The sequence below is a fragment of the Dryobates pubescens genome, chromosome 10 (genome assembly GCF_014839835.1).
Source record: "Dryobates pubescens isolate bDryPub1 chromosome 10, bDryPub1.pri, whole genome shotgun sequence".
Lineage (NCBI taxonomy): Eukaryota > Metazoa > Chordata > Aves > Piciformes > Picidae > Dryobates > Dryobates pubescens.
In genome coordinates this window covers 17,128,131-17,264,129 of record NC_071621.1, presented here as the reverse complement: position 1 = coordinate 17,264,129, position 135,999 = coordinate 17,128,131, and the positions used below count along the sequence as shown (strand labels likewise).

The 135,999-nt window shown below is 59.8% G+C and overlaps 4 protein-coding genes across 10 annotated transcripts in view; 2 read left to right on the top strand and 2 right to left on the bottom strand.

The window, feature by feature from the left end:
* Positions 1-51,721, bottom strand: part of STIM1 (stromal interaction molecule 1) — a 69,112-nt gene extending 17,391 nt beyond the window's left edge. For all 3 annotated transcript variants that reach the window (XM_054164484.1, XM_054164482.1, XM_054164483.1), the window contains exons 1-9: positions 51,560-51,721; positions 28,753-28,883; positions 22,244-22,358; positions 20,081-20,192; positions 19,037-19,152; positions 14,699-14,876; positions 7,841-8,018; positions 1,599-1,766; positions 1-72 (exon numbers count right to left, since the gene is read on the bottom strand). The exon at positions 1-72 is cut by the window's left edge and continues 29 nt beyond it. In XM_054164484.1, coding sequence (XP_054020459.1) covers positions 1-72; positions 1,599-1,766; positions 7,841-8,018; positions 14,699-14,876; positions 19,037-19,152; positions 20,081-20,192; positions 22,244-22,358; positions 28,753-28,883; positions 51,560-51,677 — 1,188 coding nt within the window. In that variant the 5' untranslated portion in view covers positions 51,678-51,721. The remainder of the gene's footprint in view (positions 73-1,598; positions 1,767-7,840; positions 8,019-14,698; positions 14,877-19,036; positions 19,153-20,080; positions 20,193-22,243; positions 22,359-28,752; positions 28,884-51,559) is intronic.
* A 13,193-nt stretch (positions 51,722-64,914) lies between these two features.
* RHOG (ras homolog family member G) lies at positions 64,915-65,490 on the top strand. Its single transcript, XM_009910637.2, has one exon. It carries the CDS (start codon positions 64,915-64,917, stop codon positions 65,488-65,490), a length of 576 nt encoding a protein of 191 aa, XP_009908939.1.
* A 3,738-nt stretch (positions 65,491-69,228) lies between these two features.
* On the bottom strand, positions 69,229-83,206 carry PGAP2 (post-GPI attachment to proteins 2). Of its 5 annotated transcripts, none has more exons than XM_054164896.1 (7): positions 83,195-83,206; positions 79,680-79,848; positions 78,080-78,332; positions 76,729-76,835; positions 70,272-70,380; positions 69,692-69,860; positions 69,229-69,541 (listed from the first exon to the last, which is right to left on the bottom strand). In XM_054164896.1, the coding sequence occupies exons 2-6, from the start codon at positions 79,836-79,838 to the stop codon at positions 69,730-69,732; spliced, it is 759 nt and encodes a 252-aa protein (XP_054020871.1). In that variant the 5' UTR covers positions 79,839-79,848; positions 83,195-83,206; the 3' UTR covers positions 69,229-69,541; positions 69,692-69,729. The 5 variants fall into 5 exon arrangements, with proteins under 5 accessions (XP_054020871.1, XP_054020872.1, XP_054020870.1 ...); XM_054164897.1 differs by lacking the exon at positions 83,195-83,206 and adding an exon at positions 83,045-83,066; XM_054164895.1 differs by lacking the exon at positions 83,195-83,206 and adding an exon at positions 82,891-82,942.
* Positions 83,207-83,684: 478 nt separating this feature from the next.
* On the top strand, positions 83,685-128,151 carry NUP98 (nucleoporin 98 and 96 precursor). Its single transcript, XM_054164901.1, has 33 exons — positions 83,685-83,795; positions 86,482-86,575; positions 87,923-88,024; positions 88,913-89,092; positions 90,025-90,164; positions 91,390-91,497; positions 92,523-92,706; positions 93,688-93,848; positions 94,392-94,529; positions 95,569-95,656; positions 96,689-96,781; positions 97,941-98,081; positions 98,644-98,777; positions 101,327-101,514; positions 102,713-102,829; positions 103,983-104,293; positions 106,035-106,148; positions 106,883-107,021; positions 107,494-107,671; positions 108,910-109,074; positions 110,725-110,901; positions 112,204-112,360; positions 113,911-114,352; positions 118,259-118,488; positions 119,597-119,866; positions 121,028-121,185; positions 121,693-121,836; positions 122,683-122,825; positions 123,533-123,754; positions 124,549-124,790; positions 126,071-126,225; positions 127,005-127,116; positions 127,829-128,151. Exons 2-33 carry the CDS (start codon positions 86,503-86,505, stop codon positions 128,044-128,046), a joined length of 5,424 nt encoding a protein of 1,807 aa, XP_054020876.1. The 5' UTR covers positions 83,685-83,795; positions 86,482-86,502; the 3' UTR covers positions 128,047-128,151.
* The last annotated feature ends 7,848 nt before the right edge of the window (positions 128,152-135,999 follow it).

Sequence of the window (135,999 nt, the reverse complement as noted above, 5' to 3'; positions counted from 1 at the left end):
ATCTAGAGAGGAGCTGTGGGCCACATGGAAGGTCCCAAACAAGGTGTTCCTCTTCTTCTTGATTTTCTCAGCCTGAAACATCAACAGAAAGAGGTCACAGGAGGAGGACAATCTGGTGGTGCCTCCAGGAGAAAACCATCCTAAAAGTGTGGAGACTAAAAGAAGCTCCAGAGAGGCTTGGAGACTCCAAAACTGCTGAGAACTGGGAGGTTCTTCCTCCTAACACAGAGTCAGGAGTTCACCAAAAGCTTGGAGGCTTCTTGGTCCTCCTCAGTTGTTCTGCTGCTTTCTCAAGGGTCAGAGGGAGCTCAACCAGCTCTTTGTCCAACCCTGGTTTCTCCTTCTCCTGAGGAAAGCCTCAGGAGAAGGTTGCTAAAGTACTTGGGTTGGTGGTTTAGGTTGGGCCACTTTCATCTTCTTGTAGAAGGAGAAGACAAAGAGCTCCTCACTGTGGTTAGAGATCTTCAGCCTGGAGAAGGTTCCAAGAAGAGCTTCTGGTGGCTTTTCAGTGCTTGAAGAGGCTGAGAAGAAAGCTGGGGACAGACATCTGAGCTGGGCAGGACAAAGCGGGGATGGTGGGAGCTGGGGAGGCCACAGCTGCACCTTAAAGGCCTTCTCCAACCAAAACCATTCTATGAAACATTAAAACCTTCAGAATGAAACCAGACTGGAGGCAGATGGAGATCCCTCTGCTGCCAGCTGCCACCACTCTGCATGTCCCCAGGGACAACCACGTGTCCCAGCACATCCCACACACCTCCACTGTGTCTCAGAAGCATCCTGGCACAAGTAGGACCACTGAGATGACTCAGCTCCATCACAAGAAACCTCCTTGCCTGGCCATAGAGCAGGGATCATGAGGAACAGCTTCCAAACCTGCTCAGTGCCCACCCATGGCAGCTCCAGAAGGGATTCAAGCTCTGAACCTTCTCAAGGCTCCAAGATGTGGTAGATAACAACCCAAGAGGTGGTTCCTGGTGGTCACTTCAACCTCTGCCTCTACCTTCTGTGGTGCACTTTTTAGGGTGTCAGGGAGGGATAGGACTGGGGGGTATGGAGCAGAACTAGAAGGGAGGAGATTCAGACTGGATGTTAGGAAGAAGTTCTCCCCCATGAGGGTGGTGAGAGCCTGGCACAGGTTGCCCAGGGAGGTGGTGGAAGCCTCATGCCTGGAGGTATTCAAGATCAGGCTGAAGGTGGCTCTGCTCTGGTGTGAGGTGTCCCTGGCCACAGCAGGGGGCTTGGGACTGGCTGAGCCTTGAGGTCCCTTCCAAACCTGACCATTCCATGAGGGCTGTTTGGTACCTCTGGTGCTTCTCCAGTGGCTTGAGGACCACCAGCCTGAAGCTTGCTGCTGGCTCAAGGACGAAGGATTGAAGCTGGAGAGAGGAACTGGATCAATCCTCCAACACCTTGAGCTCCTCCAGCTGAGTGTCCTCTGCAGAGGACAATTCCTCCCTCCCCAGCTACCACCCCCTGAGGCTTAGCAGAGGTGGTTTTGGGTTGGGGGTTGGAACTGGCTGAGCCTTGAGGTCCCTTCCAACCCTGCCCCCTGATTGTCTGCTTCCATCTGCTCATTCAGGGAGTGCAGCTCTCACCCCTTCCTTGGCCACCAGCAGCTGCTTCTCAGCGTTCTGCTTCTTGATGTTGTAGTACTGCACCTCCACCTCGTGGGTCAGCTGCAGCCACTTCTGCAGGGCCTCAGGAGCTGCCCAGCTGCAGTGGGACTCCAGCTCCTTCTCAGCGTTCTTCAGGGCCATGCGGACCTGCAGCACAACCACAGAAGCCGTTTCAGGGGCTGGAAGGGGCCTCAAAAGCTCCTCCAGTCCCACCCCCCCTGCCAGAGCAGGATCACCTGCACCAGGTGACACAGAACCAAGCAAGGGAGGCTGCAGCACTGCTGGGGGCAACCTGGGGCCTGCCAGCAAGGTCCTCTCCACCCCCAGCAGCTGCCAGAGCACAGCATGGAAGGCAGGAGCAGAAAGCAGAGGGCCAGGGGGGATGGAGCTGTGGCCAAGCTGGGGCTGCTGGAAGGGGACACTGCCTGTGGCAGGGAAGGGGTTCAACATGGATGTCTTTAAGGGGTCTTCAACCCAACCCATTCCATGATTCCATGATCTTAAAAGGTGCCTTCAAGCCAACCCCCTCCATAAGCCCACCACCCTTAAGGTGCCATCAACCTAACCCATTCCAGGAGCTTTGAAGGTCCCACCAACTCAACCCACTCCATGACTCCAAAACCTTTAAAGGTGCCTCCAACCCAACCCATTCCATGGTTACATGACCTTGGAAGCTGCCATCAACCCAACCCATTCCATGGTTCCATGACCTTGGAAGCTGCCATCAACCCAACCCATTCCATGGTTACATGACTCTTGAAGGTCTCTTCAACTCAAGCCAACACATTCCATGGCCTTGGAGAGTGCCTCCAACCCAACCCATTCCATGATTCTGTGACCTTGGAAGGTCCTTCAACCCAACCCAATCCATGATTCCATGATCTTTAGGGTCCCATCAAACCAATCCATTCCATAATTCCATGACCTTTGAAGGTGCTTCCAAACCAAACCGTTCCATGACTCCATGACCTCAGAAGGTGCCCTCAACCCAACCCATTCCATGACCTTTGAAGGTGCCTCCAACTCAAAACATTCCAAGATCCCATGACCTTTGGAGGTGCCTTCAAACCCAACCCAACCCATTCCATGACTCGGTGACCTTTGGAGATGCCTTCAACTTTAGACCAAAACTTTGACCACAATCCACAAACATCTGGGGTTGAAGGACTCTAGAGGACAAGCAAGCAGGAGATCCAGCACTGGGGATGTGGGGTTTAGGAGCACTGGGAACACTGAGAGGAACAACCATGGAAAGGTGGAAAAGGGAAGTGGTGAAGAACATTCAAGGGACAGAGGTGGAGATGAGCCAGCAGACCAAACCAGAAACCATCCTGGTTCTCCAGGGACATCAACACCTTGAGTGTCTCCAACCTCCTGTGAAGGTCTCTAAGCTGCCTGCTCAAAGAGGCCCTGGGGGGTTGGTGGCAGAGGCTGGAGAGGAACCAGGGGGTGCACAGGTAGACAAGAAGGGCAGCAGCAGCCTGGGCTGGAGCAGCAATGGTGTGGGCAGCAGGAGCAGGGCAGGGATTGTGTCCCTGGGCTGGGCACTGGGGAGCCCACAGCTGCAAGCCTGGGGGCAGGGTTGGGCAGCCCTGTGCCAAAAGGACCTTGAGGGCTGGGGCAGGGCCAGAGCAGGGCAAGGAAGCTGGGGAGGGGTCTGGAGAAGGAGGAGAAGGCTAGGGAGAAGTGAGGAGCAGCTGAGGGAGCTGGGTGGGGTTGAGGCTGCAGCAGAGGAGGCTGAAGGGAGACCTTGTGGCTCTCTGCAGCTCCCTGAGAGCAGCTTGCAGCCAGCTGGGACTCAAGGGCTGCTCCTGAGGGCTGGGCCAAGAGGAGATGGCCTCAGGCTGTGGCAGGGGAGGTTGAGCTTGGCCCTGAGGAGCAATTGGTGCCCCTTGAGGGGTGCCCAGGCCTGTGGTGGAGTCCCCATGGCTGGAGGGGTTGGGAAGGTGTGGAGCTGTGGTGCTGAGGGCCATGGGGTGGTGGTGCCTGTGGGCAGTGCTGGGCTCCATGCTTGGACTCCACCAGCCTGGAGGTCTTCTCCAGCCCAACTCCTTCCCTCAGTCTCTTATTGCTCTCTGGGTCTGAGGCCCTGGCTGTGTCCCTGGGCTGGAGAAGGTTGACCAAGCAAGGTCTGAAGAAGCTATTCTGGATGAATGCCACCAGGCTGCTTCTCCATCTCCCATCTAGGAGCTTCCAACCCCTCCAGTGGGACTCAAGTGGTGCAGAAGGTCTTGGGTTTAGTCTTCCTCATGGTGCCACCAAGTAGAGCAACCCAATCCCAGTGGGGTCAGTGGGAGTGAGTGGTTAATGTTGGCTGTGGTCAACATCTCACTGGCTTGGTGCTGGGGTTACAACCACACAGGGTGGGGTCAGGTGGGCACAACCAATACTCACCTGGGCACTGGAGACCTCCTGAGAACCTCTGGGAAACAACAGAGTGGTTAAAGTCACCTCTGGCTTTCCAGGGCCTTAACTGGTGGAAGGTGGTGAGGGGGAAAGAAAGGGCTGGGAACCTGTCTTCTGCAGGAACCTTCTCCACAACCTTCTCCTCAAACCCTCTCCACAAAGGTTCTTCACTAACCTTGTCCACAGCCTTCTCAAGCCCCTTCCACAAAGATGCATCTCAGGGACTTCATGGAGAGGCTGGAGGAGCAGTTAGGAGAAGGCTCTTGTATGATGGGAGCAAAATCTGGTGACAGAGACCTGGGGGTGTCTGAGCTGTTGGTGTGTAGCTGGAGAGAAGAGGAGCCAGGGGGTGCCCAGGGGGGCAAGGAGGGCAGCAGCAGCCTGGGCTGGAGCAGCAATGGTGTGGGCAGCAGGAGCAGGGCAGGGATTGTGCCCCTGGGCTGGGCACTGGGGAGCCCACAGCTGCAAGCCTGGGTGCAGGGTTGGGCTCTCCCTGCCAGGAGGACCTTGAGGGCTGGGGCAGGGCCAGAGCAGGGCAAGGAAGCTGGGGAGGGGTCTGGGGAAGGAGGAGAAGGCTGTGGAGAAGTTGTGAGGAGCAGCTGAGGGAGCTGGGGGGGTTGAGGCTGCAGCAGAGGAGGCTGAGGGGAGACCTTGTGGCTCTCTGCAGCTCCCTGAGAGCAGCTTGCAGCCAGCTGGGGCTCAAGGGCTGCTCCTGAGGGCTGGGCCAAGAGGAGATGGCCTCAGGTTGTGGCAGGGGAGGTTGAGCTTGGGCCTGAGGAGCAATTGGTGCCCCTTGAGGGGTATCCAGGCCTGTGCCAGGCTGCCCAGGGCAGTGTAGGGCTTTGGAAGCTGTGGAGCTGTGGTGCTGAAGGCCATGGGGTGGTGGTGCCCTGGGGCAGTGCTGAGGCCATGCTTGGACTCTATCACCTTGGAGCTCTTCTACAACCCATTCCATGACAGCTCCAAGCCCAGCCGTCTCCTGCAGGACAAGCTGGGATGCTGCTGCAGTGGCACCACATTGCTCTCAAGACATCTCCATGGCCCCTAGCACCCAGGACACAGTAAGCTCTGTGAAAGTCATCTCCAACCTCAATGACTCTCCACGTAGCTCTCTACAGGGGTTTGGACTGGATGACCTTTGAAGGCCCCTTAAACCCAACCCATCCCATGATTCTGTCACCTTTGAAGGTGCCTTCAACCCAAACCCTTTCACCATTCCATGACCTCTGAAGATCTCTCAACCCAACCCATCCCATGTTTCCATGATCTTTGATAGTCCCATCCAAGCCAAAGCATTCCATGCCTCCATGACCTTGGAAGGTGCCTTCAACCCAACCCATTCCATACTCTCCTCATACCATGACACATGGCACTTGGTGCCATGGTCTAGTCATGAGGTCTGTGGTGAAAGGTTAGACTTGATGATCTTTGAGGTCTCTTCCAACCTTGGCGATTCTGTGATTCTTCCCCGACCCGGGAGGGCGCCCCCCGGCCAACCCCTCCCCGGACCCGGGAGGGCGCCCCCCGGCCAACCCCTCCCCCGACCCGGGAGGGCGCCCCCCGGCCAACCCCTCCCCGGACCCGGGAGGGCGCCCCCCCCCGGCCAACCCCTCCCCGGACCCGGGAGGGCGCCCCCCGGCCAACCCCTCCCCCGACCCGGGAGGGCGCCCCACCCCCGGCCAACCCCTCCCCGGACCCGGGAGGGCGCCCCCCCCCCCCCCCCCCCCGGCCAACCCCTTCCCCGACCCGGGAGGGCGCCCCACCCCCGGCCAACCCCTTCCCCGGACCCGGGAGGGCGCCCCCCCCCCGGCCACCCCCCCCCCGGACCCGGGAGGGCGCCCCCCCCCCCCGGCCAACCCCTCCCCGGACCCGGGAGGGCGCCCCCCCCCCCCGGCCAACCCCTCCCCGGACCCGGGAGGGCGCCCCCCGGCCAACCCCTCCCCGGACCCGGGAGGGCGCCCCACCCCGGCCAACCCCTTCCCCGGACCCGGGAGGGCGCCCCACCCCCGGCCAACCCCTCCCCGGACCCGGGAGGGCGCCCCCCCCCCCCCCCCCCGGCCAACCCCTTCCCCGGACCCGGGAGGGCGCCCCCCCCCCCGGCCAACCCCTCCCCGGACCCGGGAGGGCGCCCCCCGGCCAACCCCTTCCATACATACATAGAATAAACCAGGTTGGAAGAGACCTTCAAGATCACCGCGTCCAACCCATCAACCAATCCAACACCACCTAAACAACTAACCCACGGCACCAAGCACCCCAGCAAGTCTCCTCCTGAACACCTCCAGTGATGGTGACTCCACCACCTCCCCAGGCAGCCCATCCCAATGTGCAATCACTCTCTCTGTGTAGAACTTCTTCCTAACATCCAGCCTGAACCTCCCCTGGCGCAGCCTGAGACTGTGTCCTCTTGTTCTGGTGCTGGCTGCCTGGGAGAAGAGACCAACATCTGTCTGTCTACAACCTCCCTTCAGGTAGCTGTAGAGAGCAAGAAGGTCACCCCTGAGCCTCCTCTTCTCCAGGCTAAGCAGCCCCAGCTCCCTCAGCCTCTCCTCACAGGGCTGTGCTCCAAGCCCCTCACCAACTTTGTTGCTATTCTCTGGACTCGTTCCAGCAAGTCAACCTCCTTCCTAAACTGAGGGGCCCAGAACTGGACACAGGACTCGAGGTGCGGCCTAACCAGTGCAGTGTACAGGGGCAGAATGACCTCCCTGCTCCTGCTGGCCACACTGTTCCTGATGCAGGCCAGGATGCCATTGGCCCTCTTGGCTGCCTGGGCACACTGCAGGCTCATGTTCAGTCTACCGCCAGCCAGCACCCCCAGGTCCCTCTCAGCCTGACTGCTCTCCAGCCACTCTGACCCCAGCCTGTAGCTCTGCATGGGGTTGCTGTGGCCAATGTGCAGAACCCGGCACTTGGATGTGTTCAGTCTCATGCCCTTGGCCTCTGCCCATCTGCCCAGCCTGTCGAGGTCCCTCTGCAGAGCCTCTCTACCCTCCAGCAGATCAACTCCTGCCCCCAGCTTGGTGTCGTCAGCAAATTTACTGATGATGGACTCGATGCCCTCGTCCAGATCATCAATAAAGATGTTAAAGAGCATGGGGCCCAGCACTGATCCCTGGGGCACACCACTAGTGCCTGGCTGCCAGCTGGATGTGGCACCATTCACCACCACTCTCTGGGCTCAGCCCTCCAGCCAGTTCCTAACCCATCGCAGTGTGCTCCCATCCAAGCCATGGGCTGACAGTTTGGCCAGGAGTTTGCTATGGGGAACGGTGTCAAAGACCTTGCTGAGGTCCAGGCAGACTACATCCACAGCCTGCCCCACATCCACCAGGCAGTCACCTGATCATAGAAGGAGATCAGGTTGGTCAGGCAGGACCTGCCCTTCCTAAACCCATGCTGGCTGGGCCTGATCCCTTGGCCATCCTCTAAGTGCTGTGTGATTGCACTCAGGATGACCTGCTCCATAATCTTGCCTGGCACTGAGGTCAGGCTGACAGGCCTGTAATTCCCTGGCTCATCCACCTGGCCCTTCTTGTGGATGGGTACCACGTTGGCCAGCTTCCAGTCATCTGGGATCTCTCCAGTGAGCCAGGACTGATGAAAAATGATGTTCCCCTGACCTCTGCAGGTGCCTCAACCCCACCCGCCCCCCTTTGCATGAAGCCCACATAAGAAACCTTTGCCCCTTTCTCTCCACAAGGAGAAGCAAGGCTTGAGGGAGTTTTGAGGTCTCTACCACCACAGGTCACAGCAAGCTGAAGAAGCATGAGGAGCTCCCTCCTTGGGCCCCCCTCAGCTGGCTGAGGACCCACCTGCTCCAGCTCCTGCTCAGCGTATTTCTGCCTGCTGAGCTCATTCTCGGTGCCCTCCCGGAGCTCCCGCAGCCTGTGGGCCTCCTGCTTGGCAATGCTGATCTCATCCTGAAGCTTCTTCTCCAGGTGGACCTTTTCCACCTCCACAGAGCGATGCTCTTCCTGGGCCTTCTGCAACCTGCAAGGCACAGAGAGACAGAGAGCAAGAAGCCAATGGTGGGAAGGGTTGGAGAGAGGAGGAAGGGGCTCCGAGGCCAGCAACCACAGCAGGGTTGGGCTGACTGGATCTGGCTTGATGGCAACAGAGGGCCTAGGAGGGTTGGGAGAGGCTGGCCGGAGGAGGAGGAGGAGAGGCTGGCCGGAGGAGGAGGAGGAGAGGCTGGCCGGAGGAGGAGGAGGAGAGGCTGGCCGGAGGAGGAGGAGGAGGAGGAGAGGCTGGCCGGAGGAGGAGGAGGAGAGGCTGGCCGGAGGAGGAGGAGGAGAGGCTGGCCGGAGGAAGAGGAGGAGGAGAGGCTGGCCAGAGGAAGAGGAGGAGGAGAGGCTGGCCAGAGGAAGAGGAGGAGGAGAGGCTGGCCAGAGGAAGAGGAGGAGGAGAGGCTGGCCGGAGGAGGAGGAGGAGGAGAGGCTGGCCGGAGGAGGAGGAGGAGGAGAGGCTGGCCGGAGGAGGAGGAGGAGGAGAGGCTGGCCGGAGGAGGAGGAGGAGGAGAGGCTGGCCGGAGGAGGAGGAGAGGCTGGCCGGAGGAGGAGGAGAGGCTGGCCGGAGGAGGAGGAGAGGCTGGCCGGAGGAGGAGGAGAGGCTGGCCGGAGGAGGAGGAGGAGGAGAGGCTGGCCGGAGGAGGAGGAGGAGGAGAGGCTGGCCGGAGGAGGAGGAGGAGGAGAGGCTGGCCGGAGGAGGAGGAGGAGAAGCTGGCCGGAGGAGGAGGAGGAGGAGGAGGAGGAGAGGCTGGCCGGAGGAGGAGGAGGAGGAGGAGAGGCTGGCCGGAGGAGGAGGAGGAGGAGGAGAGGCTGGCCGGAGGAGGAGGAGGAGGAGGAGAGGCTGGCCGGAGGAGGAGGAGGAGGAGGAGAGGCTGGCCGGAGGAGGAGGAGGAGAGGCTGGCCGGAGGAGGAGGAGGAGAGGCTGGCCGGAGGAGGAGGAGGAGAGGCTGGCCGGAGGAGGAGGAGGAGGAGGAGGAGGAGAGGCTGGCCGGAGGAGGAGGAGGAGGAGGAGGAGGAGAGGCTGGCCGGAGGAGGAGGAGGAGAGGCTGGCCGGAGGAGGAGGAGGAGGAGAGGCTGGCCGGAGGAGGAGAAGGAGGAGGAGAGGCTGGCCGGAGAAGGAGAAGGAGGAGGAGAGGCTGGCCGGAGGAGGAGAAGGAGAGGCTGGCCGGAGGAGGAGGAGGAGAGGCTGGCCGGAGGAGGAGGAGGAGAGGCTGGCCGGAGGAGGAGGAGGAGAGGCTGGCCGGAGGAGGAGGAGGAGAGGCTGGCCGGAGGAGGAGGAGGAGAGGCTGGCCGGAGGAGGAGGAGGAGAGGCTGGCCGGAGGAGGAGGAGGAGAGGCTGGCCGGAGGAGGAGGAGGAGAGGCTGGCCGGAGGAGGAGGAGAGGCTGGCCGGAGGAGGAGGAGGAGGAGGAGGAGAGGCTGGCCGGAGGAGGAGGAGGAGGAGGAGAGGCTGGCCGGAGGAGGAGGAGGAGGAGAGGCTGGCCGGAGGAGGAGGAGAGGCTGGCCGGAGGAGGAGGAGAGGCTGGCCGGAGGAGGAGGAGGAGGAGGAGGAGAGGCTGGCCGGAGGAGGAGGAGGAGGAGGAGGAGAGGCTGGCCGGAGGAGGAGGAGGAGGAGGGGAGGCTGGCCGGAGGAGGAGGAGGAGGAGGGGAGGCTGGCCGGAGGAGGAGGAGGAGGAGGAGAGGCTGGCCGGAGGAGGAGGAGGAGAGGCTGGCCGGAGGAGGAGGAGGAGAGGCTGGCCGGAGGAGGAGGAGAGGCTGGCCGGAGGAGGAGGAGGAGGAGGAGGAGGAGGAGAGGCTGGCCGGAGGAGGAGGAGGAGGAGGAGGAGGAGGAGGAGGAGGAGAGGCGGAGGAGGAGGAGGAGGAGGAGAGGCTGGCCGGAGGAGGAGGAGGAGGAGAGGCTGGCCGGAGGAGGAGGAGGAGGAGGAGAGGCTGGCCGGAGGAGGAGGAGAGGCTGGCCGGAGGAGGAGGAGGAGAGGCTGGCCGGAGGAGGAGGAGGAGGAGGAGAGGCTGGCCGGAGGAGGAGGAGGAGGAGGAGGAGGAGGAGGAGGAGGAGAGGCGGAGGAGGAGGAGGAGGAGGAGAGGCTGGCCGGAGGAGGAGGAGGAGGAGAGGCTGGCCGGAGGAGGAGGAGGAGGAGAGGCTGGCCGGAGGAGGAGGAGGAGGAGGAGAGGCTGGCCGGAGGAGGAGGAGAGGCTGGCCGGAGGAGGAGGAGGAGGAGGAGAGGCTGGCCGGAGGAGGAGGAGGAGGAGGAGAGGCTGGCCGGAGGAGGAGGAGGAGGAGAGGCTGGCCGGAGGAGGAGGAGGAGGAGGAGGAGGAGGAGGAGGAGGAGAGGCGGAGGAGGAGGAGGAGGAGGAGAGGCTGGCCGGAGGAGGAGGAGGAGGAGAGGCTGGCCGGAGGAGGAGGAGGAGGAGGAGAGGCTGGCCGGAGGAGGAGGAGGAGGAGGAGAGGCTGGCCGGAGGAGGAGGAGAGGCTGGCCGGAGGAGGAGGAGAGGCTGGCCGGAGGAGGAGGAGAGGCTGGCCGGAGGAGGAGGAGAGGCTGGCCGGAGGAGGAGGAGAGGCTGGCCGGAGGAGGAGGAGGAGGAGGAGAGGCTGGCCGGAGGAGGAGGAGGAGGAGAGGCTGGCCGGAGGAGGAGGAGAGGCTGGCCGGAGGAGGAGGAGGGCCTGGATCTGGACTACCTAGGAAGTCAAGGAGAAAGTTCCCCATGGTCAAGAAGAGATGAGGAGACCCTGGGAAGATCAGAAGGTCCCAGAAAGAGCAGGATACCAAGAAAGATCTGGAGAGCCTGAAAAGAGCAGGAGAGCCTAGAAAGATCCAGAGATCATTCTGTGATCTTGGATCTGGGACTACCTGGGAAGTCAAGGAGAAAGCTCCCCATGGTTGAGAAGAGATCAGGAGGCCCTGGGAAGAGCAGGAGGCCCTGGCCCTGGACTACCTGGGAATTCAAGGAGAAAGTTCCATGGTAAAGAAGAGATCAGGAGGTCTTGGGAAGGGCAAGAGGCCCTGGGAAGGGCAGAAGGCCCTGGACCTGCACATCCTGGGAAGTCAAGGAGACAGTTCCCCATGGTCAAGAAGTCAAACTGGCAACTCCAGGGTCTAAGCTTTGCTTCATTGATTCCCCATTTCCCAAAGCACCTCCAAGATACCCTTCAGAAAGCCCCAAATTCAGCTCAGTTTTCAGTCTTCCTCAACATCTTCATCATCAGCCTGCATGAAGGCAAAGAATTCAACCTGGCTGATGGGGCCAAACTGGGAGCAGTGCTGACAGCCCTCAGGCTGTGCTGGCAGTGCCAGGGAGCCCTGGGCAGGCTGAGAGCTGGGGGAGAGCAACCTCCTGAAGGCCAAGCAGGGCAAGGGCAGGGTCCTGCCCCTGGGCAGGGACAACCTCCTGCAGCAGCACAGCCCAGGGGGGAGCTGCTGGGGAGCAGCTGCCAGGAGAAGGAGCTGGGGGTGCTGGGGGCAAGGAGGTGCCCAGCAGCCAGCAAGGTGCCCTGGGGGCCAAGGAGGTCTCCTAGGGAACATAGAGTGGAGTGTGGGCAGCAGCAGGGGCATGGAGGTTCTGCTGCCCCTCTGCTCTGTCCTGGGGAGGACACAGCTGCAGTGCTGGGGCCAGGACTGGGGGGCAAGAGGCTGGGGCTGAGATCTTCTGAGTGGTGCCCAAAGACAGACCAAGGGACAACAAGTAGAACCCAAGAGATTCCACCTGAAGGTGAGGAGAAATTTCTTGGCTTTGAAGCCAATCCTCCAGGCTGGGGGCAGAGGGGCTGGGAAAGGCCCTGAGGGGGTTGGTGGCAGAGGCTGGAGAGGAGCCAGGGGGTGCCCAGGTGGGCAAGGAGGGCAGCAGCAGCCTGGGCAGCAGCAGCAATGGTGTGGGCAGCAGGAGCAGGGCAGGGATTGTGCCCCTGGGCTGGGCACTGGGGAGCCCACAGCTGCAAGCCTGGGGGCAGGGTTGGGCTCTCCCTGCCAGGAGGACCTTAAGGGCTGGGGCAGGGCCAGAGCAGGGCAAGGAAGCTGGGGAGGGGTCTGGGGAAGGAGGAGAAGGCTGTGGAGAAGTTGTGAGGAGCAGCTGAGGAAGCTGGAAAGGCTCTAGATGCCTTCTGGAGGTCTGTCCAGCACCAGGTTTTGATGAAGCAGGCAAGGAGGTGACTTCACAGCCTGGGCTGCAGCAAGAGAAGTGTAGCCAGCAGGGCCAAGGAGGTGAGTCTCCCTGTCTGCTCCATTCTGGTGAGACCACAGCTGGAGCTCTGTGTCCAGTTCTGGAGCCTCTATTAACAAGAAGGGTCTGGAGGTGCTGGAAGGTGTCCAGAGCAGGGCCATGAAGAGGAGCAGAGGGCTGGAGCTGCTCTGCTCTGGAGACAGACTGAGAGAGTTGGGGTTGTGCAGTCTGGAGAGGAGAAGGCTCTGAGGAGACCTTTTTGTGGCCTTCCAGGATCTGCAGGGGGCTACAGGAAAGCTGGGGAGGGACTTTTGAGGGTGTCAGGGAGGGATAGGACTGGGGGGATGGAGCAGAACTAGAAGTGGGGAGATTGAGATTGGATGTGAGGAAGAAGTTCTTCCCCATGAAGGTGGTGAGAGCCTGGCACAGGGTGCCCAGGGAGGTGGTGGCAGCCTCATGCCTGTAGAGTTTTTAAGGCCAGGCTGGAGGTGTCCCTGGCCACAGCAGGGGGGTTGGGACTGGCTAAGCCTTGAGGTCCCTTCCAACCCTGACCATTCCATGAGGGCTGTTTGGTACCCCTGGTGCTTCTCCAGTGGCTTGAGGACCACCAGCCTGAAGCTTGCTGCTGGCTCAAGGACAAAGGAGTGAAGCTGGAGAGAGGAACTGGATCAATCCTCCAACACCTTGAGCTCCTCCAGCTGAGTGTCCTCTGCAGAGGACAACTCCTCCCTCCCCAGCTGCCACACCCTGGGGCTTAGCAGAGGTGGTTTTGGGTTTCTTCCTGGCTTTAGGGCATTAAGTGAACTCCTGCAGCTCATCTCCTTGGGCAGGTGGCTTTGTCCTCAGCTGAAGGCCTCAAGGTCATTCTCCCACACAACACATTCAAAGCAGCCTCCAGGTGGACCCCCAGCTATGACCTGCTCTTTGGGGACCCCTAGAAGACACTGTGCTGGACACAGCTAGGTCCATCTGGTAGCACCTGGACACATCTTGGCCTGGAGGATGGAGAAACCTTCTCCAACTTTCTGGTTGGAGGAACACAAGAAGACCTTTTCCTTTGGGCTAGGGCCAACCTCTTGTCTACAGGACACAAAGCTCCATCCAACCAGATGTGGAGAAGAGGCCACCTTGGACTTCATTCCATCTCCAAGAGAAGCAGGAAGCAGATCAGAGATCCACCACAGTGCCAGGGGAACATCTCCAGCTTGGCAGCATCACCTTGGACTTCATCTACTGGGAAGTGTGGCCAGCAGGTCAAGAGAGCTCTGCTGGGACCTCACCTGCAGTGCTGGAGCAGCTCTGGAGGGCTCAGCACAGGCAGGGAGCTGCTGGGGCAGGGCCAGAGGAGGCCACAGCCATGCTGGGAGGACTGGAAGGGCTCTGCTGGGTCCCCAGGCTGGCAGAGCTGGGGGGGCCCAGCCTGGAGAAGGCTCCAGGGAGACCTTCTGGTGGCCTGGCAGGGCTGGAAGGGGCCCAGGAGCAAGCTGGGGATAGAGTTTGGAGCAGGAGCTGTGGGGCCAGGCCAAGGGGGAGATGGTTTGAAGCTCCAAGAGAGAAGATCTGGAGTAGATCTGAGGAAGTTCTTGAGCAGGAGGCTGGGGAGAGCCTGGTTGAGGTCAGGTAGAGAGCTGGGAGCTGCCCCCAGGCTGGCAGCAGCCCAGGGCAGGGTGTTTGGGGCTCTGAGCTGTGCTTGGGGCTGTCCCTGCTGGCTGCAGGGGGCTTGGATTGGCTGAGCTTAGAAGGTGCCTTCAACCCAAACTGGAACCTAGGAGGTTCTATAAGGAGAAATTTGTTGGCTTTGAGGATGGTGGAGGCCTGGAGCAGGCTGCCCAGAGAGGTTGTGGAGTCTCCTTCTCTGGAGAGCTTCCAACCCTTCCTAAGAAGTCCGAAGTAGCTCCTAGCTCAAGCATCCTGCTGGCCCTGGGCAAGCTGCTGTGGATGACCCTAGTCCTAGTATTGGACTGGGTGAGCTCCAGGGGTCCCTTCCCACCACCACCACCACGCTGAGGTTCTGGACCAAGTGGTTCAAGTGACCAACGACCTCAAGCTACATCAGGGGAGGTTGAGCTTGGCCCTGAGGAGCAATTTGTGCTCCTTGAGGCTTGTCCAGGCCTGTGTCAGGCTGCCCAGGGCAGTGGTGGAGTCCCCATGGCTGGAGGGGGGTCTGGAAGCTGTGGAGCTGTGGTGCTGAGGTGGTGGTGCTCTGGGGGCAGTGCTGGAGCCATGCTTGGACTCCATCACCTTGAAGGCCTTCTCCAGCCCAACTCATACCATCATTCTATGACTGCCCTCTGGGTCTGAGGCCCTGGCTGTGTCCCTGGGCTGCAGAAGGCTGACCAAGCAAGGTCTGAAGAAGCCATTCTTGGGTGAGTCCCACCAAGGCTGCTTCTCCATCTCACACCTAACTTGTTAGGTTTGGAAGGGACCCTCCCACGAGGATCACCCAGCTCCAACTCGAAGGAAAGCCCTTGAGAGATGCCTGCTCCAAAGGGGCTGGAGGCTTCCAAACCTACCTTTCTTGGAGGTCATGGAGAGATTGCTCAGCCCTGTGGAGGCCCTCGAGGTCTTTCATCATCTTCTTCATGTGCTCCTTGGAGTAGCGGTTCTGGATGTAGGCAAACCAGCAGCCTCCCACCCCGATGACGATGGAGACCACCAGCATGAAGTCCTTCAGGTGGTTGTGGCGAGTCACTGCAAGGCCAGCAGAGATGCTCAGCACTCAGAGAATCACAGTACAGAGCACATGAACCAGGATGGAAAAGACCTTTGGAGATCATCCAGCCCAACCTCTCACCCAACACCTTCCAAGGTGAGACCACACCTGGAGCTCCGTGTCCAGCTCTGGAGCCTCTGCTCCAGGAAGGTGCTGGAAGGTGTCCAGAGCAGGGGCACAAAGGTGAGCAGAGGGCTGGAGCTGCTCTGCTATGAGGACACGCTGAGGGAGTTGGGGCTGTGCAGTCTGGAGAGGAGGAGGCTCCCATGAGACCTTTTTGTGGCCTTCCAGTGTCTGCAGGGGGCTACAGGAAAGCTGGGGAGGGACTTTTGAGGGTGTCAGGGAGGGATAGGACTGGGGGGGATGGAGCAGAACTAGAAATGGGGAGATTGAGATTGGATGTGAGGAAGAAGCTCTTCCCCATGAGGGTGGTGAGAGCCTGGCACAGGTTGCCCAGGGAGGTGGTGGAAGCCTCATCCCTAGAGATGTTGAAGGCCAGGCTGGAGGTGGCTGTGAGCAGCCTGCTCTGGTGTGAGGTGTCCCTGGCCACAGCAGGGGGGTTGGGACTGGGTGAGCCTTGAGGTCCTTTCTGACCCTGACAATTCTATGAGGCTGTAATCAGCTCAACCATGGCACTGAGGGCCTCATCCAGGCTCTTTCTTAAACACTTCCACCACCTCCCTGGGCAGCCCATCCCAGTGGCCAATCAATCAGGGAACTCTCAGGGTTGGCAGGGACCTTTCTTCCAACACCAGGAGACATCCAGCCAGCACCTTCACCACAGAACCACAGCAACATTCAGGTTGGAAGAGACCCTCAGGACCACCAATCCAACCCAGAACCTGCTCTGCTGTGGTTCAGCCCTAAACCACAGCCCCAAGCACCACATCCAAACCCCCTTGAAACACATCCAGGCTTGGGGACTCCACCACCTCCCTGGGCAGCACATTCCAATCCCTGACCACTCTGTGCTGGGGGAAAGGTTTTTTCCTACTTGTGGTAGAAGTCTCCCACTGGAGAGTTAACTCCCATAAGATTGGTTGTACCAAAACAATACTTCTCCTCTCTTCTGACTTCTTTGCTCTGGAGAGATCCTAACTTGCTTCTGCTTGACCTTGGCTGCATTGTTTTGGTTAAGTCTAACAAGAAACTTCCTCTGCTCCCTTCTCTTCTCCCTTTTGGACAAGGGGGTCTGGGTAGGCAGGGAAGGAGAATCATGGAATGGGCAGGGTTGGAAGGGATCTCAAAGCTCAGCCAGTCCCAAGCCCCCTGCCATGGGCAGGGACACCTCACACCAGAGCAGGCTGCTCACAGCCACCTCCAGCCTGGCCTTAAAACCATCCAGGCATGACGCTTCCACCACCTCCCTGGGCAACCTGTGCCAGTGTCTCACCACCCTCATGGGGAATAGCATAGAATAGCACAGAATAGCATGAACCAGGTTGGAAGAGACCTTTGAGATTGAGTCCAACCTATCCCCCAACACCATCTGATCAACTAACCCATGGCACCAAGCTCCCCATCCAGTCTCTTCCCAAGAACCTCCAGGGATGGTGACTCCACCACCTCCCTGGGCAGCCCATTCCAATGGCCAATCTCTCTATGAAGAACTTTCTCCTCACCTCCAGCCTAAACCTCCCCTGGCACAGCTTGAGACTGTGTCCTCTTGTCCTGCTGCTGGCTGCCTGGCAGAAGAGACCAACCCCCAGCTGGCTACAGCCTCCCTTCAGGGAGTTGGAGAGAGCAAAAGGTCTCCCCTGAGCCTCCTCTTCTGCAGGCTAAGCAACCCCAGCTCCCTCAGCCTCTCCTCACAGGGCTGTGCTCCAGACCCCTCCCCAGCTTTGTTGCCCTTCTCTGGACACCTTCCAGCATCTCAATGTCCTTCTTCACCTGAGGGGCCCAGAACTGGACACAGCACTCAAGGTGTGGCCTTAACCAGTGCTGAGGACAGGGCACAATGACCTCCCTGCTCCTGCTGGCCACACTGCTCCTGATGCAGGCCAGGATGCCCTTGGCCTTCTTGGCTGCCTGGGCACACTGCAGGCTCATGTTCTTCCTCACATCCAATCTGAGTCTCCCCACTTCTAGTTCTGCTCCATCCCTCCCAGTCCTATCCCTCCCTGACACCCTCAAAAGTCCCTCCCCAGCTTTCCTTTCAGATCCTGAAGGGCCACAATTAGGTCTCCTGGGAGCCTTCTCCTCTCCAGACTGAACAGCCCCAACTCCCTCAGTCTGTCCTCACAGGAAGATGTTAAACAGAAGTGGACCCAACACTGAGCCCTGAGGAACATCTTTCCTTATCTTGGTGACCATCATCATTTAACCATTCTGTGAACACTCAACACTGAAGAGCCCAGGAAGCCTTGATGTGGCTCTGGAGGCCCTCCCTGATGGATCACCAGGAAGGAGCAGCTCCTGGCTTGTTGCTGCAGATAAGAGTCACTTGGAATGCCTTGGAGAAGGCTTCTGAGTTGGGCTGTTGGATGGTTTGGTTTCCACCCACCCACAACTCCTTTGGGTCTTCTTCACTGTCCCCTCCAGCCATGCCCTTCCCTGCTGGGCCCAACCCAGGCACCTCCCCTGCCCCAAGCTAAGACAGGTTTGTTCCACCAAGAGGGAGCAGGCAGCCCCACCTGGAGATGATTCATATCCTGCTCCTCTCCCCAGTGCCAAGGCTGAACCTAGTGCCAGCTGTTCCCAGTTCCACCACACGAGGTCTACCTAAACCTCCTTCTGTTGGAGAAGTCCCTCAGGAGGAGGAAACCCTACCCAGAAATCTCCCAAGACAAAGACAAGGGAGGTTCTGCTGCCCCTCTGCTCTGCCCTGGGGAGGCCACAGCTGCAGGGCTGGGGCCAGGGCTGGGCTGCCCAGTTCAGAGCCTGGGACCTGCAAGAGAGAGTCCAGGGAAGGCTGGGGAGAAGCTGAGGGTCAGAGAAGGGCAAGGAAGCTGGGGAGGGGTCTGGGGAAGGAGGAGAAGGCTGTGGAGAAGTTGTGAGGAGCAGCTGAGGGAGCTGGGGGGGTTGAGGCTGCAGCAGAGGAGGCTGAGGGGAGACCTTGTGGCTCTCTGCAGCTCCCTGAGAGCAGCTTGCAGCCAGCTGGGGCTCAAGGGCTGCTCCTGAGGGCTGGGCCAAGAGGAGATGGCCTCAGGTTGTGGCAGGGGAGGTTGAGCTTGGCCCTGAGGAGCAATTGGTGCCCCTGGAGGGGTGCCCAGGCCTGTGGCAGGCTGCCCAGGGCAGTGGTGGAGTCCCCATGGCTGGAGGGGTTTGGAAGCTGTGGTGCTGAGGGCCATGGGGGGGTGGTGCTGGGGCAGTGCTGTGGTCAGGATTAGATTCAATGATCTTGGAGGTCTTCTCCAACCCAAACCATTCCATGATTCCAAACTGTGTCTACCTCAAACCTCCACCTCCTCCATCAGGAGAAACAGGCCCTGCTCAAGGAAGGTTTCTGCTGACCTCCCAGGAGCACCTCAAGCTCATGAGAAAGTTGTGACTAAGCTACAGGGAGACCAAAGGACCTTTGATAGACATGACCCAGACAGAAGAAGAAAGGAGCAGAGCTGAGATATGGATCAGAGAGAGCTTGCAGATCACCTTAGGAGGTCTATAATCAACATCAAAGCAACCCAGCTCCCTGTTCTCATCTCTCCTCAAGGACTTCTCCTCCAGCCTGCTGCTCTTCTCCTCACCCAGAGGGGGTTCCTCTGCAGCCTGAGTCACCAGCAGAGCCCCAAGATCTCCTTCCATCCAAAGAGGAAAGCTGGTGGCCCTCCAAAAGATATTCCTCAGGGCAACTTCCAATCTCACCATGTGGTCAGAAGGTCTGACCCTACGGCTAGGGGAAGGATCTGCAGGGTGGGGAGACCCCAAAACTGTGGCTCCACAACCTTCTGAGCAGCTGATGGAGATGGATGTGGAGATGAAAATGCCAGCCTAGGAGACAGGACACCTCCAGGCTCCAGATCTGCTCCAACAAGTCCCAACTCCTGCACCAGGAGAACCATTCCAGAGCAGCTTCATGGAAGTGAGACCATGAAGGGCCAAGTTTGGGCCAGGGTGGTCTACCTTCACCACTGGAAGCAGAGAAGACAAAGCTCCTCCTGATGGACCCCCACAGGACCTGGGCCCTGGTGGTACTTACACAGAGGAGGTCCAAAGAGCACAGTGTCCAAAGCCTTCAGCTGCAGCTTCTGCCTGTGGCTTCTGTCAGTCATCTTCAGGACGCTTCCCATCAGGGTCACATTGTTCACAGCCAGCCTGGACCACAGAGATGGAGAGAAAAGCCCAGGTGAGGGCTGGGCAGAGCCATCTGGAGGAGAAATGGCATTAGCAAAGACCTCAGAGCTCCATGCTTGGGCTAGCAGGGCAGAAGGCTCTCCAACAATGGTTATATGGCCCTGGGGGTGTTGGTGTCAGAGGCTGGAGAGGAGCCAGGGGGTGCCCAGGTGGGCAAGGAGGGCAGCAGCAGCCTGGGCAGCAGCAGCAATGGTGTGGGCAGCAGGAGCAGGGCAGGGATTGTGCCCCTGGGCTGGGCACTGGGGAGCCCACAGCTGCAAGCCTGGGGGCAGGGTTGGGCCCTCCCTGCCAGAAGGACCTTGAGGTTGAGCTTGGCCCTGAGGAACAATTTGTGCCCCCTGAGGCTTGTCCAGGCCTGTGGCAGGCTGCCCAGGACAGTGGTGGAGTCCCCAAGGCTGGAAAGGTTTGGAAGGTGTGGAGCTGTGGTGCTGAGGGCCATGGGGTGGAGGTGCTGGGGCAGTGCTGGGGCCATGCTTGGCCTCCCGTGGGGCTGAGTGGAGTTGGGAAAGAGAAGAAGCAGACAGCCAAGCATGGAACAGGGAAAGGTTGGGTAGAGATGGAGACAGAAGGGAGAAGACAGGAGGAGGATGGACAATAAGGATTGGGCCCTCAGCTCTGAAGCCTCTTGAGTCATTTCTCCTGGTGAGGGCATCCTAGACTGGAGGATAGCTCAGGAGGCTTCTGAAGCTCAAGCAGGGTTTGATCTACCAGAGCTTTTGTCCCCTCAGCCTGGAAGCCTCTAGAGTCATTTCTCCTGGAGGGAACAACCTAAGCTGGAGGAAAGCTCAAGCAGGGTTTGGTCTACCAGCTCTTGGTGTCTCCACCAAGACAGCTCCACCCTGGACACATCCCAAGGGGAGGAGGAGAAGGCAATGCAGTGAGGACTGACCTGGGCATGGCATGACCACTGAGCTGGAGCTTCCTGAAGGTCTCCTCGTACTGGGGTAGCTCCACATAAGTGATGAGCCACTGCACCACCTCATCAACTGTCCAGTTGTAGACTGTGGAGAGGCAGAGAAGGAGAAGAGTTGAGGGAACTCTAACCATAAAGACAACCAAAAGCAGTTCTCCAGCCACACCTTGGCCTTCTACAAAGGAGAAACATCTCCAGGCCTTCAACCCCTTCCTCTGAAACTGGGGACAGCAAATTCATGCAATGGTTTGGGTTGGAGGAGACCAAAGCCATGGAGATGTGGTGCTGAGGGCTATGGCTTGGTGGTGACCTGGGGGAGTGCTAGGGTCATGGTTGGACTCCATCATCTCAAAGCCACCATCCCTGGAGGGGTTTCAAAGCCGTGGAGATGTGGTGCTGAGGGCTATGGCTTGGTGGTGACCTGGGGCAGTGCTAGGGTCATGGTTGGACTCCATCATCTCAAAGCCACCATCCCTGGAGGGGTTTCAAAGCTGTGGAGATGTGGTGCTGAGGGCCATGGCTTGGTGGTGGTGACCTGGGGCAGTGCAGGGCTCATGGTTGGCCTCCATCATCTTGGAGAGCTCCAAGCAAAATCATTCCATGATCCTTGTGGTGCCTACACCACCCCCAGCAACCCCAAAAGAGGTGGGGTGCACCTCCCCCACTGCTGGTGGTCCCCACCTCCAGCCCCTCACCACCCCTCAGGCTTCTCCAGCAGCCAAGCAGAGCAAAGGTCCATTTCCTGCTGGCTCCAAGAGCCATGAGGCTGCTGAGAAGCTCTGAATTGTCAACACTGGAGCTGTCTCCACAGCTATGAGAAACATCTCCCAGCTTCCTCCAGCCAGCTGAGAGCCTTCGACCAGGAGAGGACAGAGTGGGCAGAGTGAAAGCCAAGAGCTGAGCAGAGCAGAGCAAGACAGGAGGAGAAGGTGGCAGCTCCACTCCTGCCCACACCATGACTCACAGGAGGAGCTTGGCAAAAAGCCCTCACTTGAGGAAACATCTGAAAGCTGCTCTGAAGCCTCCAGGCTCCTTTCCTTATGGAGTCATGGAATGGGTTGGATTGGAAGAGAGCTTGAAGGTGATGGAGTCCAAGCATGAGCCCAGCACTGCCCCAGCACCACCACCCCATGGCCCTCAGCACCACAGCTCCACAGTTTCCCAACCCCTCCAGCCATGGGGCCTCCACCACTGCCCTGGGCAGCCTGCCACAGGCCTGGGCACCCCTCAAGGGGCACCAATTGCTCCTCAGGGCCAAGCTCAACCTCCCCTGCCACAACCTGAGGCCATCTCCTCTTGGCCCAGCCCTCAGGAGCAGCCCTTGAGCCCCAGCTGGCTGCAAGCTGCTCTCAGGGAGCTGCAGAGAGCCACAAGGTTTCCCCTCAGCCTCCTCTGCTGCAGCCTCAACCCCCCCAGCTCCCTCAGCTGCTCCTCACAACTTCTCCACAGCCTTCTCCTCCTTCCCCAGACCCCTCCCCAGCTTTCTTGCCCTGCTCTGGCCCTGCCCCAGCCCTCAAGGTCCTCCTGGCAGGGAGGGCCCAAGCCTGCCCCCAGGCTTGCAGCTGTGGGCTCCCCAGTGCCCAGCCCAGAGGGGACAATCCCAAAATCATGGAGCTGTTATGATTGGAGAAGACCTCTGAGCTCAAGTCCAACCATTCTCTAACTCTACCAAGTGCTGGAAGTTAAACCACATCCCAGGCTGGGGATCAAGGTTTGCTCCTCAATGATGGAACAAGAGATGGCCTCAGGTTGTACCAGGGGAGGTTGAGCTTGGCCCTGAGGAACAATTTCTGCCCCTTGATGCTTGCCCAGGCCTGTGGCAGGCTGCTCAGGGCAGTGGTGGAGTCCCCATGGCTGGAGGGGTTGGGAAGCTGTGGAGCTGGGGGCCATGGAGTGGTGGTGCTCTGGGGCAGTGCTGGCTCCATGGTTGGACTCCATCTCCTTAAAGGTCTTCTCCAAGCTCCATGATGTCATTCTCTGATATTTCCAGGAGCAGGGAAACCAGCCCAGGTGTTCCTCTTTGATGGCCATGCTCAGGTCCCACCACGCAGGGTGGGGAAGCAACCAAGACCAACAAAACTCTGAAGGAACTCCCTCCCCAGGAACCATGATGGAGAAGCTCTCTTGGTCCTTTCTTACCTTCAGATGTCTTCCAGGCCTTCCAGAGGTCTTCCACACTGATGAGTTTGTCTTCTCCATGGAAGGTGCTGTGCTTAACCGTTGGGTCATGGTAATTGAGGTCCTCCCTCAAGAACTGGGAGAAGGAGGAAAGAAAAAGAGCTGAGTTTGTGGTTCATCTTCATGATGATGACACCTACAGGACCTCAGGCCATCATTTCCATGGCCAAGTCCTCATGAGGCTGAGAGATGGAACTTCCAAAAGGTCATGGAAGCATGGAATGGGTTGGGTTGGAGGCACCTTCAAGGTCATGGAAGGGGTTGGGTTGGAAGGGACCTTCCAAGGTCATGGAAGTATGGAATGGGTTGGGTTGGATTGATCTAGTTGGGGATACCCCTGCTGACTGCAGGGTGGTTGGAGTGGATGACCTTAAATGTCCTTTCCAACCCCAAACCACTCCATGATTCTGACCTTCCAGATTCTCCAACACCCCATTTAGATGCCACCAAGTCCCTGCACTTGGTCTGCTTGGGGATGTCCCTGCTCAGTGCAGAGTGGGTTGGAGATGATGACCTTGAGAGGTCCTTTCCAACCCAAGCCACTCCATGATTCTAACCTCCAAGGTTCTCCACAACCCCATTTAGATGTCACCAAGGCCACCACCAAGTCCCTGCAGCTTGAAGGTGGTTGGAGATGACAATATTGAGAGGTCCTTTCCAACCCAAACCACTCCATGAGTCTGACCTTCCAAGGTTCTCCACAACCCCATTTAGATGCCACCAAGGTCACCAAGTCGCTACACCTGATCTAGTTGGGGCTGTCCCTGCTGACTGCACCAGGGTTGGAGACCACCACCTTGAGAGGGCCTTTCCAACCCAAACCACTCCATGATTCTAACCTCCAAGGTTCTCCACAACCCCATTTAGATGCCACCAAGGTCACCAAGTCGCTACATCTGATCTAGTTGGGGCTGTCCCTGCTGACTGCACCAGGGTTGGAGACCACCACCTTGAGAGGGCCTTTCCAACCCAAACCACTCCATGATTCTAACCTCCAAGGTTCTCCACAACCCCATTCAGATGCCACCAAGGCTACCACCACCACCACCACCAAGCCCCATTCAGCTCTTCCCTTCTGCTTCTCTCTCCAAGCCAAAAACCCTTTGGTTGCTCTTCAGGCCTTGAAGGGGAAAGGTGGCACAGGAGAACATTTGGGCAGCTTTGGAGAGCAGCTTGGTGCCATCTGGGGCCACTTTGAAGCCTGGTCCAGCACGAGGGAGCAGTGAGAGGGGAAGCTGTGGAGCTCCTGGGGTGGTGAGGGAGCAGGGGAGGTGCCAATGTCACCCTGCAGGGCTGCCAAGTCCACAGAGGGAGCTGGAAGGGATCAGCTGCTGCTTTATTTAGCTCAGGAGAGCAGAGGATGGAAAAGTGATCTCCTGAAACTTCCAGCAGCTCAACAGCACCACAACAAACTCCCCCTCCACCCCCCCTCAAGGACTCCATGGAGGGAACAAAGCTGCCTGCTGGGACAACATCTCCAGCAGTGATGTTGTGGGTGATGGATAGGGCTGAGAGGTCCTCTGAGGAGCAGCTCAGAGGAAGTTTATGCAGCTCTGGGAAACCCTGGGGAGGTGCCAGCTGCAGTGCTGGGGCAGCTTTGGAGGGCTCAGCACAGGCAGGGAGCTGCTGGAGCAGGCCCAGAGGAGGCCACAGCCATGCTGGGAGGGCTGGAAGGGCCCTGCTGGGTCCCCAGGCTGGGAGAGTTGGGGGAGTTCAGGGAGACCTTCTGGTGGGCTGGCAGGGCTGGAAGGGGCCCAGGAGCAAGCTGGGGACAGAGTTTGGAGCAGGAACTGTGGGGCCAAGGGGGGATGGTTTGGAGCTCCAATAGACATAAGCCAGCAGACACCAACCACAGGCACAGGGCCAGGACCAGCCTTGCAAGCATCAACCACCAGCAGCTGAGATCATTGTGGCAAGGCAGAAGGTGAAGGACACCAAAGCCACCACAGGCTGCTGACACAGCAGGAGCAGGGCAGGGATTGTGCCCCTGGGCTGGGCACTGGGGAGCCCACAGCTGCAAGCCTGGGGGCAGGGTTGGGCTCTCCCTGCCAAAAGGACTTTGAGGGCTGGGGCAGGGCCAGAGCAGGGCAAGGAAGCTGGGGAGGGGTCTGGGGAAGGAGGAGAAGGCTGTGGAGAAGTTGTGAGGAGCAGCTGAGGGAGCTGGGGGGGTTGAGGCTGCAGCAGAGGAGGCTGAGGGGAGACCTTGTGGCTCTCTGCAGCTCCCTGAGAGCAGCTTGCAGCCAGCTGGGGCTCAAGGGCTGCTCCTGAGGGCTGGGCCAAGAGGAGATGGCCTCAGGTTGTGCCAGGGGAGGCTGAGCTTGGCCCTGAGGAGCAATTGGTGCCCCTTGAGGGGTGCCCAGGCCTGTGGCAGGCTGCCCAGGGCAGTGGTGGAGTCCCCATGGCTGGAGGGGTTTGGACGCTGTGGTGCTGAGGGCCATGGGGTGGTGGTGCTGGGGCAGTGCTTGGTTAAGGGTTGGACCTCTCCATGCTGGCAGCAGAGGATGAGAGGAAGCTACTGGGATCCAGGAGTCTCCTCAGCAGGAAGCTCCACCAGAACCAGCCCTCAGGAGCTGGAGCTGCCTTTGGAGGCACTGTGAGTAGCAGAAATAGAGCAGCAATTAGAGATGGCCCCAGGAGGGACCTCCTCTGGCACCTGAATCAAGGCCACCAATGAGGTCATCTTCAACAGGGCAGAAAATGCCACCTCCAGAGAGGAGAAATCCAACCTTGGCTTGAGGATGGGGACAAAGGTGTGGGACAGAACCTCACCAAGCCAAGCATGGTGGTGGTGGGAAGGGACCTCTGGAGCTCATCCAGGCCCAGTATCCCTAGGTGCAGCAGGGCACCCACAGCAGCTTGCCCAGGAGCACAAAGGTCAGGTTGGGGTTGGAAGCTCTCCAGAGAAGCTCCAGGTCCGTGGCTCAAACTCTTCCCCATCCCATGGACCACACAGAGGAGTTGTGCCATGGGGAGGTGCTTCACAGAACAGAGTCATGGAATGGCTCTGGTAGGTGAGACCTTGGAGATGGCAGAGTCCAAGCATGAGCCCAGCACAGCCCCAGCACCACCCCCCATGGCCCTCAGCACCCCAGCACCACAGCTTCCCAACCCCTCCAGCCATGGGCACTCCACCCCTGCCCTGGGCAGCCTGCCACAGGCCTGGGCACCCCTCAAGGGGCACCAATTGCTCCTCAGGGCCAAGCTCAGCCTCCCCTGCCACAACCTGAGGCCATCTCCTCTTGGCCCAGCCCTCAGGAGCAGCCCTTGAGCCCCAGCTGGCTGCAAGCTGCTCTCAGGGAGCTGCAGAGAGCCACAAGGTCTCCCCTCAGCCTCCTCTGCTGCAGCCTCAACCCCCCCAGCTCCCTCAGCTGCTCCTCACAGCTTCTCCACAGCCTTCTCCTCCTTCCCCAGACCCCTCCCCAGCTTCCTTGCCCTGCTCTGGCCCTGCCCCAGCCCTCAAGGTCCTCCTGGCAGGGAGGGCCCAAGCCTGCCCCCAGGCTTGCAGCTGTGGGCTCCCCAGGGCCACCAGTGCAGAAGACAACACTGCCAGCCTGACTTGCTGGCACCAGGAGAAGCTCCTAAAGATGAAGCTCAAAAGCTCCAAAAGGCTCCAATCTGAGCCCCCTGCTGCTCCTCCTCCTCAGCAACCCTCCCAACACCAAGGCCAGAAGCTCAAACCTGCCTGGGGGCAGGGGGGTTGGAGCTGGTGGTCACCTTGATCACAGCTCCCGGAGCTTGGCTCCTGAAGGAGAATTCTTGGAATGCTTTCTCCAGGGGCTTCAAAGCCTGGATTGAAACCCAGATTTAGGGCAGCTTTTCATTCCCAGCTTCAAGCTGAGCAGAGGAGAAGCCTGAAACTGTGTTTTGAAGGACCATGGAGTGGTTGAGCTTGGAACACACCTTGAAGATCATCCAAGTCCAACCACTGGCCAGGCCCCACCACAAACTCTGCTTTTGGTGGTCTTCTCCATCTTGAACCCAAAGATGGTCACAGGTCACTTGTGAGGAAGAAGAGAAGAGCTGTGACACCAACCAAGGAACCCTGGTGTGGTGTGGGGGTGGGAAGGAACCTCTGTAGCTCCCCCAGCCCAGGGGCACCCACAGCAGCTTTGCCCCAGGGGCACCATGGCCAGGGGAGGTTGGAAGCTCTCCATAGGAAGAGGCTCCACAACCTCTCTGGGCAGCCTGCTCCAGGCCTCTGCACCTTCACCACCTTTGGCTTTGCTGTCTGTGTCTACTTCCACCACAATTGGTACTGTGGGCCTGGAGGTAAGGAGACAACAGCCCCAGGACTCAGGGCCCCCCAGGACTCAACCATCCCTGCTGGGATCAGCCCAGGGAAGGCACCAAAGGGCAGGAGAAGTGCTAGGAGAGGGTTGGGGCCCATGGGATGAGCTCCTCACCCAGCCTCCTGCTGCCCTGAGCAGCTCCAGGAGCTCTTCCAGCCCCTCAGGAGGTGCTGCAGGAGCCCCTCTAGGAAGTCTTTCAGCTCCCAAGCTTCAAGCTGATGGAGATGTGGCTCTAGGGGAGACATCAAAACCTTGGGAAGGTTGTGAATGGACTTTAATGACTCAAGGAATTGGGATGAAAGAGAGGGAGAGGCACCAAAGCCTGGGATAAGTCATCCAACCCTGCTGGCAACTCATCAAGAGGATGGGAGAAGCTCTAGGCTGCTGGCCCAAGTTCCTGGAGGATGTCATCAGCCCTGGCACAGGTGAGACTTGGCCAAGAAACTCAACTGCTCCTATAGCTTGGGTTGGAGATTCAACCTCCATGGAATGAGACCTGGGGGCAGGGTTGGGCCACTCACTGTCAGAAGGACATTGAGGAGCTGGTGCAGGGCCAGAGCAGGGCAAGGAAGCTGGGGAGGGGTCTGGAGAAAGAGGAGAAGGCTGTGGAGAAGTTGTGAGGAGCAGCTGAGGGCCCTGGGGGGGTTGAGGCTGCAGCAGAGGAGGCTGAGGGGAGACCTTGTGGCTCTCTGCAGCTCCCTGAGAGCAGCTTGCAGCCAGCTGGGGCTCAAGGGCTGCTCCTGAGGGCTGGGCCAAGAGGAGATGGCCTCAGGTTGTGGCAGGGGAGGTTGAGCTTGGCCCTGAGGAGCAATTGGTGCCCCTTGAGGGGTGCCCAGGCCTGTGGCAGGCTGCCCAGGGCAGTGGTGCAGTCCCCATGGGGCTGGAAGGGTTTGGAAGGTGTGGAGCTGTGGTGCTGAGGGCCATGGGGGGGGGGGGCTGGGGCAATGCTGAGGCCATGCTTGGACTCCATCATCTCCAAGGTCTTCTCCAACCCAACCCCCTGCACAACTCTGCCCTAGGAAATGTCCACCATGGGAAAGCAGCTCAGAGAAAGAGCTACAGAGGTGGCCCTCCTTCCATGAGAAGGACACTCCAAGACCACCAACCTCACCTCCAGGTCACCACCACCATAACTCAAGGGTCCTCTTCCAAGAGAACCTCCACAGGTTGAACTGGACCTCAGGAATCATCTGGTCCAACCTTCAAAGACCTTCCAGGAGAAGGAGGACACCAAAAGACCAACCAAGAACCATCCTTATTGCTCTCCTCCACATCATCACCACCCAATGCCCAATGGTCCTCTCCAAGAGAGCCACCACAGGTTGGAATAGACTAGACTAGACTAGACCAGACCAGACTAGACCAGAACAGAACAGGCTGGAAGAGACCTTTGAGATCATCACATCCAACCTATCATCCAACACCATCTGATCAACTAACCCATGGCACCAAGCTCCCCATCCAGTCTCCTCCTGAACACCTCCAGGGATGGGGACTCCACCACCTCCCTGGGCAGCACATCCCTATGGCCAATCTCTCTTGCTGGGAAGAACTTTCTCCTCACCTCCAGCCTAAACCTCCCCTGGCACAGCTTGAGACTGTGTCCTCTTGTGCTGGTGCTGGCTGCCTGGCAGAAGAGACCAACCCCCAGCTGGCTACAGCCTCCCTTCAGGGAGTTGGAGAGAGCAAGAAGGTCTCCCCTGAGCCTCCTCTTCTGCAGGCTAAGCAACCCCAGCTCCCTCAGCCTCTCCTCCCAGGGCTGTGCTCCAGACCCCTCCCCAGCTTTGTTGCCCTTCTCTGGACACCTTCCAGCATCTCAATGTCCTTCTTCACCTGAGGGGCCCAGAACTGGACACAGCACTCAAGGTGTGGCCTAACCAGTGCTGAGGACAGGGCACAGTGACCTCCCTGCTCCTGCTGGCCACACTGCTCCTGATGCAGGATGCCATTGGCCTTCTTGGCCCCCTGTGCACACTGCAGGCTCATGTTCAGCCTACTCTCAACCAGCACCCCCAGGTCCCTCTTTGCCTGGCTGCTCTCAGCCACTCTGAGCCCAGCCTGTAGCACAGCCTGGGGTTGCTGTGGCCAATGTGCAGCACCTGGCCCTTGGCATCATCTGGCAGAAGCTGTGAAGCCCTTCCATGAGAAGGAGGAGAGCCAAGGCCCACCCCAAGGCCCCACCTCGTCGCTCTCCTCCACGTCCACGTTGCCGTTGGCGTCGTCGTCCATCTGCTTGTGGATGCTGCGCACGGCCTCGAAGCTCAGCTGCTCGTCCTCGTCGTGGCACAGGGCTTGGTCGATGCGGCAGAACTCTGCTGAGGGACAAACCAACCAAGCTCAGAACACCTGGGCCTCACCACACCCCGCCTGGGGCTCTCCCTCCCCAGGCTGCTCCAGCCCTGCTGAAGCTTCCCCAGCTCTGGGGAAGCTCCGAGGAAGGTTCTGTCCTTCGCGGGGCGGTGAGGAGCGAAGGGAGACCTGGAGGAGGGCATCAAAGGATGGACTGGGCCAGGGTGGTCCTCTCCTGGTCAGCTGAGGCAATCATGGGAGGGGTGGGAAGAGAGAGGGAAGGTCATGGAGATCAACCATGGCCTCAGCACTGCCCCAGCACCACAGCTTCCCAACCCCTCCAGCCATGGGCACTCCACCACTGCCCTGGGCAGCCTGCCACAGGCCTGGGCACCCCTCAAGGGGCACCAATTGCTCCTCAGGGCCAAGCTCAACCTCCCCTGCCACAACCTGAGGCCATCTCCTCTTGGCCCAGCCCTCAGGAGCAGCCCTTGAGCCCCAGCTGGCTGCAAGCTGCTCTCAGGGAGCTGCAGAGAGCCACAAGGTCTCCCCTCAGCCTCCTCTGCTGCAGCCTCAACCCCCCCAGCTCCCTCAGCTGCTCCTCACAACTTCTCCACAGCCTTCTCCTCCTTCCCCAGACCCCTCCCCAGCTTCCTTGCCCTGCTCTGGCCCTGCCCCAGCCCTCAAGGTCCTCCTGGCAGGGAGGGCCCAAGCCTGCCCCCAGGCTTGCAGCTGTGGGCTCCCCAGTGCCCAGCCCAGGGGCACAATCCCTGCCCTGCTCCTGCTGCCCACACCATTGCTGCTGCTGCCCTCCTTGCCCACCTGGGCACCCCCTGGCTCCTCTCCAGTTGCTGCCACCAAAACCCAGGGCCTTTCCACACCAGGCACTTCCCAGCCCTTCTGCCCCCAGCCTGGAGCCTTCCTGGGGCTGCTGTGCCCCAGGGGCAGGTCCCAGCCCTTGCCCTTGGTGCCCTCATCCCATTGCCCTCCCCCATGGCTCCAGCCTGGCCTAGACCCCTCTGTAGCTCCCTCCTACCCCTCCAGCAGCTCAGCTCCCACCCAGCTTGGTGACACCTGCAATCTGGGGGCTGCTTGATGCCCTCAGATGCTCCTCCAACATTTCCACCACCACTCTGGACCTCCCAAATCCCACAGCTGGAGGGAGGCTTTCTCCTGCCCACCCAGAGGCCACCACCACCCTGTGGGCAGGAGAAGGGTGGGAGGACTCCAGCTCTGTTTTCCATCCCATTCCAAGAGCTTCATTCCTCCCTTGGAGGTTGTTGGGCTTGGCAGAAGATGCAGCTGGGGCCATTTGGAGAGTCAAGGGTTGGATGTTTAGAGAACATGTCAATGAAGACAAATGAAAACCTTCCTCCTGCCCATGGAGTGGCCTCTTCTTGGCTTCTTCTCCACATAGTTATCTACTCAAGACTAACCCTTCAGATCTGGCCAGCTGCCCAAGTCCTGCTTGGACACCACCCTGGACAACCTGCTCTGGTGGAACCTGCTTTAAAAGGGAGGTTGGATAACCTCAAAGCTGGGCAGGGACCTCTGGAGCTCCCCCAGCCCAGGGGTACCCCCAGCAGCTTGCCCAGGGGCACCATAGCCAGGGGGGGTTGGAAGCTCTCCACAGGAGACTCCACAACCTCTCTGGGCAGCCTGCTCCAGGCCTCTCCAGCAGCCTCACCCCAAACAAGTTGCTCCTGCTGGCACCTCCTGGCTGCCACTTGCTGCCCCCTGAGTCCTAGGCACCACTCAGCAGATGCCAGCCCCAGGCTCTTGCCCCCCACAGCTCCTTGAGCTCTTGCTGAGCATTGCTCAGATCCCCTCTGGGGCTGCTCTGCTCCAGCCTCAGCAGCCCTCACAACTTCTCCAGAGCCTTCTCCACCCTTGTTGTCCTCCTCTGGCCCTCAACCTCTCCCCAGCACTTCCCAGGCTCTGCCCTGGGCAGCCCAGCCCTGGCCCCAGCCCTGCAGCTGTGGCCTCCCCAGGGCAGAGCAGAGGGGCAGCAGAACCTTCCTGCCCCTGCTTGCTGCCCACACTCTGCTCCATGCCCCCTAGGAGACCTCCTTGTCCCCCAGGGCACCTTGGTGGCTGCTGGGCAGCTCCTTGTGCCCCCCAGCACCCCCAGCTCCTTCTCCTGGCAGCTGCTCCCCTTGCCCTGCTTGGCCTTCAGGACATTCCTGCCTCCCAACTCTCCATCTTCTCTCTCCCATTTCTATCACCATCCAGAAGCCTTCTGCCCATCACAAGTCCTATGAATCATTTTAAGCCACACTCCTTGAGCCCAGAGGAGAAGACAACTCCCAGAAGAAGTCCAAAAGCCTCCTGAAGAACCCTGACCCCATCTGGGTCACCTACCCCTTGGACAAAGCTGCTCAGACCATTTCTTTGTCACCAGATCTCCTTGCTTTGGTCCTACCCCTGAGGGGGGACCAAGCCCAGGTCCCAGCAGAAGCTTGAAGTTACCTAACTGGAAACCAAGAGAGAAGGTTGTGGTGGGCACCAAGATGACCTTGAGCCAAGATGTCCAAGGGTAGCCTAGGCTGGGTTAGTAGTTGTGAGATGATTCCTTGTCTTCTGCTCACCACTGGGGAGGTCACACCTGGGCCCAGTTCTGGGCTCCCCAGGATGAGAGGGACAAGGCCAGACTGGAAAGAGTCCAGGGAAGAGTCATGAAGGGCCTGGAGCACCTCAAAGCCTGAGAGATCTGAGGCTGCCCAGCCTGCAGAAGACATCTCAGAGGGGACCTCATCAAGACCTGCAGGGAGGGTGCCCAGATGACAGAGCCAGGCTGCTCCCAGTGCTTCCCAGCATCAGGACCAGCAGCTGTGGGCACAAACTGGAGCACAGGAAGCTCACCTCTGAGCATCAGATGCTTCTCACTGTGAAGGTGACCAAGCACTGCTTGAGATTGTCCAGGGAAGGTGGTGGAGTCTCCATCCTTGGAGATACTCAACAAGCATCTAGACATGGTCCTGGGCAACCAAGTTTGGGTGGCCCTGCCAGAGCAGGGGGGGCTTGGAACCAGAGGGACTCCAGAAGAGATCCCCTCCCACCTCAACCACTTTGAGATGCCAGAAGAGCAGCAGTCTCAGGAGGCCCTCTACTGCTTGAGTTCCAAAGGTCAAGGTTCAACCACCTCCACCAAACCACTCCACAAAGGTCATCTAGTCAGGGAATGGGTTGGAATCACCACTGAAGCTTTGTCTTGGAATGGGTTGGGTTGGAAGGGCCATCAAAGGTCGTGCAGTCCTGAGCTAGGACACTTTCAACTACAGCAAGGTGCTCAGAGCCCAGGCCAACCTGCCCTGGGCTGGTGCCAGCCATGGGGCATCTCCTACCTCTCTGAGCAACCTCAGCCATCTCCTACCTCTCTGAGTGACCTCAAGCAGGCTCTCCCCAGCCTCCTGCTGAAGAATTTCTCCCATCCCTCTGCTGTGAGGCTCCAAACCATTCCCTTGTCCTACCACCCCAAAGATCTCCTTTCCCTGGCATGGTCAGGCTGTCCTCTCCCCAAAAACTTCCCAGGGTGAAGCCATTTCTTTCTCTCTGGATTTTGATTGTCCCAAGGAGAAGAAACTGTGGCAGAGTTGTTCTGAACATCACCACTTGGGACCTGAGGACCTCCCAAAGGTCTCTTTCCAACCCAAAGAACTCCCTGCTGCTGCCCTTCTCGGGGGTCCTCAAGTTGATGGCCACCACATTTGGGGCTTCCTTCTCCTCCTAACCCTCTCTTCATGGTCACAACAACAGCAGCTGAGAGCCTTAGGTGGAGCTTCAGGAGGAGTTTTTTCCAGCCCTGGTTTTGTCACCTTGACCTGGCTGAGGGAACAAAGGGTGGTGGTGGTGGTGCCCATGGTGCTGATCCAAGCCTTTGGAGCCGACTTCAGAAGGAAAACTGAAACCCTAAGAGATGTCTCCTCAAGCATGACGTGGCCACAATGTTCTCAGCCCTCTGCTTATTGTTCCAGCACAGCTCTGGGCCAAGATCAAGTTGTTGGAAGGAAAGGTCATGGAGGAACCCAAGAATGACTTCATTAACCCTCTGAGAACCACCTCCCTCCTGAGCTGCAGGCCCTGGCCTGGCCACCAAGCAGCCAAGAGACACAACCCAAGCATGGTGGGGGTGGGAAGGGACATGTGGAGCTCACCCAGGCCAACCCCACCCTGCTCCAGCAGGGCACCCCCAGCAGCTTCCCAGAGGCACCGTGGCCAGAGGGGTTGGAAGTTCTCCACAGGAGGCTCCACAACCTCTCTGGGCAGCCTGCTCCAGGCCTCTCCAGCAGCCTCACCCCAAACAAGTTGCTCCTGCTGGCACCTCCTGCCTGCCACCTGCTGCCCCTTGAGCCCTGGGCACCACTCAGCAGATGGCAGCCCCAGGCTCTTACCCCCCACAGCTCCTTGAGCTCTTGCTCAGATCCCCCCCTGGGGCTGCTCTGCTGCAGCCTCAACCCCCCCAGGGCCCTCAGCTGCTCCTCACAACTTCACCACAGCCTTCTCCTCCTTCCCCAGACCCCTCCCCAGCTTCCTTGCCCTGCTCTGGCCCTGCCCCAGCCCTCAAGCTCCTCCTGGGAGGGAGAGCCCAACCCTGCCCCAGGCTTGCAGCTGTGGGCTCCCCAGTGCCCAGCCCAGGGGCACAATCCCTGTCCTGCTCCTGCTGCCCACATCATTGCTACTGCTGCCCAGGCTGCTGCTGCCCTCCTTGCCCACCTGGGCACCCCCTGGCTCCTCTCCAGTTGCTGACACCAACCCCCCCCAGGGCCTTTCCCCACCAGGCACTTCCCAGCCCCTCTCTGCCCAGCCTGGAGCCTTCCTGGGGCTGCTGTGCCCCAGGAGCAGGTCCCAGCCCTTGCCCTTGGTGCCCTCACCCCATTGGCCTCCCCCATGGCTCCAGCCTGGCCTAGACCCCTCTGTAGCTGCCTCCTGCCTCTCCAGCAGCTCAGCTCCCACCCAGCTTGGTGAGATCTGCAACCTGCCTGGGGGAGCCTCCAGCCCTCCCCCAGCTCAGTGATGGAAGACATCCAAGAGCCCTGGCCCAGCACTGAGCCCTGGGGACACCTCTAGTGTCCAGCCACCAGCTGGAGCTGTCTCCATTCCCCACTACCCCATGGAGCTGGCCTGACCATTCCACCCATGCCACCCTGGGGGGGTTTAAAGAACATCCTGGTCACCCAGAAGCTCCACCAACCACTGCTGGGACAGCAGCTGCTCCAGAGAGCCCCTGGGGTGCTTCTCAGCCCTTGTCCCACCCCAAGCTTTAGGATGATGCCACCTGGACCTCTCAGGAGCTGACATCATCATCTCCACTCCACCTCTCTGACTCACCAAGAAGCTCTTTTGTCTCTCTTCATGCTGCCCTTCAGGCATTCTCTTTATCTCCTCACCATCACCTCTTCATCTCTCCACCCTCAGCCTTCCCCCCAGAACAAAGAGATCCTCTTCTCACCCCCCAGGTGACCTGAGAAGGCTGAGATGCTGACCTGGCCACACTCAGTGGCATCTTTAGGGCCTTCTCCTGCTGTTGTCCCACCCCTCCCCACCCACCTTCACCCCTCCAGGGCTTGATCACCTCCACTGAAGGCATTTTGCACTCTGCTACCCAATCTCCTAAGAGCCAAGGTCCTGCTGCCACCCCCAGGGTGCCACCACCTGGGAGACCATCAAGAGGAGGAGCAGCCCTGGGGAGCCCACAGCTGCAAGCCTGGAGGCAGGGTTAGGCCCTCCCTGCCAGAAGGACCTTGAGGGCTGGGGCAGGGCCAGAGAAGGGCAAGGAAGCTGGGGAGGGGTCTGGGGAAGGAGGGGAAGGCTCTGGAGAAGTTGTGAGGAACAGCTGAGGGAGTTGTAGGAGGTTGAGGCTGGAGCAGAGCAGCCCCAGAGGGGAGCTGAGCAATGCTGAGCAAGAGCCTGGGGCTGGCATCTGCTGAGTGGTGCCCAGGGCCCAAGGGGTAGCAAGTGGCAGGCAGGAGGTGCCAGCAGGAGCAACTTGTTTGGGGTGAGGCTGCTGGAGAGGCCTGGAGCAGGCTGCCCAGAGAGGTTGTGGAGCTTCCTCCTGTGGAGAGATTCCAACCTCCTCCTGGCCACAGTGCCCCTGGGCAAGCTGATGGGGGTGCCCCTAATGCTAGGGTTGAACTGGGTGGTCTCCAGAGGTCCTTTCCTACCCCCCAGGCATGCTGGGATTCAGTGACCCCTCCCCTGCAAAGCACTTTGGGTTGGTTTGGTGAAGAGCTGAGAAAGCTTCAGCTCAGGAGAACCCAGAGCCTGCAGTCCACCACTTCTGCTGCCTCCTCAACTCCAGCTTGCTCCAAGAAGACCAAGAGGCAGAGCCCCAAACTAGCTGAAACCTCCCAGGACCCCAGCATGGTCATGGTGGGAAGGGGTCTCAGGAGCTCAGCCAGCCCAAGCTCACCCCCAGCAGCTTGCCCAGGGGCACAATGGCCAGGGGGAAGCTGGAAGCTCTCTAGAGAAGAAAACTCCACAGCTTCTCTGGGCAGGTTGTCCTCCTGGTGCTCTGGGTACCTTCTCTGAGGGTGGTCAAGGTGTTGGCTTTGCAGGACCTCAATAGGTCTCTTCCAATCTCCAGAGTGGCACAGAGCAGGTGTGGAGCCTCCATCCATGCACAGTCAACACTCAACTTGAACACCACCCTTGGACAACCAGCTCTGGGTGGCTCTGCTGGAGCAGGGTTGGAGAAGATGATCTCCAGAGGTTTCTGCCAGCCTCAGTGACTCTGGAACCTCCAACCATCTCAGGCCAGGGCTATCCTTCCTCCTGGGAGCTTCTCTCTGAGGACAGCTCTGCTTAACTCGAGGGCTGAGGCCTTCCAGGTTTCCCCCTCCAGGGAGGGCTGAGATCTCTTTTCACCAAGTGCTGGGCCAAGAGGACATGGCCTGAAGCTGGCCCAGGGGAGGTTGAGGCTGTCCATGAGGAACAATTTGTGCCCCTTGAGGCTTGCCCAGGGCTGTGCCAGGCTGCCCAGGGCAGTGGTGGATTCCCCATCCCTGGAGGGGTTTCCAAACTGTGGTGGTTCCCTGGGGCAGTGCTGGGTCCATGGTTGGACTCCACCATCTCCCAGGTCTTATCCATGGCTCTGTGACACTCTAGAGTAAAGCTGGAGGAGAAGCTGGCAGATGTCCCTGGTGTCAGTGACCTCCAGCTGTGCTGTGTCAAATGGGGAGGCTAAAAATAACTTGGCCATCTTCTCCCCCCAGAGGAAGTGGTCCTGGTCCTCTCCTCTCTTTGTTTTGGTAACAAGAGCTGGAGACCTCCCCACAGCTCTGCCCTTCTCTCCTCACCCTCTGCTCTCCACACTTGTGGCTCTTCAACCTTGGGAGGTCTCTCAGTGCTCTTCCCATTGGTCCTCAACCCATCCTGGGGTGGAGAAATTCCATCCAAGCCTTTCTGTCTCAAGTTGTCCTTGGCAAGAGGTGCTTGGAGGAGGGAACTCGAGGGAGGAAGTTCAAGCAAGGCTTTGATGCCATCACTCAAACATGGGAACCATCCCAGCACTCTTCTGTTTGTTTTTTTTTGACCCAAAATGGTCAAGGTTTCCTTGGCTGCCACTTCAGCCTTCAGAAGCAGCTCTTGGTGTCAACCACAGCTGGCAGCATGAAGCTAGCAGCTCATCCCCTTCCCACCACGGAGCTTTGGGACTGCTGTGCTTGGCCCTCAGGTCCTGAGGACGGGGCTGGGAGCTTCCCAGTGGTACCCAGGGCCAGGCCAAAGGGCAGCCAGGAGGTGCCAGCAGGAGCAACTTGTTCAGGGTGAGGGTGGAGGAGGCTTGGAGCATGCTAGGCCAGAGAGGTTGTGGAGTCTCCCTGTGTGGAGAGCTCAGGTGGCCTTGAGGTGGATTTCCAAAGTTATTCAAGATGATGATGGAGGCCTGGAAGTGTTCCAGGCCAGGCTGGATGAGGCCTTCAGCAGCCTGGTCTAGTGGGAGGTGTCCCTGCCCATGGCAGGGGGGCTGGGTTTGGATGACCTTCGAGGCCAAGCCATTCTGTGAAGCATGGAATGAGGAAAGCTGGAAAAGATCTCTAAGATTGTGGATTGAGTGGAGCAAAACCCTTCAGCTTGGAATGCTGAGGGCAGGACAGCTCAGCTGCACTGCTGGGACAGGGAATCATGGAAGGGATGGGTCAGAAAAATACTCCAAGGTGATGGATGTCCAAGCATGGCCTCAGCACTGCCCCAGCACCACCACCCCATGGCCCTCAGCACCACAGCTTCCCAACCCCTCCAGCCATGGGCACTCCACCACTGCCCTGGGCAGCCTGCCACAGGCCTGGGCACCCCTCAAGGGGCACCAATTGCTCCTCAGGGCCAAGCTCAACCTCCCCTGCCACAACCTGAGGCCATCTCCTCCTGGCCCAGCCCTCAGGAGCAGCCCTTGAGCCCCAGCTGGCTGCAAGCTGCTCTCAGGGAGCTGCAGAGAGCCACAAGGTCTCCCCTCAGCCTCCTCTGCTGCAGCCTCAACCCCCCCAGGGCCCTCAGCTGCTCCTCACAACTTCTCCACAGCCTTCTCCTCCTTCCCCAGACCCCTCCCCAGCTTCCTTGCCCTGCTCTGGCCCTGCCCCAGCCCTCAAGGTCCTCCTGTCAGGGAGGGCCCAACCCTGCCCCCAGGCTTGCAGCTGTGGCCTCCCAGGGGGACAATCACCTCCCCAGTTCTGTGCTTCTACAGTTGAGTAGAAGAAACCCAACCCAGGAGCCTTCCCACCTCACTTCCTGAAGACTTCAAAGGTTTCCTTTTCTTCCCTCCAGCGAATCATCTCCCAGCATGCAAAGCCACCTCTGCTCCTAGCCCAGATGAAAGAGTCTGGAGCAGATGTAAATGCCACCAGAAACGAGGCCATTTGATCTCTCACAGACCTTCAGAGGAAGCACCACCACCAGCCTTGGCTGCTTCTCCTGGGAGGACCAACCAAAGATGTCCACAAAGCCTCTACTGAGAGCCTTCAGAGACACAGCTCATGAGGGATTCATCAGGTCTAAGGTGGCTCCTCTCTTCTACTGGCACTTAGAAACTCCTGGATCATGCCCTGAGACCTCAGGACCAACATGGGCATGCCACAGAAGGTGAAGGAGATGCAGGAGAAAGCCCTCAGAGATCCAGGAGGCCATAAACAGAGGCAGGACAAAGCCCTCAATGATTCAGAAGACCAGAAGCAGAGGGAGGACAAAGCCCCCAGAGACCCAGGAGGCCATAAACAGAGGCAGGACAAAGCCCTAAGTGATTCAGGAGGCCAGAAGCAGAGGCAGGACAAAGCCCTAAGTGATTCAGGAGGCCAGAAGCAGAGGCAGGACAAAGCCCTCAGTGGTTCAGGAGGCCATAAACAGAGGGAGGACAAAGCCTTCAGAGATCCAGGTGGCCAGAAACAGAGGGAGGACTAAGCCCTCAGTGATTCAGGAGGCCAGAAGCAGAGGGAGGACAAAGCCCTAAGTGATTCAGGAGGCCAGAAGCAGAGGGAGGACAAAGCCTTCAGAGATCCAGGAGGCCAGAAACAGAGGCAGGACAAAGCCCTCAGAGATCCAGGAGGCCAGAAGCAGAGGGAGGACAAAACCCTCAGTGATTCAGGAGGCCAGAAGCAGAGGGAGGACAAAGCCTTCAGTGATTCAGGAGGCCAGAAGCAGAGGCAGGACAAAGCCTTCAGTGATTCAGGAGGCCAGAAGCAGAGGCAGGACAAAGCCCTTGGAGATCCAGGAGGCCATGAACAGAGGGAGGACAAAGCCCTCGGTGGTTCAGGAGGCCATAAACAGAGGGAGGACAAAGCCTTCAGTGATTCAGGAGGCCAGAAGCAGAGGGAGGACAAAGCCCTCAGAGATCCAGGAGGCCAGAAGCAGAGGCAGGACAAAACCCTCAGTGATTCAGGAGGCCAGAAGCAGAGGGAGGACAAAGCCCTCAGAGATCCAGGAGGCCAGAAGCAGAGGCAGGACAAAACCCTCAGTGATTCAGGAGGCCAGAAGCAGAGGGAGGACAAAGCCCTCAGTGATTCAGGAGGCCAGAAGCAGAGGGAGGACAAAGCCCTCGGTGGTTCAGGAGGCCATAAACAGAGGGAGGACAAAGCCTTCAGAGATCCAGGAGGCTCCTGGCTCTCCAGCCTCTTCATGTCCCCAGCACCAGCCTGAGGCAGGAAGGAACTAAGCAGCCAAGTTGACACTTGAAGAGCTGCCAACCCTCCACTCAAACCTGAGAGCTTCCTCCCCAGATGGACTTCTCTCCTTGGCAGCAGTTCAAGGTTTACTCACTGCAATTAATCTCCTTCTCACTGATGGCCTCCTCCATCCATCTACTTCGTGAAGGACCACAACAGCTTCATCCCTTGCTTCCAAACATCCTCAGTCATCTCCACCACCACCACCAGCAGAGCCCTTTTTAACCCTTGCTCCCACCCAACCTCCACCACAAACCTTTGATGGCCCCACTTGGACCTCAAAAAGACCAATTTCATCCCCACCCACTTGTGGTGAGAAGAACACAACCACCAACCCCAGCCCAGCCCCTGAGCCTCCACCTGGAGCAGAGGAGGCTGAGGGGAGACCTTGTGGCTCTCTGCAGCTCCCTGAGAGCAGCTTGCAGCCAGCTGGGGCTCAAGGGCTGCTCCTGAGGGCTGGGCCAGGAGGAGATGGCCTCAGGTTGTGGCAGGGGAGGTTGAGCTTGGCCCTGAGGAGCAATTGGTGCCCCTTGAGGGGTGCCCAGGCCTGTGGCAGGCTGCCCAGGGCAGTGGTGGAGTGCCCATGGCTGGAGGGGTTGGGAAGGTGTGGGCCATGGGGTGGTGGTGCCCAGGGGCAGCGCTGGGCTCAGGGTTGGCCTCCATCACCTTGGAGACGATTCCCACCCTTGGTTGACTCCAGGCAAGCAGCTCTGTGGATGCTGTGGGAAGCCAGAAGCTGGCTGAGGGCTTGGTGGGCTGGAATCCAAGGGAGTTTGGAAAGCTCCAGCAGACATGAGTCAGCCTCAGCCCACGGAGCGCAGCTCCGGCTGCCACCAGCCCAAACTCCTCAGGAGGCTCCCAGAGGGCCACGTGAACCACTGGAGATGCCAGAAGCAGCTGAGAAGCTACCAAAGCACAACCCACCAGGGCCCTGCTCTTCCACCTCCTCAACCTGCAGCAGAAGCTCTTGGCCCAAAGGCAGCTCCTCAGCTCTGCTCCTCGTGGCAGTAAGATCACAAGGTGCAGCATTCCATGGAGTCATGGAACGGGCTTGGGTTGGAAAGGACCTTCACAGGTCATGGGAACGGGTTGGAAGGGACCCTCATAGGTCATTGAATCATGGGGTGGGTTGGAGGCACCTTCAAGGTCATGGAAGCATGAAATAGGTTGGGTTGGAAGGGACTTCCAAGCTCACCCAGCCTAAGCCCACTGCAGCCAGCAGGGACAGCCCCAGGCAGAGCTCAGAGCCCCAAACACCCTGCCCTGGGCTGCTGCCAGCCAGGGGGCAGCTCCCAGCTCTCTGCCTGACCTCAACCAGGCTCTCCCCAGCCTCTGAAGAACTTCTTTCATCTACTCAACCTCCTCTTGGAGCTCCAAACCATCTTCCCTTGGCCTGCCCCCACAGGCCCTGCTCCATACTCTGTCCCCAGCTTGGTCCTGGGCACCTCCCAGCCCTGAAAGGCTACCAGAAGATCTCCCCAGAGTCTTCTCCCCTCCAGGCTGAGCACCCCCAACTCTCTCATCCTCTCCCACCCCTCTTCTCCTCTTCCTTTCCAGAACCTCCTGGCCCTGAGCTGAACTCCCTCCTGTCTCATCTTCAAGTCTACCTCATCTCTGTGGACTCAGAGGGAGGCTGATGGAGCAGATGAGACCAGCAGGGAAAGCTTCAGGAGGAGAGAAGCCAGAAGGACCTCTCCATCCATTGCCTGTTCTCCTCCTGTCTCCAAGGAGTCTCCCCCCAAGATCCTTCACAGCCAAACTTCTCCATAGCTAACCCAAGAGGAGGAGAGCCATCCCATGGTGCCACATGAGGTTGAGAGAGGTCCTTCTGGGTGGGGCATGAAGGTCAAGGAGGCTCTGCTGCCCCTCTGCTCTGCCCTGGGGAGGCCACATCTGGACTTGTGGGTCCAGTTCTGGGCTCCCCAGTTGCAGAGGACCTGGGAACTGCTGGAGATAGCCCAGGGAAGGCTTCCAGCTGAAGATGAGGAGAAACTTCTTGGCTTAAGGGTGACCAAGGCCTGGAGCAGTCTGCCCAGAGAGGTTGTGGAGTCTCCTTCTTTGGAGAGCTTCCACACCCCCCACCCCCTCCCAGCCATTGTATTCCTGGGCAAGCTGCTGGAGCAGGGTGGGGTTGGACTGGGTGAGACCTGAAAAGAGCCAAGCTCTGAGGTGGGTTCTCCTAAAGCTTCCTTCTGCTGGCCCAAGGTCAGAGGTGTCCATTAGGAAGAGAGAAGAAAGAAATCAAACCTCCCTTTCCCCTCCCCCCCACCCCCCAACTGCCTCTGTGAGAAGTTTTGCTGCAGGAAGCCATGGGTTGGGTTGGCATCGTGGCTCTAAGCCCAGGCCACCATGCTGGGAGGACATCTGGCCTGGCCAGCTGGAAGCTGAGCTGATGCCACCTCCTTAAGAAAGGTCTTGAATGAACAAACTCAGAAAGGAAGGAAGAGGCCACCCCAGGCCAAGCCAAAACAAAAGTCTTGGAATGAGTCACCACTGAGCAGGGCCTCAGTTGGGTGGTTCCTGGCCTGGCCCCATGGAATTGTTTGGGTTGAAGAAGTTCTCCAAGGTGATGGAGTCCAAATATGAGCCCAGCAGAGCCCCAGGGCACCACCACCCCATGTCCCTCAGCACCACAGCTTCACAGCTTCCCAACCCCTCCAGCCATGGGCACTCCACCACTGCCCTGGGCAGCCTGCCACAGGCCTGGGCACCCCTCAAGGGGCACCAATTGCTCCTCAGGGCCAAGCTCAACCTCCCCTGCCACAACCTGAGGCCATCTCCTCTTGGCCCAGCCCTCAGGAGCAGCCCTTTAGCCCCAGCTGGCTGCAAGCTGCTCTCAGGGAGCTGCAGAGAGCCACAAGGTCTCCCCTCAGCCTCCTCTGCTGCAGCCTCAACCCCCCCAGGGCCCTCAGCTGCTCCTCACAACCTCTCCACAGCCTTTCCCAGACCCCTCCCCAGCTTCCTTGCCCTGCTCTGGCCCTGCCCCAGCCCTCAAGGTCCTCCTGGCAGGGAGGGCCCAACCCTGCCCCCAGGCTTGCAGCTGTGGGCTCCCCAGTGCCCAGCCCAGGGGCACAATCCCTGCCCTGCTCCTGCTGCCCACACCATTGCTGCTCCAGCCCAGGCCGCTGGTGGCCTTCAGGAGCAGCTCAGCACCATCATCCCCACCACCACTTATCAAGGAGATAAAAGCTTCAAAGCTCCTTCAGCCCAAGGCCTTTAAGTGCTGACCAAACAGAGCATCAACTTCGAGCTGACTTCCAAGAGCAGCTCCTAACAGTTTCTGAGGACCATGAGTCAGCCACTTAAGTGGCCATTAAATGTCCTCAAAAGGAGGACACTGAAGTGATGAGGGAGTTAATGAGACCCTACCACAGCATCCAGCAGGAGAAGAGGCTGCTTGAGCTAGGAGCTACTTTGGACTTCTTAGGAAGGGTTGGAAGCTCTCCAGAGAAGGAGACTCCACAGCCTCTCTGGGCAGCCTGCTCCAGGCCTCTACCACCCTCCAAGCCAAGAAGGTTCTGCTGAGGGTCAGGTGGAACCTCCAAGCTCTCCTCCCAGTATCACAAGGGTAATTTTGTCTGGAAAAACCTTTGAGATCATGGAGTCCAACCCCAACACCACCATGGCTGCCAGCCCATGGCCCTCAGCACCACATCTGCACAGCTTTGAAACTCCTCCAGGGATGGGGACTCCACCACAGCCCTGAGCACTGCGTTGAAGGCACCTTCCAAGCTCACCCAGCCCAAGCCCCCTGCAGCCAGCAGGGACAGCCCCAAGCACAGCTCAGAGCCCCAAACAGCCTGCCCTGGGCTGCTGCCAGCCAGGGGGCAGCTCCCAGCTCTCTGCCTGACCTCAACCAGGCTCTCCCCAGCCTCCTGCTCAAGAACTTCCTCAGATCTACTCCAGATCTTCTCTCTTGGAGCTCCAAACCATCTCCCCTTGGCCTGGCCCCACAGCTCCTGCTCCAAACTGTCCCCAGCTTGCTCCTGGGCCCCTTCCAGCCCTGCCAGCCCACCAGCTGTGCCCCACCCCAGGGCAGAGCAGAGGGGCAGCAGAACCTCCCTGCCCCTGCTGCTGTCCACTCTCTGCTCCATGCCCCCCAGCACACCTCCTTGCCCCTCAGAGCACCTTGCTGGCTGCTGGGCACCTCCTTGCCCCCCAGCACCCCCAGCTCCTCCTCCTGGCAGCTGCTCCCCAGCAGCTCCCCCCTGGGCTGTGCTGCTGCAGGAGGTTGTCCCTGCCCAGGGGCAGGACCCTGCCCTTGCCCTGCTTGGCCTTCAGGAGGTTGCTCTCCCCCAGCTCTGCAGCTTGGCCTGGGGTCGACCTCTCAGGCTGGTGGGAGAAGCTCCAAGGAGCACTCTGTGGCTCCCCAAAGCTTTGGTGACCACGAAAAGGAACCAAGGAAGACATTTTCCAAGGGGTGGACAAAACCAAGTCCCAAATCCAACCAAGCAAACATCTCCAGAGCACTTCAGTGGAGAACCCAAACCAACCCAAGGCTTTGATGACCTCCTCACGTTCTCCTGACCAGTTTGAGAACCCTTGGAGAGCAAAACTGGGACAAGATTGGTTTGTAAACACCCAGGACCATGCTTGGAAGGGGCTGATTCCTCTCCCTAGGTGAAGGACCCTACCCTGGTTGAACTTCAGGAGGTTGCTCTCCCCCAGCTCTCAGCCTGCCCAGGGCTGCCTGGCTGCCAGCACAGCCTGAGGGCTGTCACCACTGCTCCCAGCTGGCTCCCATCAGCAATCTGGTTGAGGGACTCATCTCTGCCCCTTCACCCAGGTCCTTGATGAACACCCATTGTTGGGGCTGGGAGGTCCTCTGGGGTGGGAGAAGAAGATGCCAAGGAGCTTCCCATGGGCCTGCAGTTCAAGGGAAGTGTCCCAAGCTGGGCCTTGGCATGTCCCTGGCCCTCAACATCCCCAAGGCCCTCAACACCTTCCTTGGCCCACAACATCTCTATGCCCCTCAACATATCCCTGGCCACCAACACCCCCAAGGCCTTCAACACCCCCCAGGTCCCTCAGCTGTTCCTCACAACTTCCCCAGACCCCTCCCCAGCTTCCTTGCCCTGCTCTGGCCCTGCCCCAGCCCTCAAGGTCCTTCTGGCAGGGAGGGCCCAACCCTGCCCCCAGGCTTGCAGCTGTGGGCTCCCCAGTGCCCAGCCCAGGGGCACAATCCCTGCCCTGCTCCTGCTGCCCACACCATTGGTGCTGCTGCCCAGGCTGCTGTTGCCCTCCTTGCCCCCCTGGGCACCCCCTGGCTCATCTCAGGCTGCTCTCACCAGGCAGGTGTCACAAGCCCAGAGGAAGCTCTGCTGATCACCATCACCAGCAGTAAGAAGGAAAAACCCTCATCACCAACTGGTGAAACTAGGGACAAGCCACCAAGTGCAGGCAGGAACTGGAAGGAGAAGGTGAGAGCCACCACCCTCCAGCCCCTAAAAGCACCACCTGAAGGTTCTTCCCCAGGAGGAAAAGCCTCATGGCCCTTTTAGAAGGGGAGCTGCCAAAGAGCTCAGGGTTGGAAGCCTGCAGCCAAAACAAATCCAGGCTAAAAATAATCCCCCTGGTGACATCCTGCAGGGCAGCAGGGGACAGGCCACCAGCCTCCTGCCACCAGTTTCTGCTGAACCCTTGAGGTTTGGAGCCAAACAAGGATGATCTTGAAATGGGATTGGAGAAGTTTTTAGGGTCCCTGTTTCAGCAGGGGGTGGGTCAGGATAGGGACTGTTTGGTCTTGGCTCCAAAGGATTTGAGGTCTCCAAGGCTTGGGAAATGGCTTCAGGGCTTTGGAGCATGACTGGAAGTGGAGATAAGGAGGAGGAGATGAAAGATTAAGAGCTGGGTGGCAGCACAGTCAAAGGCAGGAGGCAAACTGGTTTGGACTGGAGATCAGTCACCAGCTTGGTTCTCTGAGGATCAAAACCACCCCTCAGAAAGCCTCATCCTGAGAAAACCCAACCTGGGGAGCAGCAACAAAAACAAAGCCTTGAGCAGGGCAGCAGAAAGGTAGGAAGAGTCCTCCCAAGGTGATGGAGTCCAAGCATGGCCTCAGCCCTGCCCCAGCACCACCACCCCATGGCCCTCAGCTCCACAGCTTCCCAACCCCATGGGGCCTCCACCACTGCCCTGGCCTCTCCTCAGCTTCCTCTGCTGCAGCCTCAGCAACACCCCCCCCCCAGCTCCCTCAGCTGCTCCTCACAACTTCTCCACAGCCTTCTCCTCCTTCCCCAGACCCCTCCCCAGCTTCATTGCCCTGCTCTGGCCCTGCCCCAGCCCTCAAGGTCCCCCTGGCAGGGAGGGCCCAAGCCTGCCCCCAGGCTTGCAGCTGTGGGCTCCCCAGTGCCCAGCCCAGGGGCACAATCCCTGCCCTGCTCCTGCTGCCCACACCATTGCTGCTGCTGCCCAGGCTGCTGCTGCCCTCCTTGCCCCCCTGGGCACCCCCTGGCTCCTCTCCAGCCTCTGCCACCAACCCCCCCAGGGCCTTTCCCCCCCAGGCATTTCCCAGCCCCTCTGTCCCCAGCTTGGAGCCTTCCTGGGCTTGCCATGAGCCAAGGACATGTCCCAGCCCTTGTCCTTGGTGCCCTCCTGCCTTGGCCTCCCCCATGGCTCCAGCCTGGCCTAGACCCCTCTGTATCTCCCTCCTGACCCCGCAGCAGGTCAACCTAGCATGGTTCCACATCCAGCATCTCATGACCATACACAGGAACCTAAGAGACCTTTCCAGTCCAACCACCAACCCAGCACCACCATGGCCACCAAACCATGGCTCCAGGTGCCATGGCCACACACTTCCTGAACACCTCCAGGGGTGGGGACTCCACCACCTCCCTGGGCAGCCTGTCACCAGTTTGGGTGACTATGCTTGGGTTGAAGAAACTCCTCCCTGACCCCCTCCTGGGGCCAGCAGACCCCTCCTGTGCCTCACCCACTCCCCCCTAGGGCCAGCAGACCCCTCCTGGGCCACGTTCTCCTCTACTTTTTGGCCTTCAACCTAGCACCAAGAAGCTTCTCTGGTGTTCTCCAATGCCCCAAAGTGCTCAGTTGTGGAACTCCAGCAGGCCAAGCACTTTTTTATTGGGGTGGAAAAGTTGCCTTGGAGATGATTTTCTGTGTGTGGACTTCTCCTTGCTCTGCTGAGCCAGAAGAAGGGAGCCAGCAGCTGAATCACATCAGACTTTTCTGCAGGGGCTTCCAAAAATAACCCAGCTGGAAATTCCTTGGAGGCACAAAGCCTGCAGAGATCCAGTTTCCTTTACTGGTGTAAACTGGATGAGGAGGGAGAGCAGGCCCAGCCCCTCCAGGATTTAGGCTCATGGAACTTCTGATGGTGGGACATGTGGGGAGGATTAGAAAGGGCCACCAAAAAAGGAGTCCCCATAAATCAGCCTGGGGAGGAGATCAAAGAAACCTGGCCCAGGCCACCAGACACCAAGTTCCTGATGGTGGTGATGATAGCCTGGTGCCAAGGGACACAAAGAGCCAAAGCCAGCATCACTGCTGTGCAACCTTTCATCAGGAGGAACCACAGAGGCCACACCTGAGCCTTCCACCAGCATCAAAAAAAAGGCTCCAGGCTGGCACCAAACCCCAGAGTCCAGGCCTGGTGGGGGTGGAGGGGAGGCAGCTCTGGAGATCAGCCAGCAGGGCACCCCCAGCAGCTTGCCCCAGGAGCACAATGGCCCAGGGGGGGTTGGAAGCTCTCCACACAAGGAGACTCCACAACCTCTCTGGGCAGCCTGCTCCAGGCCTCCACCACCCTCACAACAAACAACTTTCTCCTGCTGGCAGCTCCTGGGTGCCAGCTGTGCCCCTTGGCCTGTCCCTGGGCAGCACTCAGCAGATGCCAGCCCCAGCCTCTTGCCCCCCACAGCCCCTTCAGCTCTTGCTGAGCATTGCTCAGCTCCCCTCTGGGGCTGCTCTTCTGCAGGCTCTCAGCCCCAGGGCTCTCAGCCTTTGCTCCTCACAGAGCTGCTGCAGGCCCCTCAGCCTCTCCCCAGCCTCCCCTGGACTCTCTCCAGCACTTCTCAGTCTTTCTGCAGCTGGGGAGCCCAGACCTGGACCCAGAAGTCCAGATATGGCCTCCCCAGGGCAGAGCAGAGGGGCAGCAGAATTTCCCTGCCCCTGCTGCTGCCCACACTCTGCTCCATGCCCCCCAAGGACACCTTTGACCTCCTTGTCCCCCAGGGCACCTTGCTGGCTGCTGGGCACCTCCTTGCCCCCCAGCACCCCCAGCTCCTTCTCCTGGCAGCTGCTCCCCAGCAGCTCCCCCCTGGGCTGTGCTGCTGCAGGAGGTTGTCCCTGCCCAGGGGCAGGACCCTGCCCTTGCCCTGCTTGGCCTTCAGGAGGTTGCTCTCCCCCAGCTCTTAGCCTGCCCAGGGCTCCCTGGCTGCCAGCACAGCCTCAGGGCTGTCAGCACTGCTCCCAGCCTGGTCCCATCAGCAAACTGGTTGAGGTTCCACTCTGTGCCTTCATCCAGGCTGCTGATGAAGACATGACCAAGCCTGGACCCAACCCTGACCCCTGAGAAATCAACCTGAGGAGGGAGCAGCCTGCACCCAGCCAGCACCTGACCAGCAGGCTCCAGGCTGGGGGCAGAGGGGCTGGGAAGTGCCAGGGGGGAAAGGTCCTTGGGGGGCTGGTGTCAGAGGCTGGAGAAGAGCCAGAGGGTGCCCAGGTGGGCAAGAAGGGCAGCAGCAGCCTGGGCTGGAGCAGCAATGGTGTGGGCAGCAGGAGCAGGGCAGGGATTGTGCCCCTGGGGAGCACACAGCTGCAAACCTGGAGGCAGGGTTGGGCAACTCCCTGCCAGAAGGACCTTGAGGGCTGGGGCAGGGCCAGAGAAAGACAAGGAATTGGGGAAGGGTCTGGGGAAGGAGGAGAAGGCTGTGGAGAAGTTGTGAGGAGCAGCTGAGGGAGCTGGGGGGGCGGGGCTGAGGCTGCAGCAGAAGAGGCTGCCCAGGGCAGTGGTGAGTCCTCATGGCTGGAGGGGTTGGGAAGCTGTGGTGCTGAGGGCCCTGGGTTGGTGATGCCCTGGGGCTCTGTTGGGCTTATCCTTGAACTCCACCCCCTTGGAGCTCTCTTCCAACCCAAACACCTCCATGCTGCTGGTGGAGATGCTGAGAGCTCTGCTCCCTGCCAAGCAGAACAGGCCTGGCCCACACCCAGGCTGGCTGAGCTCCAGGTCCTGGTCACCAACCTGGCCCTGTCCCAACCCAACCACACAGAGCTGAAGGTTCCTGCCTCATTCCCCACAATTCCAAGCCCAATTCTTAGGGAGCAACCTCCTGCTTCTGCTCCTCAGGCACCATCAGGAGCACACACCACAAGGCCACCAGCACCCAGTGTGGCATCACCAACTTCCCAACCCTCCACTGAAGGAGGCTCTGGAAGCTCCATGCCACCAAAACCTGGGGCCTGCTGGGAAAATCCACCCAGATCCAGAGGGATTTGAGCTCCTCCTGGGGTTCTTGTGGGGGATGGTCATGGAGGTTTTGGGGGTGAAAACCAGGAGGAACTGGGATTAAGCCCTGCCTAAAAAGGTTTAACTGGTTTTAGGTCTTTGCTACCAGTGCTAAGAGGTTTAAAAAGCTCAGGCAGGGCCAGGAGGATTCAGCACCAGTTTTGGGGCCAATAAATGAAGAAATCACCTCCAAATGGAGCTGAAGAGCCTAAACCAGTTCCCAGAGCCTTAATCCCATTCCCAGAGCACTTAATCCAGCACCCAGTCCCAGTTTGCAGAGCCCCTAAATCAGCTAAGTGTCTCTAAACCAGTTCTCAGTGCCCCCAAAGCAGTTTGCTGAGTCCCTAAACCAGTCCCCAGAGCCTTAATCCAGTTCCCAGAGCCCAAATCAAGTTTTCAGAGCCCCTAAACCAGTCCCCAGTACCCCCAAACCAGTTTGCTGAGTCCTTAAACCATCTTCTAGAGCCTTAATCCAGTTCCCAGAGCCCAGTCCCAATCTGCAGAGCCCCTAAATCAGATCAGGACCTCTAAACCAGTTCTCAGTACCCCAAACCAGTTTGCTGAGTCCCCAATCCAGTTTCCAGAGCCTTAATCCCAGTCCCATCTTGCAGAGCCCTTAATCCAGTTCTCAGTACCCCAAACCAGTTTCCAGAGCCTTAATCCCATTCCCACAGCCCCAATCCCAGTTTGCAGAGCCCTTAATCCAGACCCCAGTACCCCCAAACCAGTTTGCTGAGTCCCTAAACCAGTTCCCAGTGCCCAATTCCAGTGCCCTCACCCAGCTCTGAGCCCTTAATCCAGTTCCCACCTGCCCAAAACCCATTTCTCAGAGCCCCAATCCACTTTGCAGAGGCCCAAACCCAGATCTCAGAGCCTTAATCCAGTTCTCAGTCTCCCTAATCTGGTTCCAAAAGCCCCTAACCCAGACCTCAGGGACTTAATCCATCTTGCAGAGCCCTCAATCCAGATCTCAATGCCCTAATCCAGTACAAAGACTCCCTAAAGCAGACCTCAGACTCAAGAGCCTTAATCTGGTTTCTAGAGCCCTTAATCTGGTTCTCAATGCCCAGACCCATTCCACAGAGCCCTTAAACCACTTCTAAATGCTTTAATCCAGTTCTGAGTGCTTTAATCCACTTCTAAATGCCTCAACCCAGTTTGCAGGGCCCTTAATACAGTTCTCAGTGTCCTAACAAATCACAGACCCCCAAGCCCAGTTCCCAGGGCCTCAATCCACTTCTCAGACCCCCAAGCCCAGTTCCCAGGGCCTCAATCCACTTCTCAGACCCCCAAGCCCAGTTCCCAGGGCCTCAATCCACTTCTCAGACCCCCAAGCCCAGTTCCCAGGGCCTCAATCCACTTCTCAGACCCCCAAGCCCAGTTCCCAGGGCCTCAATCCACTTCTCAGACCCCCAAGCCCAGTTCCCAGGGCCTCAATCCACTTCTCAGACCCCCAAGCCCAGTTCCCAGGGCCTCAATCCACTTCTCAGACCCCCAAGCCCAGTTCCCAGGGCCTCAATCCACTTCTCAGACCCCCAAGCCCAGTTCCCAGGGCCTCAATCCACTTCTCAGACCCCCAAGCCCAGTTCCCAGAGCACTAATCTGACTTTCAGACCCCCAACCCGCCCCACAGACCCAGCACCCCCTTTCCTGACCCTTTTTCCTCCTCACAGACCCCAGACTCCCCTTTCCCTGCTCCTTTTCCCCACTCACAAACCCCCCCTCCGCTCTCTGACCCCAGACCACTCTCTCAGGCTCTTCTCACAGGCCCCAAACCTCCTTCCCTACTCCTTTTTCCTCCTCACAGACCCCAGACCTCCACTTGGCCTGTCCCTTTTTCTTTCTCACAGACCCTGACCCCTCTCACAGACCCAACCCCTCCCTTCCCTTCTCCTTTTCCCCCCTCACAGACCCACAGACCCCCACCCCGCCATGGACCCCAGACCCCCTTCCCTGCTCCTCTTTCCCCCCCTCAACACCCCAAACTCCTTTCATGGACCCCAAACCCTCTCACAGACCTCAGACCCCCTTCCTTCTTCCTTTAGTTCTCCCCCCCCACCCCGACCCCCAAACCCCTCCCATGGACCCCAGACCCTCTTCCTTTATTACCCCCCCCCCCCAACCCCCTTCATGGATCCCAAACACCCCTGACAGACCACAGACCCCTTCTTCCCTAACCCTTTTCCCCGCCTCACAGACCCCAGACCCCTCTTTCCTGCTCCTTTTCCCCCTCACAGACCCCAAACTGCCACCATGGACATCAAACCCCTCCTTCCCCTGCCCTTCTTCTTCCTCACAGACCCCAACCCCACCCCACCCCCAGGCTCTCTCACAGACCCCAAACCCCTCTTCCCTGCCCCTTATCCCCCCTCGCAGACCCCAGACCCCTGCTCATGGTCCCCAAAACTCTCTTCCCTGCCCTATTCCCCTCTCACAGACCACAAACTCCTCTCAGCCCCCAGCCCCCTCCTCCCTAGCCCCTTCCCCCCTCACAGCCCCCAGCCCCCTCCTCCCTAGCCCCTTCCCCCCTCACAGACCCCAGCCCCCTCCTCCCTAGCCCCTTCCCCCCTCTCAGCCCCCAGCCCCCTCTTCCCTAGCCCCTTCCCCCCCTCACAGACCCCAGCCCCCTCCTCCCTAGCCCCTTCCCCCCTCACAGCCCCCAGCCCCCTCCTCCCTAGCCCCTTCCCCCCTCACAGCCCCCAGCCCCCTCTTCCCTAGCCCCTTCCCCCCTCACAGCCCCCAGCCCCCTCTTCCCTAGCCCCTTCCCCCCTCATAGACCCCAGCCCCCTCTTCCCTAGCCCCTTCCCCCCTCACAGCCCCCAGCCCCCTCCTCCCTAGCCCCTTCCCCCCTCACAGCCCCCAGCCCCCTCCTCCCTAGCCCCTTCCCCCCTCACAGCCCCCAGACCCGCTCTTTTCCCCCCTCCCCAGGCGCTCTCCTTCCCGGCCGCGGGGTCCGGGTTGGGGGGGTGGCCTCGTCCCGCTCCCAACCGCTCCCCAGAGTTCCCAAAGGCCGGGAGTCGCGGGGACGAAGGCTGGGGAAGGCCAGGGAGGCTGTGAGAAGGCGAGGGGAAGGCTGAAGACCGACCTGCGATGGCGGAGGGGTCGAGGTGCGTGCCGGGCGGCCTCTCGGCGCGGGCGGGCGGCGGCAGCAGCAGCAGGAGGCCGCAGAGCGCCCAGCCCAGGGGCAGCGCGCCCGGCCCCATGGAGCCCGCCGCGCTCCGCCGTCCAGCGGGTGAAGCCGTGCTCCGCGGGGCTCCTCCGCATCCACACCCCGCCTGCAAGCTCAAACCCGCCCCGCTCAGCCCCGCCAGCACGGCCCGCAGCCCGCGCCCGGCCCCTGCTGCTGCTGCCCAACGCTGAACCCGAGCCCCGCTGCTGCTGAACCCGAGCCCCGCTGCTGCTGCCCCCCGAGAGCAGAACCTAGCCCTGCTGCTGCCCCCCGAGAGCTGAACCCAACCCCTGCTGCTGCTGCCCAACGCTGAACCCGAGCCCCGCTGCTGCTGCCCCCCGAGAGCGGAACCTAGCCCTGCTGCTGCCCCCCGAGAGCGGAACCTAGCCCTGCTGCTGCCCCCCGAGAGCGGAACCTAGCCCTGCTGCTGCCCCCCGAGAGCGGAACCTAGCCCTGCTGCTGCTGCCCCCCGAGAGCGGAACCTAGCCCTGCTGCTGCCCCTCGAGAGCTGAACCCAACCCTGCTGCTGCTGCCCCCCGAGAGCTGAACCCAACCCTGCTGCTGCTGCCCCCCGAGAGCGGAACCTAACCCCTGCTGCTGCTGCCCCCCGAGAGCGGAACCTAGCCCTGCTGCTGCCCCCCGAGAGCTGAACCTAACCCCTGCTGCTGCTGCCCCCCGAGAGCTGAACCTAACCCTGCTGCTGCCCCCCGAGAGCGGAACCTAACCCTGCTGCTGCTGCCCCCCGAGAGCTGAACCCAACCCCTGCTGCTGCTGCCCAACGCTGAACCCGAGCCCCGCTGCTGCTGCCCCCCGAGAGCGGAACCTAGCCCTGCTGCTGCCCCCCGAGAGCTGAACCTAACCCTGCTGCTGCCCCCCGAAAGCTGAACCCAACCCCTGCTGCTGCCCCCCGAGAGCGGAACCTAACCCTGCTGCTGCCCCCCGAGAGCGGAACCTAGCCCTGCTGCTGCCCCCCGAGAGCTGAACCCAGCCCCTGCTGCTGCTGCCCAACGCTGAACCCGAGCCCCGCTGCTGCTGCCCCCCGAGAGCGGAACCTAGCCCTGCTGCTGCCCCCCGAGAGCTGAACCCAACCCCTGCTGCTGCTGCCCAACGCTGAACCCGAGCCCCGCTGCTGCTGCCCCCCAACAGCTGAACCTAACCCTGCTGCTGCTGCTGCTCCCCAAAAGCTAAACCTAACCCTGCTGCTGCCCCCCGAGAGCTGAACCTAACCCTGCTGCTGCTGCCCCCCAAGAGCTAAACCTAACCTGCTGCTGCTGCCCCCCAACAGCTGAACCTGACCCCTGCTGCTGCCCCCCAAAGAGCTAAACCCGACCCCTGCTGCTGCTGCCCCCCAAGAGCTAAACCCAACCCCTGCTACTGCTGCCCCCAAAGAGCTACACCGAACCCCTGCTACTGCTGCTCCCCAAAGCTAAACCTAACTCCTGCTGCCCCCTCCCCAAAAGCTAAACCTAACTCCTGCTGCTGCCCCGCAAAAGCTAAACCTAACTCCGCCTGCCCCCTCCCTAAAAGCTAAACCTAATTCCCGCTGCTGCCCCCCAAAAGCTAAACCTTACTCCTGCTGCCCCCTCCCCAGAAGCCTAACCTAATTCCTGCTGCCTCCTTCCCAAAAGCTAAACCTAATTCCTGCTGCCCTCCCACCCCCCCTTCAACTCCCAACCTCCCTTCAACCTTCTTCTTCCTTCTTCTTCCTCCTCCACCACCACTACCTCCGGTCTCAGGCAGCCACAACCGGGTTCGGCTCCAGGAGGTGGTGGGGGAGGGACTGGTTGTTATTTTCCGGTGTTTCCCGGGTTGTACCAGGATAAAAGGCTCGGCCTGACCCCCTCGTCTAGCCCGGAACAAGCTGTAAGGGTGGGGAGAGCGGCGCAGCCACCTCACAGCCCCCTCCCCCTAACCCCAGCCCCCCATCCCCTTCTCCACCTCCAAACTGGGAGGGACCCAGGTTGGGACCAGCCCCCAGCAACCTTCCTCCTAACGAGCTCAGACCTGGGGTCCGGTTATCCCAGGATAAAGGTGAAACTTGCTCCTTGAGGGGTGGGATAAACGTGACTCCCCTTCCCCACCGCTTAAATACATTTATCCTGAGCCAGGCTGTCCCACGATAAAGCTGAAATCCGCTCCTCAAGGAGTGGGATAAAGCTGAGCAGCAGCACCACCACTTAGATAACTTTATCCTGGGCCAGGCTGTCCTGAGATAAAGCTGAAATCCGCTCCTCAAGGAGTGGGATAAATCTGAGCAGCACCACCACCACTTAGATAACTTTATCCTGGGCCAGGCTGTCCTGAGATAAAGCTGAAATCCGCTCCTCAAGGAGTGGGATAAATCTGAGCAGCACCACCACCACTTAGATAACTTTATCCTGGGCCAGGCTGTCCTGAGATAAAGCTGAAATCCGCTCCTCAAGGATGGGATAAAGCTGAGCACCACCACTTAGATAACTTTATCCTGGGCCAGGCTGTCCTGAGATAAAGCTGAAATCCGCTCCTCAAGGAGTGGGATAAAGCTGAGCAGCAGCACCACCACTTAGATAACTTTATCCTGGGCCAGGCTGTCCTGAGATAAAGCTGAAATCCGCTCCTCAAGGAGTGGGATAAATCTGAGCAGCACCACCACCACTTAGATAACTTTATCCTGGGCCAGGCTGTCCCACGATAAAGCTGAAATCCTCTCCTCAAGGAGCGGGATAAGTCTGAGCACCACTTAAATACTTTATCCTGGGCCAGGCTTTCCCAAGATAAACCTGACCCACCACCACTTAGATAACTTTACCCTAGGCCAAGCTATCCCAGGATAAAGCTGAAACCCCTTCCTCAAGGAATGGGATAAACCTGCCCGCCCCCCCAATTAAATAACCTTATCCTGATCCAGGCTCTCCCAGGATAAACCTGAAACCCCCTCCTCAAGGAGTAGGATAAACTGGGATAAACCTGATCCCCACCATCACTTAAATAACCTTATCCTGGGCCAGGCTATCCCGGGATAAACTGGACATCCCCACCCCCTCCATTATCCTCAGTAGTGGGATACACTGTCCCAGGTTATTCCCCGCCCCCCCCCCCCCCAGCCCCAAATGGTCTCTCCCATATTATCCCCCCTCCAGCCCTCAATGGTCTATCCCGGGTTACCCCCCCCCCCCCCCCCGCACTCTCCCCCCCCACTCCGAAATGGTCTCTTCCAGCCCCTCCCCAGCGCGCACCGGGCAGTGAGGACACAGCGCGCTCGCCACGCCGGAAGTCCCGCCCCCTAACCCCACCTCCTGACTAATCAGCAGCCCCTTTCCCGCTTCCCTCCGCTGGGGCCGCAGCGCCCCCTAGCGGCCGCGGGAAAGAATGCACCCCGTGGCGTCCCACCGGCGTTGGGCTCGGACCGTTGGAGCGGCGAGGAAGCTAAGCAGGAAAAGCTGCGGGTGAAGCTCGGATGGGTGACCTGAGATGCCGGTTAAAAACCCTGCTTCCAGACCCGGCGAAAGGCTTCTCTGAGCACCCCCAAAACATCATAGCACCCCAGAACCTAGCTCTTTAGGGCCGTGAACCTGTTAGCGCACCCCCAACTCATCAGAGCACCCCAAAACACCACAACACCCCAGCAGACCACCCTAAAATCAGAGCACCCCAACACCCAGTTGACTTGTTAGAGCACCCCAAATCTTGACAGCACCCCAAAACATCAGAACACCCCAAAATCAGAGCACCCCAAAACACCCCAGCGGAGCAACCCAGCAAGAGCATCCCAAAATCAACTAATTGAAGAACCTCATTGGGGGGCCTCAGCTCATCACAGAACCCCATGGGAGGGCCTCAGCTCATCACAGAATCTCATAGGAGCATCTTGACTCATCACAGAACCCCATTGGAGCTCCTCAGCTCATTGAAGAACCCCATTGGAGGGCCTCAACTCACTGAAGAATCCCATTGGAGCATCTCAGCTCATCACAGAACCCCATTGGAGGGCCTCAACTCACTGAAGAATCCCATTGGAGCATCTCAGCTCATCACAGAACCCCATTGGAGGACCTCAACTCACTGAAGAATCCCATTGGAGCATCTCAGCTCATCACAGAACTCCATTGGAGGGCCTCAGCTCACTGAAGAATCTCATTGGAGCATCTCAGCTCATCACAGAACCCCACTGGAGGGCCTCAACTCACTGAAGAATCCCATTGGAGCATCTCAGCTCATCACAGAACCCCATTGGAGGGCCTCAACTCACTGAAGAATCTCATTGGAGCATCTCAGCTCATCACAGAACCCCATTGGAGGGCCTCAACTCACTGAAGAATCCCATTGGAGCATCTCAGCTCATCACAGAACCCCATTGGAGGGCCTCAACTCACTGAAGAATCTCATTGGAGCATCTCAGCTCATCACAGAACCCCATTGGAGGGCCTCAACTCACTGAAGAATCCCATTGGAGCATCTCAGCTCATCACAGAACCCCATTGGAGGGCCTCAACTCACTGAAGAATCCCATTGGAGCATCTCAGCTCATCACAGAACCCCATTGGAGGACCTCATCTCACTGAAGAATCCCATTGGAGCATCTCAGCTCATCACAGAACCCCATTGGAGGGCCTCAACTCACTGAAGAATCTCATTGGAGCATCTCAGCTCATCACAGAACCCCATTGGAGGGCCTCAACTCACTGAAGAATCCCATTGGAGCATCTCAGCTCATCACAGAACCCCATTGGAGGACCTCAACTCACTGAAGAATCCCATTGGAGCATCTCAGCTCATCACAGAACCCCATTGGAGGGCCTCAACTCACTGAAGAATCTCATTGGAGCATCTCAGCTCATCACAGAACCCCATTGGAGGGCCTCAACTCACTGAAGAATCCCATTGGAGCATCTCAGCTCATCACAGAACCCCATTGGAGGGCCTCAACTCACTGAAGAATCCCATTGGAGCATCTCAGCTCATCACAGAACCCCATTGGAGGGCCTCAACTCACTGAAGAATCTCATTGGAGCATCTCAGCTCATCACAGAACCCCATTGGAGGGCCTCAACTCACTGAAGAATCCCATTGGAGCATCTCAGCTCATCACAGAACCCCATTGGAGGGCCTCAACTCACTGAAGAATCCCATTGGAGCATCTCAGCTCATCACAGAACCCCATTGGAGGGCCTCAACTCATCAAAGAGCCTCACTGGAGGAACTCAACTTCCCTTCTGCTTACTGGACCCCAGTTTGGTTGACCCAGCCCTTACTGGACCCCGAGTATGGGATTCCCCTTCCCCTTACTGGACCCCCAATTTGGGGTCCCCTCCCCTCACTGGACCCCCACTTTAGGGACACTTCCCCTTACTGGACCCCAGTTTGGGCTCCCTTCTCTACTGGATGCCCAGTTTGGTTGACCCAGCCCTTACTGGACTCCCAGTTTGGGTTCCCTTCTCTTTCCTGGACCCCCAGTTTGGGGACCCCTCCTCTTACTGGACCCCTCCCCCTACTGTACCCCTGTTTGAATTCCCTTCTCCTTACCAGACCCAGTTTGGGGATCCCTCCCCTTACTGCACCCCCAGTTTGGTTGATCCAGCCCTTACTGCACCCCCAGTTTGGGGTGTCCCAGCCCTTACTGGTCCCCCCAGTTCCATACTGGTGGGGTTCGGGGAGGGGATGTCCCTCGTTGTCGTGTCCGTTGCCCCCCTCCCCTTTTCGGTGCCACCAGTGGGTGTCCCACTCCTCCCAGTACAGCGGGAAGGAAGCAACTGGGCGGGCGGGGACCCGGGGCGGGGGGGGGAAGTTTGTCTCTGGGGTGGCCTCAGACTTCCTCCTCCTCTTCTTCCTCCTCCTCCTCCTCCTGCAGCCCGGCGCCAGCCATGCCCCGGGGTGAGTTTGGTACAGGGATGGTACTGGGATGGTACTGGGATGGTGGAAAGATGCTGGGATGGGTGGGGGGAAGGTTCTGGGGTCCCCCCTTGGGTTTGGGGTCCTTGGAAGGGGGGGAGGGAGGGGTCAGGAATGGCGGGAGGGGGTGAGGGAGCTGGGAGCTAACTGGGAGAACTGGGATGAGTAAGGGGGTAGAGGGGGGCTGGGGGGAGGTCTGAGGTGCAGTGGACACTGCCCCCAGTTCCCAACTGGAACTGGTCCCAGTCCCCCACTGGAGCCCAGGACTGGTCCCAGGACTGGGAAGTGGTTGGGAACCCTCCTGCCCGGCAGGGTTGTGGCACCCCCTGGCACTGCATCCACTGCACTGCACCCACTGCACCCTGTGCTTACTGTACCCCTGGCACTACCCACTGCACCCTGTGCCCACTGCACTGCCTGCCACAGCCTACTGCATTCTCTGCCTATTGCCTTGCACCCTCTGGCACTGTACCCTCTGTCCCCTGTGCCCACTGCACCCCCAGCACTGCCCACTTCACCCTGTGCCCACTGCAGCCCCTGGCACTGCCCACTGCACCTTGTGCCCACTATCCTGCCAGGGCATGGCACCTTGTGCTCATTGCAGTGCCTGCTGCAACCTGTGCCCACTGCACTGCACCCTGCTGTGCCCACTGCAGTACCCACCCTGTGCCCACTACACTGCTACTGCACTGCCCTCTGTGCCCACTGCACCCTCTGCCCACCACACTGCCTACTGTACCCTGCCCACTGCCCTCTGTACCCTCTGCCCACTGCCCTCTGTACCCTCTGCCCACTGCTCCCTGTACCCTCTGCAGTGCCCACTGCACCCTGTACCCTCCACACAGCCCCCCATGTGCACTGCAGTGCCCACTGCAATGTGCACTGCACCAGTGTGGGACCATGGGGAGCAGTGGGAGGCACTGGGAGAGAGTTCAGCAGCTCCCAGTTGGGTTTATGCCACCATGCAGTGCCAGGGGGGGTGATGCCCACCCTGGGTTTGGGTCCTGCTGGGCTCATTCCTCTCCTGGGGGTGGAAGAAGAAGCTGCTGCAGGTCCCCTGGTGGCACCCAGGGACAACATCCAGCCCCTGGTGTTGGGCTGGCACTGGGCCCATTGGTGGCCAGGGAGCACCCCTGAGTGTGAGGGGGATGGTTGTGGTGGTGCCAGGAAGTGCCCAAGTTGGTGGCACCTCAGTGTGGGCAGGGGCTGGGTGGCCTCTGTCTGGTTGAGAGGTGGCAAAGTGGCCTGGGGGGCACTGGGGTGGTGCTGGTGAGGCTGGGAGTGGTGCTGGACCTGGGTCTCACCAGGGGGTCATGGAATGGGGGCTAGGAGACAACATCCATCTTTATCCATCCCTCATCCATCATCTTCTCCATCTCCATCCTCTATCCAACCATCATCCCTTCATCCATCTCTATCCATCCTTCATCCCTCTCCATCCATCCTTCATCCCTCTCCATCCATCCTTCATCCCTCATCTTTTCCATCTATCCCTCATCTTCTCCATCTTCATCCATCATCCATCCCTCCATCCATCATCTTCTCCATCTCCATCACCTCTCCATCCATCTTCATCCATCATCTTATCCATCCATGTATCCTCCATCCATCATCTCCATCTATCCATCACCATCTCCACCTATCCACTATCTTCTCCATCTCCATCCATCCCTCCATCCATCATCTCCATCTATCCACCATCTTCTCCACCTCCATCCATTCTCTATCCATCCATCATCTTCTCCATCCTCTATCCAACCATCATCCCTCTATCCATCTTCATCTGTCCATCATCCACCCAACATCTTTTCCATCCATCCATCCACCTCCAAAATCCATCTCCATCCACCCCTCCATCCCTCATCTCCATCTCCTTCCATCCACCTCCATCCCTCCATGATCTCCTCCCGGGCTCAACAGGAGCCTTCAGCTCTAAGATGCTGAACCCCCAAACCCTTTGAGCCCTCAGCAGAGCCCTGGGGTGGTGGCAGAGCAGCAGCAGAACCCTCCATGGTCCCTCCCCTAGAGGTGGGCCCCACCTTGGTGGCACCAGCAGCAGGTTCTCACCCATCCCCATGGCCAAACCCAGGTCCCCAGGGGGTCCCTGCTGCTTATTTATAGACCTGAGCAGCTTCCTCTTTCTGCTGCCCAAGCGGCGTCGGCGCCTGATGGCTTCCTGCTGCCACCACTGATGGGGCCTGGAGGGGTCTAGAAGGTCTCTCCATGGCCAACCTTCCATGGCATGAGTAGAGCAACCTCTTGGCCTGGCCAGGTCCATCTGCCCAAGGTGGACACTGCCCAACCTCTGAGCTGCTGCTTCTGCCTCTTCCACCACTGATAGGGTCTAGAAGGTCTCTCCCTGGCCACCTCTCCATGGCTTGGGTAGGACAATCTCTTGGCCTGGCCAAGGTGGGCACTCTGCCCAACCTCTGAGCTGCTGCTTCTGCCTCTTCCACCACTGATAGGGTCTAGAAGGTCTCTCCCTGGCCATCTCTCCATGGCTTGGGTAGGACAATCTCTTGGCCTGGCCAAGGTGGGCACTCTGCCCAACCTCTGAGCTGCTGCTTCTGCCTCTTCCACCACTGATGGTGGTTGGTGGGGTCTAGAAGGTCTCTCCCTGGCCACCCATCCCCAGCTTCTGCTGCTCTGCTGGTGGCCAGCCCTGGGTGGGGTGTGGGGAATGCCCTGGCTGGGTGCTGCCTGCTGGCTTCTGCTTCCCTTTTCTGCTGAAGGAGGCCATGAGTCACCCCGGCAGAGGGTGACACAGGGGGTGGGAGGTCACCATGCTTCACCTCCCGCAGCGTTGTGTCCTCTCCTCCCCACCCCAACCCCCAGCTGAGGCCCTCAAGGGGCCTCCCCCTCCTTCCTTTTCCCCTTCCTGCTCCAGCTGGCACCGTGGGAAGGGGCTTGGTGGCCCTGGTGGCCCACGGGGGTTGTGTCCCCATGAGGCCACCCCCACCCCACCAGCTCTCTGGTGGCACCTAGAAGCTGCCACTTTCTGCTGCCCTCTCCCAGCGTCCCCAGGGCTGTCTGGTGGCCGTGGGCTGAAGGACACTTGTGTGGCCCAGCCTGGAAGGAGTAGGCCATGGGGAACCTCGAGGGACCTGTTGGGGCAGTGGTGTCCTTGGGGTGCCCAAGGGGTGCCCAAAGACCTGTGGGTGCCCGTGGGGACACTGGGGACCTTGGGGTGCCCATGGGGTCGTGAGTGTCCTTTGGGTGCCCACAGGGAAACTAGGGACCATGGGATGCCCGTGGGGACTTTGGGGACATTGGGCAGGGATGAGGCTGGGACAAGGCTGGGATCAGGCAGGGACACAGGCAGGGATCAGGCAGGGCTGCAGGCAGGGTGGGGTCAGGAAGCCACTGCTGGGGTGGGAAGAGGAAGGAAGAGGAGCAGGACGTGACCCATAATGGGAATTCCAGGGCAAGGGAAACTGGGAAGCATCCTGCAGGGCTCCAGGATAAACACAGAGAGGAGCTGGGAGTTGCTGGGCTTCATCCCATGGAGAGCTGGAGGCAGGGAATGGGTGAGGGCAGAGAGAGATGAGGGCACCAAGGGCAAGGGCTGGGACCTGCCCCTGGGCCACAACAAGCCCAGGAAGGCTCCAGGCTGGGGGCAGAGGGGCTGGGAAGTGCCTGGGGGGAAAGGCCCTGGGGGGGTTGGTGGCAGAGGCTGGAGAGGAGCCAGGGGGTGCCCAGGGGGGCAAGGAGGGTAGCAGCAGCCTGGGCTGGAGCAGCAATGGTGTGGGCAGCAGGAGCAGGGCAGGGATTGTGCCCCTGGGCTGGGCACTGGGGAGCCCACAGCTGCAAGCCTGGGGGCAGGGTTGGGCTCTCCCTGCCAGGAGGAGCTTGAGGGCTGGGGCAGGGCCAGAGCAGGGCAAGGAAGCTGGGGAGGGGTCTGGGGAAGGAGGAGAAGGCTGTGGAGAAGTTGTGAGGAGCAGCTGAGGGAGCTGGGGGGGTTGAGGCTGCAGCAGAGGAGGCTGAGGGGAGACCTTGTGGCTCTCTGCAGCTCCCTGAGAGCAGCTTGCAGCCAGCTGGGGCTCAAGGGCTGCTCCTGAGGGCTGGGCCAAGAGGAGATGGCCTCAGGTTGTGGCAGGGGAGGTTGAGCTTGGCCCTGAGGAGCAATTGGTGCCCCTTGAGGGGTGCCCAGGCCTGTGGCAGGCTGCCCAGGGCAGGGGTGGAGTGCCCATGGCTGGAGGGGTTGGGAAGCTGTGGAGCTGTGGTGCTGAGGGCCATGGGGTGGTGGTGCTGGGGCAGGTCAAGGACTGCTTCTGGTGCTCCTGAAGGTCTTCTCCAACCAATCCAAGGCTTGGCCCTGGCAGCACCATCCTGGGGTCACCATCCCTGTCCTATCCCAGCCACAAGTGGCAACTGAGTTCACCTCCAACCTCACCTCCTGACCTTCTCCCCTTCCTGTAGGCTACCAAAGGAGAACCTTGAGGGCCACCAGGGAGCCTTGCTAAGATCATCCTTGTCCTACCCCAACCACTGCAAGGTCTCCAACCCACCTTAACCTTCTCCCCTTTCCCATAGTCTACTGAAGGAGAACCTTGAGGGCCACTAAGGAGCCTTGGAGGGCCACCAAGAAACCTTGGAGGGCCACCAAGGAGCCTTGAGGAGATGGTCCCTGTCCTAACCCAACCACAGTGACAACCTAGGTGACCTCCAACACATCTTCACCGTCTCCCCTTCTTGTAGGCTTCTGCAGGAGAACCTTGAGGGCCCCCAGGGAGCCTTGGGAACATCATCCTTGTCCTACCCCAACCATGGCAGGTTCTGCCACCCACCTTAATCTTCTCTCCTTTCCCTTAGCCTACTGAAGGAGAACCTTGAGGGCCACCAGGAAGCCTTGAAGCCCACCGAGGAACCTCGAATCCCTCTGAGGAACCTCAAACTACTCTGAGGAACCTTGGAGCCCACTGAGAAACCTTGAAGGGCCACCAAAGAACCTTGACGGCTACCAAGGAATCCTGAATCCCTCTGAGGAGCCTCAAAGCCCTCTGAGGAACCTCAAATCCCTCTGAGGAGCCTCAAACCCTTCTGAGGAACCTCGAATCCCTCTGAGGAGCCTCAAAGCCCTCTGAGGAACCTCAAATCCCTCTGAGGAGCCTCAAAGCCTTCTGAGGAACCTCGAATCCCTCTGAGGAGCCTCAAAGCCCTCTGAGGAACCTCAAATCCCTCTGAGGAGCCTCAAAGCCTTCTGAGGAACCTCAAACCCCTCTGAGGAACCTCAAAGCCTTCTGAGGAACCTCGAACCCCTCTGAGGAACCTCGAACCCCTCTGAGGAACCTCGAATCCCTCTGAGGAACCTCAAAGACCACTGAGGAGCCTCAAAGATCACTGAGGAGCCTCGAATCCCTCTGAGGAACCTTGAATCCCTCTGAGGAGCCTCGAATCCCTCTGAGGAGCCTCAAAACCTTCTGAGGAACCTCGAATCCCTCTGAGGAACCTCAAAGCCCTCTGAGGAACCTCAAATCCCTCTGAGGAACCTCAAAGCCTTCTGATGAACCTCGAATCCCTCTGAGGAACCTCAAAGCCCTCTGAGGAACCTCAAAGCCCTCTGAGGAACCTCAAAGCCTTCTGAGGAACCTCGAATCCCTCTGAGGAGCCTCAAATCCCTCTGAGGAACCTCGAATCCCTCTGAGGAACCTCAAAGCCCTCTGAGGAACCTCAAAGCTTTCTGAGGAACCTCAAATCCCTCTGAGGAACCTCAAAGCCTTCTGAGGAACCTCGAATCCCTCTGAGGAACCTCAAAGCCTTCTGAAGAACCTCGAATCCCTCTGAGGAACCTCAAATCCCTCTGAGGAGCCTCAAACCCTTCTGAGGAACCTCGAATCCCTCTGAGGAGCCTCAAAGCCCTCTGAGGAACCTCAAATCCCTCTGAGGAGCCTCAAAGCCTTCTGAGGAACCTCGAATCCCTCTGAGGAGCCTCAAAGCCCTCTGAGGAACCTCAAATCCCTCTGAGGAGCCTCAAAGCCTTCTGAGGAACCTCAAACCCCTCTGAGGAACCTCAAAGCCTTCTGAGGAACCTCGAACCCCTCTGAGGAACCTCGAAGCCTTCTGAGGAACCTCGAATCCCTCTGAGGAACCTCAAAGACCACTGAGGAGCCTCAAAGATCACTGAGGAGCCTCGAATCCCTCTGAGGAACCTTGAATCCCTCTGAGGAGCCTCGAATCCCTCTGAGGAGCCTCAAAACCTTCTGAGGAACCTCGAATCCCTCTGAGGAACCTCAAAGCCCTCTGAGGAACCTCAAATCCCTCTGAGGAACCTCAAAGCCTTCTGATGAACCTCGAATCCCTCTGAGGAACCTCAAAGCCCTCTGAGGAACCTCAAAGCCTTCTGAGGAACCTCGAATCCCTCTGAGGAGCCTCAAATCCCTCTGAGGAACCTCGAATCCCTCTGAGGAACCTCAAAGCCCTCTGAGGAACCTCAAAGCCCTCTGAGGAACCTCAAAGCTTTCTGAGGAACCTCAAATCCCTCTGAGGAACCTCAAAGCCTTCTGAGGAACCTCGAATCCCTCTGAGGAACCTCAAAGCCTTCTGAAGAACCTCGAATCCCTCTGAGGAACCTCAAAGCCTTCTGAGGAACCTCGAATCCCTCTGAGGAGCCTCAAAGACCACTGAGGAGCCTCGAATCCCTCTGAGGAGCCTCAAAGCCTTCTGAGGAGCCTCGAATCCCTCTGAGGAACCTCAAAGACCACTGAGGAGCCTCAAAGACCACTGAGGAGCCTCGAATCCCTCTGAGGAACCTTGAATCCCTCTGAGGAGCCTCGAATCCCTCTGAGGAGCCTCGAATCCCTCTGAGGAGCCTCGAATCCCTCTGAGGAACCTCAAAGCCTTCTGAGGAACCTCAAATCTCTCTGAGGAACCTCAAAGCCTTCTGAAGAACCTCGAATCCCTCTGAGGAACCTCAAAGCCTTCTGAGGAACCTCGAATCCCTCTGAGGAGCCTCAAAGACCACTGAGGAGCCTCGAATCCCTCTGAGGAGCCTCAAAGCCTTCTGAGGAGCCTCGAATCCCTCTGAGGAACCTCAAAGACCACTGAGGAGCCTCAAAGACCACTGAGGAGCCTCGAATCCCTCTGAGGAACCTTGAATCCCTCTGAGGAGCCTCGAATCCCTCTGAGGAGCCTCGAATCCCTCTGAGGAGCCTCGAATCCCTCTGAGGAGCCTCGAATCCCTCTGAGGAACCTCGAATCCCTCTGAGGAACCTCGAATCCCTCTGAGGAGCCTCGAATCCCTCTGAGGAGCCTCGAATCCCTCTGAGGAGCCTCGAATCCCTCTGAGGAACCTCAAAGCCTTCTGAGGAACCTCAAATCTCTCTGAGGAACCTCAAAGACCACTGAGGAGCCTCAAAGACCACTGAGGAGCCTCGAATCCCTCTGAGCACCCTTTGGGGCGGGAGATGCAGAGCATCAAGTGCGTGGTGGTGGGGGACGGGGCGGTGGGCAAGACCTGCCTGCTGATCTGCTACACCACCAGGGCCTTCCCCCGCGAGTACATCCCCACCGTCTTCGACAACTACAGCGCCCAGACCACGGTGGACGGCCGGACCCTCAGCCTCAACCTGTGGGACACGGCCGGCCAGGAGGAGTACGACCGCCTCCGGACCCTCTCCTACCCCCAGACCAACGTCTTCCTCATCTGCTTCTCGGTGGCCAGCCCCCCCTCCTACGAGAACGTCAAGCACAAGTGGTACCCCGAGGTGTGCCACCACTGCCCCAGCGTCCCCGTCCTGCTGGTGGGCACCAAGAAGGACCTCAGGCACGACCCCGAGGCCCTGAGGAAGCTGAAGGAGCAGAACCAGGCTCCCATCAGCACCCAGCAGGGCCTCAGCCTCTGCAGGCAGATCAGGGCGGTCAAGTACCTGGAGTGCTCTGCCCTCAACCAGGAGGGCATCAAAGAGGTCTTCACCGAGGCCGTCAGGGCCGTGCTCAACCCCAGCCCGGCCAAGACCAAGAGGTCCTGCGTCCTCCTCTGATGGGGCGAGCTGGTGGCCACCCACCAGAGACCAGCCTGAGACCCCCAAGGGGACCTACCGCCGACACCCTGACCCCATGGGGACCTGTGGCCTCCACCTTGGCCCCATGGGGACCTTCCACCTCCACTCTGAGCACCCCAAGGGGACCTGTGAGCTCCACCTTGACCCCATGGGGACCTTCCACCTCCACTCTCAGCACCCCAAGGGGACCTGTGAGCTCCACCCTGACCCCATGGGGACCTTCCACCACCACTCTGAGCACCCCATGGGGATCTGTGGCCTCCACCTTCACCCCATGAGGATCTGTGGCCTCCACCTGGAGCACCCCGAGGGGATCTGTGGCCTCCACCTTCACCCCATGAGGATCTGTGGCCTCCACCTGGAGCACCCCGAGGGGACCTTAGTGCTCTGCCCTCAACCAGGAGGGCATCAAAGAGGTCTTCACTGAGGCCATCAGGGCTGTGCTCAACCGCAGCCCCTCCAAGCCCAAGAGGTTCCTGTGTCCTCCTGTGATGGGACACAAGCAGGTACCTGGGCTCCCTGGCACCTCAGGACCTCCATCCTGGTGGTCCCAGAGCTCCTGGTGCCCACCAGAAGCTTCTCTTGGTGGTGGTGGAGTCCCCTGGAGCCTGGCTTGTGCCTCTCAGGGATGGTGGCACCAGGGCCACCAAAACTTTCAGCAGCCAGGAGCTCCTCCTGCACTCAGCCAGCCACCAGCCTGGGGACAGTGGAGACCTCCTGACCCCATGGCACCTCCTGCCCTGGGCCTGGCTCTCACTGGATTCCCTCTCTGGCCCCACTAAGGCTTCCTCAGGAGGAGGTGCTTGGCTTGGCCAAATTCTTTCTCCTTGCCCTCATCACCAAACAGGAACCTTCCAAAGCAACCTTCAGCACCTCCTGGGGACCTGAGACCTCCTCCCTGACCCCACGGGGACCTGAGACCTCCTCCCTGACCCCATGGGGACCTGTGAGCTCCACCCTGGGCTCTCCATGGGGACCTGTGAGCTCCACCTTCATCTCCTCCACCATGGCACCTCCCAGGGCTGGGACAACCTCATCCTGCTGTGGGCTGTGGGTGGTCCAGGAGGTCCCCTGGGTGCTGGGGGTGTTGGGATGAGCCTGGGCACTGCCAGGGGCCCATGGTCCCGGGCTCTGCAGGGCAGCAGGGCCCCTGCTGGGGACCACAGATGCTCCCTGAGATGTTTCTCCTGAAATAAAAGCTTGTGCCCAGGTCCTGCTTTGTCTCCTGTTCTCTCCTGCCTGTGGCCCAAGCGTGGGGACATCACTGAAGCCACCCTTGGGGACAACACAAGGATGTCCCCAAGCTGAGCTGGACTCCTTCACACTGCCCAGGGAAGCCCAAGGTATCACCAGCAGGGCCAACTCCAACCCCTGGCCACCACCATGGCCACATAGAGCCAGCAGGGCTTGGGGACATCCCAGGAGGTGGCCATGGGGAGGTTGCTCTGCATGCAGTGGGGACACTGGAAGAGGTAGGAATGGGATCTCCATGGCCACATCCTGCTGCCTCCACAGGGATCCCCATGGCCACGTGCTGCTCCCTCCACAGGGATCCCCATGGCCATGTGCTGCTCCCTCCACAGGGATCCCCATGGCCATGTGCTGCTCCCTCCACAGGGATCCCCATGGCCATGTGCTGCTCCCTCCACAGGGATCCCCATGGCCATGTGCTGCTCCCTCCACAGGGATCCCCATGGCCACGTGCTGCTCCCTCCACAGGGATCCCCATGGCCATGTGCTGTTCCCTCCATAGGGATCCCCATGGCCACATCCTGCTGCCTCCACAGGGATCCCCATGGCCATGTGCTGCTCCCTCCATAGGGATCCCCATGGCCATGTGCTGTTCCCTCCATAGGGATCCCCATGGCCACATCCTGCTCCCCCCATGAGCACCCTCAGCAGAGCTCACCAGGGCTCTCCCCATGGCTGGAGGGCTCCCACCACAAACCTTCATCTCCAGGAGCAGGCAGGGGAGATGCAGGTGGGGCAGTGGTGGTGCCATGAAGTGAGGACCACAGCACCAATGGTCCATGGGCCACACCCCAGCCCCACCACCCCAGGTCCATCTCCTGCCCCCCAGCCCCACCACCCCAGGTCCACCTCCTCCACCCCAGCCCCACCACCCCAGGTCCACCTCCTCCACCCCAGCTCCACCACCCCAGGTCCACCTCCCGCCCCCCAGCCCCACCACCCCAGCCCCACCACCCCAGGTCCACCTCCTCCTCCCCAGCCCCACCACCCCAGCTCCACCTCCTGCCCCCCAGCCCCACCACCCCAGGTCCACCTCCTGCCCCCTAGCCCCACCACCCCAGGTCTACCTCCTCCACCCCAGCCCCACCACCCCAGGACCACCTCCTGCCCCCCAGCCCCACCACCCCAGGTCCACCTCCTGCCCCCTAGCCCCACCACCCCAGGTCTACCTCCTCCACCCCAGCCCCACCACCCCAGCTCCACCTCCTGCCCCCCAGCCCCACCACCCCAGGTCCACCTCCTGCCCCCTAGCCCCACCACCCCAGGTCTACCTCCTCCACCCCAGCCCCACCACCCCAGGACCACCTCCTGCCCCCCAGCCCCACCACCCCAGGTCCACCTCCCACCCCCCCCCGGTGTCCCAGGCAGGGCTGTGTCCCTGCTGGCCCCACTGGGACCATGCAGTAGCCAAAGTGTTTGGAGGAGGCCTGGAGGCTGTGCCAGGAGGTGTCCCAAGTCCTCAGCTGCTTTATTTGCCCCCAGGCCCAGGGACAGGGCAGGGGGGACACAGCCACAGGGGGACATGAGGGGGTGGCAGGACCTGCTTGAAGGCCACCAAGCAGAGCCCTGCCCAAGGCCTGGCAGCAAGAGAGATGAGGCTGGAGGCATCTCAGGGGGCTTCTGGTGGTGGTGGCTCTGCTGATGCCCTGGAGCCACCAGGGGCCTGGCAGGGTCCAGCTGAAAGCTGCCCAACGGTCAAGGCAGGCTCAGCCTTCTCCTCCTGCTGCTCCTCTTCCAGACAGCTGCCAGCACCCAACACACACCAAGGTGCCACCACCATGGCCAAGGTGGCATCACCCCCAGGTTCCAAGGTGGCATCACCCCCAGGGCCAAGATGCCACAACCCCCACAGCCAAGGTGGCATCACCCCCATGGCTAAGGTGCCACCACCAGCACCATGCCACTGCTCTTCTGCACCCTGGTAGATTAAGGTTCTCCTCCTCCTCAGACACCACTAAACCTCAGCAGATCCCAGCCCACCACTAAACCTCAGCAGATCCCAAACCACATCTGAAGCTCAGCAGATCCCAGCCCAAGCCACCTCTGAACCTCAGCAGATCCCAAGCCACCTCTGAACCTCAGCAGATCCCAGCCCAAGCCACCTCTGAAGCTCAGCAGATCCCATCCCACGCCATCTCTGAACCTCAGCAGATCCCAAATCACATCTGAACCTCAGCAGATCCCAGCCCAAGCCACCTCGGAAGCTCGGCAGATCCCAAATCACCTCTGAAGCTCAGCAGATCCCAAATCACCTCTGAAGCTCAGCAGATCCCAGCCCAAGCCACAGCTGAACCTCAGCAGATCCCAAATCACCTCTGAAGCTCAGCAGATCCCAGCCCAAGCCACTGCTGAAGCTCAGCAGATCCCCAATCACCTCTGAAGCTCAGCAGATCCCAAATCACCTCTGAAGCTCAGCAGATCCCCAATCACCTCTGAAGCTCAGCAGATCCCAAATCACCGCTGAAGCTCAGCAGATCCCAAATCACCGCTGAAGCTCAGCAGATCCCAAGCCAAGGCCCAGAGGAACCCAAGCAGACATCAAGAGCACAGCCCTCCAGCACCAATCTACAAGCCCCAGGCTCCCCAAGGTGGCCTTGGCCTGGAGCAGAGCGACCCTTGGCTTGCTGGAGAGGTCTTCTGAGCAAAGGCCAGAGCAGAGCTTGGATGTTCTTGGCAGCTCCATCCTGGTCTCACCTTCTCCTTGCATTGCTCCCTTCCCCTTCAAGGCTTGGAAGGCCACCAGAACCCTTTGGGAGGACCTTGACCATCAACCTCCAACCTGGAGGAGAAGGAACCATGAGGCAAAGCAGGAGGAGGAGGAAGAGGAGAAGGAGGAGGTTGAAGCCATCCCACCAGGTCCTCCAAACCTTCCCCCCCTGTTCCCCATGGGATGATGCTTGGAGCAGCTGTAGAAGCAGCAGGAGAAGACCTTTCTGTCCTGGCACCAGGCTGTGTCTGGAAGCCACCTCAGAAGTGCTTCTCCTCCAGCAGGGAGCTCACCACCAGCTCCTTGTTGCCAAAGTCCCAGAAGGCAGTCATGTGGAAGGCCATGTTGGAGAGGACAACCAAGTACTCCAGGAAGGCAAAGATGGTGTAGACTGGGGAAAGGAGACAAAAACAACACCAGCTGAGGACAACCTGCAGACATAGCTGAAGAAGGTGGAGGAGCTCCTGGAGCACCTCCTCAAGGACTAGAGTAGCTCTTGGAGGATCTCCTCAGGGGCTGGAGGAGCTCCTAGAGCTGCAGAAGCTCCTGAAGCACCTTAGGAGCTGGAGGAGCTCCTGGAACACCTTGGGAGCTGAAAGACTTCCTAGAGGAGCTCCTGCAGCACCTCCTGAGGGGCTGGAAGAGCTCCTGGAGCAGCTCAGGGCAGCAGGAGGCTGGGTGAGGAACTCATCCCATGGGCCCCAACCCTCTCCTAGCACTTCTCCTGCCCTTTGGTGCCTTCCCTGGGCTGATCTAGCAGGGATGGTTGAGGACCTGAGTCCTGGGGCTGTTGTCTCCTTACCTCCAGGCCCACAGTACCAATTGTGGTGGAAGTAGACACAGACAGCAAAGCCAAAGGTGATGAAGGTGAAGAGGAAGAGCAGCTGCTTCCACTTGTAGGACCTCCGCTCCTGCAAGAGGCCAAGGCTTGGGTCACCACCTGGCAACCTGCTGAGGGCCACCAAAGGTCCCCAGGCCTCAGCCCTCTGGAGCCTGGAGATGCTGCAGCAGCCACCTCCTGCCCCAGCCAAGCTCTGGCCTGGCTCCATCACCACTTGGAGATGGCACCAAGCTGGGTGGGAGCTGAGCTGCTGGAGGGCCAGGGGGGAGCTCCAGAGGGCTCTGGAGCCATGGGGGAGGCCAATGGGATGAGGGCACCAAGGGCAAGGGCTGGGACCTGACCCTGGGGCACAGCAAGGCCAGGAAGGCTCCAGGCTGGGGACAGAGGGGCTGGGAAGTGCCTGGGGGGAAAGGCCCTGGGGGGGTTGGTGGCAGAGGCTGGAGAGGAGCCAGGGGGTGCCCAGGGGGGCAAGGAGGGCAGCAGCAGCCTGGGCAGCAGCAGCAATGGTGTGGGCAGCAGGAGCAGGGCAGGGATTGTGCCCCTGGGCTGGGCACTGGGGAGCCCACAGCTGCAAGCCTGGGGGCAGGCTTGGGCCCTCCCTGCCAGGAGGACCTTGAGGGCTGGGGCAGGGCCAGAGCAGGGCAAGGAAGCTGGGGAGGGGTCTGGGGAAGGAGGAGAAGGCTGTGGAGAAGTTGTGAGGAGCAGCTGAGGGAGCTGGGGGGGTTGAGGCTGCAGCAGAGGAGGCTGAGGGGAGACCTTGTGGCTCTCTGCAGCTCCCTGAGAGCAGCTTGCAGCCAGCTGGGGCTCAAGGGCTGCTCCTGAGGGCTGGGCCAAGAGGAGATGGCCTCAGGCTGTGGCAGGGGAGGTTGAGCTTGGCCCTGAGGAGCAATTGGTGCCCCTGGAGGGGTGCCCAGGCCTGTGGCAGGCTGCCCAGGGCAGTGGTGGAGTGCCCATGGCTGGAGGGGTTGGGAAGCTGTGGAGCTGTGGGCCATGGGGTGGTGGTGCTGGGGCAGTGCTGGGCATCAAGAAGGACCCTTGGGGAACCCCAAAGCATCTCCATCTCAGAAGGCTGGGGGTGAAGCCCAAGCAGGAAGGGTTGGAGATGTCCCAGCTGGCAGTTTCTGGGTGGTGGGAGGGGACTTTCCCTCTGGGGTTGGTGGTTTCCCCTGAGACAACTTCCTCCCTGCTCACAGAAGAGGAGAAGGAGGTGGAAAATGTCACTCAAAGCTCCACCTCAGAGTTTCCACCACCACCACCAGCAGCCAGTCCCAGCAAGGAGGAAAACCCAGAGAGGAAGAGGAAGAAGAAACCTCATGGTGGTTGCCTTCACCAGCACAAGACCCAACCCTGCCCACCCCAACCATGGCCTGCTGTGGTGGAGGTGATGATGATGATGGTGAAGATTCTTCTGCCCAGAACTTCTGGAGCAGCTTCTGAAGCCCCCAGATGTTCTGAGGAGCTTCTGGAGCAGCTTCTGAGGCCCCCAGATGTTCTGAGGAGCTTCTGAAGCAGCTTCTGGAGCCCCCAGATGTTCTGAGGAGCTTCTGGAGCAGCTTCTGGAGCCCCCAGATGTTCTGAGGAGCTTCTGGAGCCCCCAAATGTTCTGAGGAGCTTCTGGAGCAGATTCTGGAGCCCCCAAATGTTCTGAGGAGCTTCTGAAGCAGCTTCTGAGGCCCCCAAATGTTCTGAGGAGCTTCTGGAGCAGCTTCTGAGGCCCCCAAATGTTCTGAGGAGCTTCTGGAGCAGCTTCTGGAGCCCCCAAATGTTCTGAGGAGCTTCTGGAGCAGCTTCTGGAGCCCCCAAATGTTCTGAGGAGCTTCTGGAGCAGCTTCTGGAGCCCCCAAATGTTCTGAGGAGCTTCTGAAGCAGCTTCTGAGGCCCCCAAATGTTCTGAGGAGCTTCTGGAGCAGATTCTGGAGCCCCCAATGTTCTGAGGAGCTTCTGGAGCAGATTCTGGAGCCCCCAATGTTCTGAGGAGCTTCTGGAGGAGCTTTTGGAGCCCTCAAAACTTCTGAGGAGCTTCTGGAGAAGCTTCTTAGCCCCATACAGGAGGAGAAGGAGGTGTGGGGTGAGCAGTGGTGGGAAGCCAAGGGTGGAACCAGCAGCAGGAAGAGGAGGAGGCCCTGAGGTTGAGTTTCACAGCGGAAGAGGAGGTCACCAGCCAAGCTTTGTTCTCCTCCAGCTCCCACCACAGAGGAAATGGTTGCAGCTACCTCCTGTGGAGCTCCTCTGAGCTGCAGGGGGGCACAACTTTGGGGGCTTCAGAAGCCTCTCCAGAAAGCTCCTCAGAACATTTGGGTCTTCAGAATGATCTGGCTGAGGGCACTGAGTCCATCAGCAGTCAGGTTGCAGATGACACCAAGCTGGGGGCAGGAGTTGAGCTGGCAGAGGGTAGGAGAGCTCTGCAGAGGGACCTTGCCAGGCTGGGCAGATGGGCAGAGTCCAAGGGCATCACATTGAACACATCCAAGTGCCAGGTGCTGCACATTGGCCACAACAACCCCAGGCAGAGCTACAGGCTGGGCTTAGAGTGGCTGAGAGCAGCCAGGCTGAGAGGGACCTGGGGGTGCTGGTTGAGAGTGGGCTGAACATGAGCCTGCAGTGTGCCCAGGGGGCCAAGAAGGCCAATGGCATCCTGGCCTGCATCAGGAGCAGTGTGGCCAGCAGGAGCAGGGAGGTCATTGTGCCCTGTGCTCAGCACTGGTTAGGCCACACCTTGAGTGCTGTGTCCAGCTCTGGGCCCCTCAGGTGAAGAAGGACATTGAGATGCTGGAAGGTGTCCAGAGAAGGGCAACAAAGCTGGGGAGGGGTCTGGGGAAGGAGGAGAAGGCTCTGGAGAAGCTGTGAGGAGCAGCTGAGGGAGCTGGGGGGGTTGAGGCTGCAGCAGAGGAGGCTGAGGGGAGACCTTGTGGCTCTCTGCAGCTCCCTGAGAGCAGCTTGCAGCCAGCTGGGGCTCAAGGGCTGCTCCTGAGGGCTGGGCCAAGAGGAGATGGCCTCAGGTTGTGGCAGGGGAGGTTGAGCTTGGCCCTGAGGAGCAATTGGTGCCCCAGCTGTGGCCTCTCCACAGCTTCCCAACCCCTCCAGCCATGGGGACTCCACCACTGCCCTGGGCAGCCTGCCACAGGCCTGGGCAAGCCTCCAGGGGCACACATCTCCTCCTCATTCTCCTTCCTCTCCTCCTCATCCTCCTCTCCCCCAGCTGCCCCCTTGCCCAGGCTCTGCTCTTCCCCCCTTCAGGAGCTGCTCTCTCAGCACCTTCCTGCCCTGGCAGAGGAGGTTGCAACACGAAGCTGCACCCAGGCTGGAGGCTTTCACAAGTCCAACTCCTGCCCTCCCTGTGCTGAGCCTCCAGCCTCTCCTTCCACACCTCCTGGGCCACCCAGCTGGGGTGGGAGAGCTTCATCTCCTCCAGCAGTGGTCACCAAAGCCACCACTGCCAGACCAACAGGAGGAAGGTTGGGATCAAGTTCCAGGCTTCTTCCATAGAGTTTCTCCCTGCAGGTGGTCCCTGGAGAACCTGAACCTCCCCTGGAGACCTTTGGAAGGTTCTCCTGCAGAGGACACTGTGGGACATCCTTCTCCTCCTGCCACCTCCTCCTGGGCTGGAAGTGGCCAAAGAGTTGCTCACAGCCAACAAGAACAGAGCCAGACCTGGGCCCTGACATGCTCTACAGGAAGAGGTCACCTGGGCCCTAGAGCCATGGAATGGTTTTGGTTGGTGAGGCCTTGAAGTGATGGAGGCCAAGCATGGCCCCAGCACTGCCCCAGCTCCACAGCTTCCCAACCCCTCCAGCCATGGGGCCTCCACCACTGCCCTGGGCAGCCTGCCACAGGCCTGGGCACCCCTCCAGGGGCACCAATTGCTCCTCAGGGCCAAGCTCAACCTCCCCTGCCACAACCTGAGGCCATCTCCTCTTGGCCCAGCCCTCAGGAGCAGCCCTTGAGCCCCAGCTGGCTGCAAGCTGCTCTCAGGGAGCTGCAGAGAGCCACAAGGTCTCCCCTCAGCCTCCTCTGCTGCAGCCTCAACCCCCCCAGCTCCCTCAGCTGCTCCTCACAACTTCTCCACAGCCTTCTCCTCCTTCCCCAGACCCCTCCCCAGCTTCCTTGCCCTTCTCTGGCCCTGCCCCAGCCCTCAAGGTCCTCCTGCCAGGGAGAGCCCAACCCTGCCCCCAGGATTTGAGTTGCCCTCACCCAGCCCTATCCCAGCCCAGCTTTTGCTGCTCCAGCTCCCACCAGCAGCTCCACTCAGACCTGGAGGAGGTGGCAGCAGCCCTGCCAAGCCCCAGCTGAGCCTTGGCCTGCTCCTGAGGAGCACAACAGCCAGGAGAGGCCCCAGCAGATGCTGCCCAGCCTGCCCCTGTGGCTGGGACTCAGAGCAGCAGCCCAGCTTGGGCCTTCACAGGTCCCTGCTGGGGAGACCAGGCCAAGCTGGAGGGGCAAGGTAGGGCTGGCACCTCCTTATCACAGCCTGGCTGACCACAAGGCCTTGGGCAGCTCTGCCAGGCACAGCCAAGCTGCTGGCCCTGCTGCCATCAAACCCTGCAGGGCTTTGCCTTTGTGGAGGGAACTTGCCCAGCCTGCTCCTCTCCCTGCTGCTCCTCCTCCTCCCTGGGCCACAGCTCCATCTGGTGACACAGGGACCTGCTGCAGGTGACAGGGACCAGCCCTGCCTCCAGCAGGACCCCTCAGCTCCATGGGGATGCTGAGACTGGGGGGGGGACACCACCCCCCAAGCCTGCAAGTTGCTCCTCATCCATTGGAGGGTCATGGATTGGGTTGGGAGAGAGCTTGAAGGTGATGGAGGCCAAGCATGGCCTCAGCACTGCCCCAGGGCACCACCACCCCATGGCCCTCAGCACCACAGCTGCCCAACCCCTCCAGCCATGGGCACTCCACCACTGCCCTGGGCAGCCTGCCACAGGCCTGGGCACCCCTCCAGGGGCACCAATTGCTCCTCAGGGCCAAGCTCAACCTCCCCTGCCACAACCTGAGGCCATCTCCTCTTGGCCCAGCCCTCAGGAGCAGCCCTTGAGCCCCAGCTGGCTGCAAGCTGCTCTCAGGGAGCTGCAGAGAGCCACAAGGTCTCCCCTCAGCCTCCTCTGCTGCAGCCTCAACCCCCCCAGGGCCCTCAGCTGCTCCTCACAACTTCTCCACAGCCTTCTCCTCCTTCCCCAGACCCCTCCCCAGCTTCCTTGCCCTGCTCTGGCCCTGCCCCAGCCCTCAAGGTCCTCCTGGCAGGGAGGGCCCAACCCTGCCCCCAGGCTTGCAGCTGTGGGCTCCCCAGTGCCCAGCCCAGGGGCACAATCCCTGCCCTGCTCCTGCTGCCCACACCACTGCTGACCTGGCAAAGGAGGACAACCTGCAAGCAGTGCACCACCACCCCCAGGAGCACTTTGCCATGGAGTTCTCCAAGATTAAGCTAGGAGGAAGCCACCCCAGCAGCAGAGGAGAGCCAGGTGCAGAGCTCTGAAGCTCTGCTGGGTCAAGGCCCTGTCCTGCTCCTCACAGCCAGGTCCTCATCTCCAGCATGAGATGGAGGCTTAGAGGTCACAGCCCCCAGCCCCACCTCACAACCAAGCATCTGATGCTGTCCTCCTGTGAGCTGGCAGCTGGGCAAGGAGGTCTCCAGAGGCTCCTTTCCTGGGGGAGTTTGGAACCAAAGAACTTCTGGAAGCTTCTTGTCCAGGTCTTTAGAGGCCAGCAGGTGACCTTGGAGCACTGATGGGACCCCCAAGAGCCATGATGGAGCAGGATGTGATCCTCCTGGAGCCCCCTGCTCCCAGTTCTCAGCAGCTTCCCAACCCTGGGAGAAGGTCACACATCTCCAACAGCTTCTCCTCAAGGTCTCCCTCCAGAAGACCTGGAGGCCCTTCCCAGTTTCTTTCTAGGGGGGTGTGAAGGTTGGGCTGGGGTGAGGAGAGGAGGACAAAGAGGTGCAGGCAGCCTGGAGATGGCAGGAGGGACACAGGTGGAGCTTTGATGGAAGGCTTGGGTTCAACCCCACAGATACATCCAGAGGGCCCTAAGTTGAGGACCAGCCCACCTCAAGCCCACCAGGCCCAACCTGTCACCTGCTCCCATGGGGCAGGACCAGAGGAAGGCCAAGTGGAGCTCAGCAATGCCCACCCTTGAGTGAGGAGAGGTCACCAAACCCCTGAGGGGCGACCCAGGAGGTGGCTTCCACCCATCAGCCCTTGGTCAAGCCCAGGAGGCAGGACCTGAGAAGCAGCTTCCCCACATTCCTTTGGGAGCTGCTGATGCACTGTGGTGCCCAGGAGGATGTTGGCAGCTCCCTGAGCACCCAAGGGTGGCTACCAGCACCAAGCCCGAGGCTGGAAGGCTACCAGCAGCACCCAGAAGCCCCCTGCCAAGCCCCCTCCAAGCACCCCATGAAGAGAAGGAAAGGAGCTGTCTGTACCTCAGGACTTACTGTGTGTTTCTTAGTCATCCTCCAGAGGATGCAGGTCAAGAGCATGTGGCCAAGGGCTGAGGTGATGAAGATGATGAAGGCATTCTCGTGGATTGCTGGAGGAAGGACACAAGAGGTCTTCTCTTCAGGCAGGGGAGAGGGGAGGGAGGGGGAGGGAAGGAGGGAGGGAGGGAGGAGAGCATGATGGAAGGGTTTTGGTTGGACAAGAGCTTGGAGACGATTGAGAACAACCATGGTGGAAGAGGAGAGTTTAATAGGGCAGGCTGGAAAGGGCTTCCAAGGTCATGGAACCATGGAAGGGGTTGGGTTGGAGGCACCTTCCAAGCTCACCCAGCCCAAGCCCCCTGCAGCCAGCAGGGACAGCCCCAAGCACAGCTCAGAGCCCCAAACACCCTGCCCTGGGCTGCTGCCAGCCAGGGGGCAGTTCCCAGCTCTCTGCCTGACCTCAACCAGGCTCTCCCCAGCCTCCTGCTGAAGAATTTCTCAGATCTACTCCAGATCTTCTCTCCTGGAGCTCCAAACCATCTCCCCTTGGCCTGGCCCTACAGCTCCTGCTCCAAACTCTGTCCCCAGCTTGCTCCTGGGCCCCTTCCAGCCCTGCCAGCCCACCAGAAGGTGTCCCTGGAGCCTTCTCCAGGCTGGGCCCCCCCAGCTCTGCCAGCCTGGGGACCCAGCAGGGAGGAGGTCCTTGGGCAGTGTTCTTCACCCCACAGCACATCCCAGTGTGCTCCTCACAACTTCTCCAGACCCTTCCCCACCTCTGTTGTCCTTCTCTGGCCCTCAGCCTCTGTCCAGCACTTCCCAGGCTCTGCCCTGGGCAGCCCAGTCCTGGCCCCAGCCCTGCAGCTGTGGCCTCCCCAGGGCAGAGCAGAGGGGCAGCAGAACCTCCCTGCCCCTGCTGCTGCCCACACTCTGCTCCATGCCCCCAGGACACCTTTGGCCTCCCCTAGGGCACCTTGCTGGCTGCTGGGCACCTTCTTGTGCCCCCCCAGCACCCCCAGCTCCTTCTCCTGGCAGCTGCTGTCCAGCAGCTCCCCCCTGGGCTGTGCTGCTGCAGGAGGTTGTCCCTGCCCAGGGGCAGGACCCTGCCCGTGCCCTGCTTGGCCTTCAGGAGGTTCCTCAGCACCCAACTCTTCATCTCTCCAGGTGAACCCCTCCTGCCCCTCCCCTGCCCCTTCCCCCTCTCCCCCACCCCTCTCCTCTCCCCGCTCCTGCCCCGTCCCTGCGCAGCAGCCGGGGGGCAGCCGGCGGGGCAGCCGGGGGGCAGCCGGGGGGCAGCCAGGGGGCAGCCAGGGGGCAGCCGGGGGGCAGCCGGGGGGCAGCCGGGGGCTCTCCCTACCATAGTTCTCCGAGGAGGAGACGTAGGTGAGGATGAGGAGGGCGAAGTTCTCCAGGAGGTTGAGGAGGAGGTTGCAGTGGCAGAGGCCCAGGTAGCGAGGGTGGGGGCAGGGGCAGCTCTGGTAGTGGTTCCAGTAGGTGATGGCCACCAGGAAGCGGGGGGCAGCGTGCAGGCCGACGCAGAGGCGCCAGACGTAGCGCTGCGGCGTCTCGCCCCCGATGGCCGCGCTGATGGAGGGCAGGTAGTTGGGCACCTGGGGGGCACAGCCACACACAGAAGGTCCTTGGGGGCAGGGGGAGGGGGAAAGGAGAGAGCTGGGAGGGGATGGAGGCCAAGCGTGGCCTCAGCACTGCCCCAGCACCACCCCCCCATGGCCCTCAGCACCACAGCTTCCCAACCCCTCCAGCCATGGGCACTCCACCACTGCCCTGGGCAGGCTGCCACAGGCCTGGGCACCCCTCAAGGGGCACCAATTGCTCCTCAGGGCCAAGCTCAACCTCCCCTGCCACAACCTGAGGCCATCTCTTCTTGGCCCAGCCCTCAGGAGCAGCCCTTGAGCCCCAGCTGGCTGCAAGCTGCTCTCAGGGAGCTGCAGAGAGCCACAAGGTCTCCCCTCAGCCTCCTCTGCTGCAGCCTCAACCCCCCCAGCTCCCTCAGCTGCTCCTCACAACTTCTCCACAGCCTTCTCCTCCTTCCCCAGACCCCTCCCCAGCTTCCTTGCCCTGCTCTGGCCCTGCCCCATCCTTTCAATGTCCTTCTGTCAGGAGCAGGAAGTCCTTTCCTAAGGCCTGATGTGACTCCACCAGCAGACAGTTATCTGCAGCTTCACCAGGTTCAATCCTTCCATCACCACCACCAAGGAAGGGCTAAGGACAGAGACAGAATCATGGCATGGGTTGGAAGGACCTTCAAAGGTCATGGAACCATGGAGTGAGTTGGGTTGGAGGCACCTTCCAAGCTCACCCAGCCCAAGCCCCCTGCAGCCAGCAGGGACAGCCCCAAGCAGAGCTCAGAGCCCCAAACACCCTGCCCTGGGCTGCTGCCAGCCTGGGGGCAGCTCCCAGCTCTCTGCCTGACCTCAACCAGGCTCTCCTCAGCCTCCTGCTCAAGAACTTCCTCAGATCTACTTCAGATCTTCTCTCTTGGAGCTCCAAACCATCCCTCCTTGGCCTGGCCCCACAGCTCCTGCTCCAAACTGTGCCCAGCTTGCTCCTGGGCCCCTTCCAGCCCTGCCAGCCCACCAGGAGGTCTCCCTGGAGCCTTCTCCAGGCTGGGCCCCCCCAGCTCTGCCAGCCTGGGGACCCAGCAGAGCCCTTCCAGCCCCCCCCAGCACAGCTGTGGCCTCCTCTGGCCCTGCCCCAGCAGCTCCCTGCCTGTGCTGAGCCCTCCAGAGCTGCTCCAGCACTGGAGCTGAAGTCCCACCAGAGGTCCCTTTTAGCAGCCCAGCCCCCAGCTGCCTCTCCCACTCCATCAGAAGGCCTCCAGGAGCTCCTCCAAAGTCCTTCCAACCCTCCCCTGGAGGGAAGCAGCCCCAGAAGCTCAGAGGCCTCCCTCCAGCTGAGGTAGCAGGAGGGTTGGGGTGGTCTTGAGGCTCTCTTACCCCACAGTGGGTGGCTGTGGTCTCCTGGAAGTGGAAGAGCAAGGACCAGATGACACAGAAGAGGAAACCAAAGAGGGGACAGAAGACTGTGCCCAGGGCCAAGGTGGTGAAGCGGAGCCTGAAGAGGATCCCCTCCCGGTCCAGGGGCACCTGGAACATCTTGGAGCACCTGGAGGTGGAGGAGAGAGGAGGAGGAAGGCTGTGTGGGAGGCTCTTGGGTCCTTCACACAACAGCCAAGCCCAAGCCAGTCTGAGGAGCTGGAGCTGGAGCTGGGCAGAGAGGACCTCTCCCACCCACAGCTCCCAGGTGGCCACCAAGGAACCCTCTGGGGGTGGAGGAAGGTCCAAGATCAACCCAGGGGAGCTGGAGCTGGGCAGAGAGGACCTCTCCCACCCACAGCTCCAAGGTGGCCACCAAGGAACCCTCTGGGGGTGGAGGAAGGTCCAAGATCAACCCAGGGGAGCTGGAGCTGGGCAGAGAGGACCTCTCCCACCCATCTCCAACAGCCACACAGTTCCCAGGTGGCCACTAAGGAAGCTTCTGGAGATGGAGTAAAGACCAAGCTCCATGGAGCAGAACATGAGAGCAGTGGAAGTCAGAGTGGCAGCAGAGGCCATGAGGGGAGGTCCCTGCTGGCCACCAGAGGGTGAAGGAGGTCCCTGCTGGCCACCACGGGGCAGGGGGGGACAGGGCAGGGCCAGGTCCCTGCTGGCCACCACGGGGCAGGGGGGACAGGGCAGGGCCAGGTCCCTGCTGGCCACCACGGGGCAGGGGGGACAGGGCAGGGCCAGGTCCCTGCTGGCCACCACGGGGCAGGGGGGACAGGGCAGGGCCAGGTCCCTGCTGGCCACCACGGGGCAGGGGGGGACAGGGCAGGGCCAGGTCCCTGCTGGCCACCACGGGGCAGGGGGGGACAGGGCAGGGCCAGGTCCCTGCTGGCCACCACGGGGCAGGGGGGGACAGGGCAGGGCCAGGTCCCTGCTGGCCACCACGGGGCAGGGGGGACAGGGCAGGGCCAGGTCCCTGCTGGCCACCATGGGGCAGGGGGGACAGGGCAGGGCCAGGTCCCTGCTGGCCACCACGGGGCAGGGGGGACAGGGCAGGGCCAGGTCCCTGCTGGCCACCACGGGGCAGGGGGGGGACAGGGCAGGGCCAGGTCCCTGCTGGCCACCACGGGGCAGGGGGGGACAGGGCAGGGCCAGGTCCCTGCTGGCCACCACGGGGCAGGGGGGGACAGGGCAGGGCCGGGTCCCTGCTGGCCACCACGGGGCAGGGGGGAACAGGGCAGGGCCAGGTCCCTGCTGGCCACCACGGGGCAGGGGGGAACAGGGCAGGGCCAGGTCCCTGCTGGCCACCACGGGGCAGGGGGGACAGGGCAGGGCCAGGTCCCTGCTGGCCACCACGGGGCAGGGGGGGGACAGGGCAGGGCCAGGTCCCTGCTGGCCACCACGGGGCAGGGGGGGACAGGGCAGGGCCAGGTCCCTGCTGGCCTCCACGGGGCAGGGGGGGACAGGGCAGGGCCAGGTCCCTGCTGGCCTCCACGGGGCAGGGGGGGACAGGGCAGGGCCAGGTCCCTGCTGGCCACCACGGGAGCTGCCAGCCTGCTGTAGATGAGCCTGGAAATCCATGGGAGGTGCCTGTGGAAGAGCCACCTCCATCTAGACCCTTCCTGGGGTTGTCCAAGCTTGTGCTCAGCAGCTTTGTGGCCTCCAGGACCATGAGCTGGCCGAGCTCCACCCCTCCCCCATGCAGCCATGGCCTGAAGGAACCCAGGTCACCCAGCTCTCTGCTCAGCACCTGGAGAAGGTGTAGGAAGCCTGGGAGGTGGAAGATCTCCAGCAGATTCCTGACCTCCTGCCCCCAGGCACAGCTCAGCAGCCCTCAGCCTTCTCAGGTGGCTTTGGCCATGGTCCAGCTGGGCTCAGACTGGCAAGGCCACAGCCAGGTTAAGCCTGGCTTGGCCACTGAGTGACCCTCAGCCTATCTCTGAGGGCTTCTTGGAGCTCTGCTTCCTTCCCACCACCCCTAAAGACCATCTCTGAGGGCTTCTGGAGGTCTTCTCCTTCCCATCATCCCTAAAGTCCACCTCAAAGAGCTTCCCTGGAGCTCTTCTCCATCTCTGAGGGCTTCTGGAGCTCTTCTCCTCCCCACCAGGAGAAGGAGACCTGGACCTGGACCCCACCTAGAACCTTGGACCCCCTTGGAGCTGGTGGCTACCACAAACCATGGCCTAGGGTCATCCTTGAGGGGATCAACCTCTGGTGGGGGACCCCAGACACCCTCTTCCTCCCCCCCAACTAAAGACACTTTGGGGTCCTCACGGTGCTGTGCCCTCCCCCCCATTCAAGCCAGGGACCTCACAGCCCCTGGGGACCCCCCCTCCCCCGAGACCCCCCCCCAAAGACATCACTGCTCTTGGACACCCCCAAGGCCCCCCAGGTCACCCCAGAGACCCCCAAAGGCCCCCTCCTAGAGCCATTGTCCTCCCCTTGGACACCCCAAAGACCCTCCCAGGTCACCCCAGAGACCCCCAAAGGCCCCCCCTAGAGCCATTGTCCTCCCCTTGGACACCCTAAAGACCCCCAAAGACCCTCCCAGGTCACCCCAGAGACCCCCAAAGACCCCCTCCTAGAGCCATTGTCCTCCCCTTGGACACCCTAAAGACCCCCAAAGACCCTCCCAGGTCACCCCAGAGACCCCCCCCCCCCCCCGGAGCCATCGCCCCCACCTTGGACACCCCAAAGACCCCCCAAAGACCCACCCAGAAACATCATCTCCCCCTTGGACACACCAACACCCCCCCAGGTCATCCCAGAGACCCCCAAAGGCCCACCCAGAAACATCATCTCCCCCTTGGACACCCCGAAGACATCCCCCCGGTCACCCCAGAGACCCCCAAAGACTCCCTCAGAGCCATCACCCCGCTTCGGACACCCCAAAGACAACCCCCTCCCCCCCAGGGCACCCCAGAGACACCCCCCGCAAAGCCGCCCCCCCCCCCCCAGAGCCACCACCCCTCCTCGGACACCCCAAAGACCCTCCCCGGGTCACCACAGAGACCCTCAAAACCCCCCTCCGAGACACCACCATAACCACATCCGCCCCTCCCACCAAAGACCCCCCCCAGAGCCATCCCCCCCCCCCCCATCCCCCCCCCCGCCCAGGTCACCCTAGAGACACCCCCCCTCCCCCCCGCCCCGAGCCTCTCACCGCTCAGCTCCCTCCACGTCCCATCTCCCTAGCCGCCACCGGCACCACCACTCCTCCTCCCTCTTCCTCCTTCCTTCTCCTCCTCTTCCTCCTCCCACCGCCCGCCCCTTCCTGCCGCTTCCCTCAGCGCCCCCCCCCGGTCTCTCCATTCCACCTTCCAGCTCCACAGGGACGCGCTAGGGACACAAAGGGACGCAATAAAGGCACCATAGTCCCGCGATAGTCCCGATAGGGTCCCGATAGGGTCGCGATAGGGTCGCGATAGGGTCGCGATAGGGTCGCGATAGGGGGCGCCCGGCCTTACCGTCCCTACCCCCGACAGCGCCCCCTGCCGGCCGGGCGCCGTCACGGCCGCTGCCTCCTTCAAGGCCCCTTTAAGGCCCCTTTAAGGCCCCTCCGGCCGGTTGCGTCATCACGCTGCGCGCCACCCGCCCCTGCGTTGCGTCATCACGACGCGCGCCTGCCGATTGGACGCGCGTCGCCAAAAGTGCCCGGATCTCAGCGCGGGGCTTAAAGGCGAGGGCTTCTGGACCTTTCCGCGACGTCAGCTCCGTCTCTTCCGGTTTGCAGGTAACCAATCAGCGCTCAAGGCGCTGGAAAGGTTGGCGCGCCTTCTTCAGCCAGTCAGCGAAGGGGAAAGGGGAGGGATGGGAGGGAATTGCCTCGTTTTCAAGCGGGCGTCAGCCAATGGGCGGCGGCGGCGGCGGCGGCGCGCGAAGGCTGCTGGGAGGCGCGCGCGGGGCGGGTTGTGACGCAGTTTCGCTCCCTCCCTCTCCCCCGCTCCGCGCTGAGGCGGCGGCGGAGGCGGCGCCACCGGCACCGCGGGAGCGGCGCGGAGAGGCCTGGCCAGGCCTGCGCCTCCTTCTCGCTACTCTTCTTGCACCCTTTGCTTTCGGACAGTGGCGGTAAGCCCCGGGAGAAGGTGTGGGAAAGAACCGGGAATCTCTTCTCTTGCTCCGCCATGCAGGCCGCCGCGGCTCCCTGCGGCCTTTGTTTTGTGGCGTTGCTATGCGAGAGTCGGGGCTGACCTGGGGCTGCGGGGCCCGGTGGGGGTTGGGTGGGGGACGGAGGGTTGCGTGGGTCTCGTATGAAGCCGGAGAGAGGGGCCGCAGGGAGGGTTTTGGGGAGGCCTGGTCCTTCTCCGCCGGGCCCCTGGGCTGGGCCTCTCTCTATCGACTCCGGGACCCTCTCGACCACTATCGCTCCCTTGGGCCCTAGTTCCGCCCCAGGCTCCTCTTAGCCACCACTGGATCCTACTCCACCTGTCTCTCTTGTGGTATTCCTCTCGGGTCTGAGGGTCCTGCCGTGTCCCCGCCCCTGAGTTTGGGAGCTGTTGCCTGTTTGTGTTTCTTGGCCCTTTCCTCCCACCCTGTTATTGGGGTTGTGGGCCGCCTACAGCCTCTGTGACCTCAGAAATCCCTGGGTTGGGATGAAGCTGAGATGTTGCGAGCCAGCTGGAGAGAAAGGACTAAAAACTCGTTGGATGGCCAGGCCCAAAGGGCAGTGAGCCATGGAGACAGCTCCAGTTTGTGGTTGGACACCAGAGGTGTCCTTAGGGCTCGGTGCTGGTTCAGGTCTGGTTCAGGTCTCTTCAGTGTCTCCATTGCTGATCTCGGGGAGGGCTGGAGGCTCCCTCAGGCAGCTTGCAGATGGCACCAAGCTGGGTGGGAGTTGAGCTGCTGGAGGGGCAGAAGGGAACTACAGAGGGCTCTGGGCCAGGCTGAAGCCATGGGGGAGGCCAGTGGGATGAGGTCACCAAGTCCAAAGGTTGGGGCCTGCCTTTGGGTCACAACAAGCCCAGGAAGGCTCCAAGCTGGGGGCAGAGGGGCTGGGAAGTGCCTGGTGGGAAAGTCCCTGGGGGGTTGGTGTCAGCAGCTGGAGAGGAGGCAGGTGGGCAAGGAGGGCAGCAGCAGCAGCTTGGGCTGGAGCAGCAATGGTGTGGGCAGCAGGAGCAGGGCAGGGATTGTCCCCTTGGAGAGCTTCCAACCCTGCTCCCACCCTCCACCCCCTGGGCCATGGTCCTCCTGGGCAAGCTGCTGGAGCAGGGTGGGGTTGGACTGACTCCCACCACCACCGTGGGAGTTAGTAAGGAAGTGAAGTAAGGAAGTTAGTGAAGTGAAGTAGGGAGTTAGTAAGGAAGGAAGTGAGGAAGTGAAAAAAGACTTTGGTCACCACAAAATTCTCTCTGCTGGTTTGCTGCTGCTCTGGAAGCTTGAAGGCTCTCCAGGACATCCCTGTAGTTAGTGCTTAACACGGGACAACTACTGGTGTGAGCGTAACTGCTTTGGCTTCCAGTGGCACTGGGATGGCTGCAGAGGGTGGTGGGACACAGCTGAGGGTCCCCAAAGCCTGGATTTGGAGTCACCTTTCTCAGCAGGGAGAAAAAGATGATGGTTTGATGGCTTCAGTCTGGTGGGGTTTGGCTCTCTGCTTGGTTCCTCGTGGTGAGGAGGATCTAAAATGAGCTGCAACTGGGGAGCTATGGAGAAGGTTCCCAAATGTAGGAGTGGAGCAGGAGCAGCTTGTCCAGGGGCACCATGGCCAGGTGGGGTTGGAAGCTCTCTACAGCCTCTCTGGGCAGTCTGCTCCAGGCCTCTCCAGCAACCTCACCCCAAACAAGTTGCTCCTGCTGGCAGCTCCTGGCTGTCACTTTGTGACCCTTGGCCTATCCCTGGGCAGCACTCAGCAGATGCCAGCCCCAGGCTCTTGCCCCCCACAGTTCCTTCAGCTCTCACTGAGCATTGTGCAGATCCTCTCTGGGGCTGCTCTGCTCCAGCCTCAGCAGCCCCCAGGGCCCTCAGCTGCTCCTCATAATTTCTCCAGACCCTTCCCCACCTTTGTTGTCCTCCTCTGGTCTTCAGCCTCTGTCCAGCAGTTCCCAGGCTCCGACCTGGGCAGCCCAGCCCTGCAGCTGTGGCCTCCCCAGGGCAGAGCAGAGGGGCAGCAGAACCTTCCTGCCCCTGTTGCTGCCCACACTCTGCTCCATGCCCCCCACCCAGGACACCTCCTTGGCCCCCAGGGCACCTTGCTGGCTGCTGGGCACCTCCTTGCCCCCCAGCATCCCCAGCTCCTTCTCGTGGCAGCTGCTCCCCAGCAGCTCCCCCCTGGGCTGTGCTGCTGCAGGAGGTTGTCCCTGCCCAGGGGCAGGACCCTGCCCTTGCCCTGCTTGGCCTTCAGGAGGTTGCTCTCCCCCAGCTCTCAGCCTGCCCAGGGCTCCCTGGCTGCCAGCACAGCCTCAGGGCTGTCAGCACTGCTCCCAGTTTGGTCTCATCACCAAACTGGTTGAGGTGTTCTGGAGACCTTTAAGCAGAGCTGGCTCAGGGCAGATGTTCTGTGTCTGGGTGTCTTCAGCTGGGGCTCACAGCTGGGATTGAGGTCAGGAAGCATGTCCTGATGTCACCAACCTGTGAGTCTGCTCCCTTGGAGGGCTCTGACTCTGCTTTAAATTCCTTTTGGTGGACCTCAGCTGCCTCTCCTGTGGTCTGTGGCAGGAGGCCTGCAATTATTGACCAACCTCAACCATGAGCAAGATGAACCCTTGAATCTTTCCAGCTGGGCTGTAGCTGAGACCTCATTTTTTCCTTCTTCCAGGATTAGAAGACAACTCTGAAGATGTTCAACAAGTCCTTTGGGACCCCCTTTGGGGGTAGCACTGGATTTGGGACCTCTTCCACCTTTGGACAAAGTGAGTGATGGAGCTGGGGTGACTTTTGCAGGCCTTGAGGGCTTTGTTCTCCTGGAGGATCAGCTCCTGGTTGGGATTCTGTGGGTGGCATGGAGTTGGAAAGGTGCTGGGCTTGTGAGATGGCTCTGAGTGGAGGAGCCCCCAGGGTGGTCTCCCCCCCCTGGGGCCCAGCTTGGGGGGTGAGGAGCTTCCAAGATTTCAGAGGTATGAAGACTTCCTTTCAGGAAGGGGTTGGAAGAATCCAACTCTGCTGGAGAGGTTTGGGCAGGGGAGGGATGGAGGTGGAGTCTCCCAGGATTTGGTGGGAAGACTTCCAGGGAGAGAGCTGGGAATGGGGGAGGGAATGTCCTCAGGACAGAGATGGAGTGAGGAGTCCTGGAATCATCTGGGTTGGGAGATCTTGAAGGTGATGGAGGCTAAGCCATGGCCTCAGCACTGCCCCAACACCACCCCCCCATGGCCCTCAGCTCTACAGCTTTGAAACCCCTCCAGCCATGGGCACTCCACCACTGCCCTGGGCTGCCTGGGCCAGGCCTGGACAAGCCTCAAGGGGCACAAATTGTTCCTCAGGGCCAAGATCAGCCTCTCCTGGGCTACCTTGAGGTGGTCTTTTTTCAACCTGTTCCTTCTCCTTTGGGAGAAGCCCCCAAGCTCCACCTGGCTCCACTGTCTTCTCAGCTGGAAGCATTCAGGCAGATTCCAAACTGGCAGCAGAACAACTTCCTGGAGCAGAAAACTTGGTGGAGGCTTTGCAGAGCTGTGGCTCTGCTCTGGGTGACTTCAGCTCCTGACATGCAAGAAGTTCTTGAGCAGGAGGCTGGGGAGAGCCTGGTTGAGGTCAGGCAGAGAGCTGGGAGCTGCCCCCTGGCTGGCAGCAGCCCAGGGCAGGGTGTTTGGGGCTCTGAGCTCTGCTTGGGGCTGTCCCTGCTGGCTGCAGGGGGGTTGGGCTGGATGAGCTTGCAAAGTGCCTTCAACCCAACCCCTTCCATGGCCTTTAAGATACCTCCAACCTGTTCCATGACCTTTGAAGGTCTTTCTAATTCTTTTCATGATTCCATGACCTCTGAAGGCATTTTCAATCCAACCTGTTCCATGATTTCTATCGCCTTTGGAGGTGCCTCCAACCCATTCCATTACTCCATCACCTTTGAAAGTGCCTCCAGCCCAACTTCTTCCGTGACTCCATGAGCTCTGAAGGTGTCTTCAAGCCATTCTATGACTCCATGACCTTGGAAGGTCTTTTCCAACCCAACCCATTCCATGAAATGTTGTAGTCTTTGCCCTGAGTCTTTTGGGTTCTCCTCCACCTGCTTGGGTTGTGGCTTTACCCAGGCTCTGCTGTTCCAGGTGCTGGCTTTGGTACCACCAGTGGGGGAGCCTTTGGCACCTCAGCCTTTGGCTCCAACAGCAACACAGGAGGCCTCTTTGGGACGACCCAGACTAAGCCAGGTATGGTTGGGATGGGCTGGAGTGAAGCCTGGGGGAGAGAATCCCAGGATCCCAGCATGGTGTGGTGGTAGGAAGGGACCTCTGGAGCTTTCCACAGGAGGAGGCTCCACAGCCTCTCTGGGCAACCTGCTCCAGGCCTCTCCAGCAGCCTCACCCCAAACAAGTTGCTCCTGCTGGCACCTCCTGGCTGCCCCTTGAGCCCTGGGCACCACTCAGCAGATGCCAGCCCCAGGCTCTTGTCCCCCACAGCTCCTTGAGCTCTTGCTGAGCATTGCTCAGATCCCCTCTGGGGCTGCTCTGCTGCAGCCTCAGCAGCCCCCAGGGCCCTCAGCTGCTCCTCACAACTTCCCCAGAGCCTTCCCCACCTTTGTTGTCCTCCTCTGGCCTTCAGCCTCCCCTGGACTCTCTCCAGCACTTCCCAGGCTCTGCCCTGGGCAGCCCAGCCCTGGCCCCAGCCCTGCAGCTGTGGCCTCCCCAGGGCAGAGCAGAGGGGCAGCAGACCCTCTGTGCCCCTGCTGCTGCCCACACTCTGCTCCATGCCCCCCAGGGCACCTTGCTGGCTGCTGGGCACCTCCTTGCCCCCCAGCACCCCCATCTCCTCCTCCTGCCAGCTGCTCCCCAGCAGCTCCCCCCTGGGCTGTGCTGCTGCAGGAGGTTGTCCCTGCCCAGGAGCAGGACCAGCCCTTGCCCTGCTTGGCCCTCAGCAGCTTCCTTAACCCAAGCTCTCAGACTGGGCAGGTCAGGAGAGGGGAAAGGGAAAGGAAGACCTTGGAAAGCAGAACAAAAAAGCACCAAAGTCCCCACAAGGAACCAAACCACCACAGCCCCAAGAAGTCACTCCCTAGGCCCCCTCATGGCCCTTGGTTAATTGTCCTTCTCTGTCTGCAGGAGGATTGTTTGGTTCCAGCACCTTCAGCCAGCCTGCCACCTCCTCCACCAGCACAGGCTTTGGCTTTGGCACTTCCACTGGCACCTCCACCAGCCTCTTTGGCACCACCAGCACTGGGGGAGGCCTCTTCTCCTCCCAGAACAATGCCTTCACCCAGAACAAACCTGTTGGCTTTGGAAGTGAGTCCAACCTTCTGTCCCTCCTGAGGGCCTGGGCTTGAAGGGCCCTGGAGGTCCTCCTCAGGTGGCACCATGCAGGGTTTGGTTTGAGGATGTAGTTATGGACCTCAGCAGCCAAGGCCAAGCTTAGGGTGGTCCAAATCCCATAGCTGGGAGCTGGCTTTGGAAGTGAGTCCAACCTCTGTCACCCTCCTGGGGGTCTGGGGTTGGTGGGGCCTTCAGGTGCTCCTCAGGTGGCATCATGGAGGCTTTGGCTTTGAGGACCTAATTCTGGACCTCAGCAGCCAAGATCAAGCTTGAGGTGGTCCAAATCCCATAGCTGGGAGTGGAGAAGCTGTGAGGTGGAATTGGTTGGCCTGGGGATCTTGTGGGTGGTCTTGATGCCCTCCTTTTTGGGCCTGCTGGTTGAGGTCACTTTGAGTTGGGTTTGTTGCTGCTGCTTGGACCACCTCTGAACAGCTGCTGGAGACCCCCAGAGCCAAGGCAGCTTCTTAGAGGTCATTTTGAGGGGAGCAGAGGGACCTCTGGGAGGGGGGAAGAAGCTCCTCAGGACCTCTGACAGGGAGGAGAAGCTCTCAAGGCCCTCTGAGAGGGATGGAGAAGCTGTGGAGGACCTCTGGGGATAGCAGGGAGGAGAAGCTGTGGAGCACCTCGGGGGTGGGAGTGGGGAGAACCCCTTGGGGACTTCTGGCTGGGAACTTTTGAGGACCTGGGGAGGAGAACCTCTTGAGGAGCCTCAACACCTGGAATCTTCTTCCTGTTCCTGGCTGCTCCTTCTCCACTCTTCCTTGAGATGAGGACTGGGGAGCAGAACCTTCCACTCCCACCCTCTCCATCCTCCCCTCTGCTCCCAGGGTTGGTTTGGGGTGTTTTGGGGGCTGTTTCCTTCCCTTTTCAGGTTTCATCCTCACAGCTTTTCCTTTTTTTCCAAGACTTTGGAACCAGCACCAGCAGTGGAGGCCTCTTTGGAACCACCAACACCACCTCCAACCCTTTTGGAAGCACTTCTGGGTCTCTCTTTGGGCCAACCAGCTTCACAGCAGCTCCTACTGGGACAACCATCAAGTTCAATGTGAGTCTGGGGGCTTCCTCCTGCAGCTGAGTGTCCCCAGAGCAATCCCCAACCCCCCCAAAAAACAGCAATTTGAGGACTTCTGGAGGTCAGCTTCTGGCTTGCTCACTTGGGGAGCTCCACAACGTTCTGAAATGATTCCAAACCATCCCTTCTGTGCTGGAGGTGGTGGGAAGGGACCTCTGGAGCCCACCCAGGCCAGGAGCACCCCCAGGAGCTTTGCCCAGGGGCACCATGGCTGGGGAGGGTTGGAAGCTCTCCACAGCCTCTCTGGGCAGCCTGCTCCAGGCCTCTCCAGCAGCCTCCCCCCAAACAAGTTGCTCCTGCTGGCACCTCCTGGCTGCCCCTTGCTGCCCCTTGAGCCCTGGGCACCCCTCAGCAGATGCCAGCCCCAGGCTCTTGCCCCCCACAGCTGCTTGAGCTCTTGCTGAACATTGCTCAGCTCCCCTCTGGGGCTGCTCTGCTCCAGCCTCAACCCCCCAGCTGCTCCTCACAGCTCCTCCAGGCTCCTTCCCCAACTTTGTTGTCCCCCACTGGCCCTCAGCCTCTCCCCAGCACTTGCCAGGCTCTGACCTGGGCAGCCCAGCCCTGGCCCCAGCCCTGCAGCTGTGGCCTCCCCAGGGCAGAGCAGAGGGGCAGCAGAACCTCCCTGCCCCTGCTGCTGCCCACACTCTGCTCCATGCCCCCCAGGACACCTCCTTGTCCCCCAGGGCACCTTGCTGGCTGCTGGGCACCTCCTTGCCCCCCAGCACCCCCAGCTCCTTCTCCTGGCAGCTGCTCCCCAGCAGCTCCCCCCTGGGCTGTGCTGCTGCAGGAGGTTGTCCCTGCCCCTGCCCTGCTTGGCCTTCAGGAGGTTGCTCTGCCCCAGCTCTTCCATAGGCACCCTGAGGGCTCCAGATAGGCCTTCAGTGGGGCAGAGCTGAGCTTCCTGGCTGAGTTGCCTTGCAGAATGTGCTGAAGAACATCTTGGAGGTTGGGAAGTGGTGGAGGGTGGCTTGGAAGAGCAGACAGGATGGGAAGGGGATCCCTGGAATCTCCTGGGCCTTAGTGTCCTCCCCCCCAGATCCTGCTCCCTGCAGATGTTTGTAGCTGCAGGTGCTGCCCACAGGAGCCTTCTGCTCCACCTCCTGCTTCAGTTGGAGGCTCTACCAACACCTGGAGAGAGGGTTTGGACCCAAGCCAGCCTGGATTGCTTTAGTTTGATGTCCTTCCTCTTGCCTTGCAGCCCCCAACTGGCACTGACACCATGGTCAAGTCTGGGGTGAGCACCAACATCAACACCAAGCACCAGTGCATCACAGCCATGAAGGAGTACGAGAGCAAGTCCCTGGAGGTCAGTCAGGAGGCCTCCAAGCCTCCTGGGAGCTGCTTTTGGGGCTGGAAGAAGGCATTTGGGGCAATAATGAACACCCAGGGCCTGGCCCAGGCCCTGCCAGAGCTCAGGGCCTGGCTACCCACTGGCCCTGCCAGAGCTTGGAGGTTCCCCCCAGGGCTCTTGAAGATCTTGCCCCCCCCTCCAACCCCCTTCCTTCCAGATCTTGGAACCCTCCCAGGCCCTCTCTAGGTCTCTTAGAGCTGAGCTCCAACCTTGCCATGCTCCAGCTCCTGTTGGAGCTCCTGAGCCAATGTGGGGTGGAGCTCAGTGCTTTGGTAGCAGTTGATGTTCTCCAAGCTTCAGCTGAACTTCTTTGAGCAGAAGACCTCCTGGGAAGCATCCAAAGAGCTCAGCCCAACTCCAGATGCTCCAAGACCTCCATTAAAGGTCATCAAGGCCAACCAGAAGTGGAGGTCTTGCAGCTTTCCATGGTGTCTTGAATGTGGCATTGGGTTGAGCATTGGCTGAGGACCTTCAGGGGTCAACAAGGCCAGCCAGAAATGGAGGTCTTGGTGCTTCTCATGGTGTCCTCATCCTGGAGTTGGGTTGAGGATTGTGTGGGGACCTTCAGAGGTCACCAAGGCCAGCCAGAAATGGAGGTTTGGGTGCTTCTTGTGGTGTCCTCATCCTAAAGTTGGGTTGAGGATTGTGTGGGGACCTTCAGAGGTCACCAAGGCCAACCAGAAATGGAGGTTTGGGTGCTTCTCGTGGTGTCCTCATCCTAAAGTTGGGTTGAGGATTGTGTGGGGACCTTCAGAGGTCACCAAGGCCAGCCAGAAATGGAGGTCTTGGTGCTTCTCATGGTGTCCTCATCCTAGAGTTGGGTTGAGGATTGGCTGAGAACCTTCAAAGGTCACCAAGGCCAACCAGAAATGGAGGTCTTGGAACTTTTCCCTGGTGCCTCCCTGCTGAGGCTGGGTTTGAGCATGGTGTGAGGGTGCTGAAGTTGTTCTGAGCTCCTCTGTGGCTTCTTCCTTCCCCAGGAGCTTCGTTTGGAGGACTACCAGGCCAACAGGAAAGGTCCTTCCAACCCAGTTGGAGCAGGAGCAGCTGCTGGGCTCTTTGGATCTTCCACAGCCACATCCAGCACAGCCACAGGGCTCTTTGGCTCCTCCACCACCAACACAGGATTCTCCTATGGCCCCAACAAAACTGCCTTTGGCACCAGTGAGTGCTGCTGCCAGGGGGGCTGGGGTTGGAGGCACCTTCCAAGCTCACCCAGCCCACCCCTGCCTGGAGCCAGCAGGGACAGCCCCAAACAGCCTGCCCTGGGCTGGTGCCAGCCAGGGGGCAGCCCCCACCTCTCTGGGGGACCTCAGCCAGGCTCTCCCCAGCCTCCTGCTGAAGAACTTCTTTCTTTCTGCCTCCTCTGAAGAATCAGGGAGGAGTTTTGGTGAGAGAAGACCTTGGAGGCCAAGCATGGCCTCAGCACTGCCCCAGGGCACCACCACCCCATGGCCCTCAGCACCACACCTTCCCAACCTCTCCAGCCATGGGGACTCCACCACTGCCCTGGGCAGCCTGCCACAGGCCTGGGCACCCCTCCAGGGGCACCAATTGCTCCTCAGGGCCAAGCTCAACCTCCCCTGCCACAACCTGAGGCCATCTCCTCTTGGCCCAGCCCTCAGGAGCAGCCCTTGAGCCCCAGCTGGCTGCAAGCTGCTCTCAGGGAGCTGCAGAGAGCCACAAGGTCTCCCCTCAGCCTCCTCTGCTGCAGCCTCAACCCCCCCAGCTCCCTCAGCTGCTCCTCACAACTTCTCCACAGCCTTCTCCTCCTTCCCCAGACCCCTCCCCAGCTTCCTTGCCCTGCTCTGGCCCTGCCCCCAGGCTTGCAGGTGTGGGCTTCCCAGTGCCCAGCCCAGGGGCACAATCCCTGCCCTCCTTGCCCCCCTGGGCACCCCTTGGCTCCTCTCCAGCCTCTGACACCAACCCTACCCCCCACTGCCCCAAGGTCCCTTTGCTCCCACAGGCTGAGGAGAGCCTGATGAAGGCTCTAACTCAACCCACTTCCACCTAAAGCTGCAGGGCCCCTGGAGCTTTGCTGCTCCCTGGAATTGCAACCTTCTGTTGCCCTCTGGGAATCTACTCCAGGTGGCTTTGGATTCCCTCCTTGAGGACTTCCCCCTCAGGTTTGTGTCTCTCTTGCAGGCACAACTGGCTTTGGGACAGGGACCACAGGAGGTCTCTTTGGCCAACCCTCCCAGACCTCCAGCTTGTTCAGCAAACCCTTTGGCCAACCAACCACGACCCAGAACACAGCTTTCTCCTTTGGGAACACCAGCCTGGGGCAGGCCAACACTAACACCATGGTGAGAGGCAGCTCTGCCACCCTTCAAGCTTCCCCTGCTCCTCCTCCACAGCCCCTCTCTCTTTCTCCTCCTCCTCCACAGCCCCTCCTTGTTCTCCTCCATCCCTCAATGTTCTGGCAGGGAGAGCCCAACCCTGCCCCCAGGCTTGTAGCTGTGGGCTCCCCAGTGCCCAGCCCAGGGGCACAATCCCTGCCTTGCTCCTGCTGCCCACACCATTGCTGCTGCTGCCCAGGCTGCTGCTGCCCTCCTTGCCCCCCTGGGCACCTCCTGGCTCCTCTCCAGCCTCTGCCCCCAGCCTGGAGCCTTCTTGGCTTTTCTGTGCCCCAGGGGCAGGTCCCAGCCCTTGCCCTTGGTGCTCTCATGCCATTGCCCTCCCCCATGGCTCCAGAGCCCTCTGTAGCTCCCTCCTGCCCCTGCAGCAGCTCAGCTCCCACCCAGCTTGGTGCCATCTGCCAGCTTGAGGGTTTCTTGGTTCCCTGACAGCAGGTTTGGGCCATCAGAAGTCCTTCCTGTGTGGTCTTCAGCACAGTTCTTTCCTTCCAGGGTCTCTTTGGGGTCACCCAACCTTCCCAGACTGGCAGCCTCTTTGGAAGCCCTGCAAACACCAATGCTGGCACTGGCTTTGGCACTGGCACTGGGCTCTTTGGACAGGCCAGCACAGGCTTTGGGGTCGGTGGCTCGGTAAGACCTGACCTGAGGGCCTTCAAAACCCTCCCCCCAAGACCAGGGGACAGCAGCCCAGCTGGCTGAGGGACCTGGCCCCAGGGCCTGATCTCCACCCCCTGGGAGCTGAGGTGCAAATGAGAGAGGTTTTGTGCTGAGGGAACAGAGGGTCAAGGGGGAAGTTAATTCTGTGGTGTTAATTGGGGGGGTGGTGGTTGAGCTTCCAACCAAGCAGTGGCTTGGGAGAGCAGCCAGCAGAGCTCCAGCACCATCATGGAATGGTTTGGGTTGGAGAAGGCCTTGAAGGTCCCTGGGGTCCAAGCACAGCCCCAGCATTGCCCCAGGGCAACACCATCCCATGGCCCTCAGCTCCACAGCTTCCCAACCCCTCCAGCCATGGGCACTCCACCACTGCCCTGGGCAGCCTGCCACAGGCCTGGGCACCCCTCAAGGGGCACCAATTGCTCCTCAGGGCCAAGCTCAACCTCCCCTGCCACAGCCTGAGGCCATCTCCTCTTGGCCCAGCCCTCAGGAGCAGCCCTTGAGCCCCAGCTGGCTGCAAGCTGCTCTCAGGGAGCTGCAGAGAGCCACAAGGTCTCCCCTCAGCCTCCTCTGCTGCAGCCTCAACCCCCCCAGCTCCCTCAGCTGCTCCTCACAACTTCTCCACAGCCTTCTCCTCCTTCCCCAGACCCCTCCCCAGCTTCCTTGCCCTGCCCTGGCCCTGCCCCAGCCCTCAAGGTCCTCCTGGCAGGGAGAGCCCAACCCTGCCCCCAGGCTTGCAGCTGTGGGCTCCCCAGTGCCCAGCCCAGGGGCACAATCCCTGCCCTGCTCCTGCTGCCCACACCATTGCTGCTCCAGCCCAGGCTGCTGCTGCCCTCCTTGCCCACCTGGGCACCCCTTAGCTTCTTCAGATGGAGTTCTCCCATGACAGTTGCTGCCACCTCCTATGTTCCACAGGACCTAAGCCACCACTGATGGGAGTTTGGGTGGTGTGGTCCAAGCTGTGCCTTGGCTTCACCCCCCCCAGCTTCCCCAGTTTCATCTTTCTTCCTTGCAGACCCTGTTTGGAAACAAACCAGCTGGATTTGGAACCACCACCACCAGTGCTCCCTCCTTTGGCACCACCACTGGTGGAGGCCTCTTTGGTAAGGACCCAAGGTTGATCTCAGGAACCAATCCATATCCTCCCAGGTTGGGTTGAGATAAGACAAAAAAGTGGAGCTGAAGGACCTGGAACTCATCCTGCACTTACCCCACAGCCCTGGCTGCTGGTGGGAAATGCTGAGGGGTGTGGGGATGGGGAGGGGAGGAAACATCTGGGTGTTGCTTGGTGTCTTTCTTCTTGGGGCTTCCACCTGGCTCAGAAGGTGCAGGGAAGGACAAGGCTGAACTTGAGATTGTGGGCAGCAAGCAGGGGCAGGGAGGTTCTGCTGCCCCTCTGCTCTGCCCTGGGGAGGCCACAGCTGCAGGGCTGGGAACTGCTTGAGAGAGTCTAGGGTGGGCTGGGGGGAGGCTGAGGGCCAGAGGAGGACAACAAAGGTGGGGAAGGGCCTGGAGAAGTTGTGAGGAGCAGCTGAGGGCCCTGGGGGCTGCTGAGGCTGGAGCAGAGCAGCCCCAGAGGGGATCTGAGCAATGCTCAGCAAGAGCTCAAGGTGGTGTGTGGGGCAAGAGCCTGGGCTGGCATTTGCTGAGTGGTGCCTAGGACTCAGGGGGCACCAAGTGGCAGGCAGGAGGTGCCAGCAGGAGCAACTTGTTTGGGGTGAGGCTGCTGGAGAGGCCTGGAGCAGGCTGCCCAGAGAGGTTGTGGAGCCTCCTGTGGAGAGCTTCCAACCCCCCCTGGCCATGGTGCCCCTGGGCAAGCTGCTGGGGGTGCCCCTGGGCTGGGGGAGCTCCAGAGGTCTCTTCCCACCCTTCCCAGCCAGCATTCTGTGATCTCAGAGCTGGGTTGTGCTTGGATCCCATCAGAGCTCTGTCTTTGAGCCCTGTGCTGCTCCAGCTCTGGGATCTTTCCTCCTTGTTGCATAAGACCAAGGTAGGGACTGTGTGGCCTGCAGAGTATCAAAGGACAGCTGGTCCTCAGCCACCCCTGAGCTACTAGGGGGGATGGATTTTAAGCCATGTTTGCACTTGGAGCTCAGCTGGTGTCAGGTTCATGAGGTTCTGCTCTTCTCTTGAAGGTTTTGGTGCCAACACCACTGGGAACACTTTGTTTGGTAACAAGCCTGCAACAGGGACCCTGGGGACTGGCCTTGGGACTGGCTTTGGGACAGGTAAGCCCTGGAACCAGCTGCTTCCACCTCTGCCTGAGGTTTAGTCTGCACACCTGAGGGAGGAGAGAGCCTTGGGCAGAAGGTTAAAGGTGTTTTGACCTTGGAGACATGAACCAAAGCTGGGCTGGAAAGGGCCTGGAGGAACTTGGTGTGGTAGGAAGTGACTCTGCCCTTGGTGTAGGGTGTTGGAACTGGAGCAGGAGCAGCCCTTGAGCCCCAGCTGGCTGCAAGCTGCTCTCAGGGAGCTGCAGAGAGCCACAAGGTCTCCCCTCAGCCTCCTCTGCTGCAGCCTCAACCCCCCCCAGCTCCCTCAGCTGCTCCTCACAATTTCTCCAGACCCCTCCCCAGCTTCCTTGCCCTTCTCTGGCCCTGCCCCAGCCCTCAAGGTCCTCCTGGCAGGGATGGCCCAGGCTTGCAGCTTTGGGCTCCCCAGTGCCCAGCCCAGGGGCACAATCCCTGCTTGCTCCTGCTGCCCACACCATTGCTGCTCCAGCCCAGGCTGCTGCTGCCCTCTTTGCCCACCTGGGCACCTCCTGGCTCCTCTCCAGCCTCTGACACCAACTGCCAGCCCCAGGGCCTTTCCTCCTTAGGCACTTCCCAGCCCCTCTGCCTCCAGCCTGGAGCCTTCCTGGCCTTGCTGTACCCCAGGGGCAGGTCCCAGCCCTTGCCCTTGCTGCCCTCATGCCATTGCCCTCCCCCATGGCTCCAGAGCCCTCTGTAGCTCCCTCCTGCTCCTTCAGCAGCTCAGCTCCCACCCAGCTTGGTGCCATCTGCACCCTGCCTGAGGGAGCCTCCAGCCCTCCCCCAGCTCAGGGATGAAGACATCCAAGAGCAGTGATCCCACCCTGAGCCCTGGGGACACCTCTGGTGCCCAGCCACCAGCTGGAGCTGTCTCCATTCCCCACCACCCTTTGGCCCCAACCCCCTCCAGCCACTTTGTCCACCCAGTTTCTACCCATCCAGACCATGAGAGGTGCTGGTGGTAGTGTCCAAAGCTGGAGCAGATCCAGCTGGCCACCTCCATAGCTTGGCACTGAGAGCTCTCAAAGCTGTAGGCACTTCTGGACCTCCTAATCTGTCTTGCAGTTGGTTCTTTGGGGCCTGTGGGTTGGTGATGGTCTTGTGCTCAACCCCAAACATCTCTCCTGTCCTTGTGCAGCTCTTGGAGCAGGCCAGACCTCCCTGTTTGGCAACACCCAACCCAAGCTGGGTGGAACCCTTGGGACAGGAGCATTTGGAGCTCCAGGCTTCAACACTTCTACAGCAACCCTGGGCTTTGGAGCTCCTCAGCCTGCTGTGGGTGAGTAGATACCAAGCCAGGTTGGACCTAAAGATGAGAGGACCTCCCAGCAAAGCCCTGTGGAGGGGCTGGAGATGTTTGGAGCAGCTGTCTGGGGGCCTCTTCTCTTCTCCCTAGCTGTGGAGATGACCTTTCCTCGGTGCTAATCAACATAGGGTCATGGCAGCCCAAGTTGGGAGCCACCTCGAGGTCATCTGCTCTGACCTTCTTTGGCCACAGCCTGGTCCCAGCCCTCATCCAGCTGGATGTCCAAAGCTGAAGGGTCCATCACTTCCTTGTGGAGGTCCTTCCCAGAGCAGATTGGCCTTGGTGGGGACAATGTTCCTCTTGTGTCCTCTTGGAACCTCCTCAGGAGTAACTTGGCTATACCTCTGTGGGGCTTCAGCTCTAAAGGGAGTCTGTAGCCTCTTGGTGGCCTCCCTTGAAAGATTGGGCCATGGTGAGGAGGTCTCTCCTGACCCCTTCAGGGTTGAAGTGTTGGAACTCAAAGGGTGTGACCATGATGAGGAGGTTTCTCCTGAGCCTCCCTAGTCAATCATCTCCACTGCTGCTGTTCTTCCAGCCCTGACAGACCCCAGTGCCTCTGCTGCCCAGCAGGCCCTGCTCCAGCAGCACCTCAACAGCTTGACCTATTCCCCCTTTGGAGACTCTCCACTCTTCAGGAACCCCATGGCAGACCCCAAGAAGAAGGAGGAGGTGAGTCCCACCTGGATTCTCCTCATTGGAGGCCAGCACTGGTCACCTCCACCCTGCCAAGCTGGTGCAAAATGGCTTTTGATCTTCTCCAGGACCCAAACTCCATCTCCTGTGGCTTCCTTCACTCCTCCTGAGCCTTTGGCTTTGGAGTTCCTGCTGCAGGTTGTGGGAAGGCACCTGGGGCATGGTCCATGCTTGGAGTATCTTCAGTGCTTAGCTTCCCCCTCCCGCCCTGCCCCGGGAGGAGGTCTCCTCCTGGGGCCCTTCCCCCCCTCCTGCCCTGCCCCGGGAGAAGGTCTCCTCCTGGGGCCCTTCCCCCCTTGCCCTGCCCCGGGCGGAGGTCTCCTCCTGGGGCCCTTCCCCCCTCCTGCCCTGCCCCGGGCAGAGGTCTCCTCCTGGGGCCCTTCCCCCGCTCCCGCCCTGCCCCGGGCAGAGGTCTCCTCCTGGGGCCCTTCCCCCCTTGCCCTGCCCCGGGCGGAGGTCTCCTCCTGGGGCCCTTCCCCCCTCCTGCCCTGCCCCGGGCGGAGGTCTCCTCCTGGGGCCCTTCCCCCCTCCTGCCCTGCCCCGGGCGGAGGTCTCCTCCTGGGGCCCTTCCCCCCCCTCCTGCCCTGCCCCGGGCGGAGGTCTCCTCCTGGGGCCCTTCCCCCCCCTCCTGCCCTGCCCTGCCCCGGGAGGTGGTCTCCTCCTGGGGCCCTTCCCCCCTCCTGCCCTGCCCCGGGCGGAGGTCTCCTCCTGGGGCCCTTCCCCTCCCGCCCTGCCCCGGGCAGAGGTCTCCTCCTGGGGCCCTTCCCCTCCTGCCCTGCCCCGGGCGGAGGTCTCCTCCTGGGGCCCTTCCCCCCTCCTGCCCTGCCCCGGGAGGAGGAGGTCTCCTCCTGGGGCCCTTCCCCCCTCCTGCCCTGCCCCGGGAGGAGGAGGTCTCCTCCTGGGGCCCTTCCCCCCTCCTGCCCTGCCCCGGGAGGAGGAGGTCTCCTCCTGGGGCCCTTCCCCCCTCCTGCCCTGCCCCGGGAGGAGGAGGTCTCCTCCTGGGGCCCTTCCCCCCTCCTGCCCTGCCCCGGGAGGAGGAGGTCTCCTCCTGGGGCCCTTCCCCCCTCCTGCCCTGCCCCGGGAGGAGGAGGTCTCCTCCTGGGGCCCTTCCCCCCTCCTGCCCTGCCCCGGGAGGAGGAGGTCTCCTCCTGGGGCCCTTCCCCCCGCCTGCCCGGCCCCGGGAGGAGGAGGTCTCCTCCTGGGGCCCTTCCCCCCCTCCTGCCCTGCCCCGGGCAGAGGTCTCCTCCTGGGGCCCTTCCCCCCTTGCCCTGCCCCGGGCGGAGGTCTCCTCCTGGGGCCCTTCCCCCCTCCTGCCCTGCCCCGGGCGGAGGTCTCCTCCTGGGGCCCTTCCCCCCTCCTGCCCTGCCCCGGGCGGAGGTCTCCTCCTGGGGCCCTTCCCCCCCCTCCTGCCCTGCCCCGGGCGGAGGTCTCCTCCTGGGGCCCTTCCCCCCCCTCCTGCCCTGCCCTGCCCCGGGCGGAGGTCTCCTCCTGGGGCCCTTCCCCTCCCGCCCTGCCCCGGGCGGAGGTCTCCTCCTGGGGCCCTTCCCCTCCCGCCCTGCCCCGGGCAGAGGTCTCCTCCTGGGGCCCTTCCCCTCCTGCCCTGCCCCGGGCGGAGGTCTCCTGCCCTGCCCCGGGAGGAGGAGGTCTCCTCCTGGGGCCCTTCCCCCCTCCTGCCCTGCCCCGGGAGGAGGAGGTCTCCTCCTGGGGCCCTTCCCCCCTCCTGCCCTGCCCCGGGAGGAGGAGGTCTCCTCCTGGGGCCCTTCCCCCCTCCTGCCCTGCCCCGGGAGGAGGAGGTCTCCTCCTGGGGCCCTTCCCCCCTCCTGCCCTGCCCCGGGAGGAGGAGGTCTCCTCCTGGGGCCCTTCCCCCCTCCTGCCCTGCCCCGGGAGGAGGAGGTCTCCTCCTGGGGCCCTTCCCCCCTCCTGCCCTGCCCCGGGAGGAGGAGGTCTCCTCCTGGGGCCCTTCCCCCCTCCTGCCCTGCCCCGGGAGGAGGAGGTCTCCTCCTGGGGCCCTTCCCCTCCCGCCCTGCCCCGGGCGGAGGTCTCCTCCTGGGGCCCTTCCCCCCTGCTGCCCTGCCCCGGGCGGAGGTCTCCTCCTGGGGCCCTTCCCCCCTGCTGCCCTGCCCCGGGCGGAGGTCTCCTCCTGGGGCCCTTCCCCCCCTGCCCTGCCCCGGGCGGAGGTCTCCTCCTGGGGCCCTTCCCCTCCCGCCCTGCCCCGGGCGGAGGTCTCCTCCTGGGGCCCTTCCCCTCCCGCCCTGCCCCGGGAGGAGGTCTCCTCCTGGGGCCCTTCCCCTCCTGCCCTGCCCCAGGCGGAGGTCCAACCAACCTGGTGGCTCTCGGTGGCCCACCCATGAAGGTGCTGGAGCCGGCGTGGCGCCCCCGGGCGGCCCACCCGCCAAGCTTCTGCTGTTGGCTTTGGTGGCAGCAAAGAGATGGAAACAACTTTTGCCTCTCCTACCACGAAGCCTTCCCCAAAACCATCTGGCACCTCCTAACTCTTCCCTGATCTCCTCCTCCTCACCTTGCAGAGGCTGAAGCCGACCAACCCCGCAGCTCAGAAGGCTTTGACCACCCCGACCCACTACAAGCTGACTCCCCGGCCTGCCACCAGGGTGCGGCCCAAGGCCCTGCAGTCTGCAGGCTCAGCCAAGTCTCAGCTCTTTGATGGCCTGGATGATGATGAGCCTGCCCTCTCCAACGGGGCCTTCATGCCCAAGTGAGTTGGGCTTTGGCCTTCCACCAGCTCCTCCCTCCACCACCCCTGGAGAAGAACCTTATGCTGAGGTGGGGGGGAGGCGGTGGGAAGCCCTCAGTCTCAGGAGGGGTTGAAAGGTTGCAGAGCAACCGAGGGAGCCTGGGGGGAATTTGGGAGGTGAAGAGGTGGAAATGGGCAGGATCAGATGTGGAGGTCTGGAGTTGGAGGGGGGGCAAGGGAGGGTCCAGAGGGAGTTGGAGGGTGGCTGGGGGGGTGTGGTCCAGAGGGAGTAGAGGGGAGGCCAAAAGAGGGTCCAGAGGGAGCTGAGGGCCCCCTGCCAGGGAGGTCCAGAGTTGAGGCCATCTCCTGAGAAGTTTGGCTGTTAGGACCTTTAGAGGTCTGAAGTTGTCCTGAGATGACCTCCACCTTAGATGTGAAGGCCAAAGAAGGTCCAAAATGGAGGTCATCTCTTGACAACTTTGGCTGTTAGGACCTTTAGGGGTCAAAGGTTGTCCTGAGATGGCCTCAGCTTTAGATGTGGAGGTCAAAGAAGGTCCAAAATTGAGGTCATCTCCTGAGAGCTTTAGCTGTTAGGACCTTTAGAGGTCTGAGGTCCAAAATCAAGGTTATTCTATGAGGTCTTTACAACTTCATTGACCTTCACATCTAAGGTTGAGGTCATCTCAGGACAGCTTTAAATGCTAGGACCTGTAGAGGTCTAAAGTTGTCAGGAGGTGACCTCAACTTTAAATGTGAAAGCCAAAGAAGGTCTGAAGATGATGTGAGATGACCTCAGTTTTGCAGCCCTAAAGGTCCTAACATCTCAAGCTGCCAGGAGATGACCTCCATTGGAAATGGGAAGGACAAGGAAGGTCCAAAATTGAGGGCATCTCTTGAGACCCTTTGTGAGGGTGGAAGGTCCAAAATTGAGGGCATCTCTTGAGACCCTTTGTGAGGGTGGAAGGTCCAAAATTGAGGGCATCTCTTGACCTTTTGGATTTTAGGACCTTCAGGGGTCTAAGGTTGTCCTGAGATGACCTCAGCTTTAGTTGTGAAGGCCAAAGACCTTCAGGCCAAGGGCCTTCAGGAAGGCCTAGGACCAGCCCCCCTGCCATGGACACCTCTTGAGTGTTGAGGAACAGCTCTTCTCTAGCTGGTTCTTGGTCCCTGGAAGGCCTTTCAGCATCTTCTAACTTCTCCTTTTGGGTTCTCCATGTAGGAAGAGCATCAAAAAGTTGGTGTTGAAGAACCTCAACAGCAGCAAACTCTTCTCCCCTGTCAGTCGTGAGAATGAGGACCTGGCTTCTCCTTCAGAGTACCCAGAGAATGGAGACAGGTTGGTTGCTCCAGCACCTCGAGGTGGAACCATCCCCCTGGCCTTTCTTCTTAGGAGGAACCCAATTTGTCCTCTCCTGTCTCCAGGGTGTCATTGCTAGGCCAAAGAATGAGGTCAGGAGCCTCATCTTGGTTGGGCTGTAGGTGTGGGTTGACGTCTTGGGAGCTCAGCTCTTTGTTCTTCCTCTGTGGTCCCTCCAAAGAGGGATGGGTGACCTCTGGGGGTGGTGGCTCTGGCTCAAGAACTGTGGTGAGAAGCTGGGACATGGCTGCAGGGGTCCTGGGCTGGAGCAGCAATGGTGTGGGCAGCAGGGACAGGGCAGGGATTGTGCCCCTGGGCTGGGCACTGGGGAGCCCACAGCTGCAAGCCTGGGGGCAGGGTTGGGCCCTCCCTGCCAGGACCTTGAGGGCTGGGGCAGGGCCAGAGCAGGGCAAGGAAGCTGGGGAGGGGTCTGGGGAAGGAGGAGAAGGCTGTGGAGAAGTTGTGAAGAGCAGCTGAGGGAGCTGGGGGGGTTGAGGCTGCAGCAGAGGAGGCTGAGGGGAGACCTTGTGGCTCTCTGCAGCTCCCTGAGAGCAGCTTGCAGCCAGCTGGGGCTCAAGGGCTGCTCCTGAGGGCTGGGCCAAGAGGAGATGGCCTCAGGTTGTGGCAGGGGAGGTTGAGCTTGGCCCTGAGGAGCAATTGGTGCCCCTTGAGGGGTGCCCAGGCCTGTGGCAGGCTGCCCAGGGCAGTGGTGGAGTGCCCATGGCTGGAGGGGTTGGGAAGCTGTGGAGCTGAGGGCCATGGGGTGGTGGTGCTGGGGCCATGCTTGGGGAGGGAGGGAAGGTTGGTTTTGGGCTGGAGCTTGCAGGGGAAGGAGAGAGGGTGAGAAGTTTGTTCCTGGCCTAGGACCTGTGGGGGAGTGAGGGAGAGAGGGAAGGTTGGCCATGGGCTGTAGCTTGTGGGGGAGGGAGGGAGGGAGGGAGAGAAGGTTGGTCCTGGCCTGGGATCTGTGGCGGGGGGAGGGAGGGAAGGTTGGCCCTGGGCTGGAGCCTGTTGGTCATGAGCTGGGGCCTGGTTGCTGTCTCTCTGAGCATCTTCCTCCCCTCCCCCCCATTTGTGACCCAAATCCCCTGTAGGCCTCTTCCCCCTCAACTCCTTCCTCCTCTTCCTGCAGGTTCTTCCTGTCGGTGCCCCCGGAGGAGAACCACCGAGCCGACGGGGAGCGAGAGGAGGAGGAGGAGCAGCAGCAGCAGGAGGTGACTCGCTTCTACACCAACCCCATAGCCAAGCCCATCCCTCAGAGCCCAGAGAGCTCTGCCCACAAGCACCACAACAACGTGGATGACACCATCGTGGCCCTCAACATGAGGGCAGCCCTGAGGAATGGGCTGGAGGGCAGCAGTGAAGATGCCTCCTTCCAGGAGGATTCCCTCCAGGACGAGCGGGAGGAGGAGCCAGAAGCCATCCAGCACCCTCATCCTGCTGGTAGGACTGGGAGGGAGGTCAGCACAGCTGGGGGCAGCTCCTCACAGACCTTCACTGGAGAGCTCTTGAGCTCTACTTGACTGCTGGGAGGCAGCTGTGAGAAGGGTTGGGTGGGAAGGGCCAGCAAAGGTCATGGAGTCATGGAATGGAATGGGTTGGAGGCACCTTCCAAGCTCACCCAGCCCAACCCCCCTGCAGCCAGCAGGGACAGCCCCAAGCAGAGCTCAGAGCCCCAAACAACCTGCTGCTGCCAGCCAGGGGGCAGCTCCCAGCTCTCTGGCCTCAGCCAGGTTCTCCCCAGCCTCCTGCTGAAGAATTTCTCAGATCTACTCCAGATCTCTACTCTTTGAGCTCCAAACCATGCCCCCTTGGCCTGGCCCCACAGCTCCAGCTCCAAACTCTGTCCCCAGCTTGTTCCTGGGCCCCTTCCAGCCCTGCCAGGCCACCAGAAGGTCTCCCTGGAGTCTTCATGCTGAACTCCCCCAGCTCTGCCAGCCTGGGGACCCAGCAGAGCCATTCCAGGAGGCTGTGGCCTCCTCTGGCCTTGCTCCAGCAGCTCCCTGCCTGTGCTGAGTTGAGTCCTTGAGGACCAGGACCCTGCCCTTGCCCTGCTTGGCCTTCAGGAGGTTGCTCTCCCCCAGCTCTCAGCCTGCCCAGAGCTCCCTGGCTGCCAGCACAGCCTGAGGGCCGTCACCACTGCTCCCAGTCTGGTCCCATCAGAAACTAGTTTCAGGGTGCCCTCTATGCCTTCATCCAGGCTGCTGATGAAGATGCTGTTGGAGGTATTCCAGGCCTGGTGAGATGAGGCCTTGAGCCACCTGGGCTGGGGGAGGAGGTGTCCCTGCCCATGGCAGGGGGGTTGGAGCTGGATGACCTTCAAGGTCCCTTCCAACCCAACCCATTCCAGGATTCCATGACTCGGTGACCTCAAAGGTCTCTTCCCATCTCAACAGTTGGGGGGGACCAGGTCCCTTTGGGAGCCCCCCCCTGCCCCTTCCTTTTGGGACCAGGTCTTTTTGGGCCCCTCCTGCAATTCATAGAATTGTCAGTTTTGGAAGGGACCACAAGGATCATCTAGTTCCAACCCCCCTGCCACGGGCAGGGACACCCCACACTAGATCAGGCTGGCCAGAGCCTCGTCCAGGGACAGGGCCTCAACCACCTCCCTGGACAACCCATTCCAGGGCTTCACCACTCATGGTGAAGAACTTCCTCCTCACATCCAGCCTGAATCTCCCCACCTCCAGCTTCATTCCATTCCCCCTAGTCCTATCACTATCTGAGATCCTGAGAAGTCCCTCCCCAGCCTTCTTGTAGCCCCCCTGCAGACACTGGAAGGCCACAAGAAGGTCACCTCAGAGCCTTCTCTTCTCCAGACTGAACAGCCCCAACTCCTTCAATCTGTCCTCACAGGAGAGGTGCTCCAGCCCTCTGATCATCCTCCTGGCCCTGCTCTGGACATGTTCCATCATGTCCATATCTTGTAATAGGGGCCAGCCCCCTTTGGGGACAACCCTCCCCTATTTGGAACCAGGTCTCTTTAGGGGCCCAATGTGGGACCAGGTCCCTTGGGCTCCCCCCCCACCATCTTAGGACCAGAGGTTGGAGGCCTCCCAGCAGGCTCTGTGCCCCCCCCACCTCAGTTCCATCCTTTGCCCTTTGCTGTCGCCCTTTTCAACCTCCCTCTCTCCCCAAACCCAACCCTGGCCCTGCCCCTCTCACCTTGCCCCTGGCCCCGCAGGGATCGTGCTGACCAGAGCCGGGTACTACACCATCCCCTCTCTGGAGGAGCTCTCTGCCTACACCAACGAGCACAACGAGTGCGTGGTCAGCGACTTCACCATCGGCCGCAGAGGTGGGCAGGGGGCTGGGGCTGCCAGGGGCACGGGGGGGGGGTGGAGGACCTTCAGCTGAGGCCTTGGCTCCACCTCTGGAAGGGCTTTGTGGGGTCCGCCCCTGAAAGGGCTGCTGGGTAGGGCCACCGGCAAGGGCTGTGGGTGACCCCTACCCCACCTGGAAGGGGCTTCTGGGGTGGTCCCCCCCAGCCTGGGCAGGGGCTCCTGGGATTGACCTAGAAGGGTCTGGGGGGTGGCCTGGAAGGCCTTTGGGGGTGCCCTGGCGTGGCCTGGGGCGGCCTGGAAGGCCTTTGGGGGGCAGGGGGGGCGCCCCGGTGTGGCCTGGGGCGGCCTGGATAGGCCTTTGGGGGGCAGGGGGGGGGCCCAGCATGGCCTGGGGCGGCCTGGAAGGTCTTTGGGGGGCAGGGGGGGGGCCCAGCGTGGCCTGGGGCGGCCTGGAAGGCCTTTGGGGGCGCCCTGGTGTGGCCTGGGGCGGCCTGGAAGGCCTTTGGGAGGTGGGGGGCCAGCATGGCCTGGGGCGGCCTGGAAGGCCTTTGGGGGGTGGGGGGCCAGTGTGGCCTGGAAGGCCTTTGGGGGGGGGGGGGGGGGGGGCCAGCGTGGCCTGGGGCAGCCTGGAAGGCCTTTGGGCTGGCCCTAGAACCATGAGAGAGGTTGGGAAGAAAGCATCAGTCCAGGAGCTGAGGTTCCTGAGGTGCTTGCTGGAGCAGTGCTGATGCTGGGGGGGGTCCTGCAGGTTATGGATCCATCTACTTCGAGGGAGAAGTGAACCTGACCAACCTCAACCTGGACGAGATCGTCCACATCCGCCGCAAGGAGGTCATCGTCTACCCTGACGATGAGAAGAAGCCTCCCATTGGGGAGGGTCTGAACAGGTGAGCCTGGGGGGCAGCCTCGAGCCTTTAGTCACCTTCCTGAGTCTGGAGGTACCTCCTAAGAGCTCGCCACCAGGGTTAAGACCTCACCTGTGGGGACAGCTTTGAGCCTTTAGTCACCTTCCTGAGTCTGGAGGTACCTCTGAAGAGCTCTCCACCAGGGTTGTGCCCCCAGCTGACATGAGACCTCACCTGTGCAGATACCTTCAGTCCTTAGATCATCTTGAGTCTGGAGGTACCTCCTAAGAGCTTGCCACCAGGGTTGTGATGTCACCTGTGGGGACATCTTTAAGCCTTCAGTCACCTTCTTGAGTCTTGGAGGTGCCTCCTGAGAGCTCTCCCCCGGAGCTGTGCCCTCAGCTGCCATCCCTGAAGGACCTCCAGAGGGTCCTTGGCCAGGAGACCAGCTGGAGCCTCCAGCTTCAGCCTCAGCCAGCTGTTGACTTCTCCTCCTTTGGTTGCCTCCCTTCAGACGTGCTGAGGTCACCCTGGATGGTGTGTGGCCCACAGATAAGACCTCCAGGTGCCTGATCAAGAGCCCAGAACGCTTGGTGGAGATGAACTATGAGGGCAGGCTGGAGTCGGTGTCCCGCAAGCAGGGAGCTCGCTTCAAGGAGTATCGCCCAGAGACAGGCTCCTGGGTCTTCAAGGTGAGCTCCTGGGCCTCCAAGGCATCCCCTCAGCCCCTTGCAGGGCTCTGGAGATGTGGTGTTGAAGGCCATGGGGTTGGTTGGATGGTGGTAGTGAGCTTGGGGAGGGAGTTGGGTTTGGGTGGTCTTCAAGGACTCTTATCTGAAGTGAGAACCTGCTGAGGAGCTCCAAACCTTCTCTGAACTGTGCCCAGTGTGGTGGTGGTGGTGGGAAGGGACCTCTGGAGCTCCCCAAGGCTAAGCCCATGCGACTCCAGCAGGGCACCCCCAGGAGCACAGTGGCCAGGAGGGGGTTGGAAGCTCTCCACAGAAGAGCTCCACAACCTCTCTGGGCCTCCTGCTCCTGGCCTCTCCAGGCATTCTCCTGATGGTCAGGTGGAACCTCAAAGCCAACCAAGGTTCTCCTGATGTACTTTGTCCTCAAGAAGGCTGAAGGTGGAACTTCCTTAGAACTTACAATTTGAGGTTGCATCTGGAATCCTGGGGGCAGGGTTGGGCCCTCCCTGCCAGGAGGACCTTGAGGGCTGGGGCAGGGCCAGAGCAGGGCAAGGAAGCTGGGGAGGGGTCTGGGGAAGGAGGAGAAGGCTGTGGAGAAGTTGTGAGGAGCAGCTGAGGGAGCTGGGGGGGTTGAGGCTGCAGCAGAGGAGGCTGAGGGGAGACCTTGTGGCTCTCTGCAGCTCCCTGAGAGCAGCTTGCAGCCAGCTGGGGCTCAAGGGCTGCTCCTGAGGGCTGGGCCAAGAGGAGATGGCCTCAGGTTGTGGCAGGGGAGGTTGAGCTTGGCCCTGAGGAACAATTGGTGCCCCTTGAGGGGTGCCCAGGCCTGTGGCAGGCTGCCCAGGGCAGTGGTGGAGTGCCCATGGCTGGAGGGGTTGGGAAGCTGTGGAGCTGTGGTGCTGAGGGCCATGGGGTGGTGGTGCTGGGGCCATGCTTGGACTCCATCCCCTTCAAGGTCTCTTCCAACCTTAACCACTCCATGATTCTCTTCCCTGTAGGACAATCCATCCTCACCACACTGAGCTTTGCAGGTGACCCCAGGCCCTTTTGGGTCTGCCCCAAAGTCCTTCTAGAGGACCTAAGGCTCTTTGGGGTCACCTCAAAGCTTTCCAGCTCAGCCCAGGGCCCTTCTGGGCCTCCCAGGGGTGGGGACATCTGTCCCAGCTGGTTGTCAGGAGCCACTTCTGAAAGACCTCCAATATCTCTCCACCCTTTGACCTCTCTTTGTCCTTCTGCTCCCACAGGTTGCTCACTTCTCCAAGTATGGCCTGCAGGACTCAGATGAGGATGAGGAAGATAACTCTTCCAAGGTGGACACCAAGAAGCTCAAAACCACTCCCATGCCACCTCCAGGACTTCTCCCACCCCAACAAATGACCCTCAATGGCAAACCAACCCCTCCAGCTCAGGTAGGATGGGAAGAAGATGACCTCCAACAGGGGAAGTCACCGTGGAAGGTGGAGAAGGAACTGGTCCCAGGGGTAGGGGTTGGAGAAAGAAGAAACAGAGCAGCACCTGGGGCCAACTGAGAAGCTCTTCTGACCCCCTGATGAGTGGTGGCATGGCCTTGGTGGTTGAGACCCTTCCATGCTGAGGGTGTGGTGGGTTGGGAGGCTTGGAAGGTGGCTTGGAGAGGTTTGCCACACATCTGGAAGTCAGCTTGGGCTTGGGAGAACGGTGTGGAACCTGTCCAGGTTGGACAAAGATCTTCAAGGGCATGGAGTCCAACCAGGAGATCCATGGCAGAGATCCACCAGGATGATGATGTCAAGAGGAATCTGGGGATGGGTTGATGAAGACCTTGAAAGTGATGGAGGCCAAGCAAGGCCCCATGGAGAAGCTTCTCCACCCCTGGGGAGGGCCTTCTCCTCCTCCTTACCTCCCCACCCCTGGGGAGGACCACCTTCTCCTCCTCCATGGGGTTGTGGTTCTGGGGCAGTGCTGGGGCCTTGCTTGAACTCCATCACCTTCAAGGTCTTCTCTGGCCAATTCAATTCCATGATTGTGGTTGGAAGAGATCTCCAGGATCAGTGCCCCAGCACCACCACCCCGTGGCCCTCAGCACCACAGCTTCCCAACCCCTCCAGCCATGGGGACTCCACCACTGCCCTGGGCAGCCTGCCACAGGCCTGGGCACCCCTCAAGGGGCACCAATTGCTCCTCAGGGCCAAGCTCAACCTCCCCTGCCACAACCTGAGGCCATCTCCTCTTGGCCCAGCCCTCAGGAGCAGCCCTTGAGCCCCAGCTGGCTGCAAGCTGCTCTCAGGGAGCTGCAGAGAGCCACAAGGTCTCCCCTCAGCCTCCTCTGCTGCAGCCTCAACCCCCCCAGCTCCCTCAGCTGCTCCTCACAACTTCTCCACAGCCTTCTCCTCCTTCCCCAGACCCCTCCCCAGCTTCCTTGCCCTGCTCTGGCCCTGCCCCAGCCCTCAAGGTCCTTCTGGCAGGGAGGGCCCAACCCTGCCCCCAGGCTTGCAGCTGTGGGCTCCCCAGTGCCCGGCCCAGGGCTTCTCAGCCCAGGTTGACCTTTGGAAGCTCTGGGTGGTGTGGAAGCACTCCCCAGGAGATACAGGAGGCCCCAGGATGCTCAAAACTTCCTCTTTCATGGTCACATCCAAAGGCTGAGAGGAGATGGCTTCAAGCTGCCCCAGGCAAGGAGGTTCAGGTTGGACATCAGAAGAAACTTCTTCACTGGAAGGCTTCTTAAAGCCTGGCCCAGGCTGCCCAGGACAGTGGTGGAGGCTCCATCCCTGGAGGGGTTTGGAAGCTGTGGAAATGTGGTGCTGAAGGCCTTGGGGGGGTTGGATGGTGATTGGATTCCATGGCCTTGAAAGGATCTCTTCCAACCCAAATGCTTCTAAACTTTGGAAGCTGAAGAGTCACTTTTGGAGCTGAGGTGGCAGCAGTTGGTGACCTTCAAGAGGACATCACCAAACCCATGACTTTTCCTTCTCCATTTCAACCCTGAGGATTTCAGTTGTCCACCTCCATCTCTGAGCCCAAGGTGGCCTCTTGGCCCACGGGGGAGGCCGCCTGCTGATGCCCTCTCCCTGTCCCCCCAGAGCCCAGAGGTGGAGCAGCTGGGCAGGGTGGTGGAGCTGGACAGTGACATGGCAGACATCACCCAGGAGCCTGCCCAGGAGCCTGCTGGAGAAGACAACCTGGCTGAGGAGCAGGAGGTGCTTCCTGCTTCCACCCACATCGCCTCCACCCTGGGGGTCAACCCCTACGCCCTCCAGGTGAGCTCAGGGGCAGAGGCCTCCAGGGAGAGGACCTCTCCTACGGCATCTCAGGTGGTTTCCTTCAGGGGTCTTTATCTAGCAGCTTGTGGTGGGCTTCACATCTAGAGAGGGATCAAAAGTTGGACACCAGGCTGCTGTGTCCCACACAACCTCAGCCTGGTGCTGGTGGGGAGGGACCTTGAGCTCAGCCAGGCCAGGGGCACCCTCAGCAGCTTGGCCAGGGGGGGTTGGAAGCTCTCCAGAGAAGGAGATTCTACAACCTCTCTGGGCAGCCTGGCTCAGGGCTTGGTCACCCTCAAAGATAGAAGTCTCTCCCCATCTTCAGCTGGAAGCCTTCCCTGGGCTGTCTCCAGCAGCTCCCAGGCTCTCTGGGGAGCCCAGCCCCAGGCTCTTGCCCCCCACAGCTCCTTGAGCTCTCACTGAGCATTGCTCAGCTCCCCTCTGGGGCTGCTCTGCTACAGCCTCAGCAGCCCCCAGGGCCCTCAGCTGCTCCTCACAACCCCTCCAGGCCCTTCTTCTCTAGACACTCCCCTCCAACTTCAGACCCCACCCCACTTCTTCCATCCTCCCCTGGACTCTCCAGCAGTTCCCAGGCTCTGGCCTGGGCAGCCCAGCCCTGGCCCCAGCCCTGCAGCTGTGGCTTCCCCAGGGCAGAGCAGAGGGGCAGCAGAGCCTCTTGATGTCCCCCAGGAGATCTTTGGCCTTCTTGGCCACCAGGGCACCTTGAGTCTCCTCCTCTGGAGAGCTTCCAACCCCCCGCTGGCCATGGTGCCCCTGGGCAAGCTGCTGGGGATGCCCCTGGCCTGGGGGAGCTCCAGAGGCCCCTTCCCACCAGCACCATGCTGGGGTTCAGTGGCCAAAGACGACCCTGGGGCCAGTGGTCCTGGTTTGGGGTTTGGTGACAGAACCTGGCAGACCCTGGTGGGCTTCTGTCTGTCCAGTGGGCAAGGAGGGGTTGGTTAGAAGGTTGGACTTGAGGACCTTGGAGGTCTCTTCCATCCTTCATCAATCCATGGACTAAAGCTGAACAGTGAGGAGGCAGAGGGAGCATTTTGGAGAACATCAGTGTTGGAGGTCTTCAGCTCTACCATGACTTGACTCAACCCCACCCTGGGGGGTGGGACTCCATCAACTGCCAAGCTTGGCAGTTCTCCAGACCCTTGTGTCCTCCTCCCCCTTACCTGACCTGTTTCAGTTGATGGTTTGGTGTCCTCCCCAAGCTCTGTAGAAGCTCTTCTTGTCCAAGGAGAGGTCCAGGAGCTTCTCCTAAGCTGTGGCCTTGATTTCTCCTGCCCTCAGATCATGAAAGCATCACTGCTGGCTGATGAAGATGACCTTGATTGGATCCTGGATCGTCATCACCTTGGGAAGCCACCTCTCAAGATGGACACTTCCCAGGAGATCTGTTCTCCCAGGCTTCCTATCTCCAGGTCCCAAGGCCAGAAGAGATACTCAGGTATGAGGGGAGACCACCTGGAGTTGGCTTCTGAAGGTGCTTGGAGCACCTTCTGCTCTTCTCCACCCCTTTCTTGGTCCTTCCCTGCTGCTTTCACCCTTTTCTTGGCCCCCTTGGGACACTTTCTGCCCTTGAAGGTCACACCAGGTTGGACCAGAGGTACCATCAGTGTCCCCCACCCTGATGTGACCTGTGGTTGGTCCACTGTGGCCACCAGCAAAGGGCAGCTCCTGGTTTCTTCTCAGAGACCACCTCTGCACCACCTCCATCCTCTGCCTGGGGGATCTCAGTAGGAAGAACATCTCTGATGGCTTCACCAAGGCCAAGGTCCAACCTGGTGCCCCTTGCATGATCAGTAGACATCCAGAGGTCTTCTTTTGGCCATCTGGACATGAAGGAAGCCTTTGACTTAGTCCCCTCACAACCTGCTCTCTGGATCTGGTAGTTGCAGCTAGAGAGTGGTGGTCAATGGGTTTGATGTCTAGATGGAGATGGGGGACAGGTGGTGGCCCTCAAAGGTGCATACTGGAGAGCAACCCTGGGGAGACCTGAGTGCTGGAGTGCAGCTCTGGAGGCCACAAAACAGCCAAGGAGCTGCTGGAGCAGGGCCAGAGGAGGCCACAGCTGGGCTGGAAGGGCTCTGCTGGGTCCCCAGGCTGGCAGAGCTGGGGGGGCCCAGCCTGGAGAAGGCTCCAGGGAGACCTTCTGGTGGGCTGGCAGGGCTGGAAGGGGCCCAGGAGCAAGCTGGGGACAGAGTTTGGAGCAGGGCCTGTGGGGCCAGGCCAAGGGGGGATGGTTTGGAGCCCCAAGAGAGAAGATCTGGAGTTAGATCTGAGGAAGTTCTTCAGCTGGGGAGAGCCTGGTTGAGGTCAGGCAGAGAGCTGGGAGCTGCCCCCTGGCTGGCAGCAGCCCAGGGCAGGGTGTTTGGGGCTCTGAGCTGTGCTTGGGGCTGTCCCTGCTGGCTGCAGGGGGCTTGGGCTGGGTGACCTTGGAAGGTGCCTCCCCAACCCCTCCTGTGGTCCCCTGACCTTGGAGGGTGCCTCCCAACCCCTCCTGTGGTCCCCTGACCTTGGAGGGTGCCTCCCAACCCCTCCTGTGGTCCCCTGACCTTGGAAGGTGCCTCCCAACCCCTCCTGTGGTCCCCTGACCTTGGAAGGTGCCTCCCAACCCCTCCTGTGGTCCCCTGACCTTGGAAGGTGCCTCCCAACCCCTCCTGTGGTCCCCTGACCTTGGAGGGTGCCTCCCAACCCCTCCTGTGGTCCCCTGACCTTGGAGGGTGCCTCCCCAACCCCTCCTGTGGTCCCCTGACCTTGGAGGGTGCCTCCCCAACCCCTCCTGTGGTCCCCTGACCTTGGAAGGTGCCTCCCCAACCCCTCCTGTGGTCCCCTGACCTTGGAAGGTGCCTCCCCAACCCCTCCTGTGGTCCCCTGACCTTGGAGGGTGCCTCCCCAACCCCTCCTGTGGTCCCCTGACCTTGGAAGGTGCCTCCCAACCCCTCCTATGCTTCCCTTCACCATTCCTCCCTCTCTTCTCTCCTTCTCTCTCTGCAGTGGGTGGCCTCCTGCAGTCCAAATTTGCCAGCCTCCTGCACTCCCCAGCTGCTGCTCCTCAAGCTTTCAAGGCCCTGAAGACACCCAGCAGTCCTCCTCCTCCTCCTGCCCCCTTTCCCAGCAGCCTCTGGGCAGCAGCTCCCGCCTCCCCCTTGGCCGCCCCCTTGGCGCTGCCGCCGGGGCCGCCCGAGGCGCAGGTGAAGAGCGTGGGGGTGAGGAGGCAGCAGGGCCTGGTGCCCCTGGAGATGTCCATCACCTACGGCAAGGGCAGGCTGCTGATGGACATGGGGCTCTTCATGGGGCGCTCCTTCCGCGTGGGCTGGGCGCCCGACTGGACCCTGGCGCACTGCGGGGAGCCGCTGAGCGGCGCGGCCGGCGGAGAGGATCCCGCGCGCGGGGCTCCGGACCGCGGCTTCCCGCCGCCCCCTCTGCCTGCCAGACCGTGAGTGGGGGCTTCCTGCTGCAGGGGGGCCCTGCAGGCCTCACACAGGGCTGGGGGGGGGGCTTCCTGCTGCAGGGGGGCCCTGCAGGCCTCACACAGGGCTGGGGGGGGGCTCCTGGAGGGGGCGCTGCGGAGGGCACCCCCAGCCCTCCTGTGGTTCTGGGCCTGGAGGCCAAGAGCTTGGCCTTCAGAAGGTTGAATTTGGTCATCTTGGAGATCATCTCCAACCCTCCTGGTGGTTCTGGGCCTGGAGGCCAAGAGCTTGGCCTTCAGAAGGTTGAATTTGGTCATCTTGGAGGTCATCTTCAACCCTCCTGTGGTTCTGGGGCTGGAGGTCAAGAACTTGGCCTTTAGAAGGTTGAATTTGGTGATCTTGGAGGTCATCTTCAACCCTCCTGGTGATTCTGGGGCTGGAGGCCAAGAGCTTGGCCTCTAAGGTCATCAAGTCCAACATTCTGAAGGTCATCTCCACCCCTCCTGGTGATTCTGGGCCTGGAGGCCCAGAGCTTGGCCTTCAGAAGGTTGAATTTGGTCATCTTGGAGGTCATCTCCAACCCTCCTGGTGATTCTGTGGCTGGAGGTCGAGAACTTGGCCTTTAGAAGGTTGAATTTGGTCATCTTGGAGGTCATCTTCAACCTTCATAATGATTCTGTGCCTGGAGGTTGAGAACTTGGCCTCTAAGGTCATCAAGTCCAACATTCTGAAGGACTTCTCCAACCTTCTTGGTGATTCTGTGGCTGGAGGTCAAGAACTTGGCCTTCAGAAGGTTGAATTTGGTCATCTTGGAGGTCATCTCCAACCCTCCTGTGGTTCTGTGCCTGGAGGCCGAGAGCTTGGCCTTTAGAAGGTTGAATTTGGTCATCTTGGAGGTCATCTCCAACCCTCCTGTGGTTCTGTGCCTGGAGGCCGAGAGCTTGGCCTTTAGAAGGTTGAATTTGGTCAACTTGGAGGTCATCTCCAACCCTCCTGTGGTTCTGGGCCTGGAGGCCGAGAGCTTGGCCTTTAGAAGGTTGAATTTGGTCATCTTGGAGATCATCTCCAACCCTCCTGTGGTTCTGGGCCTGGAGGCCGAGAGCTTGGCCTTCAGAAGGTTGAATTTGGTCAACTTGGAGGTCATCTCCAACCCTCCTGGTGGTTCTGGGCCTGGAGGCCGAGAGCTTGGCCTTCAGAAGGTTGAATTTGGTCAACTTGGAGGTCATCTCCAACCCTCCTGTGGTTCTGGGCCTGGAGGCCGAGAGCTTGGCCTTCAGAAGGTTGAATTTGGTCAACTTGGAGGTCATCTCCAACCCTCCTGTGGTTCTGGGCCTGGAGGCCGAGAGCTTGGCCTTCAGAAGGTTGAATTTGGTCAACTTGGAGGTCATCTCCAACCCTTCTGTGGTTCTGGGCCTGGAGGCCAAGAGCTTGGCCTTCAGAAGGTTGAATTTGGTCATCTTGGAGGTCATCTCCAACTCTCCTGTGGTTCTGTGCCTGGAGGCCAAGAGCTTGGCCTTTAGAAGGTTGAATTTGGTCATCTTGGAGGTCATCTCCAACCCTCCTGGTGATTCTGTGCCTGGAGGCCAAGAGCTTGGCCTTCAGAAGATTGAATTTGGTCATCTTGGAGGTCATCTCCAACCCTCCTGGTGATTCTGGGCCTGGAGGCCAAGAGCTTGGCCTCTAAGGTCATCAAGTCCAACATTCTGAAAGTCATCTCCATCCCTCCTGGTGATTCTGGGGCTGGAGGCCGAGAGCTTGGCCTCTAAGGTCATCAAGTCCAACATTCTGAAGGTCATCTCCAACCCTCCTGGTGATTCTGGGCCTGGAGGCCAAGAGCTTGGCCTTCAGAAGGTTGAATTTGGTCATCTTGGAGGTCATCTTCACTCCTCCTGGTGATTCTGTGCCTGCAGGCCAAGAGCTTGGCCTTTAGAAGGTTGAATTTGGTCATCTTGGAGGTCATCTCCAACCCTCCTGGTGGTTTTGTGCCTGGAAGCCAAGAGCTTGGCCTTTAGAAGGTTGAATTTGGTGATCTTGGAGGTCATCTCCAACCCTCCTGGTGGTCCTGTGGCTGGAGGTCACGAACTTGACCTCTAAGGTCATCAAATCCCACATTCTGAAAGACTTCTCCAACCCTCCTGGTGGTTCTGTGCCTGGAAGCCAAGAGCTTGGCCTTCAGAAGGTTGAATTTGGTGATCTTGGAGGTCATCTCCAACCCTCCTGGTGATTCTGGGCCTGGAGGCCGAGAGCTTGGCCTTCAGAAGGTTGAATTTGGTCATCTTGGAGGTCATCTCCAACCCTCCTGGTGGTTCTGTGGCTGGAGGTTGAGAACTTGGCCTCTAAAGTCATCAATTCCAACATTCTAAGGAACTTCTCCAACCTCTCTGATGATTCTGTGGTGGTAGGTCAGCTACTTGGCCTTTGGAAGGTTGGACTTGATGATCTTGGAGGTCTTCTCCAAGCTCCATGGTGACTCTGTGGCTGTAGGTCAATAACCTGTTGGCTTTCATCTCCATGTTCCTCCTTCCCCACAGAAGTGGTGGGAGATGCACTTGGGCAGGGAGATCTTCTTCAGGTTGCTCCTTCCCTATCTCAAAGACCTCAACCTTTGTCCCCAGAGCAGAGACTTTCCCCCCAAGGAGAGCCTCAACCAGCAGAAGGTTAGGAGCTTCCAACTTGGTGCCCCAGGAAGCATCTAAGCTGCTGCTGGCAGCACCTCTGCCCAAGCTGGGACACCTCTTGTTTAGCTTCTGGCTTCAACAGCTTGGATAGTTTGGGCTTGAGGAACCTCCTGAAGGCCAAGCAGGGCAAGGGCAGGGTCCTGCCCCTGGGCAGGGACAACCTCCTGCAGCAGCACAGCCCAGGGGGGAGCTGCTGGGGAGCAGCTGCCAGGAGAAGGAGCTGGGGGTGGGCACAAGGAGGTGCCCAGCAGACAGCAAAGAGGCCAAAGGTGCCCTGGGGGGCATGGAGCAGAGTGTGGGCAGCAGCAGGGGCAGGGAGGTTGTGCTGCCCCTCTGCTCTGCCCTGGGGAGGCCACAGCTGCAGGGCTGGGGCCAGGGCTGGGCTGCCCAGGGCAGAGGCTGGGGAGAGGCTGAGGGCCAGAGGAGGACAAAGGTGGGAAAGGGTCTGGAGAAGTTGTGAGGAGCAGCTGAGGGCCCTGGGGGCTGCTGAGGCTGCAGCAGAGCAGCCCCAGAGGGGAGCTGAACAATGCTCAGCAAGAGCTCAAGGAGCTGTGGGGGGCAAGAGCCTGGGGCTGGGCTCCCCAGTTCAAGAGGGTCTGGGAGCTGCAGGAGAGAGTCCAGAGGAGATTCCACCTCAAGATGAGGAGAAACTTCTTGCCTTTGAGGGTGAGCAAGCCCCAGCTGGAGCAGGCTGCCCAGAGAGGTTGTGGAGCCTCCTTCTGTGGAGAGCTTCCAACCTCTCCTGGCCATGGTGCCCCTGGCCAAGCTTCTCTAGGTGCCCCAGGCCTGGCTGAGCTCCAGAGGTCCTTCCCCACCACCATCAGCTCCGTGCTGGGGTTCTCAGATGCCTTGAGCTCATCTGGAGACCTTTCCTGGCCTATCTCCATACCCCTCAACATAGCCCAAATGTTCTATCCTTGATGTCTTCCTCAGAGTCTTGTTGAGTTGATGTTCTCTCCACCCTACCTGAGCTGCTGGCAGGCTTGAGGTGGGGCCACAAAACCTCCTTTTTGGAGAGCTTTTGAAGCACTCAAGTCCACAGGGTGGTTCTTAAGCCTAATTCTGAAGTCTTAGACCATGGAACTGAGGCCTTCAGACCTAGATGTTGACCTTGGCTTGGTGTCTTGATGATGAGATGAGGCTAAGCTCCAGCCCCTGAAGCTTGAGTGAACCCTCACCACGGGTGGTGGAGTCTCAGCTTTGCTTTGGAGACCACCTCCCAGCCCTGGTTTCAGCTTTTCTCCTCCCCTCCAGGCTCTCAGAATCACCTTTCAAGGTGCACCTGGAGAAGCTGAGCTTAGGCCAGCAGAAGGTGGACAGAGCCCAGCAGCTGTACCTCACCCCCCTGGAGATCCAGCTGAGGCACAGCACTGTCCACATGGATGAGAACTGTCCTCTCCTGGCTCCCAACCCAGGGGTTGCTGCTGTCCATGACTATGCCAGCTGGGTCAGGAAGGCCTCTGAGGACCCTGCTGGGGCAGAAGGTGAGGCCTGGAAACCTTCTTATGCTGTGGGAGTGAGGTTGGGCAAGGGTCCAGCTCCCAGCAGAGCAGGTTTGGAACCTCCATGGTAGTGTGCAGGAAGCTGCTGGAGCTTAGAGCCAGCTGGGGCTCAAGGGCTGCTCCTGAGGGCTGGGCCAAGAGGAGATGGCCTCAGGTTGTGGCAGGGGAGGTTGAGCTTGGCCCTGAGGAGCAATTGGTGCCCCTTGAGGGGTGCCCAGGCCTGTGGCAGGCTGCCCAGGCCTGTGGCAGGCTGCCCAGGGCAGTGGTGGAGTGCCCATGGCTGGAGGGGTTGGGAAGCTGTGGAGCTGAGGGCCAAGGGTTGGTGGTGCTGGGCTCATGCTTGGACTCCATCACCTCTAAACTCTCTTCCAACCCAACCCCTTCCATGATTCCTCTTGGCAGCACCAGCTTGGATCTCTGCCATGGAGCTCTGGGGCTCATCCCTCAGGTTGTCTCCTGGCAGCTGTTAGGCTCTGGTGGGACTCCACCCCCTGAAAGCTCTTTTCCCACCCAGGCATTCCAAGATGTCCCCAAAGCCTTCTCCTCTCCTTTTCCCCCCACTCCTGGTGACCTCCATCCCTCTTGCCTCTCTCTCCAAGCCTTCTCCTCTCCCTTTCCCCACTCATGGTGACCTCCATCCCTCTTGCCTCTCTCTCCAAGCCTTCTCCTCTCCCTTTCCCCACTCCTGGTGACCTCCATCCCTCTTTCCTCTCTCTCCAAGCCTTCTCCTCTCCCTTTCCCCACTCCTGGTGACCTCCATCCCTCTTTCCTCTCTCTCCAAGCCTTCTCCTCTCCCTTTCCCCACTTCTGGTGACCTCCATCCCTCTTTCCTCTCTCTCCAAGCCTTCTCCTCTCCTTTTCTCCCCACTCCTGGTCACCTCCATCCCTCTTTTCCTCTCTCTCCAAGCCTTCTCCTCTCCCTTTCCCCACTCCTGGTGACCTCCATCCCTCTTTCCTCTCTCTCCAAGCTTTCTCCTCTCTCTGTCCCCACTCCTGGTGACCTCCATCCCTCTTTCCTCTCTCTCCAAGCTTTCTCCTCTCTCTGTCCCCCCTCCTGGTGACCTCCATCTCTCCCTCTTTCTCCCCACAGCTGTTGTGAAGCATTGGTGCTTGACCTGGACTTTATGTGAAGCTCTCTGGGGCAACCTGAAGGAGCTGGAGGCCAGCTTGGAGGAGCCCAAGGAGTACAGCCTGGCCCTGCAGAGGAGAAAAGCCTTCTCCAGGTGGCTGTCGGAGACAGCTGCTGGCCGCATCCAGCAGGAGGTCTCCTTGGCTCACCACAGCCACCACCTGGAGGCTGTCTTCAGCTACCTGACTGGCAAGAGGGTTGGGGAGGCCTGCAGGGTGGCCCAGCAGGCAGGTGAGCTTCTTGGAGGTGGACAGGAGGGTGGTGGTCCCCCTTTCAGGTCCCTGTTGTGGGGCCTGGAGGTTCTCCCCTCTGGAGGGCTCCCTGGAGGTCCCTTGGTTGAGGTCCCATCTCAGGAGGCTTTCAAGGTCCAGCTTGTTGGGGCTCTGAGCAGCTTGAATCTGGTTGGAGCTGTGGTCAAGATGGTCTCTGAGGGTCCCTTCCCAGCCTCTGTCCTTATCTCCTTCAAGGTGTCCTTCCCAATCCTTCATCTCTTGGGAGTGGTGGTGGGAGGAGATGGTTCCTCAAGTGCTTTGTGGGGGACACCAAACCAAGTCCCAGGCAGCTGTGGCCTGATCCAAGGTCCTGCAGCTGGGTCAGGGCAATGCCAGGCACTCATAGGGGCTGGGCAGGGACTGGCTGGAGAGCAGCCCTGGAGAAGAGGCCTTGGGGGTGCTGGGGGAGGAGAAGCTCAACAGGAGCCAGCAGGGAGCACTTGCAGCCCAGAGAGCCAAGCACAGCCTGGGCTGCAGCAAGAGAAGTGTGGCCAGCAGGGCCAGGGAGGGGATTCTGCCCCTCTGCTCCACTCTGCTGAGACCACAGCTGGAGCTCTGTGTCCAGTTCTGGAGCCTCTGTGCCAGGAAGGATCTGGAGGTGCTGGAAGGTGTCCAGAGCAGGGCCATGAGGAGGAGCAGAGGGCTGGAGCTGCTCTGCTATGGAGGCAGACTGAGAGAGTTGGGGTTGTGCAGGCTGGAGAGGAGAAGGCTCTGAGGAGACCTTCTTGTGGCCTTGCAGGATCTGCAGGGGGCTACAGGAAAGCTGGGGAGGGACTTTTGAGGGTGTCAGGGAGGGATAGGACTGGGGGGGATGGAGCAGAACTAGAAGTGGGGAGACTCAGATTGGATGTGAAGAAGTTGTTCTTCCCCATGAGGGTGGTGAGAGCCTCACCCCTGGAGGTGTTGAAGGCCAGGCTGGAGGTGGCTGTGAGCAGCCTGCTCTGGTGTGAGGTGTCCCTGCCCATGGCAGGGGAGCTGGAACTGGCTGAGCCTTGAGGTCCCTTCCAACCCTGCCCATTCCATGATCCAAGTCCTCCACAGCTCAGCAGGAGCCAAGCTGGGAGCCTGCTGGCTGGGAAGGCTTTTTGCCTGACCTGGAGCTGTTGTCTTTCTCCTCCAGGTGACCACAGGCTGGCTCTGCTCCTCTCCCAGTTGGCTGGAAGCCAACCTGTGAGGGACCTCCTGACCATGCAGCTGGTGGACTGGCACAGGCTGCAGGCTGATGCCTTCATCCAGGAGGAGAGGCTGAGGATCTTTGCTCTCCTGGCTGGGAAGCCTGTAAGTCCCTCAGACACAGCCCCCAGACACCTTCACCACCTTCACTCTGCCACCTGGAACTCAAACACAGCCAGGTGGTGGGCACCAGGAGGGGGGGCAGGGGGAGGGGGAGAAGGAGGAGGAGATAGGGGGAAGAGGGATTCACCTGGAGGGATACAGAGTTGGGTGCTGAGGAACCTCCTGAAGGCCAAGCAGGGCTCTGCCCCTGGGGAGGGACAGCCTCCTGCAGCAGCACAGCCCAAGGGGGAGCAGCTGGGGGTGCTGGGGGACAAGTGGCAGGCAGGAGGTGCCAGCAGGAGCAACTTGTTTGGGGTGAGGCTGCTGGAGAGGCCTGGAGCAGGCTGCCCAGAGAGGCTGTGGAGAGCTTCCAACCCCCCCTGGTGCCATGGTGCCCCCGGGCAGAGCTGCTGGGGGTGTTTTGGGGGCCCCAAGCTGCTGCTGGTGGCCCAGCTGGTGTCTCCCAGGTGGTGTGGGCTGGGTTGGGTGAGCTCCTGCCCCTGCCTGCAGGTCTGGCAGCTGTCAGAGAGGATCAGCATCAACGTCTGCTCGCAGCTGGACTGGAAGCGCTGCGTCGCCGTCCACCTCTGGTACCTCCTCCCTCCCACAGCCTCCATCTCTGCTGCCCTGGAGATGTATGAGGAAGCATTTCAGGTGAGGCTGAAGGAAAGGAGAACATCCTCTGTGGACCTGGAGGCTGGCACAGGTTGCCCAGGGAGGTGGTGGCAGCCTCATCACTTGGAGGCTTTTAAAGGCCAGGCTGGAGGTGGCTGTGAGCAGCCTGCTCTGGTGTGAGGTGTCCCTGCCCATGGCAGGGGGGCTGGCACTGGCTGAGCTTTGAGGTCCCTTCCAACCCTGACCTCTCAGTGCTCAGTTTGCTGGCTGGGATGTGGAGTTGCTCTGGAGGGGCAGGAGAGAGCTACAGAGGGGCTGGAGCCATGAGGGAGGGCACCAAGCAAGCCCAGGAAGGCTCCAGGCTGGGGGCAGAGGGGCTGGGAAGTGCCTGGGAGGAAAGGCCTTGGGGGGGATGGTGGCAGAGGCTGGAGAGGAGCCAGGGGGTGCCCAGGGGGACAAGGAGGGCAGCAGCAGCCTGGGCAGCAGCAGCAATGGTGTGGGCAGCAGGAGCAGGGCAGGGATTGTGTCCCTGGGCTGGGCACTGGGGAGCCCACAGCTGCAAGCCTGGGGGCAGGGTTGGGCCCTCCCTGCCAGGAGGACCTTGAGGGCTGGGGCAGGGCCAGAGCAGGGCAAGGAAGCTGGGGAGGGGTCTGGGGAAGGAGGAGAAGGCTGTGGAGAAGTTGTGAGGAGCAGCTGAGGGAGCTGGGGGTCCATCAAGTTTTGGGGGTGGTTCTCAGCTGGGGACAGAGAATGGGAGAGCTGCTGGACCTCCACACACAACAGTCTCCACCTGGCTTGGGTTGAAGCTCCCAAAGGCCTTTTGGGGTTGAGATGTCTCTTGGTGGAGATGTTTGATGCTTTGGTGTCCCTCCCTCTTGGCTCCAGAACACCCCAGCCAATGAAAAATATGCCTGCTGCCCCCTGCCTCCATACCTGGAGGACTCTGGTTGTGTCCTAGAAGATGAAGATCAGGGAGGAAGACCTCTGAGAGATGTTTCCTTCCACCTATTGAAGCTCTACAGTGACAGGTGGGTGCTCCCTACCCCACATAAGATCTTCCCAGACGACTTCTTGAGCCACCAGCCAGGCCCTGAACTCCTCCCTACCCCCAAGGGCTTTCAAACCACCTTTAGGCTTCACTCAACCCCTTGGAAGCAGCCCAGAAATCAACCTTCCATGTGATGGTCTTGGTGGCAGTGCTGGAGGAGATAGAAGTGAAGCTCTGGAGAACATTCCTTGGGTTCTTTCTTCCATGTCTGGAGAGGGCAACCTTCTGTTGTTCTTCATCCTGGGTGGCTTTTTGGAGGCCCTTGAGGGATCTCCAGGGGGTTAAAAAGGAGGAAGGAAAGGTGGTGGTAGGAGAGCCACCCCTGGGAGAGCCACTACCCAGAGAGGGAATCATTGGAGGTGGCTGAAGGTGCCCAGTCCATGCCCTGGCCTCTGAAGGGCCCTTCCAACCTGTGCCATGGCCTCTGAAGGTGCCCCCAGCCCCACCCCTGCCATGCTGCCCTGGCCCCTGAAGGTGCCCCCAGCCCCACCCCTGCCATGCTGCCCTGGCCCCTGAAGGTGCCCCCAGCCCTGCCATGCTGCCCTGGCCCCTGAAGGTGCCCCCAGCCCTGCCATGCTGCCCTGGCCCCTGAAGGTGCCCCCACCCCCACCCCTGCCATGCTGCCCTGGCCCCTGAAGGTGCCCCCAGCCCCACCCCAGGCTGGATGTCCTTCCTCCCTCCCTGCAGGCACTACGACCTCGAGCAGCTGCTGGACCCCCGGAGTGTGACCTCAGACCCCCTGGACTACCGCCTCAGCTGGCACCTCTGGGTGGTCCTCAGAGCCCTCAACTTCTCCCACCTGTCCCAGCAGGGCCAGGGGGTGTTGAGTGCAGGCTATGCTGCCCAGCTGGAGAGCCAAGGTCTCTGGCACTGGGCCATCTTCATCCTCCTCCACCAGCCTGACACCAAGTGAGTAGGTCCCCCAGAGCCTCCTTCAGCTCCTCCCAGCCTGCTCCTGGCCCCCCTTCTATGAGGGGAAGGGCTTGGCAGGACCTTGCAGAGCTCTATCTCCCTGCAGCCAGCAGGGACAGCCCCAGGCAGAGCTCAGAGCCCCAGACAGCCTGCCCTGGGCTGCTGCCAGCCAGGGGGCAGCTCCCAGCTCTCTGCCTGACCTCAACCAGGCTTTCCCCAGCCTTCTGCTCAAGAACTTCCTTAGATCTACTCCAGATCTTCTCTATTGGAGCTCCAAACTCTGTCCCCAGCTTGCTCCTGGGCCCCTTCCAGCCCTGCCAGGCCACCAGAAGGTCTCCCTGGAGCCCTTCTCCAGGCTGGGTCCCCCCAGCTCTGCCAGCCTGGGGACCCAGCAGAGCCCTTCCAGCCCTCCCAGCACAGCTGTGGCCTCCTCTGGCCTTGCCCCAGCAGCTCCCTGCCTGTGCTGAGCCCTCCAGAGCTGCCCCAGCCCTCAGGAGGAGGTCTCCCTGGGGCTGCTCTTCACCCCTCCATGCCCTGGAGATGCAGCTGATTGCTTCCAGGCTGTGAGGTGAACTTTGGAGCTGGAGAGGATCCAGCCCCCCTCTCCCCAGGTCTCTCCTCCACCTCTCCTGCAGCAGAGACCTTCCCTGGCTGTCCTACCCCAGAGCTTTTGGCTGTTGGCCATCAGCCACCCAAGCCTCCATTCTGAGAGGTCTCCCCCTGGAGCCCCCCACCCCTTTTGCTTTGCTGCTGGAGCCTAACCCCTCCCTGCCCTCTCTTTGTGTCCCCAGCCTGAGGGAGAAGGCTGTGAGGGAGCTGCTCAGCCGCCACTGCCAGCTGCAGGAGAGCTCAGAGGCCTGGGCCCAGGAGACCTTCCTGACTCAGAGGCTCTGTGTGCCCCCAGCCTGGATCCACGAGGCCAAAGCAGTCAGGGCCAGGATGGAAGGGGACAAGCACAAGGAAGCCTTCTTCCTCTTCAAGGCTGGGCACTGGAACCAGTGCCACAAGCTGGTGGTCAGGTACCTGGCTTCAGGTGAGCCTCTTCTCTGGCTGCTGCTGGGCCCAAGGGTCTCCTCCTCATCCTCTCCAGGGAGGAGGTAAAGGATTGGTAGGCAGCTGCTGGGGGCTTCAAAACAGCTTTTGCTGCAGGGGGCAGTGGAGGACCTGCAAGCCTGTAGGGAACCTTCTCCTCCTCATGGAGAAGCTTCTCCACCTCTGGGGTAGACCTCCTCCACCTCCTTCCCTGTGCAGGACCTCCTTCTCCTCCTCTTTCCCTCCCCACCCCACCCCCTGGAGGACATCCTCATGCCAGAGGTTGCTGATGCCAGATGATGCCAAGGGCCAGGTGCTGCACATTGGCCACAGCAACCCCAGGCAGTGCTGCAGGCTGGGGTCAGAGTGGCTGAGAGCAGCCAGGCAGAGAGGGACCTGGGGGTGCTGGTTGAGAGTAGGCTGAACATGAGCCTGCAGTGTGCCCAGGGGGCCAAGAAGGCCAATGGCATCCTGGCCTGCATCAGGAGCAGTGTGGCCAGCAGGAGCAGGGAGGTCATTCTGCCCTGTACTCTGCACTGGTTAGGCCACACCTTGAGTGCTGTGTCCAGTTCTGGGCCCCTCAGGTGAAGAAGGACATTGAGATGCTGGAAGGTGTCCAGAGAAGGGCAACAAAGCTGGGGAGGGGTCTGGAGCACAGCCCTGGGAGGAGAGGCTGAGGGAGCTGGGGTTGCTTAGCCTGAAGGGAGGCTGTAGCCAGCTGGGGGTTGGCCTCTTCTCCCAGGCAAGTAGCACCAGAACAAGAGGACACAGTCTCAAGCTGTGCCAGGGGAGGTTTAGGCTGGAGGTGAGGAGAAAGTTCTTCCCAGCAAGAGAGATTTGCCATAGGGATGTGCTGCCCAGGGAGGTGGTGGAGTCCCCATCCCTGGAGGTGTTCAGGAGGAGACTGGATGTGGCCCTTGGTGCCATGGTTCAGTTGTTTAAGTGGGTTGGATTGGTTGATGGGTTGGACACAGTGATCTTGAAGGGCTCTTCCAACCTGGTTTCTTCTATTCAGGGTCCTCCTGGCAGGGAGGGCCCAACCCTGCCCCCAGGCTTGCAGCTGTGGGCTCCCCACTGCCCAGCCCAGGGGCACAATCCCTGCCCTGCTCCTGCTGCTGCCCTCCTTGCCCACCTGGGCACCCCCTGACCCTGTCTGGTGATGCTCAACCATTCCAGGCCTCTCCCTGAGGGCACCAGCAGCAGCTTGGCCTCCTAGCCACCAAGGCTGGGGAGGTGGCAGGAGGGAGTTTGCTTGGCCCTTCATCTCCTTGTCCTCCTCAGATGCCATCATCAATGAGAACTACAAGTACCTGAAGGGCTTCCTGGAGGATCTGGCCCCAGCAGAGAGGAGTTCCCTGATCCAGGACTGGGAGGTGGCAGGGTTGGTCTACCTGGACTACATCCATGTCATGGAGATGGTGGAGAGGATCCAGCAGGTACCAGCTGCAACCTCTGCTGGGCTTGGCTTCAGCTGCAGAAGCCTCCTCCAGCTTCTTAAGCTCACTGCTCAGCAGCTCTGAGCAGCAGAGCTCAAGAGGTGGCCTCTGTCCTGCTCTGTGGGGCAAGAGATAGCAGTGAGGGAGGAGAAACCTGAGGGAAGGTGGTTGGGGGAGGCTTGAGAGTCAGGCTTGGGGTGGGTTGGGTTGGAAGGGACCTTCAGAGGTGGTGGAAGCATGGTAAAGGGTTGGGTTGGAGGCACCTTCCAGGGTCATGGAGTCATGGAAGGGGTTGGGCTGGGCTGGGCTGCCCAGGTCAGAGCCTGGGAAGTGCTGGGGAGAGGCTGAGGGCCAGGGGAGGACAACAAAGGTGGGAAAAGGGTTGGGGGAAGGGCCTGGGGAAGCTGTGAGGAGCAGCTGAGGGCCCTGGGGACTGCTGAGGCTTGCAGCAGAGCAGCCCCAGGGGGGATCTGAGCAATGCTCAGCAAGAGCTCAAGCAGCTGTGGGAGGCAAGAGCCTGGGGCTGGCATCTGCTGAGTGGTGCCCAGGGGCAAGGGGCAGCAGGTGGCAGCCAGGAGGTGCCAGCAGGAGCAACTTGTTTGGGGGGAGGCTGCTGGAGAGGCCTGGAGCAGGCTGTCCAGAGAGGCTGTGGAGAGCTTCCAACCCCCCTGGAGCCATGGTGCCCCTGGGCAGAGCTGCTGAGCTCCAGAGGTGCCTTCCCCCCGTGGTGGGCAGCTCCTGGGGGGCCCTCAGGTGAGTGCCTGTGGTTGTCCTTGCAGCTGGAGTGCTCCACCTACGAGCTGGAGAGGCTGCACACCAAGGTGACCTCGCTCTGCAGCAGGGTGGAGCAGCTGCAGTGCCACGGCGCCAAGGACCGCCTGGCACAGTCAGGTATGGGCCCCCCACGGCTCCAGCCGGCCCCTGGGGGCCCCCAGCCGGCCCCTGCTGCCCGGCCCCTGGCCTCTGCTGCTGCTTCTGGCCGGCAGGGCCCCATCCCCCTCCCACCAAAAGCGCAAGCTCGGCCCCCAGGGTGGGAATCGGAGGCTGAAGGTTGGGGAGCAGCAACTTGTGGCTTGCTTTGGGCCACAGGTGGTCACCAAAGGGCCTGTAGAGGGTCCTGGAGGGGTTGGAGCAGGTGAGGAACAACTTGTGCCCCTTGAGGGGTGCCCAGGCCTGTGGCAGGCTGCCCAGGGCAGTGGTGGAGTCCCCATGGCTGGAGGGGTTGGGAAGCTGTGGTGCTGAGGGCCCTGGGGTGGTGGTGCTGGGGCTCTGCTGAGGCCATGCTTGGCCTCCATCCCCTCCAAGCTCTTCTCTAAGCCAAACTGATTCCCTGATCCCCAGTCTGAAGGCTTTGGGGGGGGGGTGGGAAGAGCCTGGGGCTGGCATCTTCTGATAGTGGCCAGGGGCAGCCAGGAGGCACCAGCAGGAGCAGCTCCTTTGGGCTGAGGCTGCTGGAGAGGCCTGGCCCAGGCTGCCCAGAGAGGCTGTGGAGAGCTCCCAGGCTGCCCTGCCCCTGTGGCCCCGGCTGCCCCTGTGGGGATGCCCTCCTCGGGGCAGGTCCCTCCCGGGCGCTGTCCCAGCCCTGCCCTCTCGCCCCCTGCAGAGATGGCCAAGCGCATTGCCAACCTCCTGCGAGCCGTCCTCAGCCTCCAGCAGCTGCCTGAAGCCCCTCCTGAGCCCCCAGCAGAGCTGCAGAAGGTGCCCCTGGGGCTGCTGGCCCCGCACCTGGGCCGCCTGCCCATGCCCGAGGACTACGCCCTGGAGGAGCTCCGCGGCCTCACCCAGGCCTACCTGAGGGAGCTGACTCTATTGACTCACTGAGGGCAGGAGGAGGACCCTTTCCACCCATGGACATCGTCCTCATCAGCCTCACCCTCTTGGCTCCGCCTTGCCCTGCCTTCTGAGGGGTTTCCAACCTCTTCCTGGCCCACCTCGAGCCCGCCGGGGGACATCACCTCGGCCGGCTTCAGCCTGCGCTCAGGTGGAGCCTGCTTGCACCTCTCTGGTTGAAGCCTTCTGGCACCCAGCCTGCTCCCGGCTGGGCTCAAGCATCCTGGTGGGGATAGGTGGCTTCACCTCCTGGGAGATCCTTCTTCATTCCTCCTCCGTGGAGCAGGAAGCTCTCCTCCTTTGGTGGCCCTTGGTGAAGCTTTGGAGCTTGGAGTTGGGGCTTGGATCTTCCCTGCTGCTGGTCTGGAGAAGCTGAGCTCCAGCTGCATCTTCTCTCCTGGCTTCTCCTGAGTGTTGAAGGCCTTCTGAAGGTGGTGCTGGGCTCCTCCAGCTCTCGACCCAAGCTGTGTGGAGAAGCTCCTGGGAGGTGCCAGCTTTCAGCCTGTGCCCTTCAGGCCAAGCTCTGCCCCATGCAGACCCCTCCAGGGTGGACATCTCCTGGCTCCTTGCACAGCACAGGAGCTTGGCCCAAGGAGCTGACGCCTGCCCAGGAGCTCCAAACTCTTCCAGCAGGAAGCCAGGAGAAGAGGTCAGCTTCCTGTGGAGGGCAGATGCTCTTCCTCAGCCTTCTGCTGCTTGGCCTCACCCAGCAGAGTCACCTCCCAGCCTGAGGACCTCCTCCAGAGCCACCTCTGAGCCCTCCCAAGCTGCTTTGGTGTCTCCAGAGCTCTTCTTCCAGCCAGAGACTGACAGACTTGGGGGGGGGGGAGGCGAGGGGAAGAGACCAAAACCAGCTGGGGTTGGGGAGAGCTCTTTTGGCTTTAGAACCAAGGGTGGGTGGGTGGCTGGGGGCAGCCCCCCAGGAGCTGCTTGGGGTGGGAGCCCTCCAAGAGCTTGGTTGGATCTCTCCAGGAGGAGCTGCTTGGGGTGGGAGCCCTCCAGGAGCTTGGTTGGATCTCTCCAGGAGGAGCTGCTTGGGGTGGGAGCCCTCCAGGAGCTTGGTTGGATCCCTCCAGGAGGAGCTGCTTGGGGTGGGAGCACTCCAGGAGCTTGGTTGGATCCCTCCAGGAGGAGCTGCTTGGTTGGAGCTTTCCAGGAGCTTGGTTGGATCTCTCCAGGAGGAGCTGCTTGGGGTGGGAGCCCTCCAGGAGCTTGGTTGGATCCCTCCAGGAGGAGCTGCTTGGGGTGGGAGCCTTCCAGGAGCTTGGTTGGATCCCTGCAGGAGGAGCTGCTTGGGGTGGGAGCCCTCCAGGAGCTTGGTTGGATCCTTCCAGGAGGAGCTGCTTGGTTGGAGCTTTCCAGGAGCTTGGTTGGATCCCTCCAGGAGGAGCTGCTTGGTTGGAGCTTTCCAGGAGCTTGGTTGGATCCCTCCAGGAGGAGCTGCTTGGGGTGGGAGCCCTCCAGGAGGAGCTGCTTGGGGTGGGAGCCCTCCAGGAGCTTGGTTGGATCCTTCCAGGAGGAGCTGCTTGGGGTGGGAGCCCTCCAGGAGCTTGGTTGGATCCCTCCAGGAGGAGCTGCTTGGTTGGAGCCTTCCAGGAGCTTGGTTGGATCCTTCCAGGAGGAGCTGCTTGGGGTGGGAGCCCTCCAGGAGCTTGGTTGGGTCCCTCCAGGAGGAGCTGCTTGGGGTGGGAGCCTTCCAGGAGCTTGGTTGGATCCCTCCAGGAGGAGCTGCTTGGGGTGGGAGCCCTCCAGGAGCTTGGTTGGATCCTCCCAGGAGGAGCTGCTTGGGGTGGGAGCCCTCCAGGAGCTTGGTTGGATCCTCCCAGGAGGAGCTGCTTGGGGTGGGAGCCCTCCAGGAGCTTGGTTGGGTCCCTCCAGGAGGAGCTGCTTGGTTGGAGCTTTCCAGGAGCCTGGTGGGAGCCCTTCAGGAGCTGCTTGCTGAAGGCCTTGGTGCATGAGGGGGGCAGGAGGTTGTGTAAAGGTTTTTATTGAGGAGAAGACAAAAAGGCCAACTCCAAATCAAAGCTTTAGATATTTTCTGTCTTTTGGAGGAGAATAAGGAAAAAAAACCCAATAAAAATAAAAAGTTTATAGAATATGGAGCTGCTCTGCTTCATAGCAGGAGAGCAGGGTGGTGAGGCAGGAGCTGCCCCTTGCAGCATGGCCAAGGGCTCAGGCCCAGCCAGCATGGAAGTGCTGTGTGCTTGCACTCCAGATGCCCTGTTCCATCCTCTTGCCTGGCACTGAGCTCAGGCTGCCAGGCCTGGGATTCCCTGGCTCCTCCTGCTGGCCCTTCTTGTGGATGGGCATCACCTTGGCAGCTTCCAGTCACCTGGGACCTCTCCAGTGAGCCAGGACTGGTGGTAAATGATGGAGAGAGGCTCGGCCAGCTCCTCTGCCAGCTCTCTCAGCACCCTAGGATGGATCCCATCCGGTCCCATGGACTTGTGGGGATCCAAGTGGCTCAGCAGGTCTCTAGCTGCTTCCTCCTGGATCTCAGGGGGATTATGCTGCTCCCTGACCCCATCTGCCAGCTCAGGAGACTGTTATCCTCGAGTCCTCCTGCCTTGCTGCTGAAAATGCACAGCCTGAGGCTGGTGCTGAGCAGGGTTGGAGGTGCTGGAGGTGGAAGGGGAGCCTGAGGCTGGTGCTGGCTGAGAGCATGCCCTCAGCCCAGAGCCTGCTGCTCCTTGGTGAGCACCCCCCGGGCAAGGGGGGTGAATGGGTGGGCTGGTAGTGGGAGGGGAGGGGGGATGTGGTCTCCCTTGGCTGGGGAGGAGGTGGTGGGAGGAGATGTTGGTCTCTCCCCCCTCCCCTGTCGCCCCCCTCAGGCAAGTCCTACTTGGGCACCGTGACCATGGTCACAGCTTCCAGCGCCTTGACCATCCTGACCCGGCAGCCCTGTGGGCCGGGGGCCAGGCCTGTGCCCCCCTGGGCCAGGCAGGGCGGGCAGGGGGCGGCCCCGGGGGGAAGCCGAAGGTCGGGCAGGAGGGCGGCGAGGCAGGGAGGTGCCCGCGGGGGCCATGCCTGTGCCACCAGCAGGCTCTGCCGAGGAACGTCAGAGACCTCAGCGGCTGCCTGCGGCGGCACCGAGCCGCCCAGCGCCGCGCCGCAGACCGGCTGGAGGTGGCCACGGTGCTGGATCGCTGCCGCATGTGGCTCTTCCTCGCCATGGTCTTCCTCGGCAGCCTGCTGGTGCTGGCCAGAGCTGCCTGCCGGTCATGGCCTCAGGGACCTGATGGCCCCAGGGACCTTGCCCAGGACCTCTTCCAGGGGGTGGTAGTGGCCACTGAGGCCCCATGAGGGTGGCTTGGGCCAGCAGCTGTAGGCTTGGAGCAGCACCAGCAGCGGGGAGGAGGAACCCAAGAGTAGGACCTCAAGCCCCAACTTCAGGCTTGAGAGGTCTCAGCTGGCCCAGTGACCACTCCCAGGCTGTGGCTCCAACTTCTTCCCTTCCCTGTGTCCAAGAAACTGGAGCTAAACCCTGGAGCTGTGTCCTCCTCCTCCTGCTTGGAGCTGGAGTGCTCCCAGGAGCTCCTGGTCCCAGGAGAGCTGTGGCAGCATCCCTGGAACCAGCTGCCTTGGGGCTGCTCCTGCCTGGATCCCTGGGGCTGCTCCTGCCTGGATCCCTGGGGCTGCTCCTGCCTGGATCCCTGGGGCTGCTCCTGCCTGGATCCCTGGGGCTGCTCCTGCCTGGATCCCTGGGGCTGCTCCTGCCTGGAGCCTTGGGACTGCTCCTGCCTGGACCTCCCTGATCCCCCCCAGCCCCCAAACCAGGCTCCTGCCTCCCCCCATCCCCCAGAGCAGCTCCCCCTGACCCTTGTTGTCCCTTGGGGGGGACAGGCCCCCAGAAAGTAATTTTGAAGGTGGAATTTGGAAATCAATGTTTATTTTTGCTTCTCACTTTGGGGTCCTTTGAGTTCCTTTTGTGACCCCCACATTTGGCAACCCCCCCCTCCCCCCCCCCCAGTTGTCACCTTCCTCCCCTCCCCCATTTCCCCCTTCCAGCAAACTTCTCCCTCCCTGTCCCCATCCCCCCCCAGCCCAAGGCCCTGCCCCATAAAATGTCCTGAAGCGATTTTGGGACCTTCTGGAGCAGGACCTCCCCTCCCCAGCCCCCCTCCCCCCCAAAAGCATAATGGCCACAAGGGGTCCCCAGGGGTCCCTGTCCCAATCCTGGGCGAATCCAATCCCAAAGCTGCCCTGAGCCTGCCCAAAGGCTTCCAAATCCTGCCCAGGATTTCCCACAGCTTGGGCAGAAGCTGACCAAACCCTGACCAAATCCCCCCAAAACCTCCTGACTCCTGAGCAAGATTTGGCCACAGCCTGGCCCAACCCTTCCCCAACCCACCCAAATGCTTCCCAAAGTCCCAGGGAGGAACCTGGCCAACTCCTGCCCAGTTCCCCCCAACACTTCCTCAAGCCTTTCCCAGCCCCCCAGAGCCTGAGCAGAGCCTCCCAGCTCCTGGGCACGGAGCCCTCCAAATCATTCTCCCTAGAGCTGAGTCCTGCTCAGGATGAATAAAGCTCAGAGCCCTGCTGGGGAGAAGGAATGGTGCTGAGGATCCTGCTGGGAGCCAGCACCACCATGGCTGGGGGGGGGATGGTGGTGGGGAGGTTATAGTTGTTGTTGTTTTTGCTGTTATTATATTATTATTATTATTATTATTATTATTATTATTATTATTATTATTATTATTATTATTACTACTACTACTATTACTATTATTACTATTACTATTTTTACTATTATTATTATTCATAGCTAAAAGTCCTCCTAATAAGAACTCATAGATCCAAGAGTCCTGCTGCTGATTAATACTGAAGCCATCACCAGGCTAATAATGATAAATAATATGGCTGGTAATATTAATAATGGGAATAATTAGTAATAGACCTAATAATACCAGTAATAGCAGTGTTTAAAAGAGCTAAGAATCCTGCTGATATTGATGAATAACATGGCTAATAGCCCTAATAATGGAAATAATTGCTAATGGAGCTAAGAATGCTGCTGATGTTAAGTAATGTTGCTAACAACCCTGCCTATAGTTAATGAGAGAGCTAACAGTCCTGCTACTAATAATTAATGGCTGTAATAATCCTAATGGTAAATAATATGGCTAATAGGCTTAATAATTGTAACAGTAATCACTAACAGAGCTAAAAGACCCCTAATAATACCTAACAGAGCTAATAGCACAGGTAATGATCACTGCTGGAGCTACAATCAGGCTATTGATGATAACTAAGATGGCTAAGAGGCTTACTGCTACTGCTACTAAAAGTCAGCGCTGAGCATAAGGAACAGAGCTGAGATTCCTGCCAATAACAACCAAGGGAGCTAATAATGCTGCCTGTATTGATCAACAAGATGGCTAATAGCCTTAATGATGGTAACAATAATGGTGCTAATAGTCCTGCTAATAACAACAACTAATAGAGCTAATAATCCTGCTAATACCTATTAATAACATGGCTAATAACCTTAACTACGGCTATAATTAATACTAGATCTAATAACAATGCTAATACCTATTAATAACGAGGTTAATAATCTTAACAATGATAATAATAATAGTGCTAATAATCCTGCTAATACCTATAAAGAATATGGCTAATAATCTTAACTATGGCAAGAATTAATAATAGAGCTAATAATCCTGCTAATACCTATAAAGAATATGGCTGATCATCTTAACTATGACAATAATTAATAGTAGAGCTAATAATAATGCTAATACCTATAAAGAATATGGCTAATAATCTTAACTATGGCAATAAGTAATAATAGAGCTAATAATAATGCCAATACCGATAAAGAATATGGCTAATAATCTTACCTATGGCAATAATTAATAATAGAGCTAATAATAATGCTAATATCTATTAGAAACTTGGCTACTAATCTTAACTATTATAATAATTAATAATAGTGCTAATAATCCTGCTAATACCTATGAAGAATATGGCTAATAATCTTAACTATGGCAATAATTAATAATAGTAATAATAATAATGCTAATATCTGTAAAGAATATGGCTAATAATCTTAACTGTGGCAATAATAATAGAGTTAATAATAATACTAATACCTATTAATAACATGGCTAATAATCTTAACTATGGCAGTAATTAATACTCGATCTAATAACAATGCTAATACCTATTAATAACATAGCTAATAATCTTAAATATGATAATAATTACTAATAGTGCTAATAATCCCGCTAACACCTATAAAGAATATGGCTAATAATCTTAACTATGGCAGTAATTAATAGTAGAGCTAATAATCCTGCTAATACCTATAAAGAATATGGCTAATAATCTTAACTATGGCAATAATTAATAATAGTGCTAATAATCCTGTTAATACCTACAAAGTATATGGCTAATAATTTTAACTATGGCAATGAGTAATAATAGAGCTAATAGTCCTGCTAATACCTATAAAGAATATGGCTAATAATCTTAACTATGGTAGTAATTAATACTAGATCTAATAACAATGCTAATACCTATTAATAACATAGCTAATAATCTTAACTATGATAATAATTATTAATAGTGCTACTAATCCTGCTAATACCTATAATGAATATGGCTAATAATCTTAACTATGGCAATAATTAATAATAGAGCTAATAATCCTGCTAATACCTATTAATAACATGGCTGATAATCTTATTTATGGCTATAATTACTAATAGAGGTAATAATACTGCTAATAATTATTAATGGAGCTAATAATCCTGCTAATACCTATAAAGAATATGGCTAATAATCTTAACTATGGCAAGAATTAATAATAGAGCTAATAATCCTGCTAATACCTATAAAGAATATGGCTAATAATCTTAACTATGGCAATAATTAATAATACTGCTAATAATCCTGCTAATACCTATAAAGAATATGGCTAATAATCTTAACTATGGCAATAATTAATAATAGAGCTAATAATCCTGCTAATACCTATTAATAACATGGCTGATAATCTTATTTATGGCTATAATTACTAATAGAGGTAATAATACTGCTAATAATTATTAATGGAGCTAATAATCCTGCTAATACCTATAAAGAATATGGCTAATAATCTTAACTATGGCAAGAATTAATAATAGAGCTAATAATCCTGCTAATACCTATAAAGAATATGGCTAATAATCTTTACTATGGCAGTAATTAATACTAGATCTAATAACAATGCTAATACCTATTAATTACAAGGCTAATAATCTTAACTATAAAAATAATTATTAATAGAGCTAATAATCCTGCTAATACCTATAAAGAATATGGCTAATAATCTTAACTATGGCAAAAATTAATAGTAGAGCTAATAATAATGGTAATACCTATAAATAATATGGCTAATAATCTTAACTATGGCAATAATTAATAATACTGCTAATAATCCTGCTTATACCTATTAATAACATGGCTAATAATCTTAATTATGGCAATAATTAATAATAGAGCAAATAATAATGCTAATACCTATTAATAACATGGCTACAATCTTAACTATGATAATAATTAATAATAGTGCTAATAATCCTACTTATACCTATTAATAACATGGCTAATAATCTTAACTATGGCAATAATTAATAATAGAGCTAATAATCCTGCTAATACCTATAAAGAATATGGCTAATAATCTTAACTATGGCAAGAATTAATAATAGTGCTAATAATCCTGCTAATACCTATAAAGAATATGGCTAATAATCTTAACTATGGCAATAATTAATAATCCTGCTAATAATCCTGCTTATACCTATTAATAACATGGCTAATAATCTTAATTATGGCAATAATTAATAATAGAGCAAATAATAATGCTAATACCTATTAATAACATGGCTACAATCTTAACTATGATAATAATTAATAATAGTGCTAATAATCCTACTTATACCTATTAATAACATG

Excerpts from the sequence above, each read along its gene's own strand:
- NUP98 (XM_054164901.1), top strand. The coding sequence starts at position 86,503 with ATGTTCAACAAGTCCTTTGGGACCCCCTTTGGGGGTAGCACTGGATTT. Across the intron at positions 98,082-98,643 it reads AGCTCCTCAGCCTGCTGTGG|CCCTGACAGACCCCAGTGCC; the intron begins GTGAGTAGATAC and ends CTGTTCTTCCAG. Across the intron at positions 102,830-103,982 it reads TACCCAGAGAATGGAGACAG|GTTCTTCCTGTCGGTGCCCC; the intron begins GTTGGTTGCTCC and ends CTCTTCCTGCAG.
- PGAP2 (XM_054164896.1), bottom strand. The coding sequence starts at position 79,838 with ATGTTCCAGGTGCCCCTGGACCGGGAGGGGATCCTCTTCAGGCTCCGC. Across the intron at positions 76,836-78,079 it reads CTCCTCCTCGGAGAACTATG|CAATCCACGAGAATGCCTTC; the intron begins GTAGGGAGAGCC and ends TCCTTCCTCCAG. Across the intron at positions 70,381-76,728 it reads AACACACAGTAAGTCCTGAG|GAGCGGAGGTCCTACAAGTG; the intron begins GTACAGACAGCT and ends GGCCTCTTGCAG.
- RHOG (XM_009910637.2), top strand. The coding sequence starts at position 64,915 with ATGCAGAGCATCAAGTGCGTGGTGGTGGGGGACGGGGCGGTGGGCAAG.